General features: G+C 42.8%; 7 protein-coding genes and 1 long non-coding RNA gene across 12 annotated transcripts; 5 read left to right on the top strand and 3 right to left on the bottom strand.

Moving 5' to 3' along the window:
• The first annotated feature begins 289 nt into the window (after nt 1-289).
• On the top strand, nt 290-12,413 carry med16 (mediator complex subunit 16). Its single transcript, XM_011472992.3, has 16 exons — nt 290-447; nt 2,353-2,529; nt 2,600-2,707; nt 2,789-2,958; nt 3,031-3,312; nt 3,383-3,532; nt 3,600-3,705; nt 3,788-3,943; nt 4,598-4,815; nt 7,141-7,347; nt 7,744-7,954; nt 8,021-8,154; nt 10,938-11,130; nt 11,395-11,611; nt 12,044-12,127; nt 12,203-12,413. Exons 2-16 carry the CDS (start codon nt 2,391-2,393, stop codon nt 12,327-12,329), a joined length of 2,502 nt encoding a protein of 833 aa, XP_011471294.1. The 5' UTR covers nt 290-447; nt 2,353-2,390; the 3' UTR covers nt 12,330-12,413.
• A 2,523-nt stretch (nt 12,414-14,936) lies between these two features.
• On the top strand, nt 14,937-28,199 carry tmem259 (transmembrane protein 259). 3 transcript variants are annotated; one of them, XM_011473009.3, is made up of 12 exons: nt 14,937-15,359; nt 17,133-17,470; nt 17,842-18,144; nt 20,527-20,686; nt 20,851-20,961; nt 21,051-21,173; nt 22,049-22,149; nt 22,226-22,283; nt 22,374-22,457; nt 24,371-24,503; nt 26,488-26,587; nt 26,656-28,199. In XM_011473009.3, exons 2-12 carry the CDS (start codon nt 17,267-17,269, stop codon nt 27,259-27,261), a joined length of 1,983 nt encoding a protein of 660 aa, XP_011471311.1. In that variant the 5' UTR covers nt 14,937-15,359; nt 17,133-17,266; the 3' UTR covers nt 27,262-28,199. The 3 variants fall into 3 exon arrangements, with proteins under 3 accessions (XP_011471311.1, XP_011471306.1, XP_004067625.2); XM_011473004.3 differs by having other exon boundaries at nt 14,940-15,359; nt 17,842-18,150; XM_004067577.4 differs by having other exon boundaries at nt 14,943-15,359; nt 17,842-18,150; nt 20,527-20,632.
• A 1,040-nt stretch (nt 28,200-29,239) lies between these two features.
• On the bottom strand, nt 29,240-39,489 carry wdr18 (WD repeat domain 18). The gene is made up of 10 exons (XM_004067554.4): nt 39,203-39,489; nt 38,177-38,287; nt 36,328-36,461; nt 35,206-35,347; nt 34,154-34,297; nt 33,250-33,314; nt 32,807-32,931; nt 31,199-31,362; nt 29,755-29,823; nt 29,240-29,391 (listed from the first exon to the last, which is right to left on the bottom strand). Exons 1-10 carry the CDS (start codon nt 39,419-39,421, stop codon nt 29,263-29,265), a joined length of 1,302 nt encoding a protein of 433 aa, XP_004067602.3. The 5' UTR covers nt 39,422-39,489; the 3' UTR covers nt 29,240-29,262.
• A 946-nt stretch (nt 39,490-40,435) lies between these two features.
• On the top strand, nt 40,436-50,944 carry LOC101172966 (syntaxin-6). The gene is made up of 8 exons (XM_004067553.4): nt 40,436-40,646; nt 42,910-43,079; nt 43,179-43,273; nt 44,811-44,870; nt 45,219-45,347; nt 45,425-45,531; nt 50,172-50,266; nt 50,360-50,944. The coding sequence occupies exons 1-8, from the start codon at nt 40,612-40,614 to the stop codon at nt 50,434-50,436; spliced, it is 768 nt and encodes a 255-aa protein (XP_004067601.1). The 5' UTR covers nt 40,436-40,611; the 3' UTR covers nt 50,437-50,944.
• On the top strand, nt 45,538-48,521 carry LOC111947329. The gene is made up of 2 exons (XR_002873129.1): nt 45,538-47,446; nt 48,430-48,521. It is a non-coding gene; the product is annotated as an uncharacterized LOC111947329 (long non-coding RNA).
• Nucleotides 50,945-63,599: 12,655 nt separating the features above from the next.
• Nucleotides 63,600-70,438, bottom strand: LOC110015039. 2 transcript variants are annotated; one of them, XM_020702849.2, is made up of 5 exons: nt 70,295-70,438; nt 67,419-68,350; nt 66,080-66,179; nt 64,021-64,159; nt 63,600-63,951 (listed from the first exon to the last, which is right to left on the bottom strand). In XM_020702849.2, exons 1-5 carry the CDS (start codon nt 70,357-70,359, stop codon nt 63,856-63,858), a joined length of 1,332 nt encoding a protein of 443 aa, XP_020558508.1. In that variant the 5' UTR covers nt 70,360-70,438; the 3' UTR covers nt 63,600-63,855. The 2 variants fall into 2 exon arrangements, with proteins under 2 accessions (XP_020558508.1, XP_020558507.1); XM_020702848.2 differs by having other exon boundaries at nt 64,021-64,162.
• Nucleotides 70,439-73,089: 2,651 nt separating this feature from the next.
• LOC101172398 (ELAV-like protein 1) lies at nt 73,090-83,348 on the top strand. 2 transcript variants are annotated; one of them, XM_004067550.3, is made up of 8 exons: nt 73,090-73,260; nt 75,894-75,965; nt 77,389-77,451; nt 77,522-77,690; nt 80,021-80,124; nt 80,615-80,768; nt 81,106-81,331; nt 82,299-82,966. In XM_004067550.3, exons 2-8 carry the CDS (start codon nt 75,930-75,932, stop codon nt 82,615-82,617), a joined length of 1,071 nt encoding a protein of 356 aa, XP_004067598.1. In that variant the 5' UTR covers nt 73,090-73,260; nt 75,894-75,929; the 3' UTR covers nt 82,618-82,966. The 2 variants fall into 2 exon arrangements, with proteins under 2 accessions (XP_004067598.1, XP_011492881.1); XM_011494579.3 differs by having other exon boundaries at nt 73,094-73,260; nt 81,082-81,331; nt 82,299-83,348.
• A 1,957-nt stretch (nt 83,349-85,305) lies between these two features.
• LOC101158262 (cadherin-2) lies at nt 85,306-121,200 on the bottom strand. Its single transcript, XM_004067576.4, has 16 exons — nt 121,050-121,200; nt 114,430-114,547; nt 110,919-111,139; nt 108,180-108,353; nt 106,641-106,796; nt 105,679-105,823; nt 105,434-105,606; nt 104,651-104,788; nt 103,679-103,864; nt 102,756-103,009; nt 101,516-101,658; nt 98,685-98,918; nt 94,605-94,838; nt 92,288-92,427; nt 91,287-91,448; nt 85,306-87,126 (listed from the first exon to the last, which is right to left on the bottom strand). Exons 1-16 carry the CDS (start codon nt 121,131-121,133, stop codon nt 86,923-86,925), a joined length of 2,766 nt encoding a protein of 921 aa, XP_004067624.1. The 5' UTR covers nt 121,134-121,200; the 3' UTR covers nt 85,306-86,922.
• Nucleotides 121,201-122,392: the final 1,192 nt, after the last annotated feature.

Consider the following 122,392-nt stretch of genomic DNA (forward strand, 5'->3'; position numbering starts at 1 on the left):
TATTGCTTTTTCTTTTGAGAGTGAGAATTGAAAATGTATTCAACTTAACTTTGTATTTTGCTCCTTGTTAATAAAGTTACAGAGGGAAAAAAAGGTTTACCTCGGGTTTAGCCAGACTAAAATAGGATCATAAAAGTATTTATTAGAAACGTTGTAGAAGACACAGTGTGGATTTTTAATTACTTCAATGTTTTTACTTAAGTTGAAAGCTTTGTAATAAATTGTCTGGGCCTAATTTTCTTATTTCGTACTCTAAACATATTTTTCAGACAGGCAGCTGTATAGGCACACATATACGGGGGCCTGACACGCGCCAGTCTCTGCTGCGGTCTTTGTTTCTTTCAAAGTGCCGTTCTTTCCAACTCGTATTTATGTTTTCTTTCTGAAGTCGTTCTTAAAACTTCTTTCAGTTTTGGCTGTTAACTTTTGAAAGCCAGTTTCAAATAGGTGAGTTCATCATAATAGACTAAGTCAGCGGGTTTTTCTTTTCATTTGCATCACGTTTTTTCTGGAGTTTTGCTGCTGGGTTTGTTTGTAAAGAAAGTCAAGAAAACCGAACTGTTGACGAGCAACACTTTTCTTTTGGAAATTCAAACTTGCATCGTTGTTCATAAAAACTTGGGGTAAACATCCAGAAGACTGATGTGTTTCGTGGTGCTGTCATGTGAGCAAATTCAAGTTTATGGTAGAATTTAAATAAATGACCGAATACATACAAGGTTTACTTACAGTGGGGCAAACAAAGTATTTAGTCAGCCACCAATTGTTTAGGTTCTCACAATTCAAAAAATGAGAGAGGCCTGTAATTTTAATCATAGGTAAACCTTAACTAATATGAGACAAAATGAGTTAAAAAAAACAGAAAATCACATTGTCTGACTTCTAAAGAATTTATTTGTAAATTATGATAGAAAATAACTTAATGATCAATGACAAAAGTTCATTTGCTGGAAATAACAGCTGTGACAGACTGGTGACCTGTCCAGGATGCCCCCAGCCTTCGTCCGCGAGTGGCTGGGATAGGCTCCAGCAGCCCCGCGACCCCGAGAGGGATAAAACAGATTAGAAGATGAATGAATGAATGAATGGCAATGACAGAACGATTGATCTGCGTAAAGGAAAGAAGGAATGGAGCAGTGTATGGTCAGATTTGGAGGGAAGCCTCCTTCCATCAGCATTAAAGATGAGACATGGTTGGATCTTTCAGCACGACAACGATCCTAAACACACGTTGCCCGGGTAACAAAGGAGTGGCTTCATAGGAAACATTTCAAAGTCCTAGTGTGGCCTAGACAGTCTCCAGATCTCAACCCCATAGAAAATCTTTGGAGGGGGTTGAAAGTTTGTGTGGCCCAGTGACAGCCCCAAAACATCACTGCTCTAGAGGAGATCTGCATGGAGGAATGGGCCAAAATACCAGCAACAGTTTTTGAAAACCTTGTGAAGACTTACAGAAAACGTCTGACTGCTGTCATTGTCAACAAAGGGTAAATAGCAACGTATTGACTTGAACTTTTTTATTGACCAAATACTTATTTTCCTCCATAATTTACGAATGAATTCTTTAAAAATTGGACAATGTGCTTTTCTGTATTTTTTTCAGATTTTGTTTCTCATAGTTGAGGTTTTGGCTCCATTGACCATTAAACTCAATGTAAATTCAAAACTAGTTTTGAATTTAGTTCCTGTAGTGAAGGAATGGAGATTGGAGATTCACAAATTTAATCTGCAAACGTTTTAAAAATATTTTAGTAAAACCTCATAAATGGTCTGAACTTTCTTCACTTAGATTTTTCAGCTTCATTATATTGAGTCAAATATAAACGGTCCGTCCTTCAATGTCTGTGTTTCTAACGTGAACTGATAACTGATGGCTATTAATGTCATGCTACTCACTACTTTTGTACTCTCCAAATGACACAAATTCCCATCTAACATTACCAAGTCACTTTGTTGATCCTCACTTTCAACTTTTAAGTTTACATTGTAAAATTCTCTAGTCATCATTCTGTGTCATATTTGTTTAATATTGTGACTTTATTCATGTGGCGTATGCTGCTGACCTCTTGGCCAGGTCACCCTTGAAGATGAGATCTGATCTCAGTGGGTTTCACTTGGTTAAAAAAAAAAAACCCACTGTGATGGAAATAGTGTTTTGGATGTTTTAAGAATCCTACCCTGACTGGGTATGTTTTCACAATAGATCAAAATAGGATTAAATGGAAACTTACTAAATATAATGCTTGACATGGTTAATTATTCTGTTCCTTAACAATGATCTAACCTCTAACCTGCTTTGAAATACAGATGTGTTCACTTAGTGACAGATGTGTTCCTCTGTCTCCCATTCAGGTCAGGTGTGGACGAGGCGTCTTTGTTCCCCTTTGGACATGGAACTGGCATATGTCTGTGACTGGGAGAAGCGACAGAAGAACGCTCACTGTCCATCCATACCAGTAGTGTGCTCGTGGTCCTGCAGGAACCTGGTGGCGTTTACCACAGACCTGAAAAGTGACGACAATGAGAAGGGTACACAGACACACACGCACACGCACACACGTCCAACTCTTGGTCCCGGCTACCTGAACCTCTTTTTCAGATGTCAGTCACATGATCCACATCATCGACACTGAGCACCCCTGGGATGTCTTTTCTATCAACTCTGGTCACACTGAGGTCATTTCCTGCCTGGAATGGGACCAGTCAGGTAGGCTTTACTTTAGTTGACTTTTTTCAGAGTATTAAACTGTTATTGTTTTGTCAAGTGCTTGTGTTCTTGTGTGTGTAGGATCACGGTTGCTCTCTGCCGATGGCGATGGTCAGATTAAGTGCTGGTCCATGACTGATCACTTGGTAAACAGCTGGGAGAGCATCCTGTCTAGCTCTTTGGATAGAGATCCCATAATTGCCCTTAGCTGGTTGCATAATGGAGTCAAACTGGCTCTGCATGTGGAGATGGTAAGGCACCTTCTACATAGTAGAAAAGCCCCAGAACCAGTAAAAAATTGACACGACATCTTCTGCTTTCAGTCTGGTTCCACAAACTTTGGAGAAAAGTTCTCCCGGGTGAAGTTCTCTCCTTCTCTCACCCTGTTTGGAGGAAAACCAATGGAAGGCTGGTTAGCAGTAACAGTTAGCGGTTTGGTCTCCGTGTCATTGCTAAAGCCAGGCGGCTCCTTGCTGACGGCCAGTGAGAGTCTGTGCCGGCTTCGAGGACGGGTGGCATTAGCTGATATTGCCTTCACTGGGGGAGGTAACATTGTGGTTGCAGCAACTGATGGAAGCAGCTCCTCTCCTGTCCAGTTCTACAAGGTCAGTTTGGTTACAGCCATTAAAGCTATTACCTGTTCTTCTTCTCAACTTTGTTTGACTGTGTATTCAGGTGGTGGTTAGTGTTGTGAGTGAGAAGTGTCGCATTGACACAGAGCTGTTACCATCCCTGTTTCTGCGCTGCACTACCGATCCAATGAGGAGGGACAAATACCCAGCTGTCACACACCTGAAATTCCTGACCAGAGAGAACTCTGAGCAGGTAATTATCCTCACAACTTCTGGTACCACGAAGCCTGCTGCCGTTTGAGCGCTTGTCTGTGTTCTAGGTTCTGCTGTGTGCATCCAATCAGACTGGCAGCATTGTGGAATGCTGGTCTCTTAGAAAGGAAGGTCTTCCTGTCAACAACATCTTCCAGCACAGATCCCCAGTTGGTCAGAAAAACTTCCAGTCAAGCAGATCTAGACTCTGTTTCTTATCATTTGGATCCTCTGACCTCAGACTTCCTGGTTTCAGTGGGTGAAAAGCAGCCAACCATCCTGAAGTGGCGGATTCTGACAACCACCGGCGACCTAGAGAGAGTGTCTGCTGTTGCTCTTCCCAAACTGCCTATCGCCATATCCAACACTGACCTCAAGGTTGCACCAGACACCAAGTTTTGTCCAGGTCTTGGTGAGTAGAACCCAAAACCACTAGAACCTTACCTTAGCGGTAGAACTCCAGTAAGGCTGCTATAGACCCCTTGCACACCTCCGTGAACACCCTCTCCGTTATTTTGGAAGTCAAATGGTGGGAGTAAGACTAAGACCATTGCTGCTGCAGAGCTTTGTCGTGTTGATCTTTTGTGGTGTCCGCTCTACTGTCTGTCTTTGATCTGTTCCGTCTGTGTTGTTGGCAAGAAAATAAAGAGCTGGAAGGTCTGTTACAGTTCAGAACTGACGGCTGGTGTCTCTTCTTACCCAGCGTACCTAGATATGTATTTCTTTTAAGACAATTCAAATGTGTAACCAACAGTCTACCTGACGCAAAGTGTTCACTGCAGAGTCTGCTGGCATCTGTAGGCCGACAACCTTCCTGTTTGACTGTTTGACAGTGGACCACGAAGAGATTTGGTTGCTATTACTAAAGTTGCTGATTTTACCCGTTGGATGTACCAAAAATAATGAATGGTTGACTTCCAAAATGGCGGACACCTGGTGTCTGCTCGACGTCACTGCAAGGGATCTATAGTGACAATAAATTTGCCCGTTGAACAGTTGAGGGAACTCTATGGCAGAGAGCATTTTCATTGCTTTACTAAACTTTGTCTGTTCTCTTGATTTTCAGGTCTGGCTCTGGCTTTTCATGATGGCAGTATTCAGATCCATCATCGCCTCTCCCTTCATTTCATGGGGATTTACTACAGCTCCTCCTCCTCTGGTCCACGGCCCGGAGACGAAGCAACCTTGAAACGCCAAAGAACTTCAGGTCCTTTCCTCCACTTTAAAGCCTTGCAGTTCTCTTGGACATCATTAGCTTTGGTTGGAATTGACAACTACGGCAAGGTGAGTTCCGTGATGCTAGATTCTGGTGATAGCTTTAGCTATGTTAAGTCTAATTGACATTTTTCTGTTACACACATACACATGCAGTAAGTACTGAAATGTATTCCACAACTGTCCAACAGAGAGCAAGCCTAAGAGCAGTACGGTTAAAAAAAGGATAAAACGTTTAGGTGACTTTGCAGAAAAAACATTTATTACAATTTTGTAGCCTTCTATAGACAACAATGACAGTGTTATGGTCACAAAAGTGGAAAGTGCTCCAAAATGTTCAAAACTTATAGAGTGCCAACATTGTGCAGAGATTGTGTAGAGTTGTGCAGTTTTCTTTTTGACCAATCAGATAGACGCCTTCATGTTGTTGACCAATCGGATAGACAGACACCTTCACGTTGTTCACCAATTAGATGGAGCCATTTTATGTTAGATGCTTGCCTCCGATGTAGACGAGGGTCATTTGGAATGTTTGAGTTGTGTTCAATATTATTTAAATCAAACTGTTGCAGTGAAATGGAATTGATGTGTTTTTGGCTGTTTTGCTATTTCTTCATGTATCGCAAGTTATATCGTCATTGCAATATTGATCATTAATATCGCCTATGGTAAGTATTCCTCTTATTGAGCAGCCCTATCAGGAAGTAAAAGTTGTAGCTGAATTTCTTTGAATTTGTACCGTTGGACTCACTGGGCTGGTGGGAACTATGGGGTCAGGAATCTGTCAATAAGAAACATATTCATAAAGGCAAAGTTGTGCACAATGTGTTGTGAAAAAAATATGAACACAACATTAAGTTTCTCGTGTGACAAGTCTGTCCTGAACACGATTTGCCTTTGCTTTAAATTTGACTGCTTTTCTTGAATACCAAATTTCCCAGGTAACAAACTATCAAGAAGGGTGTATACATCGAATCGAAACATCGATTGTTCAAATTTGTGCATGCGTCTTGAAATGTATTTATTAATCTAAAATAAAATAGAATCTTTTAGAATATAATTGATCCATTACTGAGAAATTATGTTTTAACCATTGCTCTGTTGGGTCCTGGGAATAGACTCGCCCCTTCTCTTCCATGCCCCGACTGGGGGGGGACAGGAATCTCTCCGTCAGCATCCAACAGCAGAGAGGCGGGGATCAGCCGTTTTCTTATTTCATCTCATCATTCTCTTACTATCATCTATTTTTCGATGAACATGGACTTTTATAAGCTTAATCGGCTCTAATCTCCAAGTAACCTGCTGGTTTTTTCCCACCAGTCCTGGGTCCGGTGCATTGTTTATGCAATCAGCTGTTGTCGCATGGTAATAAATAAAATGCGGCAGGACGGAAATGGCTGTTAATAACGTTTTTTTAGTTAACAGAGCAATTGTATTGAGATAATTGCCCTTTCAGGGGATCAATAAGATTCTAAAATGTTCTATTTTATTTTAGTTTAATAAATAAACTTCTAGATGCATGCATAAATTTGAACAGTCAATGTTTTGGGAATCCATGTTAATGCCCCTTTGACCCCGTGACGGATTTTTGACAGTTTGTTAACAGGAGAAATTTCAAATTCAAGACAAGCAAGAGTCTTATCCAAAACCGACATGTCAAACGTAAAACTAAATGTTTTATTCATACTTGTTGTTTTTTTTTGCAAAGTTACGCTCTTATTATGAATTTGTGCACAACTTTGTCTTATGAATATGTTTCTTATTGACCGATTCCTTCACCCATAGCAAAATTCTTTATTTAATCTTCATAGATCGAGTTCTGAGACTGTAGATCCCCAGTAACCAGATAAACAGCAGTATTCTTTTTTTTAAAGCAAACTTCTTTAAAAAAAGATTTTGTAACCGAAGGTCTTTGAAAATAATCTAAAATGTATCAATGGGCATAATGATTAATTACAGTTAATCACATGATGTTATGTAATGAAGCACAATTCGTATTCTTTGTAATTGCTGAGGAATATTTAAAATACTAAAAGTTGCTTATATTCATTTTCAGTTTTTCTGATTTAATGATCACATTTAAGTTCTAATACCAGGCTGTGGGGGTCCAGAGTACCCATGATTCCTGCTGAAGACTCCCTCTGTGGCGTTCCACTTTTGCCTCAGATAAACAATCTGTTTTTGGCCTTTGACATGTGTGCTTGTGTTTTTCTCTATTTTTTCCTCTCAAACCACAACAATTGAAAGTGGCCTAACTGGAAGGATCCGGATAGATGTGAACTATGTGCACAGATCTGCATATTTTATGCAGGGTTTACCAAAAATGATTGCCCACCATCCAAACAGTCCTTGGATTGCTAAGCTGAGATCTCTTTTTTTCTTTTCTTCCTTCAGCTCCACATGCTGCGGGTATCTCCCTCCATGTGTCAGGTGCTGGACATGAATACAACACTTCGCCACCTCCTCTTTCTACTAGAGTACTGTATGGTGACGGGCTATGACTGGTGGGACGTGCTGCTGCATGTGCTTCCCAATATGGTGCACAACCTGGTGGAGAAGCTGCATGAAGAATACATGAGGCAGAACCAGGCTCTGCAGCAGGTCAGTAAGGCATGCTGGGATACTGGCAGAGCGTTTTCAGTATCGGAGTTCTTTTCCAGCTGGCCCACCGCTGGTTTCACCGTTCATGCACCCCTTCTGTCTCTATCACCATGTTTTCTGCTGAATTCCATTAATTGAGTAAATGTTTGAAGAATTACGGTAGTTGAAAGAAAGTCAACATGGGCGCTTAAGCTCCTGTGTTGAAGGGTCAAAGAGGCAGAATGGAGAAACTTTGTTTTAAGTTTGTTTTAAAATATTTTTACATTGCTGTTTGACATGCATGACCAAAGGGGAAGTTATGAACTGTGAAGTGGTGGTTGGTGGTAAGAAGTGCATTGAGATTTTGTCGTTTGTCAACAGTTGTTCTCTCCACTGTGGGATTGTTGTCCATTTTAGGTCCTGGCAACGCGTATTGTAGCTGTGAAGGCCTCTCTGTGTAAACTGTCTGCAGCAACGGCAGCTCGAGCTTGTGACTTTCATGCCAAATTGCTGCTGATGGCCATCAGCTCCACGTTGAAGTCTCTGTTGAGGCCACACGTCCTCAACACCCCTGACAAAAGTCCAGGTGATCGGCTCAGTGAGATCTGTGCTAAGAACACGGACACAGGTGAGATGACGGGCTCCGTAAAACACTGACATGGCGCTGGATGATGACCAATGCTTGTTTCCACAGACATAGACAAGGTAATGATTAATCTGAAGACGGAAGAATTTGTGTTGGACGGCCCACCCCTTCAGTCCCTACAACAGCTTATCCAATGGGTGGGGGACTTTGTCCTCTACCTTTTGGCCAACTTGCCCAATCAGGTGAGGCTCTGACAGCAGATTCCTGATGGGTCCATCTTAGCCAACACACATTAATGAGCCTATGTGGGTGGGCTGGGTTTGTGTCAAAATTGTTCCAGTTTCAAATGTTTTGGTATTTGCTGTTTGCAATGGAACAAAAACTGAAAAAGTCAGATCTCCAAGTAATTCACACAGAAATTGAAAATGGATTGGACAGAACATTAGCAGCCTGAAAGTCCCACTCAAACTGATTTTTTTCTAGTGCTCTTTTAATGATGACGATGCAGTTTTTAGCTAAACTCGTGAAGCCGGTGTTCTTGTTTAAGACATATTTTTTCCAGGACAGCAGGATCTCATCAGAAATCTGATTCTGGTTTGTCGGCAGGACTGTTGGCGCAGAAGTTAACTGGACTAATTTCCCATCATGCAGTTGTTTACGCCTTCTAGTGTAAAGCACTTTACAAAGCCAAGCTAACATTAGCATTACCAAAAAGGAAAAAAAGAGGAACATTGGAGCATTACAGCCGTTTGGTTTTGAGCCAGATGCCGTTGGTGGGTCAATTTGTCTGCAGGTTGATGCACCTGAATAGACTAGTGGGTTAAGAAAATGGATGGATTCAAAAAAGACAACGGCAGTGACTGTGTCATAAGTCTGAGATTTTTCAAGCATCTGGGTTTCATCTGCTTCTGATCAAACGCAATTTGAATAAAGAAATGCTCAGAAACATGGTTTAATCTGAAATGATTTTCTATATGTCCTCCACCGTGAGAAAAAATGCAACAACATCGGGTTAAAAACAAAGAACAACGATAAAATCCTTCCCAGTGGTCTTTTAATTATGATCATGCAGTTTTTAGCTAAAATCAAAAAGTATGTGATGTTTTTTAAGACATATTTTCTGCACATCTGCAGTAGCTCATTAGACATTCGCTTTTGTGTTGTGGGCGACACCTTTGGCTCAGACGTTTGCCTAGATGGGCATATAGTGCATATAAAAGGAAAGCGTTTAGCTGATCACCGCTAGCTCCACGGTGAAAGAGGGTGTAGGCATGTGTGTTAGCCTGGAGGCCGAGCTGGCAGCACAAACTCTTCCTGGAAGGGGCGGTTCCTCACGTATCTATGTCACAGTGTGGGGACCAATGTGGATTTGAGGGGCTGGTGCTCACAGCAGGTTTTTATTGGAATACACAGAAATCCATGAATTGATCAAATGCTTCTTTTGGGTTGTTTTTGTGAGCAATGAACATTATAACACACTTAACATAAAGTTGATTTTGCATGATATAGGCCCCATAAGCCCTCTCACTCTCCCCTTCTGACTTTTTGTCAAAATGGCATTTTTCTGTTGGTTTTATCTCTATGGCAACGATTTTATGCTTTTAAGCACTTCTACATAATTTTTAGAAGAATCAGCATCTGTAATTTATTCATATCATATGTCGTATTGTTTTTTTGATTTTAACCCTTGTGCTATCCTATGACCCCCCCTTACATTGACGTGTTCTCCCTACCATGACAAAGGTGGATAAAGGTGGAAAGATTTCATGTAATCCATGGACACCAGTGAAGATCACAAATCATTGAAGAAAAAAGGTTCAGCGCACTGTCTAGTGGGTCTAGATGACCCAACTCCCAACGTTAAAGTGCCTAGGATAGCACAAGGGTTACGCCAACAATGTATCTAACACATTTTCATAATATTTCTGTAAAAAATATTCTTCACCATGTCAAAAACATTTTCCGCGGGTACTAGGTGTGTCCACATTTTGGTGAGTTTTTGAGGATGTTGGTTCAACGGCGCAGGCAGAAAGAAGAGTTGTGGAGTCTGGTCCTTGAGGTCCAGAACTGCTGCAGGACAGAATAGGATCTGAGATAAACTTGGTGCTTTGAGATTGTCCATGTTTCTCTCTAAAACCCACAGACACCTCTTTACTCTTCTGTCTTTTCTTTATGCTCAGGGTGACACACACCACTCAGGCTCTGTCCTGTATTGCTCCTATTGAGTTTGTCTGATTACTGTACACACCTGTTACCTGCCACAGGTGGGTTTAAATAAAAACAGAAGCGTTACTTGCTTGAAAAATTATTATATCTTACCAGTTTTGACAAGGTGCTAATAAGTCTGGTCCCATGTGGGACTTCTGTGTGAATATGTATCAGGTTTCTTCTGTTCCAAAAAAAAAAAAAAAATCAAAACATTTGCAATTGGAACCAATGTGTTGCATTTTTGTGATCAAATTGGAAAATATTTTAAGGTTTTTAGGCTTAATTCTGAATAGATAATGTGTGTGTGTTACATACCGAAAATGTTTGTGTACATATAATATAAATAAAATGATGGGTTTGTATTTAAAGCAAAGAAATGGAAGAGAGCATCTTGAATTGAAACTTAAAGAGTGACCCTCTGACTCTGAGTAGAATGCTGAGAACAAAACAGTTGCTTAATTCTCTACTTCTATTCTTTCGTTCAGCTGTGTTCTTGAGATTTACCGCATCTCTGTTAAAGCTGTATTGCTGACAGCGAAGAACAATCCTTTGGTTAAAACAGATTCCCAGTTAATATAAATAATTTACGAGTAACCAGAACTAGACAAGTCGGCATCACTGACTCATAAGGATTACCTCATGCTAGTTGTAAAATCTTTAAACGGTAGAATTATGACCTGTCACTCAACCAGCTGAACACAGAAAAGAAACTAAAGGAACAGATTTGTTTTGAAAGACTGCAACTGCCGTCAGGTGGAACCTGGTGTCCACCTGGGCAGGTTCTGATTGACCTGTCGACGTGTGGCCTGAACTGTAGGGCTCCATGGTTCGGCCTGGATTTGGTTTCATGAGAGACGGGGCATCGCTGGGGATGTTACGCGAGATGCTGGTGATGATCAGGATATGGGGTCTTCTGAAGCCAGGATGCCTGCCCACCTTCACCGCCATGTCGGATAGTCAAGACAGCCTCCAGCTGCTGTTCAGACTGCTGACCAAGCTGTGGCTGTGCTGTAAGGAGCAAATTCTTTACCCACTCTAAAGACGAAACCTGTAAATGTTGATCATGAAGTGGTGCTCGTTTTGTAGAAATCTTGAATTGTTTGATCAATGTTATTTGTTCTGGCTGTTAAAGGCTCGTCTTGATACAAATGTTTTTGGAACTGCAATGCAACTGTTGCTATGTCAGGCAACGGCAACACTGCAACCTGCAGCTGGGACCTAAGCTGGAGCCTTCTGTAGGAAGCAGATTTTTATGCCTGTATTTTGTGTCTCAGCTCGGGAGGATGGCCCCACCCAGGAGCCCGATGAGGGCCTCATTGATGAGTGCTGCCTGCTACCCAGTCAGCTGCTGGTTCCTAGCATGGACTGGCTCCCTGTGAACGATGGCGTCATTGTAAAGCTGCAGGGAAAGAACCCCCTCAAGCTGCAGTTTGGGAAAGCTTCCTCCTTACCAGGAGCAGCCGGCGGCGCCCCATTGGAAGCACTTACCAGGTATTGATCTAATCACCTGCTGTATAAAGGCTTGCACAGGTTTTGGAATAAAATCTGGCTTCTGCTCAAATCTCAAAGGTATGTGCACTGAAATGTTGTGATGTATACACCAATCTATGTCCTCTATAGTTGTGTTCACTTTACAACCCAACCCACCAAGAATGGACCCCTTCAAAAACAATTCTACATTTAAGAACAGACGGGCCTTTATCCTAATTTATGTCGTTAAAAGGATCCATGTTATGATTGCTAAACATAGTTGAAAAGCAAACCACTTTAAAGGAAAATAGTTTATAGAGTGGCCATACCACCCTTAACACGCCTGATCTCGTCCGATCTTGGAAGCTAAGAAGAGTCGCGCCTGGTTAGTACTTGGATGGGAGACTGCCTGGGAAGACTAAATATTCATGGTCTACTTTTTGCAATGCTTAGGAGTCCTGGCTCACAGAAGATGGACAACCTGCGCTGTGTCTTTTTAGGAGTTTGTCCCACTGAAGAAAGTAAAGCCTGCACCAGGTGAGTGCACAACAACATTGATGTGAAGTACAGGTACCGTTAATGAGCTTCTAAGTTTGGCTCCTCCTCCCTCAGATGCGGCTGTGTGACGATGCTCCGTTCCCCCAACAAGACCAACGCTATGAAGCAGTGGGAGCAGCGCTGGATCAAGAACTGCCTGTGTGGAGGCCTGTGGAGGAGGATCCCAGCTGCTCTCAGCTAACACTGGAAGCTGCACCAGTCTGAGGGAACATTTTTGTTTTCCACTGTAAATATTGTAACTCTTTCAATAAAAGACAATAATACTAACAGTTCTGCTTCTGATTGGGTTCTTTATACGCTGCGGTTTTACAGCGTGAGCCCGTTGGACTTCACCTTTGTTTTTGGGGAATCCATGTCCCCTTTTTGTCATAACTCACTGGTTGTTCATATTCTTTGTTCTTGTTTTTTTATATTATTCTTAGTCTTTTTTTTCCCCCTCTGCTGTCAGTGGCTATGGTGAAAAAACAAATTTCCCACGTGTGGGATCAATAAAGTATTTCTGTTTCTGATTGTTCCTGATGAATGTTAAAATATTTTATAACAGACTTTTGTGTATTTGTGTTTAATTTACTGCCTTTGAATAGCGGCCTCTGCGGTGAAACATCTGTGCCTGAGGAGCTGAGGGCTTCATCCGCTTTTTTAAGAAAAACAACTGAAAACTCATCGTTTTAACTCTGCCTTTAAGTAGCTGTTTCAGATCCACGCATTTTAATTTGATTTTATGTAAAGATTGTTTTTGTGGCATGTGTATGTGTGTTTTTTTATTAAGACTTCTATTTTCAAACTACTGTTTTTTTATTTTTGATTATTTATGTAAAGTACTTTAAAGGGCCTTTTAGTAGGAGAAGTGCTATGCAAATGAAGTTGAATTTGAACACCGACGCAGAGAGTTGGGCTGCTAAACCAACAGGTGGACTGAAAGCTTAACAGCACTTATTTGTTGTGACTCCTGATTCTGGAAAACACACAAATTCAGACATTACTGTTGTAGATGGTTGCTCATATTTTGCCCTGAAATACACTTAACTATAAATCCCCACAGTGTTCTTCATTCCATGACGTCCGAGGCTTTATCATTAATGTTTAACCCTTGTGCTATCTTAGATGACACCCCCCCCCCCTTACATTGACGTGTTCTCCCTACCATGACAAAGGTGGATGAAGGTGGAAAGATTTCATGTAATCCATGGACACCAGTGAAGATCACAAATCATTGAAGAAAATAGGTTCAGGGCACTGTCTAGTGGGTCTAGATGACCCAACTCCCAATGTTAAAGTGCCTAGGATAGCACAAGGGTTGACAGCACTGTCTGCAGCTTGTAACACACAAGCTCCAATCTAGAGCCAATGCCACAACGAACATGAGTGTAAATAGGAAGCAACATCTTCTAACCCAAGAAAACCACTGTAATACTTAATTTACAAAGTCAATTAGCATTCATTATTCGGAATTGGATCAGACTTTACATAAATGATTAGACATTGACAGCTGTCTGTTTTCAATGAAACCAAGTCTCAAGAGATCAATCTGTATAAATAAAGTTTTAATAATGTAGAATTACTAATTTGGATTTAAAAAAAAGCATCATGCAGACCCTTTCTAAAAAAAAACAATATTAGAATAAGAAGTTTCTTGACCCGATGAACCCGACAGTTGGATGCGTCTCCTGAAGGTGGAGGTTCTTGAAGCTGTTCCTCCACCTCATTCCAGGCTTTCTGGAGGTCTGCAGCTCCTTGAATCTTGTCCTTTTGATGATCCGCTGAAGTCTCTTTGCTGGAATTTTAAATATAAAAATTGAAGGGTTATCTAAAAGGAGCTGCATTACCAGAATGCAGGGTTGAATGTTATCTTGCTGAAGAAATGGCTGAGGTTGTTTGCTAACCATGCCAACTACCCCTGGGCTTACTCAACAATGCCGAAATTCTTTATATGTCCATATTGAGTGGTTTTCAATATGTTCAGTTCAAACCGTAGGTCGTGTCGCCATCCCATAATGATTTCAAAACATGTTATAGTCCAAAGCCTTATGAGCATTTTACGTTTGAATGGTGTCTAGCTAAAATTATGTTGAAGTTATAATGGTTGAAAGAAGCAAATGTTTTCAAGGATTCCACATGTATTTAAATGGAGCCAGAAATCATGGACTATCTTGAAGAGTTCAAAGATTCATAGGACCTAAAGTCATAGCTGGAAGGAATAAGCTGAACATTGTAATAGTTGAGTGGTTAAAATAGGTGAAAAATTGTAGAAGGAGTTAAGTGCAGAAAAACGGCAGAATATGCTATGAAAAAGAAACAGTGGTTTACAGCATTCAACCAAATAAATCAAGAGAAACAAGAAAACAATTATGGAAGCGACTCTGTAGCATAAATAAAAATTAAAGTCAATACCAGAAAAGTCAATACTAGAATACCATTTTCAAAATGAATTTTTGCATTTCTATTAATCCATTTTGTCAAATTAGACATTTCTAAATGAATTTTGTTAAACATTTACCAGAGAACGTTTTGAGAATGAAATGTCAAATACCATTTTCATTATCATTTTAATTAAGTGACAGAATGAACGGTGTTGAAGAAGAAAATGAAAAAGCATTTTGGTGGATTGCTTTTTCATTTTCGTTTTGAGTCAAAAAATGCAGCTTCATTTTGAAAATGAAAAAGCATTTCTAGTTTTGACTTTTATTTTTAATTATGCTACAGAATCGCTTCCATAAACAATGGGTTGAATGCTGTTGTTTTTTTGTGTGGTTTTTTTGTGCCATGAATCATCAGTCAAAGACGAGGAAAAAGTCTTTGCAGACAAAATGCAGGAAAGCGAAAAACAACTCCTGTCAGACAGCGCGCAGGTCGAAGGCTGAGCGTCCGACATCCGTACTTCCGCTCTATCCGTGGTTTTGATAACAGCATCCGTTAGCTCGGTCATTTAACGCCGACAGGTCATTTTTGCCTATTAGAAAGTTACACCTTTCTGAAGTTTACTTCAACATTTTGAGTTTCCAGCCTATGTAAACTTTGACGTAGAAAACGTGAGTTTAATGCGAGTTCCGCAGGTTAACTGGGGTTAGCTGCTAGCTTGTGTAGCCTGTCTTTCGTCGTCTTCGCGGAGGTCCGCTTCGAGCTGCTGGGCTTCAGCCTTATGGCCTGATCCAAACGCCGAGAAGAGCTGGTTTACGTTGACACGGACTCGATAATTCGGAGTCATTGGCTGGTAAGTCCGCTGGAGGAGTCTCAGCTGCGGGGCAAGAGTAAAGGCAGCAAGGCCCGAGAGAGACGGCGCCCGAGACTGTTGACCACAACACGTCAGCTGATCGATGCGCCACGAGAGCACAACATGCTGATCAGCACAACAGCAGGTCTGGGCTGACGGTTCTGGTTGGTACTGTAGTTGGGACTGATTCAGGTTCAGAACATACGGACAGGTGGAGGAGGAACGCCTTCCCAGGTCACGTGAGCTCACAGGAAGTTTGGAAGTGAAGTTGGTGAACCGTCTTTATTCAGGACTCACTGATGTTTGAATTACCGACCGACCGACGCCTTCAAGTTAGGACCAAAAAGACAGGTCCAGTTCTTGGTCATCTGCTTAAACGTGATGTTATTGAAAGCATCAGAATGACCAAAGTCAACAAAATAAAGCAATAAAAAGTGAAGGCAATGTAATGAGCTCAACAACAGACACTACTGCCCCTGTCTGCCTAAAGCGGTGTCACTAAAAACCTAAAAAAACGTTAAATAACAATCAGCAAAGTCTTCCTAAGGTCTGAGGATTTGACCAAACTATAGCTTGCTTTGCTGCAATTGGGCTCGCACAAAAACCATAACCTTACTGTCACTGTCATGTTGGCCTGTGTGATAAATACGGACCTAAATGTTTACACACATGCTGAAACAATCTCAGCTTGAAGTTTCTAACAAATAGAATTCAGCCCTTTAAGCATTGGAGCTGGATGCCCATCTCCTTTGTAGATGATGGGCATTTAGAGAAAATGTAAGTTATGTTGACCTTTATTTAACTTACACTGTGGCAGTGAAATGGAAATGATGTATGTTTTTTGTTTTCTCTAATTATTCATGTTTTGCAAGTCATATCATCATGCCAGTACTGATCACTACCATTGCGTGTTTTCCTCACATCGTGCAGCCCAGCTGTAATAACAATAGAAATCCATTTCCAATGTAATTTACTGGTTTTATTTCTGACAAGCTGCAGTTTATTATGAAATTACCTTTCATTTTGAAGCATTAGCAAAGTCATTAGCAAAGCAAAAGAAAATACAAAACAAAATAAATAAATAGACTTATTTGAGTAAAATGACATTTTGTCTATTTTTTTCATCATCAATTAAATTACAGTTTTATGTATGTTGTCCAATATTTCCTATGAATATTAATATTGTGAAAAAAGTGGATAGCTTTACTTTGAAAATGAGAACCAACACTTTACTTTGAAGTTTTATTTACTTCAGGTCTCAGTGGTTCATGCAGCTGTGTTCAGTTCATATCATTAAAATCCAACATTATTCTGCATTGAAGAATAACACTCTCTATGACACTCTCATAGATTCATGAAGATCACAAATCAGCGTTGCAAATATTTGTACTAGTACATTCAGGGAAATATATCCGAGTACTTGGATACACTTTACAGCCCTGGTCATTAATGATTTTTCTCAAACATGCCTCATATTTATAGCTCCTCCGAAGCCTTGGCGTAACCCTTGTGCTATCCTAGGCACTTTAATATTGGGAGTTGGGTCATCTGGACCCACTAGACAGTGCTCTGAACCTTTTTTCTTCAATGATTTGTGATCTTCACTGGTGTCCATGGATTACATGAAATCTTTCCACCTTTGTCATGGTAGAGAGAACACGTCAATGGAAGGACGGGGGGTCATCTAAGATGGCACAAGGGTTAACCTGATCTAAGTTCAGTCAACTCCTGATAGATCAGTAATCAAAGTTCTTTGTTTCTTGTCATTTGCAGCTCTCGGTGGAGCTTCCCCTGTTGACTCTACTCCGGCCAGAGCTCCGCCTTCTCTCTGAGGCTGTATTGAGCCACCATGCTCACTTAGAGCCAGCCAGTGGGCCCGTGTCTTGCAACCAGAATCCTCAGTGACCATGTCCGAGAACCAAGCCAATAACGTCCCTCTGAACAACAACATTGGACCCAACAGGATTCGAAACCCCAACATCAACCAGAACCCCCTCATCAATGTCCGCGACCGCCTCTTCCACGCGCTGTTTTTCAAGATGGCTGTTACCTACGCCCGTCTCTTCCCTCCGTCTTTCAGGAGAGTTTTTGAGTTTTTTGTCCTCCTCAAGGTGAGAGAAGCAGAACTGTCTGGCTTTATGGACAGAAACTGACTGGCTAACGAGAAGCATTGCTGAGCTCTTTAACCGCTTTGAATGGAGGGAAACTCTGCTTCCCAAAAACCTCCGTTTTACCAAGACTGTCCATCCGTCTAGGTTTTAGTCTGCAGATCAGCATTCTGTGATGTGTTTCAACTCTGGTATAGTTTCTGAGACTACATGAACATTTGGTTTCAGTCTGAATTTTGGTCGGTTTTATTTGGAGAACAGAGGTTAATGGCATTATTATTAACGTTCCACTGTTGTGGCAGAAGGTCACAGTTGTGTAGATTTGAATGTTGGTGAATGTGTCAGTAAAATGTCCTCCTTTTGCTGTCCTCCAGGCTCTCTTTGTCCTCTTCATCCTTGCTTACATCCACATTGCCTTCTCTCGCTCACCGATCAACTGTCTGGAGGCCGTGAGGGAGCGCTGGCCTCGCGACGGCATTCTGCGCGTAGAGATCCAGCGGAACTCCAGCCGGGCGCCCGTCTTTCTGCAGAACCACGATTCCTCTGGGCTTCAGGAAGAGCTGGAGGGGCAGGAAGACGCAGGAGGAGCCGTGGCACAGCTGAGCCTGGCAGCTTTGCAAGAGGAGGAGGAGGAGGATGAAGAGGAGATGACTCTGGAGATGTTCGAGAACAGTTCGGTACAGGTTGGAGATGTTTTATTATTTTGTCATTTGTAAAAAGAATTCAGAGCTGCAAACTGAAAACTAGGATGTTAGTTTTGGGTTCAGGATCAGTTAACTGGAAACAAAGACCTGAATCTGTCTGTTAGTGTTGATGATCAGAACTCTGCTCTGGTGGACCTACTGACGTAAGACTGGAATAGAGAGAACAGGATTGTTTCACGAACAAATGGATGTAACTAGAGCTGTAACAACTAACTATCTAACTAATGAACTAACTACATAGGTGTTGGAGAATGTGTATGTGTTGAAACCAGTGTGTCAGCGCCCTGTGTGTGTAGTAGGAAGGAGGAGCTCGTGCAGCGCAGAAGTGTTGGGGGGTGTGTTCATGTTTGTTGTGTTACAGTAATAAAAGAAGGTTTCCCCCAGAAAAACGGGGATTGATTCTTTAGTCAACCGACCGCTCTGGAGTACAGCTGTGACGGTGTGGGATTTTGATCACCGCGGTGATGAAGCATTAAGAGTGGTGTTGGGACTCTTGCGACCCCCTCCCCCAAACACAAAATCCTGCGGCGGCACACTCAGGAACGCAGCTTGTAATGGAAATGAATGGAAATTTCCCCAGAAACCCTTGAAGTTTGAACACAGGACCCACAGAAAAAGTAAATTATTAGCAAAGATGAATGAGTTTAATGTGTTTATTATAGTTCAAATCACGCACCATATGCTGAACAAAAAAAAAAAGCTGATGAGATGGTCACCTTGATCATCTCATCACCGCGGTGATGCGGTTATCGTCACACCCCTAGATATAACTGTCCCACATTTCCTGTTGTTGTATGTGTTTGTTCTCATGCGTGTCTTGCATGTTTTTTCCCATTGTTGTGTTATTTGGATGTGAGCTGTTTTTTGGTGATTGGTATCTTGTTGGGAATGTTGGCAGAACAGAAGGAGATGTGGATGGAGCTGATGTGGTTGTGTCTCTTTGAACTTCCTCTAACCTTTCTGTCTTTAGTTCTGGAGCTCATTAATTCAGTCTTTTTTGTCCAAGCAAAGCTATTTGACCTGCAGTTAACCTATAACTAGAGCTGTGACGGTGTCGCGGTAAACCGCCCCCCCCCCCCCCCGCCCCCCCAAAAAAAATAAATAAAAATAAAAACAACACAAAATCCCCCGGCGGCTGCATCGGAAATAAATACAATTACAACGTACTATTCTTTATTAACAAATAACTGTAACAACTAACTGCTACCTATCTAACTAATGAACTAACTATGTAGGTGTTGTAGATTGCTGTGACTTTGTGAGCGCGGTGCGTGTGTAGGACTAGGAGGAAGAAGCGCGCACACGTGTGTCAGGGGTGCGTGTTGATTCTTCTGCTCTCTAGCTGTGCGTTGCACAAAATAGTTCCCAAACAAAAAAAATGTAGTGATATTCATGGAAATCTTACAGCGCGCGTTCATGTTTGGTGTTACAACACAAAATCCTCTGGCAGGCAGCCGTGTCGCGCACTCAAGAACGCACGCAGCTTGTAATGGAAATGAAAACAATGGAAATTAATAATTAAATCGCAGTAAATTTGTAGTATTTCCTCGCAAGACAGAAACTTCTTTTGTAGAATGAAGATGTGTGTGTGATTCTGAAACAGCGCATGTGTGTGTGTAAGGACAGTGCGCACGTGCTGCGCGCGTGCAGGCGGGTGAGACGAGGAGAGAAGGAGAAGAGTGATAAAAGGTTTCCCATAGAAACCCTTGAAGTCTGAACACAGGACTAGCAGAGAAAGTAAATTATCAGCAAAGATGAAGGTGTTTAATGTGTTTATTATGGTTCCAATCACGCACCATATGCAAAACTTTAAAAAAAAAAGTGCGGTGATGACCTCATGACCGCGGTGATGCGGTTATCGTCACAGCCCTACTTATATCTGGTTACATTTACTCAGTTACATTTAATGGAACTCTTCAGAGTAGTTTCACTGTGGCATACTTTCTATTTTTACTTGAGTTAAGGTAGAAAAAAAATCAAAATATCAGGGAAAAGCACTTTCATTTCCATAATTCCATTCAAAAGATCAACTTTCATAGAGTATAGTTCAGGACCTGCTGTTTTAATTGATTTCAGGTATATATTTGACATCAGTTGGGGTTCTAGCTCATAATGAAAACAGGACTTCAGAAAACTAGAAAATACTTGTACAGACGGAGACGACGATCACATCAATTCAATCCAAGTGACGTGTCCCTCTTCAGTGCTTGGTTGGGGTTGTCTGAAGAACTGCCTCGATGCGCCGTGGCCTCGATGAAATCAGCATTGCTGCTCTTTCCAGTGACTGTCTGTTTCCACTGATGGCTTCTCCCTGTTATTCACTCACCGGTGGGCTCTGGTCTGGCCTGTCCTCAGTTTAAACTGGACATTGAGCCTCGCCTGAAACCGTCCCTGAGAGGAGGAGGAGCAGGAGGAGGAGCCAATGACAGCCAGGATGTCTCCTTCAGCCAGACCTCTAAAGGTATGCAGCCACTGCAGGATTCAGTGTCTGAGCTGGAGATGATGACTCGAGCAGGTAAACCCACAGCCGCTGGCTCCTTCACACCTTCACAGTCCTTACTCACCTGCTTTTGATTCCTTTAGGGGTTGAGGTTTGATGCTACAAAGAATGGCTCATGTTCAAATCCTACTGAATTCCTGTCTTTGCAAATGTTGATGGTGTTGTTTATTTTTCTTAAGTCTGGCCTCAAGAGGAATATATCGTAGAGTATTCTCTGGAGTACGGCTTCCTGCGCCTTTCTCAGAGCACCCGACAGCGGTTGAACATCCCCGTCATGGTTGTCACTCTGGGTGAGACTCCAGCACCGTCACCGCCCCCCTAAACATGACCCTTCACCTTCAGCATGACCTGACGGAACTCTGTCCTGTTATGAACTCAGACCCCTTAAAGGACGAGTGTTTCGGGGACGGCTTCAGTCGCTTCCTGCTCGATGAGTTTCTGGGCTATGATGACATTCTGATGTCCAGTGTCAAGGCGCTCGCTGAGAACGAGGAAAACAAAGGTGCGCAGACGCCACACCACATTTACGGGTCAAATTAGGCAGATGGAAGCGCATGCATGCACATTTCTGGACCGCAAGGACCAGATTGCTTTCTCAATTCTTCCTTATTGCACCTTACAGCAAAAAGTTTCCTCCTGCTTCCATTGAGTGAAGCTCAATGTCTGCACCTCACCAGCATTTTCCACATCCGCTACAGACGTTTCATTGACCTTTCACCTTGGGAAACAGCCGCCATTTTGAATTTTCCCAAAAAAATCATCTTTAGTACCAACTACAAATGTAAACTCCTTCTAGGGATTTTGACCTCTTGCCTCATAACTATGGTGGCCCTGAAGTCCAAATCACACCAATAAATCACTCAACAGAGAAGAATTTTAAAGATCACAACAACAATCAAAAATCCCAAATAAAAAACATGAAAAGGAAATAAAAATGAAACGTTCAAAAACGAAACGCAACAGGAAACCTGAAAAGGCAGGAACTATGGGATGTCACTGATTGGATGATGACATTTTTCAGTGTCTGCAGACTAATAAAGGTCTTTCAGAGCCTGTATGGGTCTATGCAGAACAAGTTTTGGTTGAAATGACATATTCCCTCGCTTTTCTAGTTTCTGTTAAAAAAATAAATAAATAAAGAAATGTTTCAGAAAACAAAAGTAATGTCTAGATACAAAATGAAACATGACAGAAGAAGAAAAACATTTACGGTACGTGTGGGGGAATAACTCTTCCTTATTTTGATGAAGACACAAAAGCCAAACCTCTTTTTACAGCTGAATTCCTGCCTTTTGGTTTAAAACATTCAACACAAACAGAAACCGTCTATGGCTGGTGTCTTCATATCTGCCGCTGATAGCAGCTGGTTCTATGCAGGTTTCCTGAGGAACGTGGTGTCTGGAGAACACTACCGCTTTGTCAGCATGTGGATGGCCAGAACCTCCTACCTGGCTGCTTTTGTCATCATGGTCATATTTGTAAGAACATGAGATCTGACACAGTCTAGACTGTTTGGACCATTGAAGGATTGAAACTGTGGATGTTGTCTTCCAGACTCTGTCAGTGTCCATGCTGCTCAGATACTCTCACCATCAGATCTTCGTCTTCATCGGTCAGTTTTTGTTGATGAAGCACGTCCTAATCAGTCTTCCCAAATGCTCTTGATCACCCCTTTCATTTTAGTCTTCTTTTGCCCCCCCAGTGGACCTCCTGCAGATGCTGGAGATGAACATGACGATTGCCTTCCCAGCAGCCCCTCTGCTGACCGTCATCCTTGCTCTTGTTGGTAAGCTCCTCCCAGTGTCACGGCGTTCACACTGGCGTGAGTTGGTGTCAAATTCAGGCCTGATGCCTCTTTTTGACCCGTTCGCTGCTCAATGCTGGTAAAAAATGTGTGCATAAACTTGATGCTCCCAACGCGTGTGGGCGGAGCTGCTGACCAAAGCGTTTAGCTTGTTGCTACATGGAACAGGATGGTCTCAGATCCTGAAGAAGTCTTAAAGGGGCTAAATCCAATGGAACTACAATAAGGCCTTAAAAGCCTTAAATTGTCTTATATTCTGCTGAATGGGTCTTAAAGTGTTTTCTGGTCAACACAGTGTGACTTCCTGTCACTAAAATAAAACATTTCCAGGATTGTCTGTGTAATAGTTATTTAATTAGCTCATGCTCATCAGTGCAGGAAAATAGGAAGTGGAAACTCTTAAAAAATGGATTACTCATGGAAGTTAAAGTGGTTTGTGGAAACGCATAGGAAGCAAATGGCACAGTTTGCCAGAATCCATTTAAATTTGACACAATAGGGATCAAGGTAGTTGAAAGTCAGGTGTGGAGCAAGAAACGGCAGACTCCAGGTGTTTGGTTCCTTTTCTTTGATACATTCGTCCTTAAATTCGATTTGAAGTGTTCTAAAAAAATCTCTTAAAGTCCTGAAATGTAACTTCTGTAAATCTGTACACAACTGTGGAAGCATTGACGATGTTTTCACCGGCCTCTGTGTTAGACACACCTGTCCAGCTGCTTTTTAATCAGCCAATCACATGGCAGCACCTCAATGCATTTATGTAGAGATGGTCCAGACAGTCTGCTGCTGTTCAAACCAGCATCAGAAGGAGAAAGAAAGGTGATTGAAGTGTCTTTGAACGCAGCATGGTTGTTGGTTCCAGACGGGCTGGTCTGAGGATTTAATAAACTGCTGATCTACTGGGATTTTCACCCACAACCATCTCTAAGGTTTACAAAGAATGGTCCAAAAAAGAGAAAATATCCAGTGAGAAGCACATCTGTGGGTGGAAATGCCTTGATGTCAGAGGTCAGAGGAGAATGTACAGACTGGTTCCAGCTGATTTTTTTGGTACAGTTGAGGCCCAAAACAAAAATCCCACCACCACCACCAGCTTGAACCGTTGATACTAGAGGCAGGATGGATCCATGCTTTCATGTTTTTAAGTCTTTGTTTTTTAATTTGATTTTTAAGATGAAAGCAGTTCTGAAGGCAAAAAGGTCCAACCCGGTACTAGCAAGATGGACCTAATAAAGTGGCTGGTGGGTGTAGATCTCATTCAGAATAATGATGAGACATCAGGTTAGTTTATTCTCCACAAATCATGGGTAACCATGACTGACATGACCGACTCTCTGTACGGTGAGCTCCAGCATCTCCTGCAGGAGCTTTCAGCGGTTCTGTCTGTGACCCAGTTTGATGAGCTGCTGTCTTAGCCTGAGGAGGAAACCACTGACATGAAATTAGAGGAACTTTTTATTTTTGTCTTAAGATAAATGTAAAAAGAAATCGTGGAGTTCAGGAGAAGAACAGTCAGATTCAGCTGTGGGACTCCACCCAAGTGATCACATCATCAACCTTTCAAAGCCAGGTTCCTGATTGGTTGAAGCGATGCAAAATTATTCCCTAAATGGCGCTTGGCGTGAAGATGGCTGTAGGTTGGTTCTCTGTTTTACTGCTGCTGTCAAGGACTGGTTCAGGAGAAACCCAGGGATGCATGTGTGTTAGATGTCATTTCTATAGTACATGTAACATGTGGGAGCCTCCTGGCATTGTGATTAATGCCTAGTTTTGAAATGTAACTAGAAAGGATCTCTCCTGGACCCCAGAGAGGCTGCGTCTGTTTCTGATGTGGAATCCCAGCATCCTGAACAGATTCCTTTTTGGTGAGTCAGCATGTCTGTGTTTTCCGTCAGGCATGGAGGCCATCATGTCAGAGTTCTTCAATGACACCACAACGGCCTTCTACATCATTCTCATTGTTTGGCTCGCTGATCAGTACGATGCCATTTGCTGCCACACCAACACCAGCAAGCGCCACTGGCTCAGGTAAGTCACATGACCACACTCAGAGTTATCAACCCTTTAAAACCGCCACTTTGGCCCCACGGTTGACATTCATGACTCTTAGACTGTTTTCTGACTGAACGGACTTCCAGAGGATTCTGAAGAGCAGCTTTGCTCTGACATGTAGTACTTTCCAGTAGTGAAGCGTTTATGCTTCCAAGGTGAATGGATGGGGCCGTGGCTCAAACCGCTGCTCTGTCAGAGTCCGCTGACATGACTGAGAAATGAAAGCTTTTTGTTAGAACAGTGACCCCCGACCGTGACCGATGAGCATTTGGAAGCATGCTTGAGGCTGGCTGTAAGCAGCTACTGTCCGGACTATGCAGCCCTGACTGATTCAATTCAGTCATCAGAGTGAACTCGGGTAATGGCAAAAAATGTACATAGTTATTTTGTATTGTGCAATATGTGTGGTTATGCAACACACGTTTACGTTAAAGTTACATTAAAGTTGTAAGAATTGTCAATATATTTCTCAATAAATATAATGGGTAGATCACTTCGACTTGGTCATTTCATAAGTAGCTCCCATGCCGAAAAAGTCTGAGCACCCCTGCTCTAAGATATCTTTTAGATATTTTATTTTGAAAAATGACCAGATCTTCTTGGGTACGTTTCTGTCACTTGGGTGCTAAATCAGTCCAGCGGTGAGTTTAACAGAGAAGGGGAAAAACAATTCTGGTGCCCCGGATGCTTCCAGCTGTTGAATGATTGTCTCCCCCCCCCCCCCCCCCCCCCCCCCGCACCTGCGTATGATGTTTTATTTTACTTAAGGTTTTAAATGTGATGTTTTAATGAGGTTTGTGGAATTATTTAACAGTTTTAATAGTGTTTTTGGCCCTTGGAATACCATTCCATTACAAACGGCCTCTCATCTGAAATGAATCATTTAGTGATTAGGAGGTTAAATGTGGCATTTGATCTGCTGAACGGTCAAACTTAAAAGCACTTCCTCAATGCTGGGGCATTACAGAGCCAGACATGGGAATGGATTAATATAATGAAGTAAATATTGTGTTTAGATTAAATGTAATCAGTATATCAGCTGAGTTTCTTCACCGCGTTGCCTGCAATGACGTTTTTGGTCCAGCAGGAGTCAGTATTAAGTAAGACGGTATTAACACAGCATCAGTCAGGTTTTGGCTATGTGCTAAAACGCTTCATGAGGCCTCGTCCACCCATCACTACCATCCAGTTGTTAGCCTCCACTTTGAGCTCTTCATCTTCATCACAAAGCCTAAGTTTAAATCAGCCGCAAACATTTGACAGAGGATGAAGATTCAGTCAAATACATTTGTTTCTGATTTGTGGGAACTTGTAAAAGAGACATTTAAGAATTTTCCTACAGAAAGGGAGAATAAGGCATCTGTTGAGAAACTTTTGGACAGAAAATGTTCCTCTGTGCTAAAAAAATACAATGAATCAGAATTTATGCAAAAACAAAATACCATCAATCTTTTTTGGCCTGAAAGATTTTCTGAGACTTTTATTTTGATAGGATAGCAGAGACTGACAGAGACTCTGCAGGAATGCTGCTCTTTCACATATGCAGGTAAAAGTTTGACTGCAGCGATTCATCTGCGTTTTCTGTCTTCATGTTGTGGAAATGGGTCACAAGGACTCTGGACTTTGGAGTTTTACTATAGCCATCATGGACCATGATGAGATTTGGTGGCTTTTTGTATTTATCATAGCAATGTGTGCTTGACTCCCTGAATGGTGGAAAACGGCGCCCGTGTGACATCACTGCAGGGGTCTGTACGCCTCACACCAAACTACATGTGAACCATGAGGTCTGAACAGGTCACATGATTCGTCAGGCATCGACGTTGAGCTGTTTTGACTTCTTAGGTTCTTCAGACACGGTTCTGTTCAAACACAACCGTGTCTGATGACAGACCAACCTTAGAAGTCGGTTAATCACACAGACACTCTGAACAACTCATTGTCTTCTGTTGTGATGCAGGTTTTTCTACCTGTACCACTTTGCCTTCTACGCCTACCACTACCGCTTTAACGGCCAGTACAGCAGCCTGGCGCTGGTCACCTCCTGGCTCTTCATCCAGGTCAGAATGTCAGCCGTCCTCACAGCCGCCCTGCAGCCCGCCTTTCTGACTCCCCTTTCCTTGTGCAGCACTCCATGATCTACTTCTTCCACCACTACGAGCTTCCTGCCATCATGCAGCAGATCCGGATCCAGGAGATGCTGTTGCAGAACCAGCAGACGGGTCAGAATCAGACGGCCCTGCAGGACAACCTCAACAACAACAACCGCGCCGCTGCAGAAGGCGATCCAGGGCCCGTCGACACCATCCAGGCCGGAGCGGCCGACGCGGATCACCCCGCCGCTCCTCGTCCCGACCCTGACCTCCCCCCCTCCACCTCGGTCACACCAGCAGCTTCCGGGGAAGTCCGGTCCGAGTTGAACTGGGTGGCCCAAACTGCGGCTATCATCACCGAAGCTCTGTCGTCCTCGGTGGAGTCGGGAGGCGTGTCTGCAGCAGAAGCTGAGGTCAGCGTGGTGGCAGAGTTCTGGATGGGAGAAGCAGCAGCAGCTGAAGATCCAAACATAGTTTCCATAGGAATGGAATCCAGAGCAGAAGGCGGCAGTGCCTCACCTGCAGCGGCGTCTCTGGCGCCTCCAGACTCTGCCACAGACTGCTCCCTCTGCCAGGATGCAGGAAGTGACTGCAGCTGCAGAGGCGGCGAGCAGCAGAGCTCATCTCACAGCCCTTCCTGAGGAGCTCTGCTGCTCTCCTGGACCATGCGGTGCCTCGGTTTGTCAGCTGATGGGGCTGGTCGACGCCTAACGTTGCACAAGAAACCACGCCTGCTGCTGCAAACTGGAACAGCCAGAACTGCCTTTGAGTTAGTTTTAGACCAAAATGGATGAAATGAGTTCCCAGGCGTCGGTCAGTGACTTTGGACATGACGGGCTGTTCTTTGGTTCGTCTTCTTCACGGTTAGTTTCCTCTCAAACGGAGGCGAGGCTGCAGCTCTGATGACGGCAGAGACGGCCGCTCAGCCCAGAAGATGAGAAGAAGCTTCCAGTAAAAGAGACGGTGGCTGCTGGCTAACTCCTCATGGAGGGGTTGATCTGCTGGAGATGAGGGACGTCTGCTGCTGTTCATCTTCATTATCTATATTTAAGAAGTAGTAGAGGAAACTGTTTTTCTGTTCTCTGGCTTTATTCTCTAACCTCTAAGGCTGCATTACGCTGGTTGTTGACTATAGCTCCATCTAAACACCCAAACTTCTCTGGAAAACACTAAAGACTCATTCAGTTGGAAGGTAAAGAATCCAGAACTCAGAGAAGAACCTGCAGCTGCTGAACAGCTGGATTTCACCATGCAGGTGTGAAGGCGCTGCAGGACTTGTGCCATAAAAGTCTGGTTTTGGCCGTGTTCACGCCACGACGGCGTGTTCTCCAGCCGCCTCAGACTGAAGCCCAGGCGACTGGAGAACACCTGCAGACAAACCACAGCAGCTTAGGACATCAGACCCCTCCAGATCACCCAGACATGACACCCACCCACCAGTCCACAGGCCTGCTGTTCAGCTGGGGGGGGTGTCTGAGCACAGCAGAGTGAGACCTGCTGTCAGCCCCCCCTCCTGCAGGCTTTGACGTGTGATGACATCTGTGCAGACTCACCTCCAAATAAATCTCTGCTCCTGTTGCTTTGCTTTGTCATTTTTGGGGGGGTTCACTGCCGTCCTCAAATGCATTTGAAACGCCCCCCCCGCATCCTGACAGGGAGGTGTTGCAGCTTCAGTGGTTAAGCTCTTTTTTTAATCTCTCTATCACGCTGGAACGGTAAACGGCGTTTTCTCATCAAAGGTTATTCTACCTTCCTCAAAGGCCCAAAGTGCCTTGCACACACACACACACACACACACACACACACACACACACACACACACACACACACACACACACACACACACACACACACACACACACACACACACCACACACACACACACACACACACACACACACACCACACACACACACACACACACACACACACACACACACACACACACACACACACACACACACTGCTGCCGCCAAAATTCCACCTGGAACAGGGTGGGCTTCAGTGTCTTGCCCAAGGACACATGGGCAAGGCAGGAATCGAACCAGCAATCTTCTGCTCAGATGTCGACCGCCCAACCGCTGCATCCCAGACACCTTTCTTGAATTGTGTTTGAAAGTTTATGTGGAAAACGCTGATCTGCCGGTTTTCACACAAAAGCAGGACGTTTGAAGCTGAGGATCAACACTTGACTGCAGTTTCTGGACTGAAGCCCAGAAACTGCAGCTTTTTAGAACAATCTAGAACTTTGTCCCTGCATTTATGAAAGGAGGACGTCAACTGTTAGCACAGCTGGAACAAAATACCTGGTTTTATTTTCCTGCTGCAGGTTGAGGTTTTTTCAGCCCAAACTGAAATTGCCCTTCAATAGTTGGTTTCCTCTGTAACCCTTGTGCTATCCTAGGCACTTTAACGTTGGGAGTTGGGTCATCTAGACCCACTAGACAGTGCTCTGAACCTTTTTTCTTCAATGATTTGTGATCTTCACTGGTGTCCATGGATTACATGAAATCTTTCCACCTTTATCATGGTAGGAAGAACAATGATCGGGTCATCTGGACCCCATAGGAAGCACAAGGGTTAACATAGTTATGTAATAAAAGATCAAATCCTCCCAGACTTGATTAGAACGGCTTTATTTTTCACGTGGGCTTGGTGAGCAGCTGGCTGGAGAACTCGTACAGCTCTCTGTTGACCTTCTTCAGAATCTGGACCTCTTCCTTCAGCTCTGCCACGTGCACTTTTGTGCTCTCACCATCACCACACACCGACTGCAACACAAGGGACACACAATTAACACAACACAACCTTTGTCCACTGCAAAAAGTGCAGAGAACAAGAACGGCGCCAAGTGACAGAAATGGCCGCAGAGGCAGACCTACAGACTTTCTGGAAGGAATCCTGGCCATGCTTTACATTTGCTGACGGTACATCTGAGCCTCTAGGTGAACATCAACACAGCTTTAGCTATAATAATGTTTCTGCTGAGCTTCTTTAGCTTCACTGAGGAAACTGTTGAGAACCGCTTCAGAGAGGACAGATGTTCAGAACGAGCATCTGCACACCAAACTCAAGTCATTCACTTCACAGAGCAGAGTGAAGCCCCGCCCCCTGTCCAGGCTCCGCCCCCTCACCCTGTCAGTGACAGCAGTCATCAGCGTGTACAGGTGCTCCGCCTTCTGCAGGTACGTCTCCTCCTCCTTCTAGGAACAGAAACACACAGAGCTTCACTTCCCGTCATCCTTTCACGTTCAGGCGGTTAGACGTTTACCTTCAGGCCAGTTTTACTTAAATCACTGCGCAAAGTTTTGGACAATAAAAGACATTTAACACATTTCCTGAGTTAGAACAAACTCTTCAGATGCACAAAATAAGGAGGATAAGAAAAGACATTACGTCCTGTAATGGAGATAATGCATCCTTCAATCAGCTCTTCTGTCCTTGTTGGTTAGCGTTAGGCCACAAAACTATACTTCAATGTACCGCCATAGAACATTGTCCTGATGCTGTCGCCTAAATGTGACCACAACCCCTTAAACGTCACGCAGTATTTAAACGGGCCGGACTTTAAGACGTGGAGGAGAAATGCAACAAGATTATTCCATAGGACATCCATAAAAACAGTATTTTATAGATGGGAGAATTGAATCCACTGTGTTTTAGCAGTTTTGAAGCTTCAATGTTGACGATTCATAAAACATGACGCTGCTTTCAGGCTGTTTTTGTTACGATTTCATATCAAATGTGATTCCTGGAGGCAGAAAGAAATCTGTTTTTGTTCTCTACAGGTTTGATGGCGATAAGGACGTGTTCATACCATTTATTAATCACTTTAAAGAAATTTCATTTTATTAAAAAGAAAAAGGTTTAAGGTCATTCTGTGTAAAACTGCTTTTGATTTTTCTACTCTAGTTGGCTGGTGACCCAAAAGATAAACGTGTGGAGCTATTCCAGTGATGAACAGAGAAACATGCAGTGCACATAGAGCAGAAGGCCTGTTCCTGAAGCAGCAGGCGTGTTGAATGTCAGACTGAAAGATTCTCCCACAAACGCAGCAAAGTCAGAGCTGCACAGCAGCTACAGTCTGATCCAGCAGGTTTGCTTTCAGGTCCTACATTACTGTGCTGGAAAGACGGTTTGTCACTTTGTGTTTGTCCTGTAAAACATTATGGATCATGTTTTGACATGGAAATGGTCAGTTTAGCGTTCGCTTTGATCTCTGTTCTCGTTTCAAACTGGAGCAAAAGCTTTTGCTTTAACCGTGTTCCTTCAGTAAATCTGAGATGTTTCAAACGGAAATAAATATTTCAATCCAAACAACGCGCTGATTATTTCACATTTCACTTGTGAAGTTATGTGGTTTTTTCTGATGCAGTTCATTCAAATGAAGATGATGGGAAGGTGTCCAAACCTTTGGTCTGTACTGCAGTTTTTTTTTTAATCATGCTTTAAAAATCCCACCCAGCCCCATGGTTGATGGTTTTTATTTCAAAGCAAACGGACTTTTTGATGCACGTCCAGCAAACATGGTGCTGTTTGAAAATGGCGTTCTGTGTGAAGCTACACCTGCAGACACACCTGTGCGTGGAGCGCCGGCCGGACGCACACCTCCCCCGCCTCTCCACCCTCGTCCTCGGTGGTGTGCAGGTGGCGGCTGAAGCGCAGCAGAGGGACGGCCGGCCGGCTGTCCGGCAGGAACATGTTGGCAGGAGCCGGCATGATGACGGCGTTCGTCACGGGACCTGCAGACGCCGGCAGAAGGCGAGGAATGACAGTAAAGGACGTGAAGCCGACCGCTGAACGGAAAACAAACGTTCATTTGTGTCCTCATGAACGGTGGAGTAAAACATCTGAAGAATTTTCATCAACGCCGGCTTTTGTTGCCAAATTGGGCTCTTGGGCGTTTTTCTCCAGAATGACTCTTGGTTCCACCGACAGAGGTGACTGCAGGTTCTGGAGGACGGCTGGTATCCGACAGTTAAAGTACATGAGGGTCAATAAATGTTCATTTGGTAGAATTTTCACCACTTTTGCGTTTAGTTTGAGACAAAACATTCTTGGAATTAGTCATTGATAATGTCCACTAGGCTTTAAATCTCCCGTTGAAGAGTCTTGAGGTTAAAGGTCACCTGTGGGTCTGTGTTTGACCCTTGAGCTATCTTAGATGACCCCCCCCCCCCTTCCATTGACGTGTTCTCCCTACCATGACAAAGGTGGATAAAGGTGGAAAGATTTCATGTAATCCATGGACACCAGTGAAGATCACAAATCATTGAAGAAAAAAGGTTCAGAGCACTGTCTAGTGGGTCTAGATGACCCAACTCCCAACGTTAAAGTGCCTAGGATAGAACAAGGGTTAATCAGTTTGAGTTTGTCTTGATTTCAGGAGTTTTTTGTTTGTATAAATAAAGATAAAGTCAATTGAATCCTCTACACGTCTTATCTCCAGCTTTGTTTTCCTGGTCTGAGCTGGAATCTGGATCAGAACCGTACGGCTGAATAGATGTGACAATGCCGTCATTTTTGTTGCACCGCTAATGTGAGACTGGGGTTTATGATGTGTGTGAACAACTGTCACAATAAATCCATATCTATAAAGTCAATTAATCCGTGTTAGGATTAAAGACTCCTGGTTTGTCTGTTAAATGCAGCTTTCTTTTATTTGGAAGTCTTCTTCGGTTTGCTCACTGGTTCTTTTCTGCAGAAAGAAACTTTCCCAATTCTTTTGTTTTCTTTACTCGACATGCGAGTCGGATGTGATGGAGAGAATCCAGGAGATTTTCAAAATAAAACTTCCTTCATAATCAGGTTATAAATTCATTCATCTTCTAATCCGTTTTAACCCTTTAGGGGTCACGGGGCTGCTGGAGCCTATCCCATCCACTCATGGGTGAAGGCTGGGGGCATTCTGGACAGGTGGCCAGTCTGTCGAAGGGTCACAATCACACCTGGGTCGTAAATAAAATGACTATGTTGGCTGTTTGTTTTTTTGTCTCTGTGGCCCGGTACTAACTGTCCCACAGACCGGTACCAGGTGTCTCATGGACCGGTACCGGTCCCCAGCCTGGTATCTGGGAGCGCTGTGTTAAAGAGACTTACAGTCACGCTGTCTGCTGGAAAGTGGAGAGGGATTTACTTTAAGTGGAAGAGTCTAGACCCAGAGACACCCCCCAGGGTGACGCTCACCTTTATGCGCCAGGCACCGGATGCTTTGTTTGCTTTGAATGTCCCAGACTCGAACCGTCTCATCATGTGACCCAGAGAGCAGGAGGGTCCCGTCCATCGACACGGAGAGACATGTTACCATGTTCCTGAAGACAGGAGGACAGCGGCATGTGCCGGTACATGACCAGGATCAATGCTACACACCACCACTCATGTCCTGTTGGGGGATTTCTGTTTGAAGGGTGTTGAGTCTGAACCCTGATCTGGTTCTTTTTGGGTTCCTACAGTCAGTTTTTCATCACTCTCAAACAGACCTGATGACTGGACTGGAACCACTCCGTTTCACATGTAACACGGCACATTTCTGCATGTACACACGTGCTTTCATACGACACCTTTGGTGTTATTATTCCAGTGGAAGTGAACCACAACCAAATGTTGTGGTTGCGGCTTTGTGGACTCACCCGTGTCCTTTCAGAACCTGGTTTCCTTCACTGTCAGACTGAAAGGATCTCTCACGGAGAAGACTCTGCAGCAAAACACAAAACATTTGTTGAGACCTGGCAACCCAACAGAAGAGCTGAGCCCACCTTCCCCCACATCCATGCAGTTTGAGCTCTACTGCTATCAAAAGCCTCATTTCAGCTCAGATCCAGATCCGTATTTTAACTTGAAGCCTCAGAGACGGAATAATGCCGAGGTATTCATGGATTAGACTTCCATTAAAAAACCTGCATGAAGACCTGTGGAATAATCTTTAAAGACGATGAGTTAGTAGAATTGTTGTCATTTCATCCTTTGTTCCTCCCTCTGTGGGTAAATTCTCTATGTTCTGTGATGCACCTTATCTTTGAAATGTATGGAAAGTAAAAAAAAATGTTTTTTTGATATCTAATGTATTTAAAAACTAGCGAGGAAGATGCAGAAAGTCTTGACTAACTTAATTTTTGTTTCTTTTTTATTCTTTATTTTAGTATAAAAGGAAAATAATAATTTTGAAGAAAAAACCCAGATAAGGATGGTCATTAAAGTCTCACTGCCATCATCACTGATCTGTTTCCTAGGGTTCCCAGTGGTTTGTTCAGGATGATGATGCTAAATCTAAAACCTTTTGCTTTTCAAGGACATAGTTTCTGCAGAGCCGATTGTAGTTTTATGTAACATCCACAAACATTTTCAAAGTGCTTTTTTTTATCTGCTCCTGATTCACAATGACTGAAATGCTCAGACTAACTACATGTCCTCCATCATCAAAAGAAGAACATGTCAAAGGGACCGTTTTCATTGGAGTCTTAGACCTCAGGTTGTGTTCAGGTGTGAAGACGTGACATGAACATGGATTCACTCCTCACACACCGAACGGCTCACCTGACTGCACAGAGACAGCTGGAAGATATTCCCATCACTTCCGCCACAAAACAGGAAGTACTCGCAGGGGTCACAGGTCACCGACATGATCTCCACATCAAACAGGACAGACAGCAGCAGCTCACCAGAAGACAGTTCCCAAACCTGCACAGGCAGCCAGGTGAGGAAAGGTAAGACGCCGGCAGAACCATCAGTATCTTCAGGGTACGCTGTGAGAGCATTAAAGTGCAAAAACACCAGGAGACGATGAACATAAAGCTTTCTGAGGAACTCAGTCTGGAGATGGGAGCCCTGATCAAATCTGGAGAAGGTTAGTGGAATAATGTAAATGTTTGACCCATTTGTTATTATTACATTTGACCATCTTTAAGGTCTGTTCTAAAATGAAAGGATTTTTTCCGTACATTTAAGCGGCAGTGTTTGTAACCCGTCAGTGAAGTTACTCTGTTCTTGGGTAGAGCGGAGAACCTTCTTTACGTTCCAGCTGCTCCCTTCAGCAAAGCCTGTGATTGACAGATGAGCTTTGCTTCTATGATGGATGTCCTCTCAGATTCAAACATTTGGCACTGGCACATGGAGGCACCAGACTGCGCCCCCTCCTGGTTCTGTGGGGGATTTATTTATTAAGATTATTTAAAAAATCTTCAATGGAATGTATATGAATAACTGCACCAGTTTGAAGTGAAAACATTTGTTCCTAAAATAAATTTGGCAGGAGGAGGTTTTAATCAGCTGATGATACACAGCTACCACTATAACTCCTGAAGAATATCAGGACAACTCTTTCAGTTTGGATTTAGATATTTAGTCATAACTGCACAAAAGCTTCTGTAACCAACCAGAAGAAACCTCTTCATTTTCAGGTCTGAACTTTTGTCTCAGCTACAGGCTACGGCTCTAAACGTGTCCAACTCAGACCTGAGCATTTCTTTGGACTTCCCTTCAGTTCAAAGGTAGAAGAATCCTCGTGTCAAACAAACATTTGACCCTGAGACCTGAATCCCACGTTTGTAACAATCCACTCTCACAGGAGGTTTGAAACTGTGCCTTACTTTGACAGTCTGGTCCAGCGACGCAGTTGCAACTCTGGCCTGAGCTCCCATGCAGCCACAATGCAGGTCTGTGATTGGAAGGGAGTGACGGGACAGGACGTGGCGAGGCTCAGGAGTTTGGCTCGTGTCCAGCTGGATGACCCTGACAAAGGGAGGACACAGATGTCAGAGACAAACGAGGGTCGTCCACATACGACTTTGGGGAAAAAGTGCAAGAACACAAACATGTCTCCTGCCCGCCCAGTACGGCATCTGTTCTTAGGGGTAAACTCTTCTGGAGAGCTCACATGTCATTCCAAAATACCAGCAACAGTTTGTGAAAACCTTGTGGAGACTTAGAGAAAATGTCTGACTGCTGTCATTGCCAACAACTGGTAAATTAAGTATTGAGATGAACGTTTGTTATTAACCAAATACTTATTTTCCACCATGGTTTACAAAGAAATTCTTTAAAAATCAGACAATGTGATTTTCTGCTTTTTTTTGTCTCTCATAGTTGAGGTTTACCTATGATGAAAATGACAGGCCTCTCTGTTTTTAAATGGAAGAACTTAAAAATTGGCGGCTGACTGAATACTTGTTTGCCTCACTGTAAATCGCAAGAGTGAATTCAACTATTTAAGTAAATTTTACTAATCTAGCTAAAAAGGTAACGTTTTATATTATGTTGTTGTGTTTGTTTGTATGCAGGCTTTGAGTTCCTGGGGGGGGGGTTCCAGTGTTTTACCCAGGGCACCAATATTGTCAGGACGGCCTCTGCATGCCATGCACAGATGTGTCTATAAACTATGCCAGCCATGGGGATTCCTCCTATGGCCTACCTGTTAGGGCATAGGAACTGAGCTGCACAATCAGCTACAAATACAAACCGGTAATACGCTTCATTAAGCCGAAACTTACCTTCACTGTTTGTGGTAAAAGAAAATAGAAAAAGAGCATCTTAAGTCTTTCATACTCGTTATTGTGTGGTGAGAAAATATGATATAAACACAATACACAGGCATTGCTGTTTCCACTAAAGCTGCTCACACACACTCTACTCAGGCAGCAGTGTGGAGTTTCTATCCATCAATCTGCTCTTGCAACCATTTCAGTAGAAATCATATGACAGTGTGCACATACCCCCACAGATTCCAAACCAGAGCCAGGTTGTCTTTTCCCCCAGAAACAAAATGGCTGCCATCATCGGTGAACTTGATGCAGGTAATGTCCTGGTAGTGTCGACTCAGGACACACAGCAGCTTCCCTGTCGACACCTGGACCAATCAGAAGACAAGCCTTACAGACACACTTGAAGTTTAACTTCTCTTTGAAGATGAAGTCAGGTGAAAGCTACTGAAATGAAACCAGAGTTAGACAGAGACAGAGAGCACAGGTCACCTGATCACAGGAGAAAACACGGCTGTTGTCCGAACAAGAAGAAGCTATTTTGGAAAGACACTGGAGATGGAGAGGGGGGTGGGGGGTGGGGGCAGAAGGATTTATTTTCACAGGAGAAACTTATAATGTTCTTCCATGTTCCATTCACTGTGGAGAGAACTGGGTTTTAATGGGAGGGGCCTAAAGATGGTATGTATCCAAATGGCAGACACCGCTACTAGCTCTGTGATTTCTTGTGGATAAAGGATGCCGTGTGGGGAAGGGTCTTCTTCTTCTTACTGTCCTTTACACCTTAAGGCATCACAGGAATCTTTCCATTTCCCACGGTCACAGGCCAAGGTGTAGATGGCTCCCCAGGTGTGTCCAAACTCCCTCAGCTCAGCTTCTACTGTTCGGCACCAGGTGATCTTTGGCCGGCCTCATTTTTCTTTTTCCACCTGGTGTCCAGGTGTCTTTAGAATCGTGGTTTCTTCACTCCTTAGTACATGTCCAATCCACGTCCAGCGTCATTTGAAGATGACAGATTTTCATTGGAGATCTTTTGGGGGAAGAAAATTCTGAATTTCTGGTGTGGATGTTGGAGACTTTGGTCAAGTCTTGCTGTCTGAGCACTCTGCTCCATCCAGAAACACTGACTGATCACCGCTGCTGTAGAGGTCCAGTTTGGTCTTGGTGCTGTACTGTGATGACTTCCAAAGATCGTTCATGCCCTTAAATGTAGCCCTGGCTTTGTTAATCCTGTTCTGTGATGATGTTACCCAAGTGAGCAAAGCTTTCAGTGAATGGTAAAGTCTGGTCATTGACCTTGATGGGGGGCTGTGGCGTAGAGTTCAAGGAGGTGGGGGCAAAGTCTGCTGAGAACTAATGTGAGCTGAGGGGTTTAACACTTTCTAGGGTTTAGTGTTGATAAGTTGTAGGGACCGTTGGGCATGTGTGGCTGTTTGTTGCATTTGTCAGTCATCATTGGTTGGGATGGGTTACTTCTTGTTGACAGGCAGAACTGGAGGCTACCAGCTGTTGCTGACTTTGTTAGTTTATCAAGCTGTAAGGTTTACTTCTATTTATATATTGGTGTTTACTAGGCACGGTGGTTTTACTGAAGTGTTTTTTAAATTTGATTATGTTTTTATGTAAAGCACTTTGTTGGAAAAGTGGTTTAGAAATAAAGTTGAATTTCATTAGATTCGATGTCTGGGTGGTTGTCGTCTTCTGTGGAAATGGTTAGGCTTCATTCACTTTGCTTTCATATCTGTCCTTGACCTCTTTCCTTTCCTTTTCCCATGTTTCCTTGAGGGCATTGGTATTGCCAATAGGCTAAAGCCGAGTGGGGAGAGTTTCGTCTTTTCTGACTGCTCTTGTTGGGCATTTCTGTCCCCCACTGACTTTCATGCTCCATCTTGTAAACCATCTTCTTCTTCTTCATCTTGCTTTGATTTCCTCATCTCTATCTTGGAAACTGGTATTTATCATGACAGGGCAACTAGTTAGGAGTGTAATGATTAATCGACTTACTCGATTTATGATCTATGATCCAACCGGATCAATCTGTCTGAGGTAAACCTGGCATTTGGTCCATATTCAGACAGCTTACCTCCCACAGATGCAGAGCCTCCCCAACTCCAGCAGCGAGGAACACTCCATCCGGCGAGGCAGTCAGACAGGTGACCATACCTGGACAGACGATCTTCTGTTGTAGCTGATCCTGAACAGGAAACACAATCATGTGACGTCCTCACATCTGCAGTGACTGTGCACAGGGTGGTTCTACACACAACTGGGAACAACTTTAGATTCACCAGTTATCTCATGGGACATAAATGACAGGTTCAAGACACCTTTAAGGTGGAGAATCTGTCACTCAGAAACCTTTTTCCTCTTTTTTAGGTGAAGTGACTGATGGCTAAAATCCATCTTTAAGCGATTTTTTAAAATCCTTTTTGTGCTTCTGGCTTGCCATATTTATCTGCAGTTCATTGATTATGTTATTTTACAGAAAACGATATCCACAGACCAACAAATTTTAACCCACCTGAGAAAATAAAACCCTTGACTTTCCGTATGCTAATGCACAGGAGCGTACAGAGCTATCAGACGTAGGACTTGGAGCCAGACACCAGCTCAGACATCCATGGATCTATTTAGCTGAAAGACCAACAAGATGCTGGGACTTTTTCACCAACACTTAGACTCTGTGGTCTGCTGGGGGGCAGCATAGCTGCCAGTGACCCACAGAGACTGACCAAACTGATGTGTGAGAGCTGCAGACATTTGAAGCAGTGATGGACTGAACAGACTGATGGATCATCCTGATCAGCTGCTCCATCCTGTTCCAAAGAGGCTCCTCATCCCTGAGCCACAGATGTTATTGCTGCTGAGGATCATCATGCACAGGAAGCTCAAACTCCTCGCCTTCTGTTTTCTTTATTGCTTCCACTTCTGACCATGTCGATTATCTCAAACTTTCTTAGATTTAGTAAATTCCTTGTTTAATTGTTACAAACTACAGAGTCTGCAGCGGTCTGGTTTCCCGGTGGATCAGGATCCATAAACCCCTTCATGATCTGCCCTAGAATCGGACCGGATCCCGCTGCCTGCCGTCGCCGTTCCTTGTTCCTACCTTCCTCTGGATCTCCCACACGTTGATGTAGTTCTTGCCCAGCTGCGCGGACAGCAGGAACTCCCCGCGGAGCACCGTGAGGCTGCGCGCCGCGCTGTTCCCGCCGCGGTACGACAGCAGGCTGGAGCCGCTGTGAAGGTCGAACACGGTGAGGTTCCACAGCTGCGAGCCGGCGTCCGCGCTCACCACCACCTCCAGAGGAGTCGCCATGCCGCCCATCACACAAAGCAACGCCGCCACAAGCAGGCGCCCGCGCCCGTGACGTCACATCCGCCACACAGACAAGTGCATTGTGGGAAAAAGATCTGATCCCTTTTCCGTTTGGATATCATCTAACATTGAAAATTGTATTTACACACAGTGTGGAGTTTTGTGTTTGGTATTTTGTATCTGCAATATTTGCATGTATAAAGCTTGTGGAAGGAAATCCAAGACTTTTGACCCAACTACTGCAGTTTAGAGGCAATAGTACCAAAGACTCATGATATAAATGTAAACTTCTGACTTTGATAAAAGTAATAAAAACTTGTTTTAAAAAAACCCAGTCTCATTATTCTGACATTTAGCAAAAAGAAATCTTTGTGCTAATGGTAAATGACCAGAAACAGGAAAACGTTTACTTTTATTTTGGCTGCGTGAGAAAAAAAGCATATGTGTGTTTTTATGAGGTGTATGTACATTTCTGGTTTCAACAGTATAACAGGAGAAAACAACATTTATGTCTTGCTTTGTATAAAACTTTTTGAAGGAATACATCAGCTTTACTGGGATGATCCTGTGACACAGGATGACTTTTCTTTTACCGGTAAATGGAATTCAGGTGAAAAGTTAAAACAGATTCACATTTTGAGAAAATGCAAGTTTCTATTTCTATATTTTATTCAAAGCAAAAAAGAAATATTAAAAAAATATTTATTAGAAAAGTAACAATGTAATGAATGAAAAACAGTCTAAAATTTTCCTAAAATGTAAAGCTTGAATGCTCAAATGTCTTTTTGTTGTTAACCACTTTACGTCTATGGATACAAATTCACATTCAACCACTTCTGCTCCCAACTTTCCTTAAATTAGCATCCACATGATAGCAAAAACCTCTATTGTAAAGCTGGGAACAAATTCAGGCGTCAAGCGGTTAAAGGTTGCAGGCCCCTGACTCAAACACGTGGATGAGAGTGTTGTGTTTCTCTTCTGCCAGCAGGGGGCGGTAATGTGCCGCAACTTTGGATGCCATCAGTCATGAATCAGACAAAGGAAGAAGAGAGAAGCGTCTGGGACAGTTTCAGCTGCTGCATGTAAACAGTCTGCGGTTTTTACCGCAGCTTTGACGCGGTTTCTAAACTCTTAACGCTTTCCACAACCGTACCAGGGGACCCCAGACCCGGAGGATGGACTGAAACTGGAGACGCACCATGTCCATGGAAGACCCGTTCTTCGTTGTTAAAGGGTCAGAAATGATGAACGGAGCTGAGCTAGCTAACATAACAACTGCGAGAGCGAGTCTGCGCACGAGCGCTTTTGTGTTGAATTGCTGTTAGCCGCAGCCAGGTGTACAGCATCCGTCCAGGTAGAACAGAACACCTGCTGAAACGCGATCCAAGAGGATCGACCGAGTCCAGACTGAGAGATCCATGCAGTTAGTTAGCGTGTTTACATGGAGGTTTCAGTAGAAGGAAACGAGAACCTGCATTGTTGACAGGCTGAACCGTGTTTCATGATGAGTTTCAAACAGATGTTTGTCTGGTTACATTTGGGGTTTGACAACTAATGTTACCGGTTTGATTCACAGCATAATTAGTGGCTGCTGATCATGATGGATTTTTGGTTCATGTTGATCGATCCAATCTTCTTCCACTTTCGGCTTCTCCCATCAGGGGTCGCCACAGCGAACAAGTCGCATGGTAAATTTGGCAATGTTCCAATACTCTGACATAAATGGACACAGAACATCTTCATAAAAACTTCGAGCAGTGAGACTCAGACAGAAATTCCTGCTACTGAACAGTGTTTTCCAGTTCCAAGTTTTCCAGATTCTTGGATTTCTTCCAGATCATCAAGTATAAATGAAATCTGTGTCCAAACAAACAAGTAAACTAGAATCAATGTCCAATCCATTCACATGTTAGTTTCCTAAAGTTCACCACTGTTGTTTTTCCACATCCAAAGAATCTAAAGGGAACATTCTTAGAACATTCTAGACACTGGATGGTCACATGACTTTACTCAAAGTCTGTCCACACATTGGACTGGAATGATGGATGAATAATAATGCCAATAATATTTAATGACATCACATGTGTGTTGTCTGCTGTGATAGACTAATCCAGATGACATTTTCCAACTTTGAGCATAGATCAATTCATTTCAATTTGAAACTATTTTAAATGGTATAGACCGTTTTGATTAACAACATTTGTCTGTTTGGATTCTAGGAACATAAATTGATTCAGTTTAGTGGATTAATTGTTACAACCCTGGTAGGAATGACAGCAGCAGCAGGAACCTCACATGCTGTCTACAGCCTGTTTTCTTAATGGTTAATTACCTCAGTAATCTTCTAGAGCGCATGCAGCTCCACCCCACAGGTGTTCATGTTCTGTTAGGGAGGTGCAGCTCCCCCTCACAGGTGTTCATGTTCTGTTAGGGAGGTGCAGCTCCCCCTCACAGCTGTTCATGTTCTGTTAGGGAGGTGCAGCTCCCCCTCACAGGTGTTCATGTTCTGTTAGGGAGGTGCAGCTCCCCCTCACAGGTGTTCATGTTCTGTTAGGGAGGTGCAGCTCCCCCTCACAGGTGTTCATGTTCTGTTAGGGAGGTGCAGCTTCCCCCCACAGGTGTTCATGTTCTGTTAGGGAGGTGCAGCTCCCCCTCACAGGTGTTCATGTTCTGTTAGGGAGGTGCAGCTCCCCCTCACAGGTGTTCATGTTCTGTTAGGGAGGTGCAGCTCCCCCTCACAGGTGTTCATGTTCTGTTAGGGAGGTGCAGCTCCACCCCACAGGTGTTCATGTTCCGTTAGGGAGGTGCAGCTCCCCCTCACAGGTGTTCATGTTCCGTTAGGGAGGTGCAGCTCCCCCTCACAGCTGTTCATGTTCTGTTAGGGAGGTGCAGCTCCCCCTCACAGCTGTTCATGTTCCGTTAGGGAGGTGCAGCTCCCCCTCACAGGTGTTCATGTTCTGTTAGGGAGGTGCAGCTCCCCCTCACAGGTGTTCATGTTCTGTTAAGGAGGTGCAGCTCCCCCTCACAGGTGTTCATGTTCTGTTAGGGAGGTGCAGCTCCCCTTCACAGGTGTTCATGTTCTGTTAGGGAGGTGCAGCTCCCCCTCACAGGTGTTCATGTTCTGTTAAGGAGGTGCAGCTCCCCCTCACAGGTGTTCATGTTCTGTTAAGGAGGTGCAGCTCCCCCTCACAGCTGTTCATGTTCTGTTAAGGAGGTGCAGCTCCCCCTCACAGCTGTTCATGTTCTGTTAGGGAGGTGCAGCTCCCCCTCACAGGTGTTCATGTTCTGTTAAGGAGGTGCAGCTCCCCCTCACAGGTGTTCATGTTCTGTTAAGGAGGTGCAGCTCCCCCTCACAGGTGTTCATGTTCTGTTAGGGAGGTGCAGCTCCCCTTCACAGGTGTTCATGTTCTGTTAGGGAGGTGCAGCTCCCCCTCACAGGTGTTCATGTTCTGTTAAGGAGGTGCAGCTCCCCCTCACAGGTGTTCATGTTCTGTTAGGGAGGTGCAGAAGGCTGTGAATGCAGCTCAGGGCCTTCACCACAGATGGAGGGAGCTGCTGCAGGGCGGGAGCGGAGCCTCCAAAGAGGAGTTGGACTGGACGACTAATGAACTCCGGAACAGCCTGCGCTCCATTGAGTGGGACCTAGAGGACCTGGATGAGACTGTCAATATCCTTTAAGGCTCACTCTCTTTACACCTCCCTGTTTTTGGGGTTCTGGGATTGGAGCTCAGCACAGAGAAAGCATGTTCCTTAACACATTGCAAACGCATAGTAGAGTCAAACCCAAAGAAGTTTAATCTGGATGCAGCGGAGCTGTCAAAGAGGAAGGCCTTCATCACCAGCACCAGACATATGGTCAGGGTAAGCCTCCGCCACACCTCAGATGTGAACTCGCTTTGGGAGGAACCCCAAACGTCTGCAGCACGGTGGTCTGGTTCCCTTCGGTTTGGTCAGTCTGGTAGTTCATTGAAATAGTTGAAGACCAATGGCTCCTCCAAGTACAGCCCTCAAAGATTTTAAAAGTAGAACTCATCACATCTGGAGAGAATGGTGGCCTGACGCTGGGCAGCATAACAGACCCCTAAACTAAAAAGATGATCTTTACTGTTCAGCTGTTTGCACACATAATGAATGATTATCCTTTAGAAAGCATCCCCTCCACAGGAACACATTTGGTCTGGAAAGGTTTGGTTTGTTTTTTAATAGCAGCAAAGACATCAGTGGGATAATGTCACGTGTCACGATTCCCTAACAAGGAATACTTATTCTAAACAAAACAACATGTTACAGCTGTCTGAATGGTGGGCCTGACAGAGTAAAGAGGGAGTTTTGTTGAGTCCATCTAAAAACAAAAAACAATACAGAAAGGAAGGCCTTCATAAAATCAACTTCAGTGATTTTACAAAAAATAAAGCACAAAAGATCTTTCAGACAAGACGGTAAATATATATTTTTAACGTCTTATTTTAACACTATATTTAACTGAAAGCTGATTTAGTTCTGGGGAACTGCAGCTTTTTCAGGAGTGCTTCAGATTTACGAGGGGGGGGGGGGGTGCTATAGCACAGTTTACATCAGAAATCTAACCATACATGCCCCATTAGTTATTTTCTTAACACGGATCAGTTGTCTTGGACTCCTCCCCCCTGGCGCTCCAAACAGGAAGTACCCGCTGGTTTCAGGAAGTCCCATAGAGCCTATAGAGAACTAAACAGCTGTTATTCAGTCATCCTATTGGCCAGAAGAACCATTCTGGATCTGATACCTTTTTTAACATCTTCTTGATAATCCAAATTTAGTATTTTGTATTTAAACTTATTCAAGTTACAAACGGACCAATCAGATGCCTCAATAAAAGTAGGAGGAGCCTGCTGGCCCCCAGGTTGAACGTTTGACAGATTTTCTGTAGCTCACGTTTAAGTGTTTGGTGTGAGTGGTTACCATAGAAACGATGACTCAGACCAATCACTGCATACTGTTCCAACATGGTGGCGTTTGTGTTGGGGAAAAAACGTCAACAGAAGGAAGTAACCCATTTTCTGTAGATGACGACACACTTCTCACTCCTGTTCTCCTAAACAGTCAATAGTTTTGAGGGTTTTTAAACTTCAAACAAAAACTTTCATCACTTTGAATCCAAGCTTTACTATAAGATATTCTTAAGTGACATGAGAGGACAAAGAGAACTTCTTATTTCTGATCAAAATTTAAAAACCTGTTTACACAGAGTGCCATATAATTATATCCAACTTTTTTTTCATAAAATACATTTTTTTAGTTCTGGTTCATCGCTGTTGTTATAAGAGTGAGACGCCATGACCAAGTTTTCTGTAATGAACCATAAATCCATGTATGTGACGTCTTCACTTCGTGACATAGTCTGCCGTTTCTTTTCTAGGAGATGAAGGAGCAGATGTCGTCTCCAGGAACGGCTTCCTTGGACGGGAAGAGCAAACAGGTACCAAGTCTCTCTCCTGGTTAGACAAATGCTACCTTTGACAGAGGATGACATCATGAAACTTTGTCCTAAACTCCAGTACAGCGCTCCCTCGTTTATAGCGCGAGTTACAATCCCCTGCTATAGTTGTCATCCACAAAGTGGGGGATCTATTTTTTACAATAAGCACAGATGCTTGAAGGCAGTAAAACTCCTCACTACAGACTTTATCCCTGATATCTCTCCCCTGTTTTGTCTCTCATAGTTGAAGTTTACATTTGAAGGCAATTACAGGCCTCTGAACCCACACATTTAATGGCTGATTGAACACTTCTGTTGCTCCACTGTATGCTTTTCTTTTGTGTTCAGGCTTTGCTCGGTGAGCGTGGAGCTCAAGGACGCATATGGCAGCCCGGTTCAGACAAATACCGCCGTCTTGACCATCAGCTGCAGAGCGCCAACAGTCAGTTCATTGAGGAGGCACAGGTGCAGCAGCAGGTACAGACGGACCGAGAACAGATGGGGGCATGGAGGTGATGCTGAGCCCAGACCAAACGCTGGTGTGTGTGTTTCAGCTGATCGCAGAGCAGCAGGACGAACAGCTGGAACTGGTGTCTGGGTCCATCAACGTTCTCAAGAACATGTCTGAAAGAATCGGCGTGGAGCTGGACGAACAGGCTGAGTAAGAACCACAAGCTGACCCTTTAAACACATTAATGCCAAATATGACATCACCCATTTGCCAACGTCAACACCTGATAATGGCTGACCGTTTATGAATCTGCTGTGTTGTGATGGTGAAATTGTGGATTAATTATAAAAAAATAAATGTAAATACTTTTTTTAATTAAAAATAACAAGTCGTTCAAATGCAATGCATTGAAGTCTTCCAGATTTTGGAATAGTAGATTTGCCCAGCACTACAGAAAGTGCACTGTGTAGAGAGCAGTGAAGGAGTTCAGTCACAGTCTAGGGGTCTTGATCAGTGCTGCTCACTCCTGGTCGTCCTACCACCCCGTCTAGAAAACCCAGTTTTCTACATCTCTAATCCCTGCTTGGTTAACTCAGTCAGGTGCTTCCACATTCTGATTGAATAAACACACCTGGTTCAGGTAAAAGGTAGCATGATTCGGTTCATTTAGAAATGAAGGACTCAATGTGTTGCTGAGAGCTTCAAGACTTACCAGATAACAGCTGTAACAGAAGCTCACTTCAACAGCATATAAACAGGTCAACTTCGGTACTATATGTGTATTACACAGCAGATGTTAGAAGGAGCCACAAAGTTAAATTGTTGCCACAATCAAATAAGGGAAAAATAATTACAATTTTGCCCCTCTCACGATGCCGTTGTGGAAAAAGGGCTCATCAAAATCTGGTTTTGGTCCTTCTTTGCCAAATTCTAGTTGTTAAGCTATAAAGACAGGAACTGTTAAATAACAAATTTCTTGTTTTATGGTAATTGCACATCATGTTCTTATTGTGAAAGGGCCGGTTGGATGGGATGGGTCGTTGTTGTGTTGATGATGGTGGAATGAATAAAGAAAACGTTACGCTGCGAAGTGAATTTCAATTTTGTTTAACATTGGTAGCAGGGGATGATTAGCAACTACAGAGTCCTACAAACCTTTGACGAAGGAAAACCGTACAAAAGTTGGAAAAAATAAGTTGGACCCGAGTTACAGACCTTGAAAAGAAGAAGCAAGCACTCTCCGTTCCTTTGGCGCTTTCTTCTGGGCAAGCGAGAGACGTGGCGATAGAAATATCAAAGGAGGATTTGCTCAAGGACACAGGACACGTCACTAATAAAGCTAGATGATCGGTTTCTCAAAGAACAAAGACCGGACCTACTCAAGTTTGGATAACGAGAGACAGTAATGTATCCGTGACGGATTAGATAATTGATTTTGAACAGCGGTATACTCAAATGTGTACATACAAGAGGGATCTTCCGGATGCAGTATGAGCATTTTGTTATGTGTGAATAGATTTAGTGTCTCTTGGATGCTGTGCTTGCTGAGTACAGCAAGACTCATCTCTGTCAGCAAAAGAAAAAGATCTGCTCACGCCCAAGATTGGACAAATTCTCTGGGTTGCAAGGCAGAGTCGACCAAAAGTCTTGTTTGATGCTTTAAATCCATGAAACGAATAGAACGGTGTGCAAACTGAAATCCAGTGAGGTGGCTCTGAACTTTGAGCTTCTAGGCAGGGACTCAGCCCTCAAGATGAGGGTGTTCAGTGATGCCTCATTTGGCAATCTTTCAGATGGAGCCACTCAAGAAGGAAACCTGATAGTTCTAATGGGAGAACGTGGAAAGTTTTCACCGCTCCCCCTCAAAGAGAGTGAACAGAATTGTGAGGAGCACACCTGCTGGAGAAACACTGGCAATGTCTGATGGAACTGACAATGCACCGTTTGCAGCAACACTGTTCTCTGAACCAACGACTGAACACGCTCCACCCATAATCTGTGTCACAGATTCACTGGCTGACGCACTGAAGTCTGTCTGGAAAAAAGTGCCAACTCATCCAAGCAGAGTTGAGCGAGTGTTGTGGTACAACGTGAAAGAACAACTTGCAGACTGCTTTACCAAAAGGTGCATCTGTTAAGGCTCACTCTCTTTACACCTCCCTGTTTTTGGGGTTCTGGGATTGGAGCTCAGCACAGAGAAAGCATGTTCCTTAACACATTGCAAACGCATAGTAGAGTCAAACCCAAAGAAGTTTAATCTGGATGCAGCGGAGCTGTCAAAGAGGAAGGCCTTCATCACCAGCACCAGACATATGGTCAGGGTAAGCCTCCGCCACACCTCAGATGTGAACTCGCTTTGGGAGGAACCCCAAACGTCTGCAGCACGGTGGTCTGGTTCCCTTCGGTTTGGTCAGTCTGGTAGTTCATTGAAATAGTTGAAGACCAATGGCTCCTCCAAGTACAGCCCTCAAAGATTTTAAAAGTAGAACTCATCACATCTGGAGAGAATGGTGGCCTGACGCTGGGCAGCATAACAGACCCCTAAACTAAAAAGATGATCTTTACTGTTCAGCTGTTTGCACACATAATGAATGATTATCCTTTAGAAAGCATCCCCTCCACAGGAACACATTTGGTCTGGAAAGGTTTGGTTTGTTTTTTAATAGCAGCAAAGACATCAGTGGGATAATGTCACGTGTCACGATTCCCTAACAAGGAATACTTATTCTAAACAAAACAACATGTTACAGCTGTCTGAATGGTGGGCCTGACAGAGTAAAGAGGGAGTTTTGTTGAGTCCATCTAAAAACAAAAAACAATACAGAAAGGAAGGCCTTCATAAAATCAACTTCAGTGATTTTACAAAAAATAAAGCACAAAAGATCTTTCAGACAAGACGGTAAATATATATTTTTAACGTCTTATTTTAACACTATATTTAACTGAAAGCTGATTTAGTTCTGGGGAACTGCAGCTTTTTCAGGAGTGCTTCAGATTTACGAGGGGGGGGGGGGGTGCTATAGCACAGTTTACATCAGAAATCTAACCATACATGCCCCATTAGTTATTTTCTTAACACGGATCAGTTGTCTTGGACTCCTCCAAAAGGTGCATCTGCATGCTAGTTACCTGAAGCCCCGAGTGAAGGACAAGCGGAACTTAGTTCATGTTAAATGCAGCAACAGCAAATTCAGTGTTGTTAAAAAAAAAAAAGGCTCGTCTGGATCTGTGGGCACCCCTCTGGGGCGGGGCCCGGTGTTGGGCCCTCCTGGCGCGGTGGGGGGGCTGCTCTCCTGGTTGGGGTGGGGCAGCACTTTCTTTCCCCCCATGCCTCCCTGCTCTCTGGCTCTGGGGGCCTCGCGGCGGTCCTGCTGGTCCTGGCCTGGGTGGCGGATGTGGTCGCCCGGGGGGGATGTGTGGCGTTGGAGGATTCTGGCTGCCGCTGCTGCTGTGGCGGGGGTCTTGGTGTGGGGGTGGCTGGGCACTCTCCCTCTTCTTTTCACATTCCACCGTCCATTTTGGAAGAACACAAACACTCACCTGAGCACAGGTGTTAGCTCACCTTTGCACTAATAGTTTGCGTGTCGAATGAAATATAATTTCACACTAGTTGGTTTGAAGTCATAGGTATGCGTGTGTGAACACTATCTGTTTTGTGTACATGTTGACAGGTGGACATTTTTACAGCTAACAGGTGTGTTGATAACATTTGAGTGTGCGTGTGGACAGGCCCCGCCTTTTGAGATTTGTATTCTATCTGAACCTTACTGTAATGATAAACATCCAGTAACTTGTTGCTTTATGCCGCTTTATGGTCTCACCCCCCCCCCCTCCTTTAATCACCCCCCCCCTCTCTAACCTCTAACATCCCTCTCTCTTCTTCCCTTCTTTCCTTTTCCGTCCGGTCCAACACACAAGTTTTTCAAATATGATTGAAATTAATAAAGTTCGGCCTCGATTACAAAAGGGGTTTATTCAGACATACCTCTGGTTTGTCAGAAGATTTATAACCCCTCTTGTTAAAGTAAAATATGTCCAACACAAGAGGCCCTCAGCTCTCATCTGTTTGCCCAGCTGTTGGACAGGACAAGTTAAAAAAAAAAAAAAATAAAAAAAAAATAAAAAAGAAGGTGAGTTTGAGCTATAAAGGCAGGGACTGTTAAATAACAAATACTTCTTTATTTGTTTTATGGTAATTGCACATATGTGCTCTTATTTTGAAAGGGCAGGATGGATGGGATGGGATGGGACATTGTTGTGTTGATGACAGTGGAATGAATAAATGTAAGCTAAGAGGTGAATTAGAATTTTGTTTAACACTAGTGACCCTCTGGGGGGGTAAATATCCCGCTCATGTTTAGTGTGCTGAACTGCTGCTGCACAGAGGTGTAACAGGCTGTGCATGTACTCGTACTTTAGTACATTTTTACTTGAACTACGAACATAAATGTCTGTTCATGACATGACTGATAAAGTTGATTTTAAAATGAGATTAGATGAAACTTTTTATCCACTTTATCTTAAAATAGCTTTATAAAAGCCTTCTTTTCAGCAATCAGCCAGCATTTAAGTCAGGAGCCGTGATAATTGAAGAACCAACCATGGTCACAGCATCATGAAGAAGCTACAGCGTCCTGGCTAACCATAACCCTCTGTCTCCGGTTCACCTGTGGAGGAGAATCAGAGACGGAGAGGAACAGTACTGTGACATGGTCGTGGTGTCTAAAGGTCCCTGTTTGCCCTGCTGTATATTATGGTATGGCAGCGTTTGTATTCTGATGAAACGTGAAAGTAAAACCAGATGTCTGCTGCTGCTGTTGATGTGTGCGTCTGTGTGGTTCCTACCGCAGAATGCTGGATGATTTCAGCCATGAGATGGACAACACACATTCAAGACTGGACAATGTCATGAAGAAACTGGCCAAGGTGTCACATATGACCAGTGGTAAGAGATCTGCCCGGCAACCAGATACAGCGGTGCTGCTTCACACATGGTTGGTTGTCAATGAAAGACTCTGCTGCCTTCCTGTTGTTGCAGATCGCAGACAGTGGTGCGCCATTGGCATTCTGCTTGCTATTCTTCTGGTTGTCGTCCTCCTCTTCTTCATCCTTTGAGAAAAAACTCCAAGTCTTATGTTTTCTACTTGACTGGCCCGGGTGTTGCTGTACCGGACCGGACTGAGCGTGACTGAAAGCTGTAAAAGGATTCATGTATCGTGGTCCGTCATAACCAGGAAGTGTTCATTTTCCTCATTTTAGCAGTCTAACTGAGAATTAAATGTAACAAAGTCAACTGTAACATGTTCATAAATGCTGACAAATACTTGTTACTTCAGAAAAAAAGCACAGCCCAGTTTTCAAGAATGACCTGGTTTGGAGTTTCAGTAGCTTTGTTGGGTGGGCTAATCTGACCCGTTGACACTACCTTTCCTTGTATCGTGGTTTTGCTTAGACGTTGTTTGTAGCACTTTGTTTTTAAGTTGTTCTTCAATACATGACAAAAAAGTGTTTATTTGGTCATCTTTTTCATTTTGTAACCCTTTTTCCAGTACTGACAACAAAATGCGACAACACTTTGTGTCCCTTTGTATCCTTCTTTGTTTTTCAATTTAAAACATGTCATGGGAATGTGGACGTATTTTGTGTGTATATGTGTGTGTGTATGTGTGTCTGCTGAGAGCAAAAGTTGTAATTGTAGTAATTTTTAAGTATTATTAACTAAGTACAATCAGAGATGACCAATTACAAACCTTAAAATGATCCAAAAACGTATTTGACAAAATGATGCAGAATGAGAATAAAGGCATTAAGTTGCCTGCCCATGCAGCTGTGTGGTCCAGGTGGACCAGTCTCCACATCACTGTGAGGAAACTTTGGGGAGAAAATGTCCAAACTGCTGCAGTTCTCCCTTTGCTCAGCATTTTTCTCTCTAAAAAGCTCCTCGGAATATTGAAGCAGGTTTTTAGGGGAAGATCTTGACAGACCGTTTGAAAGTTATCCTTCTGGAGCGAAGAGTTGCTGGAGCGGAGGCCACTGCTCTTCACCCCCCCGCTGCTGTCGCGGGGAGACCCGCTGGGAGACCCGGACCTGTGCAGCAGCCCGTGGTCATCATGGGAGACTCTGTTGTCCGGCGTGTCCGGGTCAGCAGGTGCCACACACACTCTCTCTCTGGAGCTGTCGTCAATGACATTACAAACTCTGCTCACCAACTCTGTTAAACACCCCTCTGCGGAGACTTTCATCATACATGCAGGCACCAACAACCTGAAACTGCAGCAATCAGAGACTCTGAAAACAGACGTCATCCATCTGATTCACACCATCCAACAGTTAAACATGAACTGTATCATATCTGCACCACTGCCTGCACCCCGTTATGGAGACATCATGTTCTCACGCGTCCGTCAGCTTCACATTTGGTTAAAAACATACCGTCATTCCATGAGCATTCCATATGTTGATAATTTCACAACTTTTTACAATAGACCATACCTCTTTAAATCAGACGGTTTACACCCCAACAATAGTGGTTCCCGTCTGCTCAGCATGAACATTGATCTCACCCTCCGTTCTTTCAAAACCATTCCCAGCTGACGGTTGAACCAGGACACCCACACCCCTGACTCATCATTCTCTGCCATACAGCATCACATACCAGATCGCATCACCAATAGACATTCAAATCATTTCCATTCATGTCCACGTCTCTCGCATGTTAGATGTCTCCGACCAATTCACACATCAGTTACAAAACCCATGACATGCACACATCAGATAGTACCCACAACCATGAAGGTGGTTCTTTTAAATGTCAGATCACTTTTAAATAAGTCTTTTATCATTAATGATCTGATTTTAGACCATGATTTAACCTGTTTGTTTTTAACTGAAACCTGGCTTGGCTCTGATGCTCCAGCTATTCTCACTGAGGCTTCTCCACCTAATTTTAACTTTTTATTTTCAATCAGGGGAGGAAAGAAAGGTGGAAGTACAGCATCGATTGCTCTTAAAACAATATCATCTGAAAATATTTTACTTAGTAAATATTGTTCATTTGAGCATCATGCTTTACTCTTTGGAGACCCACCTGCTTTAACTGTCACAGTATACAGACCACCAACCCCTCCTTCCTGTTTTATCCAAGACTTTTCTGAATTTTTATCATCTCTTAATATCAGGTAGAATAGGATTTTAATTACTGGTGATTTTAATCTGCATGTTGACAATTATGATGATATCTATGCCTGTGAGTTTTTAAATCTTCTAAACAGCATGGATTTTCAGCAGCATGTCACACAGCCAACTCACAACAGAAGACACACCCTGGACCTGGTCATTACCTATGGTCTGTCCACTGGGGTGTCCTCTGTTGTTGACATAGCCACCTCAGACCATTACTGTGTGTTTTTTACTGTCACCAGTGAAATCCAGCAGGAAGCCTCAGTGGGAACTGTGAGGAAACGGTATTTAACTCCTGAATTTGCTGCAAGTTTTATTGATATTGTTAAACAAACTCCTGCTCAGATTTTACCTGCACCCTGTGATTTTATTGTTGATCATTTTAATAACAGATTTCAGTCTTCCATAGATGCAGTGGCTCCATTCAAAACAAAAACATGAAGAACCACTCCTAAAATGCCATGGAAGACTGACGACATTAAGGGTCTGAAGCAGAAATGCAGGAGAGCAGAGAGAAGATACAGGAAGACGAAATTCATAATTCATAAAAATATTTTAAAAGAACAACTCAAAATCTACAATAACTCAGTTAAACGGGCCAGAACCTCCTATTTTTCAAAAATCATTTCAGAAAATAAAAATAACCCCAAACTTCTTTTTAAAACCATTGATATTTTAATAAACAAAGACTTCAACAAGTCCTCCATGCCATCATCTAATGCTGCATGTGAGGACTTTACAGACCACTTCATGGGTAAAATCAATGCTATAAGATCAAACATTTCTTCTATGCAACACACTGGTTTTAACAGACCTCCAGCATTGTTTTTACCAGAAGAAACACTGGGGAGTTTTATCCTGGATGATGCGGAGATGCTTGGTCGAGTTGTATCCCAAGTAAACATTACAACCTGCCTTTTAGATCCCATTCCCACTTCACTTTTTAAAACATTTCATGGATTCAGAGAGTCAGAGCTTTTAAATATAGTTAACTGCTCTCTTCAGACGGGGGTCTTCCCCTCTGCCTGTAAGACGGCGGTGGCGAGGCCCCTAGAAGGGTCATTCAGACCCGAAAACTCTGGATAACTACAGACCTGTATCCAACTCACCATTTTTAAGTAAAATTATAGAAAAAAGTGTCGCTACTCAACTGCATGAGTTTTTAAATGCCCAAAATTTTTTAGAAAATATCAGTCTGGTTTTAGAACAAACCACAGTACAGAGACGGCTGGTTAATGATCTTAGATTAAACTACGACTCACAGAAACTTTCAGTTCTGGTGCTGCTGGATCTTACTGTCGCTTTTGATCCAGTAGATCAGTGTTTTTCAACCTTTTTTGAGCCACGGCACACTTTAACCCTGAAAAAAATCCCGCGGCACACCAGCATCCAAAAAAAAAAAAAAAAAAAAAAAAAAAGCAAAAATTCATGGTCTGTATTGATCGACACCCCCCCCCCCCCCCCCCCCGCGCGCGCAATCTCACGTGGATTTTTGTGATAATTGTGGCAGAAAAAGCAGGAAGTTGCGGCTGTTTTTTTCTAAGAGATGAACCACCAGCTAAAGATGAGCTTTAGCTGGTATTTTTGTTAGAACTGAGCGACTTTATCAGCAGGATTAAGAACAAGGAAGTGAAGACTTTAACCACTTCTGATTGGTCAGACTGATGACATGTGATTAAACCTTCAAGAATGATTGGCGGAGACAGTTAAAGGGGCGGGACTTTTTCTTACACAGTTATAGCTGCAGCTAAATCGCGGTACCGTGATTCTTATCAAAATGTCTTTAATAGAATTAAATAAACACAAAGAAAAAGTAATTTTAAGATCTTTTATATTCCTAACTACTCAGTGTTTTATCAGGGCCTGTTTGGATGAGCAAAGAGCTGATTTCCTGGAGATGGAAAATGTTTTTAGATCAGTGAATGAGGGCAATTTCCCACGGCACACTTGACCATCTCCCACGGCACACTAGTGTGCCGCGGCACACTGGTTGAAAAACACTGCAGTAGATCACCAGATTCTATTAGACAGACTGAGGAGTCTGGTGGGCCTCTCTGGAAATGTTCTTAAGTGGTTTTACTCTTACCTGACAGATCGACACTTTTATGTAAGTATGGATACGTGCTCTTCAAGAATCCATGAAATAGGTTGTGGGGTTCCCCAAGGGTCGATTTTAGGGCAAATACTTTTTAATATATATATGTTGCCTCTTGGGGATGTCATCAGGATGACCTTGAACCTGTTAACACTCTTTTAAACTGTATTTTAGATATAAAGTCATGGATGGCAGAAAACTTCTTACAGCTCAACCAGGACAAAACTGGAGTTCTAATCATCGGTTCTGAAGACGAGAGAGATGGTTTTACCACATCTTCATAATTTTAAACCTTCTCAATGTGTGAGAAACCTGGGCGTACTTTTTGACTCTGAGCTAAATTTCATCCACACATTAAGTGTCGTTAAGACAGGATTTTATCATCTGAAAACATTGCCAGAGTCGCCCGTTCCTCTCTCTTGCCAGCACAGAGATGCTGATGCTTTTATTTTTAGTCGTTTAGATTATTGTAATGCCCTGCTCTCTGGTTTACGCAAAAAGTCTCTTTCAAATCTACAACTATTGCAGAACTCAGCGGCACGAGTTCTGACGAGGACCAGAGGGCGGGAACACATTACACCAGTTTTAAAATCCCTGCATTGGCTCCCTGTGCGTTTCAGGATTCATTTTAAAATTCTTTTAATGGTTTATAAGTGTTTTTATGGTCTTGCGCCTTCTTATTTAAATGACATTATTTTAAAATATGAACCCTCGCAGACCCTGAGGTCCTCCGGTGCTGGCCTCCTAGTTGTCCCTAAGGTGAGGGCCTAAACCTATGGTGAGGCTTCATTCCACCATTACGGTCCTCGCCTGTGGAACGGCCTTCCGGAGAGCCTCAGGGCCGCAGAGACTGGAGAGGTTTTTAAGAAGAGGCTCCAGAACCACCTTTTTAATTTAGCTTTTAGTTGATTTTAACTGCTAATTTATTCTATTAGTTTTAGTCTAGGCTATTTTATGCATTTAATTTCATTTTATGCATCTTATTCTCAGTTTTATGTTTTTATATAAATCTTATGTTTTTAATTTTAGTATCTTATGATTTTAGCCCCACTGTTTCTTGTGGGGATCTCTTCCTCCAGGGCTTGCCGGCTTGGTCAGCCGTTGTTGCTGCAGTTCTTGCCATTGCTGGGGCAGCTGGGGTCTAAGTTTGGAGCTTCACGGCTGTGAAGTGGACCCCAGTGTTGTCCCAGTCTGGGTGGGCGCTGTGGCGATGCTCCAATGGCCGAGCTGCAAATACCGTTTCCTCACAGCAGAGCCAAGCCATACTTGTTTGTTTGCTTATTTATTTATTTATTTATTTATTCAAACTTGCATAGTCAATATTCATTGTCATGGGTCATATGTTTTAATGGAGGGAGGGGTGAAGGGTGGGTTGGGTTTTTACTGTAATGTTGTGTGTTTTCTGTTTTTAATGTTAAAGCGCTTTGAGCTGCACAACATGCATGAGAAGCACTATTTTATGAATAAAGTTTGATTTGATTTGATTTGATGATAGTCCCAGTGCATTACACAAATGGTAGTATGGTAACAATTATTGCCAAAATATTTGCTCTTCTGCTTCTGCAGGTGTACGACCTGAAGTGACATCCCATTTAATCCACAGTTTAATATTGCATTGACACAAGCGTTTCACTGGAGTTCAAATAAACTGTCATAATGTTTTACTCTCCGTTTTATAGAAAAGGACAAAATAAGTGGAAGGCTAATGAAGTTCCACAGTTTGGTGGGAATATTTAGTGTTTTTGCAAGTAAAGAATAGCAAAACACCCAAATAATGTGAATGAGATCCAGATAAATGGGATTTGCTGCTCATGAAGTTCTGGAACAGAACCATCACGTGTGGAAAGCCCAGCATCTGGATCAAAGTAGATGTCTGTCATGATTCTCCCTTCCATTCAGTCTTCCCATCACGATGCGGTCCAAGTGTCAGACCCTTAGCAACTGTCAAACCTGCACTTGTGCGTAGAATTTCCAGCTAGATGAACATAATTTCAGAACTTGTGTGTACTGTTCTATTGTCCAGCGGGGTTCTTCACACCTCTGGGTTTGTTCTTGAGCTGTTCCGGAGACTAGCTGAAGTTTGGGCTTTTGTAGTCATCGACCTAGAGAAAGTTGCAAACGTCTGCACACGTTGTGTTGTAGCATCCGTTGACCCTGTTCTGTCTGTTCACATTAGTTTCTGCTGAGCTGCTCTCTCACCTTTTTATCAAACCACTGACTGTTTCTTAATACCTATTGTAATCTTAAACAACTAAATTTAAAATATACATTTTTAAGGTAAATGAAGTCTAATTATCAAACCATCCTTTCATTTTTAGAACCGGCTGAATCCTCTTTGAGGTTTATGGTGTTGCTGGAGCCTATCCTAGCTACTGTTGGGTGAAGGTGGAAGTTACCCTGAACAGGTCAACTTTCTGTCAACACTTGCATGCACTCCTAGGGGCAATTTGAACTACAATTAAGCCTATGAAGCATGCTTTTGGACTGTGGATGGAAGCCTGGAGAAATCCCAGCTAGAATTAGAACCGGGGCATTCTTGCTACAAGGCAAGCGTCTCAACCACTACACCACTGTGCAGCCCTTTAGTGTAACCGCTGCAACATGCAGGACATTAAGATGTGGATTTGGTGATCACAAAAAAACTCTAAACTACACAGTTTAACTGCAGATCCAGAGCTGTTCAAACAGAAAAACTAAAATGCTTCAACTTCCAGGAATTGTGCACAGCTTTCTAAACAGGGCAGAACATTTTCATTTATAGGAATGTTGATGCAGAAATGACAGGAAAAAGCCCCAGGTTCTCATTTTCCACCTCGTATCCTCTCTTCCTCAGATCGTTGGTCACGTCGTCTGCGTCCCCGTATGTTACAACTCTGCCCGGCCAGTGCACACGCATTTTATTGAAGGGAAGTGAACTCCTTCTGTCTTTAACACCTTTTTGTTGTTTATGTATGCTTTGCGTTCTTGCAGAATGCTCTCCACGTAGTCATGATCGAAAAAGACGCTTTTCTCTCCATACAGGTCAATCTTTTTGTCCCACGCTTTTGGCATTGGAGCTACGATGGGCTCTCTGAATCTGGAGACCCATGAACGTTTGGTGAAAACTCCTCTTTCAGCCATTTCTCAATAAAAGCAGCCACCATGTTTTCTGTCGCTTCTGCCTCCTCTTTGACACTGTTGATTCGCAGGTTATTCCGTCTTGATCTCGATAGACCTTTTTCGCAAAAACCGGAAGTACGTCATCAACGTGTAAACCTAGTTCCGGTTTGTGCTTCGCTGGCGGAGGAATGGCAGAGCCTAGAGTGTTTTCGAAGAGCCTGAGTTGTGTTCCGAAGTTCACCAGCACCGATGTGATGAAGAGTGTGAAGATGCATTCATCCACTAAAGGAAACAAATTGAACAAGGGATATAAATTCGTCCACGAAGAGTTTATCCACCATTACCAAAGTAAGCTTCAGCTAGCTTTAGCCATAGCCGCATCACCGGTAACTCTGTGTGTTTACGTCAACTGTAAATCCTGGTGTTATTAATTTTTAATATAAGGCATAACACATCGCAGTGAATATGTTGTGTGTATGTTTAAGTGAAAAGGCATGGGATTAACATAACACCCCAAAATTTGGTGAAGCTGTAAGTAAGAAATATTAAGTTGCCCGTATGCGTGTTCATTTTGCTGCGGTTGCGGCACTTTCTTCACTTACTAGTATTATTTTTCTGAAAGTATGGTGAGCAGAAGTCCTCTTTTCCTGGACATGTCCTCTCTTTTGATACTTGTCTAATAAAATAACATTGAACATAGATGAAATGCAATTATATTTGCTTCATGTATGCAGCTCTGAACACCAATTACTCTCGATGAAATATCTCACAAACTCACTTCACTCCTCTTTTTTACAAACTCAAATCTGGTCACCCTATTGACAGTTATAGTTTCATGTCATTCTGAACATTGATGTAGCAACATAAGTATGTCCTAATTTTAACCTATATAATTTATTGTGTCTAGATATCACTGGATGCAGAAAGTGCCAACCTGAAAGCTTTCTTCTGCAGTTGTGTGGCTGGTAAAGGATTTTGCAATCACATAGTTGCCAATTATTATAAAAACACCCCAAGTAGTTACTACAGACTTTAATTGCTTTCTGCCTTTTATTTATAAGGGAATCCATCCTGAACCGGTTAGTGAGCTGGTGGTGCAAAAACCCAAAACAGTTGGCAGGGACGGTCAGAGGTCCACACTGTACAAGGCATACAGGTGATTAACTTTTTGTTGCTTTGTGAGAAAGTTTTGTTTTTCTAATCTTATGACTAACCAAATTATGGTTACAGCAGATATAATGAATTAAATTGAAATGTAGTTATGCACTTATGTCTAACTTTTGTGTGTTGTGTTTCTCTTGTGTAGGACCACAGCCAGATCCATATGATGGCATCTGGAAGCAGATTATGCCAGGTGCAGGCCCAACCTCTCATGGTTGTGTTGGATGGGTTTCTGAGATGGAATGAAAGAGAACTTGGATATATATTATAGCAAATGCATGAATGCATACCTTAAATTACACTTATCTTGTCTTTAACAATCAGTTCAGTCTTCTGTCTTACTGTTGATCTGTAATGTTATTTTTTATCGTAAATGTTTGATGTTATTTGCATACCAAAAAATTAAATGAGGCACAATTTTGACCAAAATTGTTTTATTTGTTCATCTAATTTTTTTGTGTAGTCAGTCACATTTCAACAGAAAAATATTACGAATATAACAATTATATTTAATGAGATTTTAAGAATATGTGGAAACACTAAATTTTTCCATAATATTTGCACATTATACATTATTTACATACCAAACATACATTAATTCACTCTTCAAAACAAAAAAGTCCATGATAATTTGCCAAAACACGGCGGTTAAGCCAGATCTGATTCACACTGCCCATCAGTGTGAGCGGCACGGGAGAGTCCCTGATGTGAAAGGACTTTATCCTACTGATCACTCTTTCCACCATAATTCTGAGGCGGGTGATGGCTGCGGTTTGTTCTGTTTCCTCCTTGCTGAATTGAGCTGAAAGCTTAAAAGGTGGAATGATGATCTTAGATCCAGTGTCAGTAAGGAGGTCTTGAACGAGGAACTTTTGTCCGCCATGACATCGTCTCCTGGCTCCAGCAAAGGAACTTGGCTTCTAAGTCATGGATGTAATCCAAAGCCTCATCCAGAGCACCTGTGAAGATAAAGAAATTAAAAATCAGTCTTAATATATTAATGCTACCTTTCAACACAACACAGTAATCATGTTTTGAAAAGTATGTGAAGTATTTAATTACAAATACATTTCATTTATTTTTGTTAAGGAAATTACAAAATGACAAAATACTCAATATTAATTAAATACATGTAATTAAAATAGGTGAGAGCGTGAACATCTTTTATTATAAATATTAATTTGTTCAGGTAGAAATGCATGTATCCAATAACGGTACACATAGTTGACTAACGTTAACCAAACACATTATGAACAACCTTACCTGCAGGTGGGTGTGTCACGTAGTCGTGATCCATTTACTGTCTTAGCGTAGCCCCCATGTCGCTAGTATCTTCACAGCTTAGCTGCATAGCCTGACGTTTGAGGTTCTGTCATGTACTGACTCCCTTCTCAAAGGATCAGTAAAGTTGTTCCAAGGGAAAATACTCGGGACGACACCACTCTTCAGGCGACGAACGACGCAGCCGCACCACAATCCCGGAGCGAAGTTAGTAAGTGCCGGCAGCAGAGGGTGCTACCTGTGTTTACATTAAAACTATGCCCTTCTTCTCTTCGGATCGCCTATATCCATTTGGGTTTCAGGTTTGGATCCACAGGAAAATAATGAAATGAAAGGTAAGGCTGTTTTTGGTTGGAAGACGAACAGCCTGGAACGCAACAGAGACTGCAACTCTTCCACTCTGCCATTTTTCATATCTGCTGCTACGCTAACAGGAAGTTGTTTTACACGTCATTGACGTATTTCCGGTCGAAAAATGCGGAAATGTGAAAAAGGTCTATTCCAGGTCATCCAACTTTTCCTTCATCTTTTTCTGATCTTTCATTAAATCACACAGCACACGATTCGCTTCACGGCTCCAGACTTCCATCTCTTCCACCCGCCCCGCAGCTGCGTTTATCTTTTCTTGTTGTTCGTTTATCTCTGTTGATATTTTGGAAAATTTCTGATTGATGTCCTCCCTGAATTTGGATAATTGGTCGCTCATTTGAGCCGTGATGTCATCTTTGAATGTTTTCAAGTCAGCCTTCATGTCGCTATGTAAACTCTGGATTTGTTTGCTAATGCTGTTTAGGCTGCTCTGAAAGAGCCATGTCAGCTTCTGGTGCTAGCATGCCTTCCTTCGCGTTGTCCTTGTCTTCTTTGCTCTGTGTGGTTGGGTTCTTCTTCTTTTTGGAAAGGCCCCCGCTCATATTCTTACTTTCTAATCCTTGTACTGTCGTGCTCCTCGAGTTTTTGGCAGAGTTTATTCTTATTTTGGAGTTGGTTAGTGGGAGCTGTCTTTTCACGTCTCCATGTGCTGCCGGACCCAAGTTCTTATTTTCATCAAGACCAGGATGACAATGAATTACCTCCTCTTGAACCCAGAAAAAACTGAGGTCATTGTACTAGGTCCTAAAAACCTCAGAGATGCTCTGTCTGCTCAGATAGTCTCCCTGGATGGCATAAGTATAGCCCCCAATTCCACAGTTAGAAACCTTGGGGTTTTATTTGACCAGGATTTATCATTTAAGGCTCACATATCTCAGGCGTGCAGAACTGCCTTTTTTCACCTGTGGAATATTGCTAAGATCAGAAATCTACTTTCTAAGAGTGATGCTGAAAAACTCATCCATGCATTTGTTACGTCGAGGCTGGATTACTGTAACTCCTTGTTAGCAGCGTGTCCTAAGAGTTCCTTAAGAAGTCTCCAGCTTGTTCAGAACGCAGCTCTGATAAAGGCGGTTTAAATTGTATTGATTTCACTTCGCTTAATCATACACTCAAGGTAATCTGGATTAAGAAATATTTCAATAACCCCACATCTATCTGGAACTTTATTCCACATTTTGTATTCTCAAAGTTAGGAGGCCTTAACTTCCTGCTATGCTGTAACTATAGTATTCCAAAAATCCCTTTGAAACTATCAAATTTTCATCAACAGGTTCTCTTAGCCTGGGCTCTGATCTACAAACACAACTTTTCTCCACAGAGTTGTATTATTTGGAATAACTGTAATATTGTCTGTAAGAGGAAAACCCTGTATTTAAATAATTGGTTTAATAATGGTATAATTTTCCTCAATCAATTATTCAAAGAACCTGGATTATTATATAACTACTCAGAATTCACAATGCAGTATAAAATACCAAGAACTCCCAAATAATTTGCAGTAGTGTTTGATGCCGTCCCGTCTGGGCTTTGCATGTTATTCAGGGGTTTCTACAGCGCTCATCCTCTGACTCTTCATCCTCCTGAGGTGCTCAAATCTCCTCTGGGGAGTTTCTGCTTCACTTCCGCTAAACAGTTGAACTCAAAATCAGAGCTTTGTTCCAAGATCATTTAGTTTCTGTTCCATCGGCTACCTTTTATTGGGCTCATTTCACCTCGAACATTGAATGGAAAAAAGTCTGGTCTTTACCACAAAAATACTTCTTAACAAATAAAGTCAAAGAAATCTCTTTTAAACTTCTACACAGATTTTATCCAGTAAAGCATTACTTAACTAAATTTAAGGCTGACATAAACACCAGTTGTACTTTTTGCCAGAAACAACCTGAAACCTGCTCTCATTTATTCTGGTCTTGTGAATTTACATACAGATTTTGGAAAAACATTCACAAATTTATCACAGATTCTATTTTTGCTGACATACAACTTTATTATAAAAACATACTTTTTGGTTTTCATAGCTTTGATGTCAAAGACCGTGATGCTTTCTTTTGTAATAACATGTTATTATTTATGACTAAATTTCATATACACAAAAGAAAATTTTCCAATAAAAAACCTGATTTCTTTGTGTTCAAACTGGAACTGCAGCGTTATTTAAACTTAATTTCTGCTTCAAAGAATACAAAAGCTCAAAAAACAATTAGCATTTGTAATTCTTTTGGACTGCTGACATAGATTTACTCTCGCATTTTCTATTTTTATTTTTTTGTTTCATTTTATTTTTTATTCCCTTTTGTGTTTGTTATTATAATTAGAATTTTTTAAAGAATGTAACACGTTTGTTCTGTATTCAGAATTCTATTGTACATATTGTACATTCTATTGTGCATAATTGTTGTATTTTCTTGTTTTGTATGTTGCAATTGTTCAATAAAAAATAAAAAAAGATTGTTAGCTGGAACTAGCAGAAGAGATCACATCACTCCTGTGTTAGTTTCACTTCACTGGATCCCAGTTGATTCCAGAATCAAGTTCAAGATCCTCCTGTTAACCTATAAGGCCTTACATGGAATGGCCCCGTCCTATATTAAGGACCTCATAGTCCCTTACCATCCAATCAGAACACTTCGCTCGCAAAATGCAGGACTGCTTGTGGTTCCTAGAATTAGTAAAAGTACGGTTGGAGGTAGAGCGTTTAGCCACCAAGCCCCTGTCTTATGGAATAAACTCCCAGCTCATGGAAGAGAGGCCGACTCAGTTTCTACATTCAAAGTTAGACTGAAAACATTCCTCTGTGGACAGGCTTATTGTCAGACTAGTTAGTATTCAGAGATTATTTAACTTAATGTTTTTATTAAACGAAATAACAATAACATTAAGTTGTTAGTAGGCTGTTAGAAGTTGAAGCTGGGGTAACTATGGTTCTGTCCTCTTTTCTCATCTACTTCTACCCTTCCTCTCCTCTATTCTTGATCATTATTCATCATTTAGTTCTCCATGCCTCTGTTTGGTGCAGTGATTCATGTACTGTCCCCCTTTCCCCCCCTGGGGAGTGGGAGTACTTCCAGATTCCAGTTGGCTCCTCCGTGCTCCTGTTCCTGACCGTGTACCTCGTCTGTGGCTCGTCTCGCGCCCCCAGACGTCCCCCAACTCCACTATTTGTCTAAAAGTACCCCCCCCACACACACATTTAGCAAGAACAAGGTAATTTTTCATTATGTCCCGATGCTTGTATCCTAACTGATGAACCACTGATGAAGGTTTCAGTAGCAGAGATGGGATGCTTCGCACTGTTTTTGATCCCAAGAGCTTGAACGTTGACCAGTCCTGAGGAGAACTGCAACAGCTTAGTGGTCATCAGCTGACCCATCAGTAGAACAGTTCTGTTCTGACCAAACATTGAAAACCGAGGAGAACTTGGTCAGGGGGAAGATGTTTGAGCCCTGGAGAGAAGCAGACTGTCAGTCAAAAACCTCCATCAAACTGTTGCTGGGAGTTGGTTACAGACATACCTCACAACAACACCGAACAGAGGGGCACGTCTTCAGAAAGCTGCAGGATCTCAGGCTTCCTAAACTGGTCTGACCATTGGCAGGGGGTTGGCTTTTTGAAGGAAGCCGATCGAGACTGCGGGTTCGACTCCTGCTCAGTCTGCTGGAGGATGAAAAGTAAAGGGAGTTTGTCTCTGGAACTAAAGAAAGCTGGTTTTTATGTGCAATACATGGATTAGCAACCACTAAAAACAAAGTAATTCTGTACATTTGAGAGGAATCTCTATCAGAAAATCTTTATAAAAATGTCTGCCAAAATTGGATACCTGGTTGAGAATGTCCATAAATTTAAAAATGAGTATTTTTCTGAAGAAAGAGTGAAGAAAAGTAAAGATTTAATTTAGAGACACAGAGGAGTACGGTCCCTGCCGCTCAGAAGAGGCGTGTCATGCAAAGACAGAGACTGGAAGGGCACAAAAACAGCTAAACGTGAGCCGCGGTTACTTCAGGTCCTCATTGTGATGCACACCAGCAAAAGCAGTTATTGGTGGAAAGTCAGCTGAGCGATGAGAGGAGCAATTACACCTGAAGAACACCAAACAGCACAAAGTTACAGAGGGCAAAAAAGTATTCAGTCAGTCACCAACTGAGTCAGTTCTCCCACTTACAAAGATGAGACAGACCTGTCATTTTTATTATAGATCACTTCGACTGTGAGAGACCAAACGAGGAAAGACCCCCGGAAATCACACTGTAGGACTTTCAATGAAATACTTGGTGAATTCCTCTGTAAAATAAGTATTTGGTCACAAACCTGTAACTTTTTCTTCAAAAGGCTCATTTTTTCATGCATTACCTGTATTAATGGCTCCTGTTTGAACTGGTTTCTATATAAAGACACCTGTCCACAACCTCAGACAGTCACCCTTTAAACTCTACTATGGAGACCAAAGAGCTGTCTAAGGACACCAGAAACCAAATAGTTGACCTGCACCAGGCTAGAAGACTGAATCTGCAACAGGAAAGCATCTTGGTGTGAAGAAATCACCTGTGGGAGCAATTATTCGAAAATGGAAGACGAGACCACTGAGAATCTCCCTCCATCTGGGCTCCCCCCAAGACCTCACCCTGTGGGGTCAGAATGATCACAAGAACAGTGAGTAAAAATCCCAGAACCACATGGAGGACCTAGTGAATGACCTGCAGAGAGCTGGGACCAAAGTAACAAACCATCAGTAACACACTACACCACCAGGGACTCAAACCCTGCAGGGCCAGACGTGTCCCCCTGCTAAAGCCAGTACATGTGCAGGCCCGTCTAAAGTCTGCTAGAGAGCATTTGGAGGATCCAGAAGAGGATACCTGCATGCTGTTCTACTTAATACTTCACACAGTATTACCACACAAAGTATTAAGTAATCTTAATGTGTAGTTTTTGAGTAATTTATAACTCAAATGTTATTAAAACAATTAATATTAAAATACATTTGCAGATGTGATCTTTGAATAAAACCCGATTCTCAAATAGGTAAATTACCATTCTGTCATAGTACTATTTAGAAAGTATGAAGTGGTTTTACTGAATAGTTTCTGAGTAAGCCACTATTGAATTCTCATATTCAATGACTGAAACTGAAATCCCCTTGAGTTTGACTGTGAATAATCTGCTTCTCACAAACCCACAAAATGGCGTTTTTGGTGTTTTTAACGTGTTCTTGTTGCATTTTTCTTATGATGGAGGATGTATATAAAGAAAATTAGGCTTAAAACCGCATTCCTGAGTATTTCTTTATTCCGATTATTGTGAGTCAGGGGCAGACAATAAAAGTGTTGGGAAAATCAAACTACAACAATTTGAATGAAAAAATACTCAGAAGGGCAATTTATAGCTTAATTTCCTTAATCTATGTCCTCCATCATCAGAAAATGGTTCCCAGAACATGTTAGAAACAGCATGTTCATCAGAGTGAGTCTTCAATCAGTGATGAACTTCTGCTAGTGTTGTGTAGTTGAAACAGTCGATCCTTCTGTTGCCTCAAATGAAGCCCCTCTGGTTCATGCTCATGACTTAAAGACTCACTGTTCCGAAGGTGAAGCATCCTCTGTGTGGAACTCTGATCTCAGGGATTTTCCAGCAGATCCGTCCCTGATGGCCACAGCAGGAGGAGTTTGGTTACATCCTGTGAACCAGAAAGTAGATGTCATTGCTTTTAGGTATCAGCTGTCTGATCAGGGTCTCTCTGACTTTAGTTCAAAGCTTTTGAAAAACGTATACCTGCGTGCGGTTTTATGCTCAAACCGTTGATAACTTGTTTTGAGGCATTTCCATCACACAAATGCACAATACTTTATCAAAATTCTAGAAATGTTGAATAACACAATAGCACAGTTTCCATTCAATCTTAATGATGTGAATAAACACAAACTAAATCATGCCACAAGTCATTCAGAAACACGGTGACGGATGTAAACAATACTTTGATTGACAGCAGATACATTTAAATTTCCGTCACTAGCGCTCATCATCGTCTATCAAAGGAGATGTTGCCGTCTTCTTCAGGCCGTGGAGCGGGGAGCTCCTTAGATGTGGGAGGGGCTACGGATGAAGCCATTTTGGGAAATGGTGGTTGGTGATTTTCCAGAGGAGCTGTGGATCAAACAATTCCACACGACACGCTCAACTTTGGATGAGCTGTGGGACGTCTGGTGGCGCCCGCTGTGCAGTGAGGAGCCAGTTCCTACCAAGAGCACAATCCCATCACTATCCACCTGACTTATCTCGTTCTTTTTCTTTCCTGTCCAACAGCTGAGCAGACAGATGAGAGCTGAAGGTCAAATCTACCAAACTCAGAAAATGTAAACCTAAGTGGTTCAGCAAAACTTGCAAACTGCCCTGAAGGTTAATTTGATCAGACTATGAACAAACTTGCATTTGTGTGTAGCTTCCTTTTCCAGCCCAAACCCTCGTGATTCCAATGTGTCGGTGAAATGTGGTAAAAATCTAGTTCCTGTTGGCTTCAGTATTGTTCTCATTATGTTATTAAACATTTCCTCATAAAAGCTAAACATGTAGATTTGAATTCACAGCTTTTCTGTGCCCAGCAGTCCCTGCTCACTTTCTGGACAGGCATGATAAGTCCATGTACAGTTTAGTTTAATACTTTAATTCATGAAGAAGTCATGGATTTATTATAATTAGCTTCTTCCAAAGATCCATTGTGTTAGAAACTGTGACGACGTTTTGGAGTAGCGTTCTACTCATGACTACACTTCTCTTATGTTCAGCCTGTCATGTTGCTTGGATGCTGACATTTTACCAAATACTTGAACATATTCCCTTCTCCTGAGAAATGAGTGTTCAGACAGTTGTCCTGATGGAAAAACACCAATGTTATGCGTACAGATATGCTTTTTCTGACCTTTCATCTCCAAACTCGTTGCTGATGAGGAGGTCCTGGAGGGAGGATTTACTAAATAGGGGACCTTCTCTGTGCGCTCTGGCCCACTTCTAAGTTGTCTGTGGACCCTTTGATTAGAAGGGGGTCCTTGTCTCTCTTGGTTGTGGTCCAGGTCCTTTCCCTGCTTCCTTAGATTGGCCGTGTTCCTCTGTGGCATCACAGACATTATAGAAGAACTGGATAAAGAAAATGGGTGTTTGAATGAGAGAGAACATAAAACAGACTGTTGAAGCGGTGGAGCCTCGCTGCAGAAGGACTCAGAGCCTGTTGGTGGGTCTGTGGTTAGAGGAGATTGTGAGACAAACTGCTGATTTCTCTGACTTTGTCTCACTTGTGCACACGATTTATGGCATGATTTTTCCCCTTTCCTTCCTGTGTTTGAAGGTGCCACAAAGCCAATGTAGGTTTCTCTGAGGGGCTCTGTCCGCAGCCTTAGTTGCTTCCTGTTTAGGCTCCTTTCCCTCTCTTCAATCACAGGAGGGTGTTCATTATGGCTCAGGTTTAGTATTACTCCTCCCCCTGACTCTCTCTCGCCAGGGTGAATCCTACCCAGGTCCCTCATCACTGTTTGTCCTCTGAGCTTCCCAACAGCAGTAGACTTCAGCTGTCTTTGCTCCAGTGCTGCAGTCGCTTTCATATACTGTAAGTCCGGTCTGGACACCAGAACTCCAGGTCTCTGCTGCATTTCCTGTCTCCTTTGGCTCCAACGCTCCAAATAACGAGTCTCCGCCTCTCTTTCTGTTTCATCTTCAAACCGTAGGTGACGATTAGTAGATGAGACCACATGTTGTCTTGTTGACCCTGCAACTGATCCAAAGGTGTTGAAGTTCCTCAGCCGTTCTGACAGCACGACCACGTCTGGCTGCTCCTGTTGTTGGCTCCTGACATCAGATCTGAACAAAGGATGGAAGAGTATCAAGAAAAAAGGTCAATTAAGGCCTTTTTGGGAGACTTCTATATTTACTCATTTCAATCTCATTAAACATTTCTGTCTGCTAAAACCCAAACCACTTGAATCAGAGGTTCATGTAGATCAGTGTTTTTCAACCTTTTCTGAGCCACGGCACACTTTATCCTTGACAAAAATCCCCCAGCACACCAGCATCCAAAAATTAAAAAAGGAGAAACTCATAGTTTGTATTGATCTACAGTTCCTCCATGATCTCATGTGCATTTTTCTGATAATTGTGGCAGAAAAAGCTGGAAGTTGCAGCTGTTTTTTCTAAAATTGTAATAAAAGTTAAGTTAGTTTTCAGTAATAATTTTCAACTAAATTATTTGAACTTTTACCCTGGTAAAAGGGTTTTACCCTTCAGTTTATTAACATATAATTCTAGCTAACCTCACAAAAAACAAATACATTCTTTCTAAATAGTGATATTTTTTTTAATATTTATTTCAATGTTGGTGCAAAGGCAACTGTAATTTTTGAACAATTATATGATCACAAAATGTTTGACAAATGTAACACAAATAACTAACATTATATTTATGTTTTCTCTAGCTACACAAAAAGTGAACATGTTGAAGTTTTATTAGTTTTTCTTTTGTCTTAATCAAAGATGAAGTCTTTGAAAACTTTAACAAAAATGTTTCATTTCTTTTTAGACGATTAATTTGTTTTAATTTAGTTTAATTGTGTCTGTTGGCCACTTCACCTTAATCCTGTTTCTAAAATGTTGTTATTACTTCTTCTTAAGTTTAACATCTAAAATAATCCAGACATTATTAACCCTTGTGCTATCTTAGATGACCCCCCCCCTTCCATTGACGTGTTCTCCCTACCATGACAAAGGTGGATAAAGGTGGAAAGATTTCATGTAATCCATGGACACCAGTGAAGGTCACAAATCATTGAAGAAAAAAGGTTCAGAGCTCTGTCTAGTGGGTCTAGATGACCCAACTCCCAATGAAAGTGCCTAGGATAGGATAGAACAAGGGTTACAAAAGTGTTTCAGTTAGAAAGATGACTTGGACCAAACTCTGGGAAGTTTGGCTGTTAATAAACACAAACCTTGAAGGAGAACTAAACTGTTGACCTCTGATTTCATCAAGAAGATTTTAAAACTGTTTGATGTGTGTTCTTGTGGTTTCAAGACGTTTAACAGGGAAGACTCATTGTACGCTGAGACGCTGTCACTTTAACCCAATGCTTTGGGCTTTAAGTAACATTTCTCAACATTCATGGTAAACTACATGGAATTACACTTTAATGACAAGAACCAAAAAGCAATGAAAACGCTACATAAATATTTGCTTTGCATCTTAGAGAACAATAAGCATGATTTAGAATATCATGACTTATTTTGAGCTGCACGGTGGCGCAGTGGTTAGCGCTCTTGCCTCACAGCAAGAAGCCCCTGGTTCAAGTCCTGTCTGGGGGACCTGTAACAGAGCATCAATGCAGGACCTTGCATTTTTCCCCAGCTTCCTCCCACCGTCCAGAACTCTAAATTAAGTGTGATTGTGGACTGATGACCTGTCCAGGATTCCCAGTGAGCCCGAAAGGGACCAAACGGATTAGAAGATGAATGACTCATTTTGAACTTCTAACATTTCTGCTTTCGTGCAGTTCAGCAACTCAAGAGTTTCCTGCTCAGGCTACTGTTTGAAAACAGCCCAGTACTCTACAAGACATCTGCAACTCATCATAAAAACGAGACATCGTTGTGTAGCTTAGCGGTACTTCTGTATTATTGTTGTATTTAGTTAGTGACAACCATCAGTGGCACAGACCCAAGAACCACAAAGCTTCACGTGGTAAACCTGTCTGTCACACTGTTGTTACAGGAGCTGTTGGCGTGCACACAGCAGGCGCATCTTGTGTTTTTACTTACGTCATGAGGGCATCGGGGGCCAGTAGGGTGTGGTCTCCTCTCAAAGGAAAACAACGGCGCCTCATGGGTACTTCGCTCTAACACTACAATGACTCGATGATGAGACACAACAAACGCACAAACATTGACACGTGTGGTGGGGGGTGCTCCTATGGGTTGGTGTAAGAGGGGATTACACTGAGTGAGTTGTGTGAACCAATTAAGCTTTAGAGGCTTGAAAATGTCTGCATCAGCAAACTGTGTGTATGTGTGGAGGATAGCTGGGGCTGTCTGAGTTCTAATTTAGTTTTCTAATGTTCCTCTAATGTTTGTAGAGGGAAACTTAGCCACAGGGACAGACGGTATCCAGCTACTTTTGCTGCAGTGCATTTCACTGTGGTGCCTCTGGTTGCAGGTCTACACATCATAACTTTTTAGTAGCAGCTGCCACTGCTTCCCAGAATCCTTTGCTGTTGTCACGCTACACCCTCTAATGAGCTTTTCCCGTACAGGCAATGGGAGCAACAACGGGTCATTTCTGTTCAATCTACGGGAAAATATTCATCCCTGACATTCCATGGAAAAATGTTTGGACACTGCATCGTCGTATACATGGAATCTATCAGTACTTGTTAAGACTTGATTAAATTCAAAATTTCAGATGAAATTCTATAACATATAACTGACGTTTGAACAGAAAATTGGCTAATACTGTCTTCATTATATTTTGTAAGTTTCACATTCAAAAATCTAAATTTTCTTCATCACAACCCCCCCCCCCCCCATAATTATTAAGGAGGTAGAATCGTATTTACTTCCTATTCCTCAGAGTTTAAACAAAAAAAACACAAACATACGTGAACGTTGTCTGTTTTTGAACATTTGTATTATATTGTGATGTATGTTTAGTAATGCATGTGTGGACCACTGGCATGTTCATTATGACCCGCAGCAGCATCACTGACTGCAAGGACCATTTTGCTCTCACAGTTGGAACGATTCCAGCATCTTTCAGCGAAAACTTGACTACCGCCACACACTTCAAAAGTCACCAAAATGTGCACACACCTAGGATAAATTGAAAATGAATTTTCTGCAAAGTGAACAACCCCCCCCCCCCGACGATGACATCACAGCGAGTGATACCATTAAAAACATGAATGGACCGAAAATCGCTTATGGGGCCGCAAAATATCCTAAGGAAGTTTTGAAGTCATTATGGGATGGTCACATGACCTATGGCTTGGCGGCCATTTTGTTGTGAACTCTGAGAATTGGCGATTTTCCTGTTTTTCGACAATATGGGAAAACGACATTTTTGTTTGTGCGATTTTCACAAAATTGCACACAAATGCAGCCAGCTTGAGTCTACAGTTCCGTTGACCTATGACCTTGGGAAGAGGCCGCAATCTTGAATTAAAGAAAAAGGTACCTTTACTTCCAGATACAAACGATCTTGCTAAGGATCGTTGCTAAGGACAACCAAGAGTTTACTTTTTCCGATTCGTCTGAAACTTACATCGATCTGTTTGTTTTCCCAGGTGACCAAATCATGAGTCCACGTTGCGCACTCAAGAACGCACGCAGCTTACAATGGAAATGAATACAAAGGAAATTGATAATTAGAACGCAGTAAATTTAATAACAAACAAACAAATAACTAACAACAAATAACTAACTAATTAACTAACTATACAGGTAAATATTAACAACCTTTTTTAAAGTGCAACATAGAGCAAAAAGTGAACAAGTGCCGCTTTAATGAGTCGTGCTGCTGCTGCTTTTATTTGTCCGTCTTCATGTTGCGTGACAGGAACACCAACATGTTAATCCGGTCAGGTTTCAGCGAAGACCTTAACGGGGTGACGGTGTTACCAGACGCACTGAATACACACTCTGATGGAGTGATCGCAGCGCATGCAGACAATTGTTTTGTCTGAAGTGGGAATCAAGCCTGATTATCCCGCCACCAGGCAAGCGGATCAGAGGGCAGATCGAGGACTTCCTCCTGCAAATATCTCCTCACTTCAGTGTCTGCACGGATTCTTTTTGGACTATTTTAGTTACGCTATTGTCTTTTATGCCTGTGTTTGTGTGTATTTAATTTAACATTATCTGTAAACATTACAGGTACTGAAACATGACAAGCAGTTTATAAAAAATCACACACACAAAAAACATCCCCCATAAGCCCGTGAAGTTTGAACACAGGACTCGCGGAAAACGTAAATTATTAGCAAAGATGAATGTGTTTATTATAGTTCAGATCACACACCATATGCAGTCATGTAACTTTCAAAAAAAAAAAAGTTCGGTGATGAGTCATCACCGAGGTGATGTGGTTATCATCACACCCCTACATAAAATCAACTGAAAAGCCGCTATTTTGAAAAAAGTGGATTTTCTATCAATTTATCACAAGTGGCTCTTACCATTCTGATCATCTAAAGCAATGAGTTTTCTGAGTTAGTATAATTAGCATCTTAAGCAAGCAGCTTTAATTGTTATTGTTCTGCTTGTTTTGTATGTGTGTTCTGTATGTTTAGAACAACAAAGTATATTAGTTTAAAAAAGTAAAGAGAGTAGAAGATGTTGTGGAAAAGATCTCCCATTCATAGTTTTTGTCATGCTTAAGCACAATAGCCCATAGGGATTTTAGGATAAAAAGAGAGAAGCCGATGTCTGTTAATTGAGCTTTTTTAAAGAATTCGTTTAGAGTTTACCGGTAATTCAACGTAAACCCCCGTCCAGACGGTGGCGGTAATGCTCCATCCAGTTTACCAAACACCAAATAATAAGAAAGTAGAAGAAGAAGTAGTCTCGCGATACTTGGTTTCTTTGTGTGAGGCGGTTGTTCTCGGCCAGTTAGAACCGTATGGTAGATTATCAGTAAAACACAAAATATTTGGTTTTGAACTATTATCATTTGAAGAGCAACATTAATACTGTCAAGAAAACAGCATCCTTCACCTGTGCGTCGCTCACAGGTAAGTAATCGGTCGTGAGCTTTGCTGTGCACGCGGAGCTAGCGCGCGGACAATGTTAGCATTGTTAGCTAACTTCTTTAGGGTGTTTGTCTCTTAAATTTGGTAAAAATCAAGCTTTAGTGGGTTAGCTCCAGATTTTCTAAGTGATCGTTAGAGGACGCAACCGTGTGCATGAGTTGTATTTTTTGGAGTGACTTTTGTAGAAGTACAAATGTGATTTTCTTTTCCGGAGGTGACCTAATAAGGTCGACGTATTTTCTGTCGGCGCCTTCCTTGATATGTTCAAGAGAAAACACATTTTGGACCTGAAAATTGCAACAAACTGGAAGTATAGAAATCAGATTAAACTTTTATAAACTGAACCATAATACTGTCCTGGTGTCATTTGATGACTTTTAGTTTCTAAGTAGAGATTACAAACATGAAATGTTACAATATAGGGTATTAACAAAAAATAATTTATATCCATCTAGGACTGGACAATATTGCTACTAAAAAGAATAAGACAGGTCCTCTGTTTGTACCCTTATATTTAAAGCTTTAACAAAATAAAACAAAAAGCAAAAAGACTAATCTGCTAGAACAAATCTTTCAAAACAAAAATACCCCTGCTCTGCATGCATGTAAAGTCGTTATAAATGAAGTAATAAAAAGATCTAAAAAGAATGCCTGAAAAATTACAACAGAACACCAAGTACTAAAAGTTACTTTTAAAAACGTAAATCTATGTAATCTTTGTTTTTAAGCAAACCGCTCACAAGAAGTTATTATCACTAAATTATATTAAACTATCTTAGTGATAGGTCCCAAAGCTGTGAAATCAGCGATAACTTAACATTCCAGGTGGTAATGATCACACATTCAGCTCAAATCTCTTGAAGTCCCATTCCAATCATCCTTTGATCTATTGGAAAAGTCTTCCCAGTGGTCTTTCAGTTATGGTTATGCTGTTTTTAGCAAAAATCCAAAAACCTGTGTTGTTTTCTTGGACATAGTTTCTGCAGAGCAGCACGAGTTCATTGGAAATTCAGCTCAGAGTTGTGGGCGGAGACTGTTGTCCTTGAGTAAATCCGTCCCCTTTCCATGATCCCTTTGTCTACACTTTCTCCTGCTATCTTACAGCTCAGCTCAAAACTCCAACCTAACATTAGCGGGGTAACAAAAATGGTGAACAATATCGTATCTGTCCATCCGTCCAGTTCTGATCCAAGTTCCAGGTCAGACCAGGAAAACGAGGACGTTCATGGATCTATTTGTCTGACAGTGGATGATCAGAATGGAGCAGGAAGCTTGTGGTTCGCAGGCTGCAGCTCTCACGTCACTGAACAATCTTATTCAAACAGCTTTTATTTAATCTGCTCCTGATTCAGGATTTGAATATATACTCAGAAACGTATTTTAATCTTAATTTTCCTTAAATACGTCTACCATCATGACGAAAATGCCACAAGTACATGTTAAAAAAAACAAAACACAATTTTATTAAAGTGGGTCTTTAAAACTTTCATGTGATGACACAAATTTGTGCTACTCCATTCTGTGCAGATAACTGCATTTTATTGTACAAGCCCAAACTGCCACCAAATGAGAGATTTAGTGGAACATCAAATCACAATGTTCGGAGCCCGTGTCCTGACATGGAAAACATTAAATATATCTCGTTCCCACAAAATAATATTCCGTTCCCAAGAAATACTATTTCGTTCCCTCTAAATAATTAATTCGTGCAAACGAAATATGATATTCACGTCATAAGTCATTCATAAACACGGATGTGCTCTCCGTCTGACCGCAAAAGCCGCTTTTAGCTGTAACTTCCGTGTCTCTGTGACCCACATTCGTTCAAGAGGGGAAAAATAAAAACATAAGAATATTCAGGACTTGTCTTTTATTAACACACTCGTTAGCAGTCACTTAACATCCGAAGGCTAGATGCTACGTATCCCATCATGCATCCCTCATGTCCCATGATGCATCTCGACCAATCACTGTGGCCGTCACTGTGATGAGTTCAGAGACAATAGGACATGCTACGTGCTGTGATGCTATGATATGCTACATAGCATGTAGCCTACTAGCCTTCGGATGTAAATTGACTGCTAAATAGTATGTTAATAAAAGAAAAGTCCTGAATATTATTATTCCTATTCAACCCTAAACTACAATATCCCATATCGCAGCTGGCTGTCCGTCTACCGGCCGGTCAGCTGCCTAAATGCCGGCATGACAAGCAAAGAGCTCTGCGGCGGAGCTATGTCCGGTGAATCGCTATGGTATGGCGAAGCAGCAAGCTTGGGCATCCTAAATCTTATCTTTGCGGCAGGACGGTGAGCATATCCGCGTTTATGAATGACTTATGACGTGAATAATTATTTCGTTCAAACAAATTAATTATTGCGTGGGAACGGAATAATTAATTTGTGGGAACGAGATATTAATGGTAATGGTAACGACATATATTTAATTTTTTCCATGTCAGGATACGGGCTCAGTAACAATGTTCTATTGGGTTTGTAGATTTCCACACTCTTTAATCAAATGGATGGAAAATGTACAGATTTACAGTTTTTAGATCTATAGAGTTTTGGGAAATCTCTTACCTAACCCTTTCCAACATGTTCTCTGTTTCGCAGACACAGTATTCCACCCAAGACCCTCAGAAGATCATCATGGCACTGAGACGAGGCCCCATACGGTACCTGAAGGTGAGTGCAGCGACAGTGGTGCTTTAGTCTGGTCATTTTGACCTCCTCCTAAACTGTCCCAGACATGCTGTTTAATTTGAGGTGAACTGGGAATGAAGTAAACAGTTAGTGGGAGTCAGGAAGAGGGTGGGTTTCTTCAGCAACACCAATGAAACGGATGTTAAATTTACATTAGGTGTTGCAAAGTTAGACAGCATTGATGATGAAGAGGAGAGACCCCGGGACAGAGCCTTGGGCAACACCTGAAGCGACAGGGAAGACTGAGCTCTGAAGGTTTTGTGGAGTGGAATTAAAGAAGGATCAGACAAATAGGAGGGAATTCTCTGATGCTAGTTTTGGTTAGATGGGAATGGCGTGAACATGCAACTGTTTTATTTATTTGAAGTATTTTGGAGAAGAAGGGTTGGATTTAAAGCAGTTCTTGGTGCTGGTAGGAGTGACAGCTGCTGTTTTGATCGGGGTTGGAACAAACCCATAGTCGAGTGAGGAGTGGTTGATGGGTAAATTCAGAGGACAGGCAGGATTTGACTTCGGCTCTGGGGAGGGGATCAAGCTGTCAAGAACAAATGTTCTGTTCTGTTATGTATGGGTATGGTCTGAAATGTGGGGGCTGAAAACTAAAGACGGGGTCTTGGATTCCAGGAGAGGTTAAGATGCTGATATTTTGAGTCTAAGTGAAGGTAAGATGGAGGGAGTGTGCTTAACCCTTGACGCCTGAATTCAGAAAAGAAGTAAATTCACTTTTTCTTTTTCTTTTTTTTGCTTTCAAGGACTGTATTTTTTGGAGTATAAGTTGCATTTTATTTGCATAGTATGGCCGGGGATGTGACTAATGCCACAGGCACACTGGGCTTGTGATGCTGAATGTATGTGGTGTTCACACCGGGCTGCTGCTACTTGATACTAGCCTAGCTAGCGCATGTACTCACACTTGGAAGAGGCTCGGTGCAAAATGTTAAAGGGGTGAAAGTCTCAAATCCCGCTCCAGGCTTGGTGTCATAGAATTCCAGCTTGCACAAACTGTAATGATTCATTTCTCCTTTATGATCAATTTTCAATCTGTTGGCCCTTCTGTGAATTCATACGTCACTACCAAATCCGAGTCCCTGATTGGTCGAAGTTCAACTGGTTTAACTTTCAAAGCTTGTTCAGTGGCTACACGATTTGTTCTTAGAGGCCAAAAATGGACCAAACACTTGCTTTGGGATGTGGAACACAAGATTTTTAAAGGCAGAAGTCCAAAATGCGTGTTTCTGTAGTCTATTCATTGGAGTGGTCCCTTGAACAGGCGTGAACGTAGCATCAGAAGGAGAAATGTAACCACAAAAAAGGATGAAATGATTCTGGGACTGTGGTGGAGCGTCTAACATTTTGGCTGAGGAGTTTAAAGCTGACAGCTGTGATGTGTTTCTGCTATTGTCAGGTATGTGAGGTTCAAGGGCCTCAGGCTGATGGTCAGATGACCTCCAAGGGACCAGGCGGAAAGGTAACTCCCACTCACTGAAGCATCTGTCTGTGTGGAAGAGCCCGCTTTAATGGGGATGTGGTGATGACAGGAGCTGTATAATAATGGATTCGTGGAGCAGATGATGGAGGATGACGATGCCCAGACCAACCTGATTGTGAACTACCTGCCGCAGAGCATGACTCAGGATGAGCTGCGCAGTCTGTTCAGCAGTGTTGGAGAGGTGGAGTCGGCTAAACTCATCCGGGACAAAGTAGCAGGTAAACTCCTGCTGGTACTTTTTTGGTTTAGAGAAAAATGCGGAAAGAGGATTATATGTTCATCAGTGTGTGTGTGCATTATATATATATTTTTTTTAATGATGTTTTAAATGTTGATTAGTTAATGACATTTTCTACGCTTCAACCCCTCATTACTGTTATGCCTGTAAGGTAACTGATTTGTATCACACATATGTTTTCAAGATGTCTATTTCTTTGTGATGCACACTACGATTTGTTTTCTTGTATGACAAACTGATAGTTTCCTCTTTTTTTCTTTTTGAATGAAGTTGTTTTCTTGAAAATGTATTTTTTTCCAGGAAGACTTGGTTACCTTATTTTCTGCACTTGGGGGCTATTTTTGAACATATGTCATCTATAGGCTGCACTGAACTACACGGCGCATTAATTAAGACACACGTTACATGTTAGCCACCATAGTCTAGTCATACCTGGAACTCCCAACCCTGTTTGCAACATGTAAAACAACAGTCTGATACCGCTACATGTTAGCATGTTCCCCATTGTGACCGAACGCCGGGTACCTCCCCAAATCGCTTTGGGATCAAGGAAACATTTCCAGAATGACTCTGCAGATAAGATGCTTTTTAGTTCACCTATAGTGCGGAAAATACGGTATGATCTTTTTCTTTACATTTCTTTTTATCCTCATAATTGTTGTTGTATTGGGGTTGTCGTGACGATGGGAAGAGTCTATGTAGATGGTAAGATTGTGATGCTAAATTCCTCTGAGTCATGGGTGGGGGCGGGGGGTCCAGTCAGCTCTGATGCTGTTGTTTTGGAGTCCACTGACTGCAGCCTGTTGCTTTTCATCTGGAGTTAAACCACGAGGAAGCAATGCAGCACAGTTCATGTTTAGATCTAATTAGAGGATTTTTTATTTATTAGCGGGTATCAAAGATTTATTTTTGAAGAGCCATCAATGTAATATTTTCTTTTCTTCGTTTTAAAAATATGTAATGACTTGAAATTGTCAGAAAGTAATTTTCTGTTTTTCTTTTTTCCTCTTGGTGTATTTATGACATTTCAGAAAATGTTAGCTTTGTGACAGGAAGTCATCAGCCAGCTAGACCTGGCTTTGCTTTTGTTTCTTTCTGCTAATCTTTGTCTTTTGTTTTCCATTCTGGGAGATCCATAACCTGTACTAAACACTGAGTAACAGACCTCTAAGAATATGATCAATTCTAAAAGTCAGCATCAAAAACGCAGAAGCAGCTCAACTTTGTTCATCCAGACACTGACCATTCAATATGTTTGCTTTCACCTGCACAACTCCAGTCACATGACCCTTTCTTAGCTCTCCTGGGGCCTCACACAAAGAAAGTCCCAGTCTAAAATGTTGGAATGCCTACCTGTCTCAGAACGAGCTGGAGTTGCCCCTGTGGATGCACCCACACCCACATGGGCTAATAGGAGGAGTCACGACCGGCATCCTGCACATGACTAAAGACTAGTTGGCCTTTTCAGATTTGGCATCGTCACAGAAACAGAAAAGTTTGTGTTTTTGTTTTGAGGTGTGACAAAATGAGGTCACTGTGGTCTCGTATGACTTGTAAATGCTCAAAAGCATCAACCAGGTTGGTTTTTTTACTTCACATCAATTCGTTTTTTTTAACCTTTTGCTGCAGTTTTCTGGAAACTTCTTCTCAGAGTTGATCTTTGATTGTGGAGCTCTTTATGGACCCACAAGACCCCAGGAGTGACGCTCAGTTAGAGGACAGGACGTTCTTCCTTTATGCTGTATTATATTCAACAGAAAACAGCCTTATCCTGTGTAATGACATTTCTTGATTCACAGTCGGGGCCCAATTTAAGAATAGATGTCTCTTTTTTTTCTCTTATGTGCTCATGTTCACGTGTTGTGAATGTATTTATTCACCTGTCTGGTTTTATTTTTTTTTTCAGGCCTTGACAGAGACCTTTGAAATGTTAGTAAATGTCTGAGAATCCAGCGTTTTTATTCTGAACACGTCTGGCAAAGGTTCTTTTAGAAGAAGCTCTGGTGATGTCTTCACACGAAGGATCATCCATGCAGCGCGCTCGCTCGCTTCATTAGAGCTCTTTGGCAGCCGGCAGCCCTCGCCGTTCTCACCAGTGATTGACATGTTTGCTGCTGCAACACAAAAACCGCCATGTTTTTTTGGATGGGTCATCACCACGCAGCGTTTTGGTTTGGCCTGGAGCCAGAAAGCTTTTTTTTTAATCTGATGCAGTACCCGCTTTGTTTTGGTTCTGAAATGTTCTCAGGTAAACCTTGTAACTGGCAGTTTTGTTGTTTTATTTTGTTGTTTTCCTTTGTGTTTCTCTAGGCCACAGTTTAGGTTACGGCTTTGTTAACTTTGTTAACCCTAATGATGCAGAGAGGGCTATCAGTACCCTCAATGGCCTGAGGCTACAGTCTAAAACTATCAAGGTAACGTGCTACAGGTGCTCTTTGATCTTCCTGTATCCACTGATAGATTTGTTATATTCCCCGGACAGTAGGAGGCGCTCTCACCTGCTCTCTGTCTGGTGGATGGAGGTATTTTAAATGTTTGCTGTCTTTATTTGTTTCCGACTTGTACATTTATTTATTTTTTTTTACCCGCACACGTTGGCACTGAATTTGCGGCTTTGTTCAGTTCAGTGAAATGATGTGCCAAGCTTTTATTTTGATCTGTTAATACTTTTATTTTGAAGAAAAAACATCATCCTGTCTGTATGCTTTTATTTGTTTTATTTAATTTGGACCAAAACTGGAGAATTTAATTTTGACATGCCTTAATATTTAAATGGATTTAAGTCCGTTTTGTTCTTTGAGGACTGAATAAAGCAGATTTATTTTTATGTTGTTGAAATGCTAGCTTGCCTTTTATTCCGTTTTTGAGGAAGATTGGTTCAAAAGTTCTGTCTCCTCCCTGCAGGTGTCGTTTGCTCGGCCCAGCTCAGACACCATCAAAGATGCAAACTTGTACATCAGTGGATTACCGAGAACACTGGGTCAGCAGGACCTTGAAGACATGTTTGCTTCTTTTGGGCGCATCATCAACTCAAGAGTGCTGGTGGACCAGGCATCAGGTAATCCTTTTGACCTTTTGACCTGGACTTCAGATTCATGCATGCTTCTGCTATTGCACAAGATTGTTGGTGTTGTTTTGTAAAAGTACAGCCGAGCACGCTGTTAGACGATACAGAGGACTTATAGAGGGCCCAAAAGAGTATTTCTGTCACAGATTGTGTGGGTCAAAAAGCTGAGTTTGGTCTGTTCGTCATAGAAACACTTTAAAAGTGAGACAAAAGGCATAAAAGTGCCCCTAGACGTTTTCTTTTTTCTTTGTCATTGTAAAATGTGTCATTGTAAACTGGTTGTCATGGTGACCATCACCGTCAGGCGATATCTGCAATCCTCCTTCAGGTCTGTCTCGAGGTGTGGCCTTCATCCGCTTTGATAAGCGCTCAGAAGCAGAGGATGCCGTCAAACACCTCAATGGACACACCCCTCCTGGAGGCTCTGAGCCAATAACGGTCAAGTTTGCCGTCAACCCCAATCAGGCCAGGAACTCCCAGATGATGTCACAGATGTACCACGGCCAATCCCGGCGCTTCGGAGGCCCCGTGCATCACCAGACGCAGAGGTTCAGGTGTGGTTTCCTTGAACTCCAGATGCTTTGACTTCCACTTTTCTACAGTCTGCGTAAAACGGAAATATTTAAGGCCGCGTCACGCCGTTTTCCACGGATGACGCTTCAGTTTGTCGTGATACATGCGTGATCCTCCACAAGTGTTTCTTGCATTTTAGTCAATGTGTGCATGTAATAATCACGCACACTCCATGTTCTACATTGATTTACATGTTCTTAGCGTGGTTTGTTGATATTCTTCCATGGTTTGGATGTGATTCATTCATGATACATCTTTGAAAACATCACTTTTCAATTTTTCAATTCAAATTTTACTACAAAAACTGTAAAAAGAAAGTAAACACAGTAGTTGAAAAAAGACAGATGAAACGAGACAGTGTGCTTGAAAAGGCTTGGAGAGAAATTTTGTATGACCCCCCCCGGACAGGATCACGTGATGATCTCCGTATTTCTATGTACAGTCTTGTACATGTCAGATATTCTGCATAGCAGAGTGACATACGCAGGAGTGACATTTTTGTATTTATTGATGATTTCTGGTCTGGTACAGTTCCATCAGTGATTTCTTATAGTTGTTTTTTTTTAAAAAACATGTAAACTTTTACTTTGTTTTAAACCTTCATCCAAGCCGTTCCATAAATCCACACCACAAATTGATGAGCACATTGTTGATTTATTCCAATAGCTTTTTTTGTAAGATAAACAAAGATATGTTTTATAAATTTGTTTGATCAGGTAAAGAACTGCACCGTTCTCCACATAGATTCACGCCTGACTAGTTTTCATCCGTGCAATGTGCACAACATGTATGTGGTGGCTGTGTGACACGGCCTTAACATGAAAGCAGAGGAAAAAACCTTTGACAACTTTCTCTTCTACTTTCAGATCAGACGTAATAACTCAGAGAATCATATTGTTCTGCTCTGCCATAAGGTTCTGATGTTGAACCGTTTCTGTTTGATTCCAGGTTCTCTCCAATGAGCACGGACCACATGGGCAACGGGGGCGGGGCCTCTGGAAACGCTTCCTCCGGTTGGTGCATCTTCATCTATAACCTGACCCAGGATGCAGATGAGGGCATGCTGTGGCAGATGTTTGGGCCTTTCGGTGCTGTCGTCAACGTGAAAGTCATACGAGATTTCAACACCAACAAGTGCAAAGGCTTTGGCTTTGTTACCATGACGAATTACGAGGAGGCTGCCATGGCGATCCATAGCTTAAATGGGTACCGCATGGGGGACAAAGTCCTGCAGGTCTCCTTCAAAACCAGCAAGGGACACAAGTAGAGAGGTGGTTGTTGTGTTTGCAGATTTTTTTAAGTTTCATTACCTTCTGCGTCGTTTTGTGTCGGTGGGAAGTCTTCAGCTGCTCACTGGTCGCTCACTTTTCTCCAAGCATGGACATCCTTCCTGTAACACGAGGGTCTCTGAGAAGAGATGTTAGTCCAGAGACCCCAGCCGGATGACCGACCCATCTGGTTGTTGTTGGACTTGGTTTGCTAAATATGAAAAACACACCTGCTTTTGTTTTATGTACATGTGTCGTTGAAGGTACATGTGTGTAATTTCAGTTTCCAACACCGTAAGTCGGTGAACGTCACGTCATAATAAAGTTCCCTCCCCCACACTAACCTCAGATTTTGTCAGAAATGTAGACACTTGTGGAAAAAGGTTGTATTTGATTTCAAATTCCTGTATTTAATCTCACCATTTTCAGACTCCTTTCTGGAAAAAACAAAGTTTTGTTTGTTTATTTAGTTTCTGCATTAAAAGCTATTCCTGATAGAACTTGTTTCAAAACGGTAGACTGCTGGAACTTCATTTCTGCTTCTGTGACTTTTAGATTTGAAGCTGAAACGTGTAAATAAGCAAAGGGAATGTTGATTAACATTTCAATTTTTACTAAAGGTTTCTAGTCCTAAAAGTAATCTCTCATACAATTGCAATAATCATTCCTAATCTGTTTTTTGTTAATTTACAGCCAGTTAAAAATAAATCTCGGTAGAAGCAGAAAACGTTGAAAAGCGGTCTCCTTTAGTCATTTTTTTCATAGAATCAGAAACACTATAAAAGCTGATTTCCACTATCCTATGGGGTCAAGATGACCATTGACGTGTTCTCCCTACCATGACAATGGTGGATAAAGGTGGAAAGATTTCATGTAATCCATGGACACCAGTGAAGATCACAAATCATTGAAGAAAAAAGGTTCAGAGCACTGTCTAGTGGGTCTAGATGACCCAACTCCCAATGGTAAAGTGCCTAGGATAGCACAAGGGTTACACGTTAATGGATCAAACATATGGCCTCCATCATGTCTGCGTCCCACACCGCGACTCCATTCAGTCAGGGTGCCATGTCTGTAACCAGCTTTTCTTGGACACTTTGACCATCAGGTAGGGGACTGTAGAAGTCGTGTGGCGCCACAGATGCTCCATCCAGTAATGTATATGTCTATGATGCAAATAAGCGGTGACCAGAATTTGGGGGTTCTGTCTGGAACACACAGGATTGCACGTAGCTACGCAAGTTTTTATGTCCGGTCGCAGCTCTACTTACAAGTCTGGCGTTCATTGGTCACACGCTGAAAGTTCAGTCACACTGTGACCAATCAGTCACTGGGATTTGGTAGTAACTTGTGAGTGGCGTCTGCTTCAAAACACGAAAGTACAGACTGCTGTAAACATGATCATGGAAGAGAAATTCATAATTGTGTTTCGTTCCCGCCGGGGTTCTGTCTGTCCTGCCCGTGATTTCTTCCTACCTACACCTACTGCGCACGCGCAGAGCAAAGCGACGTCATCTTTTTCAGTCCTGGCAGACCACCGATGGTTCTGTATACCCCTTCATCTTTTGTTCAGTGCCATCTTGTGGCCCGCGCCACCCCATTCAGTAATCTCTGGATACTGCTTCCCCTTGAGGCTGTGCTGCCCCTCCCATCAGTGTGTCCTACTCCCCCCGTGAATCTTTCCCACCCTGCTGTGTTTACGAGCTAACATCATAAACAGTAAACTGGTTCATACCGTAGATAGGATTATCTGATAAGATCGGACATTTCGATAGCTACATTTTGTGCTACAGGTTGGACAATCTCTCACGGTCGGACCCTTAGAACTCCAGAGTAGTAACATGGCACTAAGATGAACATTTATCAGAACAGAGCTGGGAAAACAAAAAGCCTGGAACAAGATTTGCACCGCTTGACATTTTGCTGTAAGGCTCTACCTGTTGTTTTTGTGGGCGGACGCGCGCTAATAAACCCTAAGAAGAACCCCTCCCTGCTGCTCCCTGCGTGTCCGGTGTAAACACCACCATGAACGTGCGTTCATGAAGGCGCGTAGAGTAGGTTGTTGATGCGGCCGGCGTGGCTGCAGCAATATAAAGGAGTTTTATCTCCAGTCTGTTTTCACACCAATTCAGCGACAAAAAGCTGTGGAACCGGAAAGGTCTGGTCTGAATATAAAAACGTCGGTTGTACTTTCAAAATAAAACTTTATAAGAGTTTCCTTCATAATGTAGCGACCAATGGGTTCTATCGCTAGAAGAGACACGCCCGCTTTAGAAGCCATGGACACCAGTGAAGATCACAAATCATTGAAGAAAAAAGGTTCAGAGCACTGTCTAGTGGGTCTAGATGACCCACCTCCCAACGTTAAAGTGCCTAGGATAGCACAAGGGTTACAGAGCTTCTCTCCATTTCTGCCACTATGTTTATAACTATGTCTAAGATGCCTATGACCATCTTCAGCTATCTCATATGTACCTTAATAGTCTCTGTGCTTTCAGAGTCTACAGCATGGATAAACTCATCTGAATCAAAGTGGGAAGCATCCTGTACCACTGCCTCACAGATTTGTTTTTCATATTTTCTCTTTATTTTGTTTTTTAGTTTGACATTTTGTCTGTGGATCATTTTTCTTTTTGAAACGTGTAATGTTCCTTCATTCATGCAAAAAAAATGCATTTCCCCTTGAATGAAAAGATACAAACATGCAAAACCATTTTATTTTGTGATCCAAATGACACATTTACATAGCTTTTTATATGCCACAGCAAAGAGAGAAAACTCACAATCTGTACATGTCTCAGTTTGTAGCTGGCCAGAGAACACAGCAGCAGAAATGAGGCCTGGGTGGTCATGAACCCCATCAGTCTGCTACAAAACAACCGAGGACGTCCATTATTAGCAACCAAAGTCTAAACTCTAGCATTACTGTACACGTCTGATGAAGTCTGAGAAAACCCAAGAAGCAAAAAAGTGCTGCTGTGAACAGCTCTGGGTCTGAGCTCCATCCCGATGTGTGTGCAGCAGCAGTTCAGCTCATCTTCACACATTAGTGTGTTTACATTTAGTGTAAAAGCTAGTTTTGCCTGAAATCAGTGGAAAACCTCCAAATGCACTTTGTCTTCGTCCAGGACGATTTAGCAATAAATTAAATACTTTAAACGGGCCAGACCTCGTTCTCCTGCAGAGTCACTGAAGATGCTTCAATCGGACTCTCAGGGTTCAATTTCCAAACATTTACTGTTGTGTTGTATTATTCTGCATTTACACCTCCTTTGGAGCATTACAAGACGTGTTTTTATTGATGAATGAATTCCTGTTTTTGATGAGCAGAGAAACCTGGAGAACGTTTGTTTACAGACTATTACAGCGGCTTCAACCTCACCGCTGAGTGAGAAGATTCTGGTTTACTGGACTCAAATGGTTTGAACGTTTGGTTTTAAGAAGTCAAACCTATAAAAAACATCTCTTTCATGGGTTTCACACAAAAGAACCAGGAAAAAGTTAAGACGGCAGGATTTTTCACGAGTTTAATTAGAAATCATATGCAGGCACATTTTTTTCTTCAAATAATATTTTACTTTATTTAACAGTTAACCTAAAACCAATAATCTCACATTTTAAGGCTTAAATTAGTTTAGACAATTCTGATGAACAAATTCAAACAGTTTTCAGTGCCAACAAAAACGGAACATTGAAGTAAATCCCTCAGCTGAACATTTCCATGAGCGGTGACCTCTGACCCCTGTGACCCAGAGCTGCATGAAGACAGATGTCTGCTGGTTGGATCGTCCAAGGCATTTACGTTTAGACTTTGCCCTTTAGGATTATCCATCCAGTGTGTTGGATGTGAATCACATTCGTTCTCACGGACACATTCAAGGAATGCAGTGGAAACCAAACTCACACACACACACACACACACACACACACACACCGTCATGGCAAAGTGCTCCTCCAGCTGCTGCAAAACTCTGGGAGCTTTAACGCAACACAACTGAAACACAACTGAAAGAATGTACAAAGGCACATTTGACCAGCTGTACTGTAAGATTCAAGTGTTGATGAGCATCTTTAGCATGGCTGTCACAGCGGTCGTCCGTCAGAGCGATGGCGCTCTGGTGACTTGCATCTGCTCAAACCTTGTCCAGAAGACTCCCGGCTCGCCAAAGCTGCACCTCCCAAAGCTGCATCCAGTCTCCTGACAAGCAGTCCAGTGGAAATGCAGAGGTTCTCCTTTCAGTTTGTCCGGCTCCATCCACCGTCACGCTAACTTGGGGATAGTGGCTCTTGCTGGTGGGAGGGGGCTAATCGTGGCCTCCACCGTAAAGGTCTGCCAGCTTGCGGAATCGCGGCCCCCAGTCGCCAAGGTAATCGTAATCTTGGTCCCCACAGCTGGAGGAATATAGGGAGCTCAGGGAGCCGGCAGAGGAGCCGCTGCCCTCGTAGTCGAACACCAGCAGGGAGTCATATGGGGGGGCAGTGGGGTCGTTGTCTGCCGCCTGCATTCCCTGACGGCAAAAATGATAGACAGGTATGAGACCCAAATAAAACTGCTTTTGATGATGTAAAACAACAGTCAGTGTGTTAAGGCCGGGTCAAACAGCCTCTACCTACATTTAGTGCATATTACACGGATGTAAACTGGTCATACGTGAACATACGTGGAGAAAGCGAGAAAAGCTGTGGTCTTTGCGTGAAATATCCACAGATGTATCAGGAATGAACCACGTTAAAACCCCAGAAGAATAAACCACGCAAAGAACACGGAAATCAACGTAGAACATGATCCGTGTGATTGTTGTGATGTTTATCTGCAGTTCAGTGATTCATGCGTCAGTCACATCATCTGAATGTGCCACATGAAGGTCAGACGTCGGTGGTACATGTGTGAGAAGTCTGTCAGACATGCGTGGAACCGTCCTGGAAAACACACATTTGCGTTTGTTTCTCGTAAAAATAAGACACAATTGTATAAGAATTCTGCAATAATTGCGTATAAACTACAGAAATTGTGCATAAACTGCATAATTCTCAACTGAGTAAAAGTTTTGAACAGCTCAAAACCGTATTCTATAGAGAGAGACATGCTGGTCGAAAACCTCGACAGACGATGATGAATGACGCAAAAAACACTGAAGAATCCCACATGTACACACATGAATCTCACTAGAACCAAATTTGATACGTGGAAGATGAGCTAAATGTAGGTAGTGGCGGTGTGAGGCTGGGTCTTCATACAACAAAGAAGGTCCCTGGTGTGGAGCGGCCGCTCCATCTCATCTAGACTGCAGTGGCAGCAAAAGGCCCACATTCCAGTCCTGAATATGAAGCCAAGCAAAAAGTGGCTGCAGCAGCAGTGAATCATAACTGAAGGCTGCTTTCAGATCCATTCTCATTTCCCATAAACTCATGTTATGCTTGATATAGAAGGCTGTGGCCGGCTGCTACACTGAATACTGCTATACTCAGCCTGAACGCAGCAGTTTCTGGAAAGTCTAGTTTTGACATAGAAATGGTCCAACCTTGAGAGTAAAAAGATGGTTCAGGTAGTTTAAAAATGACTGTAGGGCCATTGATTTCACAGAAGATGAAGATTTAATAAAACAAACTTGTCCTGGATAAGTGGAGGAAGATGGATGGATGGATGGAACTTGTTGATTTGCAAAAGTTATTTTTGATTTGTGAAAATTCAATAAAGCCAACAGGATTTTTCCTCTTCTACAACTCAACATCAGGTTTAGATTATCCTTCAGGGGAAAAAGATCAAAGTCAAAGTCGATGCTCTTTTTTTAATCTTTATCGGTTTAACAAAGAAGAGTCTTCTACCTCTAAAGTGGAGGCTCATCACTGGACTGTGGTGGGTAAATAAATACAATAAAGTCATAAGACCACCACAAAAACAGACGTTTTTCCCAAATATAGTAATAAGCATAAGTATAACTATCAGCAGCATCCTTGTGACATTTTAAAGTCTGTTACTGTTGGTTGGGATTTCTATGAAGCAGTCGGGGCAGGAGAAGGTAGAGGAACCATGGTCCTGACACCAGACCGAGGCGAGCGACTCGACACGCGTCAAGAGAGTGAAAACAGAGAATCTGCTAGTTTTACATAATAAACATTTTTTAGGAATCACATTAGAAAGAAAACAGAAAAATGTAGGGTGTGTGTTTTTTACTGTCCCCCAGACTGGTACCGGTCCATGGCTCGGGGGTCAGAGACCACCGCTTAAGCAAGATTGTGGGTTCAGTATCCTTTAGCAAGGGGACAAAGACCCCCCCATGAATACAGTCAGCGACAGCCTCAGCCTCCCCACCACACAGCAGCTGCTGTCACACAGAGGCGTCTCAGCACCAGCACTCCTAATGGCTGCATGTGTGTGTGGGGGGGCAGTACTCAGATCTGACGGAGAAGGAGGGCGGATTATGGGGACTACAGCAATGAGGAGGATTTGGGTCAGGCTGGACAGATGTCGTCTGTGTCTCAACAAGAAGATTGAACAGATTACCCAGTGTGCCCAGATTTTCTGCTCCAACAAACCACCAAACAACACTTTAGGAAGACGCAGAGCGCCGTGAGCAGGCAGGAGGATGGCAGGGTTCAAAGGCTGTGTGTGACATTAGGGTTTCTTTTCAGCTTTTCTCCTCTGTTGTTGCCGTCCTGAATAAATACCAGACAACCGCAGCCGGAGATGCCTCTGTCACTACGAACCCCAACAGGAGGAGGAGACAGATAAGAAGCAGGACTTCGTCCTGTGGGACGGCTTAGCATCAGCCTGTGATGTCAGACGGCCCGACGGTGCTGCTGAGGCTTCTGGGAAAGAAAACCGACACCTCCAAAAGAGTCAGCTGCTAGTCCTCCACAGAAGTTCCAGGAGGGGGGGGGGCTCAAGAAGATAATCTTTTTAAACTCAATTCATGTTAATCTGTCTACATGCTTCACTGTTCAAAAGGTTTACAAAAAAAACCTTCAATCTTGAAAAGCAGCTATTTGAAGTTGAGTTACACTGAGACCATCACTGCTGACTTTCATGGCCAAATTGGGGGGGCGGGGTGTCAAAGAATCACGCATGTAAGTCAGTGGATAACTGACTTGTTCCTAAAGATTCTTTGGAACTCCAGTAATCAACCAACAGACAGCAGCCATGGTGAGTCTGTCCATCTTGTTTTTGCAGTTACCAGGATGTCTGTAGTCCAATGATGCGGGTGAATATTCTGATTGGCCGCACGGTGTTCATTAAAAAGTGATGATGGACACCTAACATTTTTTCCAAGCAGCTCACCAACAACGCTGGAGGAGTGAGGAGGTGATAGGTCCAAATGGAGGAGTCCAATTTAAAGCAGTTACTAACAGTGTTTGGGTTTTTTTATATTCAAGATGGCTGCCTCTTCCAGGGGTCAAAGGTCGACAAAACTTCAGCTGTGGTTGAAGACTGAAAGTGGCAGCATGTGTGTGAAATGTAGTGACTGTTCACTGTCAGACATTCCTTCTCATCAGGTACTTGGTGAGTGCAAATCTTTAAGAGAATGTAATGGATGAGTGGTTGGCTCAAGCTGTAAGAAATGGTGTGACACCTGACATAACCGCACCAGGAATGTGGGCGTGGCTAACGAAAAACCTCCATAGCCAAGGAAATCCAAAGGCTTACTTCTGCAGATTCGTTTAAGAATGACAGATCTGTTCATCACCTCCAGGCGACCAAAACAGAACACGGTTGCTATGGAGATAGAGCCATCAGAAAAGCATCCATGTCCTGAATGTGTTAGTGCAGCTCTGACCAGCGCGACAGAGGCAGAAGAGAGCCTGAAGCCGCCGCTCAGCCAGTGAGGGCGGGCAAAAGGGGAATAAGGGCAAGGGGGAGAGTGGGTAGCGCCTGGAGGTCATTCAATGTCACTCACGCCTTCATTTTGGTCATCTCTCTAATGTATGGATTGGCCATGTCGAAAAGTTCATGTCCAGTCAAAAGCTTGTGCTCGCCGCCACTGGAGCTGTAGAGTCCAAACGGGTCAGCGAGGACTTCTGCTGGAACCCTGAGTTTCTATGCTGAAGACCGAATCCTTCCATCGTCTGAGACTCCAACCGGTCAGCACGTCCGGAGGCGATGAGGGAGGATTTCATGTCAAAATCCGACACAGTGCAGCTCAGTAATCCCAAAAACAAACAGATTCTGAAAAGTGATGGATTGTACGGTCTGTAATCTAAGACTAAAATCGTCTTGAATTACAAATAATTCCACAGTAAACAAATAAACTCAACTCTAAAAGGTTTTTTCAGTCCAAATTCTGCAGGTAACTTGTATTGTACTTGTAAGTTGTACCTTTTTTCCAGGTGTGTGTCGAATGACTGCAGATGACGCAGGAAGTCGGTCAGCAGCCGCCGACAGCAACTCCTGTCAGAGTTTGATCGACACTCCTCTGTGTTTCTGCCTTTCAGACGCAGCTGACCTGAACACATCTACTTTTTTCTGGTTTCTACCAGTTTAGACGCTCTAAATGAAGTGTGACACCCACTCCTGACTGGGAGGGCGGAGCCTGAAACATCTTTTCCTACTCCTGTTCACGTTTCACTGATGAAGAGCTTCGTCACTTTCACCAGAACACCAAACGGAGCAGAATGGATCACAGCTGCAGTGTGCATTCACATCGACCAGCAGACGGCTCTTCTTCAGTACCTCGTGGATGAAGTCTCCTATGTCCCCCGGCTGGGGGGCAGCAGAGCGAAGGGGGTACTGGTGATCGTGATGGAGGGGCCTCTCATCTAGACGTCTGATCCCCACTTTGATGCATTCTGCCTCCAGGGCGTCCGGCTGCTGCAGCTGGCTCAGGTCGTAGTCCTGCATGACAAAGGAAGCAAGCAGTGACAACATCACACCTACTGTTCAGGAACACGCAGAGAACACGCGTTACAGCCGCTTCACTAACGGCAGAAACGGGTCCCAGGCTAAAACGAAGCGTTCGACACCGACGGCACCAGAGTTTACGCCCCGGTCTGTGTGCAGCAGTTAAAGCCGGAACCGCTGCTGAAAATATGGACACACCAGTGTCCTCAGTTACCTATGGGAACCGGCAGTGTGGACCAGAACCCACCAGAACCCAAGTCCAGCATTTCTAACCAGGTTTTAGAACGCTGCATATTAATAAACTGGAGGGAAAAACAGCAAATTTTCAACTAATTCAGTTGAAAATTATTATTTCTAATTAGAACTTTTAGGAAAAGCAGCAGCAACTTTTTTGCCTCAATTATTCCAAAAACTGCCCGCCAGATCGTGGAGAGACTGTAGATCAATCCAGACTTTGAGGTTTCTCCTTTTTTTCCCCATGTTTGGATGCTGGCATGCCGCAGAAACCCTGGTCTGAACTTGAGGCCGTCTGCCCTGCTGCTCTTTTAAAGCCATGCAGATTCTTTTGGATCAGCTTTGTGAGGTTCATGTTCCTCAGCTGAGCTGCTTATGAGCTTTGTTGTTTGGGGAGATGCATGAAATTGTTCTCCAACAGAAAGCAATTAATCCCGCTGGAGGCCGTCTTTTGCAGAGCACTTAATCTGAACAGATGATTGAAAACTGCAGAAGCGAGCTTGAAGCACTCACTTTGTTCTGAGTGGCAGTTGGACAATGAGAGGGTCAGCTTTAGAAGAAAGTTCAGAAAATTCAGCGCGTGGTTGCCGTGTTCGTACCTGGTCCTCTTCTCCACCCCCCTCCTCATCATATTTGAGGATGTTGTCCCGGACGTCATCCTCGGGGTCGATGAGGAGCTGCTTGGCCTGCCTCTCCTTATCCCTCCTCTTCATCCACATCACAGACAGCAGCACCAGCACTGCAGGACAGACAGAATGGATGCTTCACCACAGAACATCAATGCTGCACTGCAGAGATCAAACTCTAACAAAAATAACCAATAAAAACAGGACAACTTCAAAAACACTGACATTATTCAAAGGTTGTCTAATAAAACGGACTCGGCTCTTTCATTTGTCATTATTCATGTTATGGACATTTTGTTCACAGGTGTTTATTTTTTAGCTCTCATGTTAAAACCCGACTAAAGAAGACAGTCCTCTGTTCTTGACGTGATTTAAGGCGGATGTAGAAAACCTTCTGCCAGCAGCCTGAAGACAAATTTACATCAAGACTCTGCTTCATCACTTTTTATGGTTAAGCTCCATAAACATTTACTGAGGAAAAGTGTTGCTCCTTTGAGAAAACAGCAGTTTAACCCTGAATAAATCATTTTTTATCATGAATGAATGAATCTTTACCAATAAAGGACTTTACAACATGATCAGGGAGCCATAGTGTTATACAATGAAAAAAAGAGAAGAAAATGTTCAAACTGAGTCAATTGGGAACAAAAAATGTAAAAAGTATAACAGCCAATAAAATACATCGACGTAAAGATAAAAAAAACAAGAAAATAAAAAGACAGACTCCAAAGTGTTAAAAGCCGCCTAAAAAGGAAAGTCTTTAGTTGACATTTTAAACCGTTGCTGTCTGATACGGCGCTGAGCTAAGGAGGGGTAAAATTCCATTCCTGGGGGGCGAGAACGGAAAAAGCAGGGCCACCCCGGTGTTTGTGATGTGGCCTAAAGCAGATGCTAATTCTGATGCAGTTTTTAACCAAATGTGTCGGTTTCCTGGACATAGTTTCTGCAGAGCGGCAGGAGTAAAAGAAAAATCCCGTCTGAGTTGTGGGCGTGGCGTGGAGTCGGCGTGGAGTAAACCTGTGCCAACTTCCCATCATGCATTTGTCTACACGCTCTCCTGCTAGCTTACAGTCCCTCACACCCCCAACCTAACATTAGGCGGGTAACAAAAATGGCAGCAATATCAGATCTCGGGAAACACAGACGTTCATGAATCTGTCCGTCTGACAGTGGATGATCAGAATGGAGCATTGTGGCCCCGCCCAATGTAGTTTTTACCCAACAACTCAGTCGTTGGGTTGCATAGTTGCAGTGGAGCCGCCATCAGTGCGTGAATGTGTGTGTGTGTGAATGTGTGTGTGAATGTGTGTGTGTGTGAATGTGTGTGTGACTGTAAAACACTTTGGGACTTCCAGGAAGGTAGAAAGCGTTTTACAAGTATTCACCATTTACCATAACATTAACAGGGAGATAGAGACCTGACATCTGACATCAACACTGAGCTGCAGGATGGATTTTTCAAGCAAACACATTTGAGACATTGTCTTCACTATATTCACTAATAAAATGATCCAACTCAAACTGTAAGTCATTTGCTAATTAAATGCTTAAAGATATAATAATATCAAACACAATACCATTTGTAACGATATTTAGATTTATGAAGACTTTCAACCTTTACTTTTACACCAACAAGGGGAAACTAAAATAAATATGTATTTTAACACAAAAACACTTTTCTGAGTAATCCAAAAAATTACTGACCACAAACTTCTTATAACACCATAATATACAACATGTTTATTATGGTATTAATAAGATGCTGACATACATTATTCAATGTGATCAGCCGCCCCCCATTAATTTATGATAACCAGCACCTCGTCGGCTTTATCCCTTACATAATAGATGGTAGCTGTGGCGTTGCTGCGTGTTTGTGGTAGTTCTGTGAAAAACTCACATTGACATTGTCGCACATTGACGACATCACGGCAGCAACGCGGCGGCGTGAACATGGCAGCGTGAACGCGGCGGCGTGTACACAGACACCAAGACAACAATGGGACCAATGTAATATGAAATAAAGTGGTTCCTGCAGGTAAACAGTTGGACCTTTGTTGTGTGTATTTGAGAACAACAATAGTTTTGGTTCAAAATTAGATTAACGCGATTTTTTAAAGGAAAAATAAAAAAAATCACGCTTATTGGTCTATAATTATTAAATGTGATTAACACGATTTTGTGACACCCATGAGTAAAACAGCATTTTGATCTGATGGGGTTTCACTTCTATAGGGGTTAATAATATTTTTGTTTTTTTTCTTGATCCATGTCATCAACACAGACTTACCCAACAGTAAGATGATGCAGAGGAGGATGCCGATGATGGCCCCAGTGCCCAGTCCCATGGCCATGATTCTCTCCATGTCCACACAGTCACCATGGTGATCACACGGGCAGACCTTGACCTTCAGGAAGGACTTCTTTGACATGGGCAGGTGGCCAGAATCCGTGATCATGATTGGAACCTGATAGATCCCACTGGCCAAGGCGCCTATCTTAAGTCGCAGTTGTACATGCTCCCCTAAAAATGATGAAAGGTGTTTTAGAAGACCGCTAAAGGATAAACTGATTTCAGAGAAGTGAATGCTGATAAAGACACAAACAAAAATCATTTTTAAGAACAATTCCTTTCAGGAAGACACACCAGACCCCAGAATGCTGGCTGATGTCTCCAAGACATTGGTGTCGTTTTCATCTTTTTATTGACCAATGTCTTTAGAAAGGTAGACATTTTAATCAGTTACAAATATCCCAAGCGGCTCAGTTGAATGTTTTTTAAATATAAGCTTTTAAAACTAGAAAAAAAAAAGATTTGATGTATTTATCATGCATGACATTCTGTCTAGATGATTAAAATTATTTACCATCATTTCAAACCAGGTGACCAGTCAACGCAAACCGAGAACCTTGAACCAAGAAAAGTGCCAACAAGAGTTTCATGGCTGTGGTTTTAAAACAAGAAGATGACACTGGTCCAAACAACAGACACACAGCAAACCGACTTATCACCTGTGCAAGAACCACAGCATAGAACCACAAAAAACGCGCAAGACAACAGCGGAAACAACAATGACAAAGGGAGCTACTGCTGCCTGTCACATTGTTAACATGTCCAACACATGTTTTGCTTAGAAAACTCTTCTAAATCAAACCATTTTGTACCAACTATCTTTGTTTAGTAGATCATTTCAAACTGCATTTCCACATCTCAACTAAACCATTCTGACCATTCCTGGTCCTCCAGATCTACCACACTCAGCTTCACCCACTCACTGCACAGTTATCAGCAGCTAGAAATGCAGGGAGAGCACCCTCAGAACCGCCTTAATCCTTGGTGGCAAGGATTCAACAAGGTTTGGTCCCCATTGACACAACAACATCACACAGTTGCTGCAGATCTGTCATCTGCACATCCATGATGCCGATCTCCAGTTCCACCACATTCCAAAGGTGCTCTATTAGGTTGAGATCTGTGACTTTGGAGGCCGTTTGAGTCCAGTGAACTCATTGTTATGTTCAAGAAACCAGTCTGAGATGATTCCAGCTTGATGACATGGAGCCTTATCCTGCTGGAAGTAGCATCAGTAGATAAAGGAATGGACATGGTCAGTGACAATGCTCAGGTAGGCTGTCACATTAATACTATGCTCAATAGGTACTAAGGGACCTAAAGTGTGCCAAGAAAATATCCCCCACACCATGACACCACCACCACCAGCCTGAACCGTTGATACAATGAATGACACCCGGTGTGGTCTTCTGCTGCTGTAGCCCGTCTGCATGAAGGTTGGTGTGTTGTTGCGTTCAGAGATGCTCTTCTGCAGACCTCAGATGGATCCAGTGGTTCTTTGAGTTCCTGTTGTCTTTCTATCAGCTGGAACCAGTCTGACCTATGACATCAACTAGGCATTTCCACCCACAGAACTGCTTCTCACTGAATATTTTCTCTTTTTGGACCATCATCTGTAAACCCTAGAGATGGTTGTGGGTGAAAATCCCAGTAGATCAGCAGTTTATTAAATCCTCAGACCAGCCCATCTGGAACCAACAACCACTAAAGGGCTGATATTGTGCTTTTTTAAAAGCCTTTTAGAGTAAGCCATGTCTTCATATATAATCATATACACCTTTGGCATGCTAAAGAACAAAGTATTTATCAAGTATGAGTTCTTTTTGTGAACTCTTTTCCAACCCCGAGGTAAGATGACTCGATCTCTGAGGCTCCGCCTTTCCCTCCTTGTGGGTGCCGCCCACTTCATGAACTCAGCCTAAAGTCGGCCTCGGCAGCTTGTCTGTGTTTGCCCATGAAAACAAACATCCAAACCTTTGCAAAAGATTTTGCATCTGCCTTTGGCCCCCGGCGTTTATTCATCAGTCAGAATGGTGATGCTAAAGCTGCAAAATGCAGACAACATCAGATGAAGATATCAGGATTTATGGAAATGATGAGAACATCGTTTTTTGTTCTGATTAGCTGTGAACGTGTCTTTTCTCTTTGAAGCATCAATCTCTGTATCAAAAATCCTCTTAGCTTCTCCTTGAGACACGCCCAGCTTTGAGTCTTTGCTCAATTATCAATCCTTCTTATTTGTCGCTCGCTTTCTTTGTACTTCCACCAGGCACATCTCTATTCTGCAGCTGTCTTCTCAATATCACCCATCTGCTTGCGCCCTCCTTGGAAACCTTTAGGACTGACCCCAAAAGGTCATGCAGACGCCATCTGTCCACCTGGGTCTGGCTTGAGGCCGCCTGCTATGGGATGTTTGAAACCCTTATAATAGAGGGGGTCCTAAATGCGTCCTATACCACAACAACTGGATCTTTTTGTTGTGATGAAGCATCATGTTTACCCCAAAAAGTCCTCCTGAACAACAAGATGAGGCTCAGGAAACTTTCTGAAGAATTGCTTTTCCAATTCCTGCTGGAGATCCCCAACCAACAAAGCAGAGAGGATCCCAGCTTTGGCAAACAGTCACGAGGTAATCCTGCACCCACTAAACTCTCCAAAGTCTCACAGACAACTGTAGACAACTCTGACAGAGCCTGGCCTCCCCAGTCGGGTCACATGGATCTCAAAGGATTTGGCAAACACCCGTGAAGACCCGCCCCCCCGTCCTTGACCTCTAAGGTCATTTTGGGGCTATAAGCCTCTGCATCTTTTTCACCCATTCCTCAGTGAGAGGCGCACAATGGTAGCCCCACATTTTTGAGTTGACTTCCCAGAGTTCTTCAAGCAGAGCATTCCAAAAGATTCCAGAATTTCCCTTCTCACTTAACCAATTAAAGGAACTAAAATAGTCAACATGGCCGCCAGAAAAGTAGAAATAACGTTTTAGATTCCCAGTAACACTAGTGACAAATTAAAGTTGTTACAAGATAGAAATGACCAGCAGTTAGATAAAGATAGATGTATCAAATATCCATAGCAGTGCTTATGCAATGACTACTGGGAACTACGCTCTACCTCGTACTTGCAGGTGAACAAAAACACGATTTAGAAGCATCGTGGGATTTCCTCATGCCGATGACATCCCGCTGTTTTGGAGGGCTGGATGATATGAAGAAAACTCACCATATGCGATACTAGCGATCAATATTGCGATAACGATATCATTTGCAATACATGAACAAACAGCAAAACAACCGAACATCAATTCCATTTCACTGCAACAGTTTGATTTAAATAAGAGTCAACCCTCGTCTACATAGCAGGCGAGCATCTAACATAAAAGGCCTCCATCCGATTGCTCAACAACATGAAGGCGTCCATCCGATTGTTTAAATGCATAAAGGGATTTATATAATTCGATAAATAGTTCAAACTGCCATTGTTTTAGCACATTTAAGGTAACCATTTATTGCCATCTTCGCCGTCTTTTGCGATATTCGTATAGCACAGCTTGATGTCGCCATAAGGATACATTTGTGAATCATTGCTCAGGCCTAGTGCATTATTAGGGTCACGCCTCACATTCTCTGCTAACAGTTCAGGCCTCTTCAGGTTTGACTAAATGCTGTGCTTTATACATAAGAATGGAAACAGGTTTAGGGCACCATGTAAAGATAAGTGGATGTAATACTGTAATAGGCTGTGTGACACGAGCAGAGTTCTCCTTATTATGCAGAGAGCTCCGGTAAATCTTAAGGTCAGGTGCCAGTCCAATAGAACCGTATTAAGGTGAACATACAAATGTGCTGAAAGTAGACAAACAGAGCCTTAACAGCAGCTGCACTGAACTTTGAACTCTATTCAAAGAATTGGTTTTCTGCATTAAAACAGAGAACAGTTTCAAACATAGTTCCTTGGATTTGGAGAACATTTTTCTACAGAATCAAAAGATCCATTCAGAAGCTGTTTTGTACTAACCACTGAGGCGACTGAGGGTCCAGTTGTGACGTACGTCCTGCGGACGGTTTGCCAGCTCAAAAGCAAAGGGTCCAGCATTGGGTCGGAGGTCGGAATCGCTGGCTGTGATGTTGATGGCATTAGGATCTGGCGTCTCGCACATTTCTACCTCCGGAGGAAAAACGTGAGGCGCGTTGTCGTTGATGTCCATGAGGAAAATCTGAAGAGTCCCTGTTCCGCTGGCAGGGGGGTTGGCTGGAAACACACGACAAAGACAGCATCATGTATTCTACTGTTGGACAGAGCTGCCCTTCACAGTGTGCTGCTCAGCACAGCACAGAGCGCTGGCTGGTCTTAGTCGCGCTGGTTGATGATTGGAAAGCTGAGGGCGGCAGAGCCCGGCTCATCTGAGGACTTCTATCCTTTCAAAAGCATAAAGGCTCAGTGACATGAAGGATCGGCAGGGTCACCACCACAAAATGGGTTTTTCCTCACTTAACTACCAATAAAATGTTTCATTACATAAGAGAGAGAGGATTAAAGTGTGATTAAAGAAATGTAAATATTTATTTATCAGAATTATCACAAAACAACACTGCAACAAGGCCTGGATGAATATTATTAATATTGACTTTACATAAACTGAATGTAAAGGTTTTAAGTATCAACTGTCCATCCATATTTTGGTTTAAATAAAGAAAAGTTGCAGGAACAGAGGGGGAAGTGCAGAAACATTCATCAAGAAGAATAACTAGCATGAAGTAAAAACATCTGCTAAAGTCCTTCATTCTTAACTTTAACATCCACATTCAGAACCATCAAACTACTAAACTGCAACACCACCAGGAGAAAAACTGCAGAGAAATAAAAGTAAAGGTTTCTAGTATCAACATATATTTCAAGTATATCTGAAGCAAAGACAGTCATTTTTCTGTTTTCTCATCATTGACGTACTTCATAAATGTTTGTAACAATTCTCCCTCCACTCAGTGAGGGGAATGTCAACGCCGTTCTACGACATCAAATATTAAGACAATTTGCCCTCTAATATTAATAAAAAACTCATAACCGCTTGTTTGTGTATTCTATGTGCGTGACAAATTATGGACTTTACATGGATTAAACACCACACTCAAAATACCAACAACCCGATTCCCCAAAATCCGTAATGTTTACAAAACCCACAAGTGAAACCAGAGTCTTGCTAACAAAAAGAAGAAATGAGAGTTCGACGTGTTTGGTGGGAGGCCGCTTCGCCTTCCTCGCCATAAATGATCTACTGCTGATCCTCGTACTGGACGACCCGAGCTTTTGGGAGACAAAACCTTGCCAAAGATGACGAGGAAAGGTAATCCACCACACGAGATCGCTTGGTCCTCCACGCTCCTGGTCGGCCGTCAGCTGTGCATCAGTCGCACCCACGATTCATTAAAAAAAAAAAAAGGTGTGTCGCCCTGTCAGCTGGCTGTCAGCTGGTCCCGTTCACGCAATGGGACCAAAAATGTCATTGAAATAAAACCTTTTAAATAAATGCGCAAGTTTCAAGTTTCCGGTCATGGTCAGAAACCGATCGCTGGTGGAAACCATTACAAGCTGTATAGTCAGCAAGAGAATTACATCTACAACATATTTCACAATAATTCGGGGGGGTTACTGGCTTTTAAATCCAGCTGCCTTGTCCCTGGGCCTGTGAGAAGAATGGAACGGCTCCAGACAGACGTCGCTGATGTCTTTGGAACGGGACAAGCGTTAATAAACGGGCAAGTCTTTTGGTTCAGTTCAAGTAAAAGTGTCGACATGTCCAGACTAAAAACGCTGCTTTTAGCGTCGACACTTTCTGAGTCCGTCTTGCTGTGCAGCGCTCAGGGAAAAATGAAGCGGTGGCGGCGGATGAAACGGCATCAATGAGCTGTGAAATAACGCCACACCATTCATGTGATACAAGAACTCGTTCCATCAGCCATAAGACCGCTGAACAATCTGTAAATGTCCAGAGCAAGTGCCTCTGGTTGTTCTTTTAGTGGGTGTTGTCTCATTGTGTTTGTTTGTTCTGTTGTGTTCTTTATGTTGTAGCTGTTGGCTCCTCAGCCCAAGACAAAATCCCCTCACGGGACAATAAAGGATTGATTGATTGATTGATGCAGAGTAGCTGACGGCCTCGTAGTGAAGAGAAAGGTCCGATAATGAACTTCTAACGGTGTTAGTAACACAGTTATTATTAAACGCTGTTCATTTATTATTAATGTCCTGCTTAAGTCAGAAACAGGACATTCAACAAAAAGAGAAAACAACCATTTTCTGACAATTTCTTGCTGGTGTAATCAACATGTTGGGAGGATTTCCTAAAAGGCTTGGCCAGCGTTCCAAACCTCAGTCAGAGAATGGAATTTAAAACAGCAAACAGCAGCAGAAGCTCTCAGACGGCTGACAACGGATTCATTTCCATTCTTCTAACAATCCTAATCTTTTGCATAAAAGTCCACTAAGAACTTTTTCTTTAAGCTCAATGAAGCGTCTTCCTCTGAAATGAGCTTCTTAAAAAAAAGACGTTTGTTTTTAATCACAGCAATGTTTTGCTCTCTGATTGGCTGGTATAGAGCAGAGAGCCAATTGGCTGCTAACAGGAGAAGTAAGCTGATTGGTCAAATATTCATGCCTAAAGTCTGATGGAGTTTGTAGAAAAACTCTTGTGCATCATGAAATATTTTTTCGTGGCCTCAAAGACACAAAAGGACATGAAAGGATTACTAAAAACCAAAAGATCATTTTTCTATCATTACAAACTCCAGAGGCAAAGCTCAGATGGAAAGCAGAGTGCAAACAACAAGAGAAGAGTGATGAAGATGACTCACCATCATCAAAGGCGATGAAAGTAGCATTATAGTAGTCATTTCTGAGAAATGGAGACTCTCGATCCAGGACTGCTGTGGTTGAAATCTCTCCCTTTACAGAGTCAATCTTAAGCCAGTTAGCAGGATCAGAGACCTTTGAGTACCTGTGTGGACAGAGAGGTCGTTAAAAAAACCCTTTAGAAGGATTTTTTCAAACCTAATTCAGAAACATTTCCCAGTAAGTGTGATAACAACAAAGATGACAAAGGACACCAGCAGCCAGAAAGCTGGAACTAACAGCATGTCTTCTTCCAAGCCTCCAAATGCTGCATGTTGTCCCTGAAACCTGGTTGCTAATAAACAACTCAGAAGGATCCGTGTCCTTCCTCTGGATACGGCTAGGGGGGCATTCAGACGGGGAAAACCGTTTGGTCCAGACGCTGGATCGAGCTCTGAGCCTTCTGTTTGGTCTGTATTCAGACGGCCGTCAAGCAGACTTTCCTGATTCGAACCAAAGCTCGTAAACAAAACCATGTGACTAACTCTCTCTTCACTCATTGGTCAGGAATTACGAGGGCAAAGCAACTAGAGGCAGAAATGAGTAAGTCCTACGCCTTGCAGTCCTAATCGGGATAGTTCATTCAAACTTTATATTTCACTGACCAACTGTGAACATCTGCAGTAGGGCTGGACGATATCAGGAAACATCGCGATATGCGTGATATACGTGTGATTAATAGATACGTGTGATTAATAGTGCGATGACGATATAACTTGCGAAAAATGAACAAATAGCAAAACAACCAAACACTTTAAACATTCCAAATGAGCCTCATCTACATAGGAGACGAACATCTAACATAAAAGGGCTCCATCTGATTGGTCTATGATGTAAAGGGATTTGTTTGTTTCGTTAAACACTTCAAGCTGCCATAAGATTGTTTTAGCATATTTAAGGTTTACCAGTTATTGCGATGTTTGCTGACTTTTGCGATATGCATGTTGCACAGCGATTTGGAAATGAAGAGTTGGATTTGAAGATGGAACAAAATCCACGCTGCAGCAGTTATTGTATTGATGATAATTAGGTTGAAACGTCTTTTTTGTGATTAGATGTTCAGTCAAACTTTTTAAGGCTTCAACCTCCAACCTCAGCTCCCCTGCTGATCCCACAAATACTTCTTCCTTATTAATAGGAAAAATGTCCAATGGCGGTCAGCGTTACAGTAGCTTGTAATCCAGAAAGGTTTTTATTTGTTACCGGATAGTCTGCCTCATGAAGCGGTCTGGATCCTGGGCAGTGAAGGTGGTCAGATGTGTCCCAGCAGGCAGACCTTCCTCCAGCTTGATGGATTTGGGATTGGGGCTGAACTCTGGACTCTCGTTGACGTCCAGGACATGAACGGAAACTACTGTTGTTGACTGACGAGAGAGCTGGATGCCGGGGGCCAGAGGCGCCTCGTTCTCTGCTTGAACGTTGAGCGTGAAGGAACGGGTCTGTTCAAAATCCACAGGCTGGGAAGAAGAAAACAAAGACTGAGCGCATGTTCAGTCACAAATAGTCAACATGTACAAATATTATTAGTGCTAAGAAATGGAGCTCCATCTGGGAGCAAAAAGGGCAGACTTTAAGACTGACAAAAATACATTTCCGGCAAAGGAATCGTCTCTAAAATTGCAGAAAAGCTCAAACTGTGTGTGTTACTGATGTGACCTATGAAATCTTTAGGATATGTTGGCGTTTCTGTGGTGGAACAAAGCTTCTGCTTCAACAGCTCCTCTGAGTTTGATGCTCCTGTGTATTTGGTCCGTTCAGCTTCTGTCTGAGCTAATCAACATGAGTTCATTCAACTGTGGGATCTAAAAATGGATTTTAGTGAGGAAAACTGAAATCCTGCAGAAAAGGTCTGTTTCAGAGCAGGAGACATCGCTTTCTAACCAGCTTTCACAGTTACAGAGCGGATTTAATCGCTTTTGCAATGAAACTTTTTCAAAGTGAGCTTTTAGAACAGGACTTTCCATTGTGCTAATCTCATTCTAGATGCAGGATCAGGTGTGTTCAGACAATCAAAACCTGGAACCACCTGATCCCAGGAATCAGCAGCAGGTCGAGTGGAGACAGCAGGGAAACATGATGCAATCATTGAGCAGGATTTCAGAGGCCTGGTCTGGACCAAACCCCACCTTGACAATAGTGAGCCAGCCCTCATTGGACGCAGGGTCGGTGGAGATGGAGAAGCGTCCTGTGGGGTCTCCAGAAATGATGCGGTAGATGGTGCTCCAGGCCTGTGTGTGGGGCTGGTCTTTGTCCGTCACAGTCAGGTTGGCAACAATCACATTTACTCGGTTCTCGTGTACTTCTCCGAAGAACTGGAATAAAGGCCACACACACACACACACACACACACACACACACACACACACACACACACATATCTGTTTCAGAGCTTTAGCATAAACATGAGCCTGGAGGTAAATTGTTGAACAGGTCAAGGATAATCTCCAAAAAGCAACACAGAATCCTCCTCAATTAAAGTGAGTCTAGGCTGATGCACTCAAACATTCATATCTGAAACTTCTTTCTCTTAAATGTTTGTTCTTTTTGATTTTACCCCACGGTGACATCAGTGGCTGCGGTTCTGTGTGCAAAATGTCTTTGATCGGATCAAAGATCGGATTAGAATTGAACCGTGCACATGGGTCTAGAAAAACTTCATCCAATTATAACAAACCTTTACACTTTTCATCAGAACTAATCATTTGGACCTGCGCAGGACTCTCTAAATACCTGAAACAACAGTAGAAGAAGAAATGGCGAGTTCCAGATGAACAACCGGCATAACCCACCCGTGTCCATCAGAAGGAAATTTTGATCTGAATGCGTCTGATCGGGGCAGAGTAATCTGAACGAGGTGTTTACATGACGCATTTTTATTCTGATCAGGCGTTTAATCTGATTACATTTGTGCATGTAAACACAGTCAGTGTGAGCGTGGTTTATGTGGAACATCAGTTTCTGTTAAGGAAAAATGAGTCTAGGTTCTTCTGGGTAATTCTTTGGTTGATGTCCATAAATCAGCCAGATGACGGCTTGCAGATGTAGCTTTTTGATGAGCTCAGCATTTCTCTGCGTCGTTTGTTTGGAGGGGAACTCACTCTGTCAGCTGTAAACTCCGGGGGGTTGTCGTTGACGTCGGTGATCCTGATGACAGCGGTGGCGGTATTGGAAAGGCCGTACATTGGGTTTCCCTCCATATCTGTAGCCTGGAGGATGAGGGTGTACTGCGGGACTTTCTGAAACAAAAAAGAATGACTCAAACTCTCTGATCGTCCACTTGTAATCTGTAATCTGGTTTTACAGATTACTGACATGGAAAACACATTCAAGAACTGGGACTGCAGAAGGCCAGAGGCTGTGAGGTAAACTTTACAGGAGCACTTACAACGTTACATGGATGTCAATGAGCGTGCTCAGCTTTGTCAGCCTGGAGAGCTTCTGTGGAGAGAGAGTCCACTCTCCTTTTCAAAATACAAACCTTTTGGGCCTACATGACTCCTCTTTCTCACTCATTCTGGTGAACTCTGGTATTGGTCAATACCTGTGGTGTTTATGGTTGCCACAAAGGAAAACCAACGTGAGTCTGATTGTGGATATTAAAGAGGACCTGCAGTCATCAGAGAGGAAAAACTAAAATGTATCAATTGAGCGACTGGTGGGAAGGCTGGAGACTAAATCAGAAGAACATGACCCAAAGGATTCTGGTGTTTCCATCCTCAGATTTTGTACATTTTTCCTATTTGTACACTAGTTTGTGTGTGTAAAAAGGTGCTGGAAGTAATATTTTCAGGGAAACTGTCGTGCGGTTCTCATACTTCAGGACACTATTTCATCGTTTTATGAAGGTGGAGAAATTAAGTTTCTGATTTCTTCACACAGACCTCTCGGTCCAGGCCTGCTGCGACTGTGATGATGTCTCCAGTCCGGTTGTTGATGGTAAACATGTTGGACGATGGGCTCATGGGACTTTGGGAGAGGATCCTGTATCTCACCATCCCATTTGCGGTTTTTGGATCATCCTTGTCCACTGCCGTCACAGTCATGACAAAGGTTCCTGCAGGAAACACGCATGTCAACCAGCATGCGGTCGGCCGCGTGTGCACCTGAGTGGAGGCTCGTGTCATACCAGGTTTGGACCCCTCAGGTACAGAACCATTGAAGACGTTGTGCAGAAACTCTGGTCTGTTATCGTTCTGATCAATGACATTAATGATGACATCAATGGGGTTCTCCACTTGATTCCCATTCATGTCAACAGCATGGGCTCGCAGCTGTAAACACAAACAAACATTCTAATAAACACTGTAAACAATGTCAATGTGCTGCAAAGCTCTTTGCTTTGGCCCAATGAAGTCATGATGGAGAAAGATTTACAGATTCTACGCATCAGAACAGTTACTACAGTGATACTGACTTTTCCACAGCCAGACTAAAAACTACAAGGAGTTGAGTGCCGGAGAACATCCCATTAGGAGGCTTAAAAATACAAGGTTCTTTAAAGCACAGCGCACAGAATCAACTACTGAATTGTACTGTGTGGGAATCCCAGAAATACCAACAGAACAGTAAATAAATACAGAACTAACTAAGAACATGTGTCTTCATAGTGACACTGCCATGAATCAGTCAACCTCTAATAGAAACCATTCATAAATATGAACTCTTTTACAACAGAGCTTTATCTCTGGTGTTTACATTCTTTGAACTGCAATCCTTTTTCAATAGTTAATGAACCTAAATGGGCAGATTCTGTTGGAGAAAGCAGCGTTCTGCTGTCATGTAACCTTGTTACGTTAGTTATCCATTACATATTGGTGCAGAGCCGTCATGAAAGCCACGTTTTTCTGCGTCAGAATCAGATTCATTGTGATTGTGTAAATGGACGCAGAGCTACAGTACGTTAAAGATCCATTGTTTAAGGGTTAAACGGTAAGAATTATGCTTTGATCTTTGAATCCTTGATCTTGATTTTTGACCTAAATCGCTGCCGAAGTAACGTTCCACAGTCCTAGTCAATGCAGTTTGATGACAGTCTGCTTCAATCTGAAGCTAAACACTCAACACCAAGATGGACGGATGGAAGCTCACGTGGAAGTTGGAGATGTGTTCTCTGTCCAGAGGTTTGGTGACTGACAGCTGGCCTGAGATGGAGTTAATGATGAAGATACCAGTTGGAGGCTGGTCAGCCCCAGGGCCCGTCACGCTATAGCGGAGCATCCGGTTTTTGTCCCGGTCTGACCTAATCTGGAGCACATAGAGGAGGGGGTTTCAGAAGGTATCACAGTAGATAATCTAAGGCCGAATCTGAATTCTTCCCCTATGGCTTCTCCCTACCCCTACATTTAGCAGAGTTATTCAGAAAAGTCTTCTAATGTGGACGTTACTCCCAATCCATGACATCAATAGTCGGTGGTCATCTGCGTTAGTGAGAAGCTGTAAGCACTCGGACAACACATAAAATCAGTTTTATCACTTTACAAAGTCATGCTAAAACAAAAAATGATCACTTATATTTCCATGTAAACTGCTGTGCTTCAGGGCACACCCACATGAAGAAAAGCGACTCTCCTCCACACCACAGCACCATGTGGATCACCCTACTGGGGGAGGGATACAGAGCCCTCCGCCGCAAGGGTTTCCCATTCAAAAAACTAGTACGGACACCCCATCTTCCAAATGCCCCCACAATTGGAGGGATAGGGAGAAGCTGGAGGGGTCGGGAAGAATTCGGATTCAGCCATAGACAATAGCTATAGACAACAACATTTTCAAACACTTGTTTAGCACGGTCAGTTTGTTCAGCAGACTGTCGCCTCTGACATGGACTGACAAACCCAGCTCACGCAGAGGACATGTTCTTTCTTCCAGTAAGTGTTGTACAGAGAAGTCTGCTTAGGTCATGGTTTCTTTTTAGGCCATAGTACTTCTCTTCTTTCAAAGAGACCCCTTCTGGCCAGACTTCTCCTGACAGGTAATGGGTGTAAAGGGCCCAGTTCAGAGCTGATGACACTGCCAAAAGGTAAAAAAGGTCTTTTATCTGCTGCACTAAGTTTCTTTGGCCGTCCACAGCTCCAACAATCCCCATCGTCTTTTTTTTGTGCTTCTTCTAAAAAGCTTGAACATCTTAAACCTCAGTCTGCTTGTTTAGGAGCACCTTGTTGATGCAGAATAACTATGCTGCGTCTCACTGCTGTACTCAACATTCCAGTGACAAGGAACCATCTTTCACCACCTCACCAGGGCAGCACAGCTTGGCTGTCCATTCCGTTTTCACCAGGAGTCGACATAGATGTCTGGGCCAAAGCTAGAAAAGCTACTTAGGTCAGACAAGCCAGTTCCCTTGTAGGCATGAATTGGTCTACATTGATAACTGTTCTTATATAATCTTTAATAATGTTTAAACTCCATGTGAGCACATCTTTTCTGCTCATTTACATATTTTTGGAATGGCAGAGGCTTATATTACTGAAATCCGGCAGCAGTAAAGTTTGAAATTTGTGTTTTTTCTAATTCTTTTGTTTTGTTGCATATGAAGTTCTCACACAATGTTAGCACAGAAAATACTTCACAAGATTACTTTTATGTAGATGCATTCAACTGTGCATGGGTGTGGGTAAATGCTTTTACCCTGACTAGATCCTCGGGGAACTGTCCTCTGGAGTTTTCTGGGACATTGATGGGTGGAATTACCCAGTCCCTCTTCACTCGCCGTAGAGTCCCATCTCCCTTGGATACTACGCTGCGCCATGGAATCAAGATCTCTGGTACTTGTTCAGCCAGTGTTGCATCACTGGGGTTTGTCTGCAAAGATAGTAAAAGAGAAAGTTGACACAGTGCATATCTTTCTTTTGTCCACCTGTAGCGGATTCAGTTACTTTTCCCTGCAAGGACCCGAAAACCATTTTGGGAAATACTGTTCTAAACTTCTACTATTTCTGTCAGACTTCTGGAAAAATGATAAAAGATCAAAAGGATGGCAGGCGACTGTTTTCAGCCAATCAACGTAGCCAATCAAAACCCCTGCTTGGTGTTGCTCTGTTATCAGAGAGATCCATTATCCCTGATGAACACAAACTAACAGAAGCTTTTCTGACCTTTTGGCAGACCTCAGGAACCTGCTGGGCAGAAAAGCTGTGATGTAACGTCCAGATTAAAGCAGAAGCATGAGGGCAGAGTGTCTTCTGTCTCAGACCCAAGATGGAGGTAGAGTAAAGAGTCTACGAAAGATTTTACTTCTGTGTTTCAGGCAGACGTTTGATGTTACAGATGATCTAATGCGATGTTGTAGGCTGCTACCTTTAGTCCAACAACATGTAGGTACCATGTAGGAGGGGGGCTGGCCAATTTTCTGCCATGTTTTAAGAAGACATTTATTATTTATTGGCCTTTCTGGTTGATCTGAGTCATGCAAGTAAACTCAATCTTCAGTTCAATTCTCCCACCTTTTAATCGGAATCTGTATGTTTTACTCACAAGTTTACATGGATAAAAGTAATCGGAATAAAGGCCTGATCAGAATAAAAATGAGTCATGTAAACACAGCGTTGGGAATATTCTGCTCCGATCAGACTCATATGGATGAAATTTTCTTTCCGATATAGATAGGTGGGTTATGCCGATTGTTGATCCGATCCTGGTCCATGTAAACAATTTACTCTGATTGTGGGTCACTACTGTGCTGGTTTTATATGGAATTCATTCAGTCTCAATCATCAGAAATGCACACAATCTGTTTCACAAATACACACGCTCTGATTCACAACTGTAATTTTAGGCAAACGTGCAATATAAATTTGGAAATACACACGTTGTGTTTCACAAATGCACACTAAATGTTTCACACTTGCACAATAAGTGTTTCTCACAAATGTGCACGCTGTGTTTCACAAAAACACAAATCTTTCAGAAATGCACAATAGATGCTTCACAAACATCATTTTCAGTTTGTTCAAATGTTAGAATGTGTATTCACAAACCCGCTCTCATTTGTGAATCTCCCCACATGTGAGTTTTTTCTATGGTGAATATTGAGACTCCCTTCATGCTGCAGGTCAACTAATGTCACCATTGGCTAATGAATCTGTCAATCAAACTCATCAGCAAAGCATCGAATGGCCCCTTAGACTTTTTTTTAGCTTCATGTTTGCGGACAGGGGAGGGTGTTTTGTTACGGTGTGGGCCCTGGAGGAGGCTCGGACCGCCGTCCGTCCGGCTGTTCTGCGTGAACCAGCTGCTGGACTCAGGAGAACGGGGTCTCTGAGCAGAGGAGCGGCTTTGGGACGGTGTGTAAGCTGGCAGAGGCGGCTTTTGAATGCTGAAACTGTCCTGAGAAACCGTGTGAACAATCCCGTGGATTTGTGTTTCCAGCCGTGTCCAGACAAAATAAAGGCTGATGTTATTCCCACACATCCTCGTGAAGCCAGGATGCAGATTGCAGCATTGACCACAAAGATTTTTTAAGTACATCCAAGTCTAAAGGTTGCTAGCACACATTAGCCTAACCCTAAACCTTCTTCCGTGGCCAAGAATAAAGCACTGGCCGCACAGATTTAGAACATTATGAGCGAACAGGCACTTAATAATAATCATAATGATAATAAAATCACATTTAGAAGATCCTCTCACTATATGCTGCTGCTTTGTTTGTTTACAACGTAACTCACTTTTCTTCTTCTACGATCGTTTTCTGGTTTTTCAGAGAGTTCTACGCATGTCCAAATGATTTTTCTGACCGAAACTGTGCCGTATGGAAATGGAATATTTCTGGCTCCATGTACACAGTTCCATTCTAATCCCATCTTTGATCCGATCAAAGATATTTAGCACATAGAACAGCGGCTACTGTGACCATGTCTTAAAAAAAAAAAAAAAGTGTCAGTCTGGCCAATTTTCTTCCGGCAGAAATAATCCAAGCTAAGATTAAGCAGCTTTACAGTGAACATGCAGAGTTAACGTGGCTTGTTATAGTGTAAACTTCAGCTCACAGCATTGATATTCTCCAGATTGAGACTACATTCAATCTGTTCATTAACCTTCCAAAACAGATCACTTGCTTTGGTTTTTGGTGAAATTTGGACTCGTTTGTTTTGGTTTCATAGCTTGAAAAACTAAACTGTGTTTAAATGTCAGACATCCGTCACTGGCAGAAAAATGGGATGCCACCATCATGAAAGCAGAGTTGAAACGACACATTTATTTTGAAAAGTTGAAGAGTGACGTCTACACTAAGTTGAGAAAGAAGAACTGAATAATTCCTGCTGGTTTTTTGCAGCTGCAGCCTCATTTCAGTGGCTTGAAATGTGAAGAAAGCATACAGGGCGAGCAGAGAACGGCCTCCTCCATGAGCAGCGTGTGCTGTGGGATCACCTGCAGTGGGCTGCTGTTGCCGTTTGGATGAATCTGGAGATGGACTCTGGTTTTCCACACGTGTCCAGACTGCAGGTCTTGAGCACAAATCACCAACTGGGTCTTCTCCAGCAGGTAAAGATGATGAAGAGTGAAGACTACACCTTCATCATTGACAGAGAAATGAGGGGAGTTTTCCACCTTCAGCCCCACTCTTCCTCCACTGCAGCCCCTGAACGTCACTGCAGAAGAACGAGACGGACATTAGAGCAGATGCACACTGTGCTTTGGATTGATTTCATGATCACCAACAATAACTTTTAACTGTGGTTCACAAACTCTTTCTGAACACTAATTAAAAGCCCCCAGAACTGTTCAAACCGCATTAAAGCCTTTTTTTTTAAACATTTGATGCACTTAGAACTGGGACACTTTGTTGAATTCTTGTATCAAGAATCAGATAAGCATGTAGAGAAAGGCTCTTTCAGCCCCGATCCCCTTGTCTAGACAAAGCTAACAGCTGAAGTTGGCCTGCATGACCCTGAGGAAGCGTTTAGTTTAGGATTACGGGTTACAGTTAAGCTGCGTGAGGCTCATTTATTCGTTACTTCCCCGTTATTTTATAATCAACGGCTACAGGGCGCTGTAGGAGGGTTATCAGTAATGCAGAAAAAGAACCGCCAGCCAGAATCTGATGGTTCTCCTAAACTTTATGATATTTTCTATTTCCATCCAGACAATATTCTTATTTTTTCCTTCTTCGGACTAATGGAAGACAGGAAGTCATCAAACTGGGTTACAGAGACACGGAGGTACCGCTGAAGAGACTACATGATCTCATGAACCCAGACTTGGAGACGGGATTACAGACGTTTGGGAGAATAAACCTGATCTCTCCACATCCACTGTGTCTTCAGTGCACTGAGATGGACAGTCGATGCTTCCATGAAGGGATGGGCTAAAACGATGGGACCATCTAATTTCTGGACAATCAGAAAGTTTCCCTCATGAGTGGCATTCCATGTGAACACAGAATTACACTGGGCTTGGTGGATTTGTTCAGAAGCGCTACACTTTTCTCCCAAAGCGTGACTTATACTATATGGCTTAATTCTGTATTATTCATATTTTCGTTCCTGCAACTTATACTTCTGTGTGACTTGTACTCCGGAAAGTATGGTTGAAGTAATTCCAAAGGATTCTGGCGTCTCCCCGTCAGAATCAGCCGATCTCAGCAAAAAAGGAGGAAAGCCGGTAAACTCCACTGAATTATTGCCCTGTGCCAAACATCTGAAAAACGATTCTGTTATGAAAGCACTGATAACTAATTATTAGCTCCAAAGCCCTGTGCCACCACCTGCTGTTCCTGATTTCCTGTTCCACATCCAGGCTGAACACACAGACCATGTGTATCACCTCAACGCAAGACGGCCAGTGTGGGTCTGCTCGGCAGAACTTCTACTCTAGACAGAAAATCAGACAGCCCATGGCAGATCTATCTGATCCTGTTTGGCACGAGGATTTGGGATATTAGTTGGTATAATACAAGGTCTAAAGACGCTTAGCACAAATCTCTATTTGCACACCAAGACCTTTGGGACCAAGCTGCTACTTTTCAAACGGCACTTGTCACAAATGATGCTCAATAACAATCATTGTCCAACGTTTTAGGGAAAGAATCACCAAAATTTGATAAAACAGCTTAAATGAGGAGGCATGCAGCAGACATCTCATCTCAGGGCTTCAGGATTTTGCAGCGATTGAAAAGGAAACTCAACTTTCCTCCTCTCCTTTGTCTGAAGAGGAGATGGAAAAGACGCCACAGAAAACCTGAAGCTGGAGCTTATAGAGCTGCAGTGGAATGCTGCGTGTCTGATGCAACGTTCCCACAGAAACGCGCATTGGAGCGTTTCGGGCTTCCACGTCCAAAACTCTTGTTATGTCATTTTTTTAAGTCAGTTTTTTAGGTTCAAGGAACAAAACGCGCAGCAAATGTGTGTGTGACAAAAGTTATACCAGTTGAACTTTGACCAATCAGGGACTCTGATTTGGTAGTCACATATGGATGGCGTCCCTGTTGATTCATGGAAGTGCCAACAGTTTGAAAAATCGACCATAGAAGAAAAATTAACGACTGCTGTTTGTGCCAGAGGCTGGAATTCCAGGACAGTCTTTCATCCATTGGAACAGAGTTGTGAAAGAAAAGCCAATTACCAACAAGCCTCTTCCACTGTGAGTACATGTGCTAGTATTTAGGTGGAGACAGGCCAGTGTGAACGCCGCATGCTAAAGGCGCTTTTAACAAACCCGCCACACATTCATTGAGTGGTAGGATCGTCCAAAGACACTTTTTCCACAAATCTCCGCTTGGAGGGCTAAATGTTAGGGGGGGGAGGGGCCTACCCACAACTCCCATTCTTCACACCAAGCTGCTTATCTATTGCAGATTCAGTCTCCCAGCCTGGTGCAGGTCAACTATTTGGTTTCTGGTGTCCTTAGACAGCTTTTTGGTCTCCATAGTAGTGTTTGGAGTGTGACTGTTTGAGGTCGTGGACAGGTGTCTTTCTATAGAAACCAGTTCAAACAGGAGCCATTAATACGGTAACCAGTATCGTTAAGGTTTTAACGGTACTACTACTCTTATTGATCCGGTATTTTAACGATACTCTTATCGATACTTTTTGAGGACGAAAAATAAATAAATAAATAATAAATTAAGAACATAACATGTTTTATTTTCTCATTATGCAACAACATTGTTTTAAAAAAAAAAAATTACTTTATACATGATAATGCTCCAATACAAACCTGGAATGCACGTGGATGTGCTAGACCAGGGGTCAGCAACCTGTACGTCTCAAAAGAGACAGACCTCTCCTCTTCAGCGAGAATAGCTAAATTAATGTCATCATTAATTAACGGAGAATTGACCGTTAAATATGGCAGATAATGTTTATATCTTGTGGGACACAAAAAAGCCACTTCTCCAGTCCCGATAGCAGAACCGTTGTGGTCAGATCTTAACGATACTGCGGTCTTGAAGAATGTTGCCCCGGGGCTCGTTCAATCCCGGGGCTCAGTACTCATCCCTAGTAACCAGTGGAGGACAGAGGATCCTCTACAGAAGAAGTTACAGGTCAGAGAGACAGAAATCTGCCCTGTTTGTCAGTAACCAAATACTATTTTACACCAAATATATTCTTTAAAAATCAGATGTGATTTTCTGTTTTCTTTTCTCATTTTATCTCTTAGTTGAGGTTTACCTATGATGAAATTACAGCCTCTCTCATCTTTTTAATTGGGAGAACTTGAACAATTGGTGGCTGACTGAATACTTTTTTACCCCACTGTAAATAAATGACATTTTTGAAATGTATATAACAAACTTTAACTACAACAAACTTGAACTAGTTTTATCGTGCTGTCAAACCAATCCCATGTCCTGCTTTTTATAAAGAAAAAGAATGAAAGTATGAATGATACTTAAGCTGACTCTACACACAACACGCTTGACGATTATCAGTCCACTAACCGTTGAGGACAGGTCGTCCCTCAGCCAGCTCTGCATCAAGTTCCAGGAAGTAGTCATCTTGTATAAACCCCCGTCTGCAAAGGACTGATTGCTCAGCCTCACCAACCAAGACTAGGACCTGAAAAGGAAGGTAAATTACAAAGTCACATAAAACAGACCTGAAAGAAGAAGTGACAATGTGACAGACTAATAAAACAATGTTGGGCCTCATGCTGAAAGGACTCAATGGAAATCTGGTTCTATTACATAAAACAGTCACATGGCTCAGTTGGTCCATGTAGGAGTGGCTAGTGGGAAACCAAGGTTCAATTCCCAAGGGGCTTCATCCAGTGTGGATGACCCTCCGAGCTACTGCCTAACCATGTAGCCAAGTCCGGGTGCCCTTGTGCCAGTCCCCCAGCCTGGATGCAATACAAACAATAACTATTTCTCAATGCAGTTTGTTAGTCCTGTGGCAGGGACACAAACAATGACTAGCTTTATCAGGGATATTGAATTCCATTCTCCACCACTTCAAACCAGGAGACCATTAATAATCAGCTGCAGTAGCAGCAGACAATCGGGTCAATTATTTCTGACAATTATTGTCTAGACTTTTGTTTGTCCTGCTGTGAGAGCGGGACCCCCGCTCTAACGGTCCTCCAGCTCCTGTCCCACATACACAGTGACACACAAAGATGTGTTTTTACAGAAACTGCTGCTTTATCATCAAAGCCAGGGGTGAGAGATGCTACTTGCTGTTACGAAAGCATCAATTCTGAACTCCTGTGTATTCTTCGATAATAGAAGGTACTGGCTTTTTTAACTACTAAAGAGACTATTGTGCACAAAACAATCACTACTAATAAAGAAAAGCAGATAAGAATTGAAGGGAATCACAGCAGACTTCACTATGAGCGGTCCAGTGTGTAAGAGCCATTTTGATTTGTTTTCAGTTTGTTTTTTTAAAATACTATTTACTTTAGATTGCTGGGATCATATTTCTTCTAACAAAGAAAATAAACCAAAAAGCAAACGAAGTATTGGAGACAGAGCGTTTGTTGAAGGGCCGCGTACGGAGATGCTGGAGAAATGAGTACGCTCTTACGCTGTAGCGCACGGGAAGGTTGAACATACATCTTCATCTGTTTTCTTTTGCCTTCCAGGTAAGAAACAAAAATACTTATTTGAAGGAAGTATTGTTTGCAAGCACCTATGAACACACGGATCCGAGCACAAAGCAACAGAGTAGCTAGACCTGCCCGTCCTTCCATCCACTCTCATTCTGTCTGGCTTATTGTTTCACCGTGGAGGAAAAATGTCATCTTCACATAGTTTTCAGCAGAATGAGGGCATGAGGAGAACTCCTTCTGGAGCCTGTCAGCAGCAATCCCTGTGCACTAAAACAGCTTCACTGGAGGAAAGTGAAGCGGCAGATGTGATCCAGCTCTCTCAACGCTGTCAGTGCAAAACATCAAAGTGCTTCACAACAGCTTATGTTTTAGGAAGAAACTTTCCATTAGCATAATGTCATTTTATATGTGCCAGTATTAGTTATAATACTAGTTATCCATGGCTTTCTTTGCTTAAAGGTGTCCATAATGTGAGCCGAAGGAGGTTTGGGAGAAGAACCAAAATAACCAACTGGGGGGTTGAGTTGGAGTCAGAGTCACAAATCCAAAACCCTGACAGGTTGACTGAGAATCATTTTAAAATAGTTTTTAAAAAATCTGAAAAAACCTGATAAGATTGTTTTTAAGGAGCAAATATCATGCCAAAATCAAAATTGAGCTATGACCATTTTTTTAAAATAAAAACCTTCCCAGTGGTGTTTTAATCATGATTGTAAGGTTTTTTAACCAAAGTCCCACAACCTAAATGTCTTAAAGCCATCCTTCATGTTCATCTGAAGCCTCTGTTTCCAAAATCTCCTCTACATGGGCGTGGCCATCGCTGCTGAGCTGAGTAGCTCCGCCCTCGATCCCCCCTTTCTGCAAGCTGTGTCTGGTATTGAACAGCCCCCTCCAGGAAGAGTCTGCACAGCCAGCCCCGCCCCCAGACTAACAGACACACCCACTTTCTCTGTGGGGCAAGCAGTATTTGGCAAAAACTGTTCCTTTATATGCACAATATGCACATCCATCTTTGAAGAAAAAAAAACACAAACACGCTGCTGAGGCTGACTCTAGGATGACCTCATGAAATGGGCGGCACCCACAAGGAGCGAAAGGCGGAGCCTCAGAGATCGAGTCGTCTTATTTCCTGGTAGGAAATGAGCTTTAAAAATAACTCACATTTCATCAGAAACTGTTTTTTAGTGTGCCAAAGGTAATATATGATCATATATATGGATATAGTTTACTCTGAAAGGCTGAAGAATAGAGGCCTTTTAAAGCCAACGGAACGCTTTAAAAAAGATTAAGGCTTGTTTTCTCCTTTTACAACTCTTTAATTCTGCTCAACTCTATCAGGAAGATGAACATTTATTTAGTAAATCTATTTCTGTGGCTAAATTGTTTTCTCTCAACATTTCATTTTTATGTATTTGTGTTTTAAGGCAAAAAGCTGAATTTGACATGACCAAACTTTGATGCCATTTTAGTCCGAATCCATCAAGGAAAAACAATGAAAGTTTGCACATCCATCTATCCATAAATGGACGGTTAGAAGTAGGGATGTAGCGATTATGTGGTTTCAGACTTGATCAAAATCAGATGTTGCATCAGGATCAGATATTGATTCTTTTGTCATTATTATATATTTCCAGCTTTTTCTTTTTACAGATGATCCCACAATAGAGGTGTCATCTGCATATCAATGAACACAATATTTTATGCTCATAAAACGCAGCAGAATACGGCCCTCGGATGAGCAGCAGGAGCAAAAAACATGTCCGCTGTGTGGAGGAATAGCACCGCAACAGCAAACTGCATTATGTACAAGTATGCCATTTCTAGACATTAGTGTGTTTAATACAACAACCCTCATTAGAAATCTGTTGCAACAACACAGACATTACTAAATCAACAGTCAAGAAAGACTCCGCCCACAAACACTGATGAGATGTATTCCAAGTCAGTTCCAGTCCCACTCCGATCATCTTAGGATTCGGTTTTTTGGTTAAAACCGGCATAAAGAAAAACCTGTGTCGTTTTCCAGGACAGTTTCTGCAGAGTAGCAGGAGTTCATTAGAAATTCACCTCCCAGTTGCGGGCGGGACCATTAGGGTGGAGCTACTGACCCCACCCTGCTGCTGAGAGCTCAGAGCGGGGCTTATGGCCCACCCAGAAGAGACTCTACACATTGACTCTAAGGGAGAACTGGACTGAGTGGCCCCTCCCCCCTCACATTCCAAACAGGAAGTACCTGCTGGTTCCAAGAAGCCAGAATCCCAGAGACTTCTACAGAGAAAAGAACAGCTGTTAACCCAATAATCGTTCTGGATCTGATACCTTTTCTAACATCTTCTTTGTAATGTTTTCCACGATATTACTATAGTTCAAGTTCTTCAAGTTATAAACTGACCAATCAGATGCTCTAATAAAAGTAGGCGGCCTTGAATATTCGAAGCGTTTGACAGATTCTCCCGTTCCTGCTTTCAGTGGAAGGGGTGTGGCCTTCTGACATGCTCACTGCTGATTGAAGAGTGGTTGCCATAGAAATTTTAATGGACCAATCATGGCAACAGACATATCGCCGAAAAATGACTTCAACTGGAAGCAGTTCATTTTCTATGGGTGATGTCACACGCCATTCATCCAGTTCTAAGGTCAATGATTCTACGTCACAAATATCCACGTTTTCAAACTGCTTTTTTTCGTCTGCATTTGATTTACAATTTGATTAAATAAATACCCACAAATGTAATTTTAATCTGAATTTCTTTATACATTTCCTCAATTATCAGACAAGAACATGTTAAAAAAAACAACACAACTTTCATCAGAATGGGTCCTTACAGATCTATTCCAACTATATCTGTTTCTATTGTTAAAGCATTCCCAGCGTTTTCTAATCATAATCATGCCGACATAAAATAAAAAAGAACTTTCCTGCCCATCAGCAGCAGCTCTTTAGAAATTCACCTCCGAGTTGTGGGCAGGACTGCTGGCAAGCCCCACCCACACACTCACACACACACCACACAAACCACACTCACACACACCACACAAACCACAATCACACACACCACACAAACCACACTCACAGCGTTTCCATTGACTATGAAATTGTGCAAATGGGATTTGCAAAGACAACATGGAAAAAAACTTGCATATAATTGAAAAAAAAGTCTTTGTGCTTGGCGGAGGTGGTGCAATGGAAACACTTTTTTTTTTTTAAATAAAGGAGTCACATGACCAAGAGCCTTGGTCATGTGATGCGATTGTCTGCGCCACCAGACGTCCCACAGCTCATCCAAAGTTGAGCGTGTCGTGTGGAATTGTTTGATCCACAGCTGCTCTGGAAAATCACCAACCACCATTTCCCAAAATGGCCTCATCCACAGCCCCTCCCACGTGTAAGGAGCTCGCCGCTCCAGACGTCTCCTCTGATAAACGATGATGAGCGCTAGTGACGGAAATTTAAATGTATCTGCTGTCAATCAAAGTATTGTTTACATCATCACCGTGTTTCTGAATGACTTATGGCATGATTTAGTTTGTGTTTATTCACATCATTAAGATTGAATGGAAACTGTGCTATTTTGAATTTTGATATATTATTGTGCATTTGTGTGATGGAAACACAGCTACTGTCAGGAATCCCTGTCCTCGGGGGACAGCGTCCCACCCTGACAACCGAGCCACAGACTGAAACTAGCTTCTTCTTGGATGACTGAAATCTGGGACACTGAGCAGAACTTGTGCATAAAGAAAAGCTCCAGATCTGCTGAGAACATGCAGCTGATCTTCATTTAGGGACCAAAGCAACATCAGCTGTGTGCTTGAGGAGGAACATGAGGAAAAACCCAATGAGATCCTCTGAACCCAACCCAATGAGATCCTCTGAACCCAACCCAATGAGATCCTCTGAACCCAACCCAATGAGATCCTCTGAATCCAACCCAATGAGATCCTCTGAACCCAACCCAATGAGATCCTCTGAACCCAACCCAATGAGATCCTCTGAACCCAACCCAATGAGATCCTCTGAACCCAACCCAATGAGATCCTCTGAATCCAACCCAATGAGATCCTCTGAACCCAACCCAATGAGATCCTCTGAACCCAACCCAATGAGATCCTCTGAACCCAACCCAATGAGATCCTCTGAACCCAACCCAATGAGATCCTCTGAATCCAACCCAATGAGATCCTCTGAATCCAACCCAATGAGATCCTCTGAATCCAACCCAATGAGATCCTCTGAACCCAACCCAATGAGCAGATGAAATGCAGGAAGAATCCATTTCTTCCTCCACTTTGATTGAATCTCAATGGTATTGTAAAATCCCATTTAGACCTGGAAGCATCATCACAGTAGAATGAAGTAGATCTGGAGCCGCAGAGGCCCTGAAGCAGAGAACCGTTAGTTTCCCTGGACTGAAGCTAATCCTGCAGCGACTCGCCACCAAGGCGGGACATCGACCGCTGCCCGGTTTATCTCATGACCTGATCCCCCCCCCCCCCCCCCCCCCCCAGCCAAGCGCCGTCCCGTTGATCTGAGCTCGCCACAATCTCTGCCTTCCTCAAATGGGTTAAGCAGTACACAAGGACACACAGTGACACACAACAGCACACAGTAACACACAGTGACACACAAGGACATGCAGTAAGTTGGACTATTTCCCTCAGAGTAATTTCTTCCTTTGTCTCTTTTTTCCAAATGCTCAGCAAACATCTGTAGTTTGGTTCAAACCTCCGTGTTTTTGTTGTTGATTTGTTCCGTTAGTTTTGGAAAATTCTACTATTTTGTTCGTTTGATGTCCTGAAATGTTTCTGATGGGCAGAAAAATGACAAAGATCCGGACTTTGGTTCTGCACCCTGAATCTCAGGGTTTTGGACTCTGCTGGTTCCTGTCCAGCACCTGATTTGGACGGTTCTCCCGAAGACCCGGATCAGGAGCCCCTGCAGGAACCGGACCTGACGCTGCCGTTGAGGCCTCGTTCATCCACCGGGGCTAAGCTCCTGATCCTGATCCTGGGCCCAAACGTGCACGCACGTGTGCTCATCAGATCCGGCTCGGGCGGGTTCGTTTGGTCCGTGAACGGTACCGTAGGGTCGGGAGGACACTAGAGGCTGCTGCTCGAACACCAAACCCGCACGGCACCGCACCAGGCCCCGCAACCGCGCCTGCAGCCGCAGCAGAGGCCCCAGTGAGCCACTCAGAACACGAACCGGCCGTCGGATGAGACCGCGGCGGGAGCAGAAGACCACAGACGGCTCCACCGGGAAGCGAGAGCCGCGAGCTGACGGACGGACGGGGGTAGAAGCCGCGCACGCGCCGCATTTCAAACGCAGCGAACGGAACCCGACAAGAACCGAACCTATTCACTAAACAGACCGCAGGATCCGGTCGACAGGTGTGTGTGTGTGTGGGGGGGGGGGGGGTCTCTCCGTTCCAGTTTCATCTCACAACAAACAATGCGAAATCATGTGCGAAAAGCGCGCGCGGCGCTGTCACGCGCCCGCGTCCTCACCTGAGCCACCGCCGTCAGCATCCACACGCCGAGCGCGCTCATCTCCACCACCGAGGCGTCCTGCGACGGCTGCCAACACCTCATCTGCTCCTCTGCGACTGATGAGGAGGAGGAGGATGATGATGGCACGAGGCGCTCCTCCTCCTCCCAGGATGCTTTTCTGTGTCACCCCTCCCGCCTCAACGTCGCCCCCCACCGGTCTCAGACTGCAGGACAACCCTTGAATTTACTAAAACAACCCGAAGAAGCCCTTTTTGCACCGCTGTAATGCTTCAATCCAAATGTACAATCTGAAAATCAAACTTTCCAAGATGCAAATGAAAAACTGGAATGTCTGTTTGTAAAGTTGAATCTGTGCGTTCTGTGGTTACAAACCACGAGACTTCAGAGACCAGCTTGTGTGATTAGAATGACCCCAGAGGTTGACCCCACTGTTTAACTATTCAGGTAGGAACATTTGGATTCCTCCTTGATTTCAAAATCATTCAAACATAAAATAGAAAAGGACCAAAGGCTCTTCCACGTCTGAGAGGATCATGCTCATGAAAGCAGCTGAGAACAAACGCTGAACGTCTCTGGAGCTAAGAGAGGTTCAGATCAAACACGGTCGATCTGTTCAACCAATCAAAGCATTCATGAAGATGATATAATGAATAGATGTGAGGGACGCAACGAGATCAACTGAATGTCTCTGTTTTATCATAATTGATTGTTTTCACCAATCAGGAGTGAGCTTGTTGGAAGGCCACACCCCTACCACTTGGAAGCATGCTCAGGTGAATCTGTCAATGTTTATTGAGACGTCTGATTGGTCAGTTTATAACTTGAATAACTTTCTCTACAGGGAAAAATGTGAAAGAATATTTTTATCAAGAAGATGTTAAAAAAGGTATCAGATCCAGAACGCTTCTTCTGACTAACAGAATGACTAGCAGCTGTTTATTTCTCTACAGAAGTCTACGGGAGTTTGGCTTCTTGGAACCACTTCCTGTTTGGAACGCCATGGGGGAGGGGTCACTTAGTCCAGTTCTCATACAGTCAATGGTCTTGACATAAAAACTTTATTGTCCCCTGACGTTCACAAACAGTTCAACTGACTTCCTGTTGTGTTGTGAATTCAGACGACAGATATTGAACATTTATATTTGAGGAGCAGGCGGATCACATCACTCACACATCAGACTGTGTGTTTGTGTTGGGTTACTAGTTGACTTTGGTGATTCACAATGCTCCTAGTGTCTCCTTATCCTGTTATGGATGATTATACATGGTTGACCCGAGTGTAGCAAATTAGAGAAGAGCAGCAGAAGCTAAAAAACGTTTGACATAAACTGAAGAAAGAA

Source organism: Oryzias latipes, chromosome 4, assembly GCF_002234675.1.
Source record: "Oryzias latipes chromosome 4, ASM223467v1".
NCBI classification, from domain to species: domain Eukaryota; kingdom Metazoa; phylum Chordata; class Actinopteri; order Beloniformes; family Adrianichthyidae; genus Oryzias; species Oryzias latipes.

Excerpts from the sequence above, each read along its gene's own strand:
- med16 (XM_011472992.3), top strand. The coding sequence starts at position 2,391 with ATGGAACTGGCATATGTCTGTGACTGGGAGAAGCGACAGAAGAACGCT. Across the intron at positions 2,530-2,599 it reads AAGTGACGACAATGAGAAGG|ATGTCAGTCACATGATCCAC; the intron begins GTACACAGACAC and ends CCTCTTTTTCAG. Across the intron at positions 2,708-2,788 it reads CCTGGAATGGGACCAGTCAG|GATCACGGTTGCTCTCTGCC; the intron begins GTAGGCTTTACT and ends TTGTGTGTGTAG.
- LOC110015039 (XM_020702848.2), bottom strand. The coding sequence starts at position 70,359 with ATGAGGCGCCGTTGTTTTCCTTTGAGAGGAGACCACACCCTACTGGCC. Across the intron at positions 68,351-70,294 it reads GCCCCCGATGCCCTCATGAC|ATCTGATGTCAGGAGCCAAC; the intron begins GTAAGTAAAAAC and ends TCCTTTGTTCAG. Across the intron at positions 66,180-67,418 it reads AACGAGTTTGGAGATGAAAG|GATGTAACCAAACTCCTCCT; the intron begins GTCAGAAAAAGC and ends TCTGGTTCACAG.
- tmem259 (XM_011473004.3), top strand. The coding sequence starts at position 17,267 with ATGTCCGAGAACCAAGCCAATAACGTCCCTCTGAACAACAACATTGGA. Across the intron at positions 17,471-17,841 it reads AGTTTTTTGTCCTCCTCAAG|GCTCTCTTTGTCCTCTTCAT; the intron begins GTGAGAGAAGCA and ends GCTGTCCTCCAG. Across the intron at positions 26,588-26,655 it reads CCTCCTGGCTCTTCATCCAG|CACTCCATGATCTACTTCTT; the intron begins GTCAGAATGTCA and ends TTCCTTGTGCAG.
- wdr18 (XM_004067554.4), bottom strand. The coding sequence starts at position 39,421 with ATGGGCGGCATGGCGACTCCTCTGGAGGTGGTGGTGAGCGCGGACGCC. Across the intron at positions 36,462-38,176 it reads AGGCTCTGCATCTGTGGGAG|GTGTCGACAGGGAAGCTGCT; the intron begins GTAAGCTGTCTG and ends TGATTGGTCCAG. Across the intron at positions 32,932-33,249 it reads CAGGTTCTGAAAGGACACGG|GAACATGGTAACATGTCTCT; the intron begins GTGAGTCCACAA and ends TCCTGTCTTCAG.
- LOC101158262 (XM_004067576.4), bottom strand. The coding sequence starts at position 121,133 with ATGAGGTGTTGGCAGCCGTCGCAGGACGCCTCGGTGGTGGAGATGAGC. Across the intron at positions 106,797-108,179 it reads TCCCCGAGGATCTAGTCAGG|ATTAGGTCAGACCGGGACAA; the intron begins GTAAAAGCATTT and ends TATGTGCTCCAG. Across the intron at positions 87,127-91,286 it reads TAGGAGACTTCATCCACGAG|GGAATGCAGGCGGCAGACAA; the intron begins GTACTGAAGAAG and ends TTTTGCCGTCAG.
- LOC101172966 (XM_004067553.4), top strand. The coding sequence starts at position 40,612 with ATGTCCATGGAAGACCCGTTCTTCGTTGTTAAAGG. Across the intron at positions 40,647-42,909 it reads CCGTTCTTCGTTGTTAAAGG|GGAGGTGCAGAAGGCTGTGA; the intron begins GTCAGAAATGAT and ends ATGTTCTGTTAG. Across the intron at positions 45,348-45,424 it reads AGGCACAGGTGCAGCAGCAG|CTGATCGCAGAGCAGCAGGA; the intron begins GTACAGACGGAC and ends TGTGTGTTTCAG.
- LOC101172398 (XM_011494579.3), top strand. The coding sequence starts at position 75,930 with ATGGCACTGAGACGAGGCCCCATACGGTACCTGAAG. Across the intron at positions 80,125-80,614 it reads TACAGTCTAAAACTATCAAG|GTGTCGTTTGCTCGGCCCAG; the intron begins GTAACGTGCTAC and ends TCCTCCCTGCAG. Across the intron at positions 80,769-81,081 it reads GCTGGTGGACCAGGCATCAG|GCGATATCTGCAATCCTCCT; the intron begins GTAATCCTTTTG and ends CATCACCGTCAG.